At 39.5% G+C, this 144179-nt stretch overlaps 3 protein-coding genes and 2 long non-coding RNA genes across 9 annotated transcripts; 1 reads left to right on the forward strand and 4 right to left on the reverse strand.

Moving 5' to 3' along the window:
• Positions 1-402: 402 nt before the first annotated feature.
• Positions 403-29250, reverse strand: TNKS2 (tankyrase 2). Its single transcript, XM_063163522.1, has 27 exons — positions 29046-29250; positions 24653-24877; positions 23598-23693; positions 22907-22943; positions 22523-22598; positions 21121-21215; positions 20505-20571; positions 18648-18834; positions 17597-17718; positions 17017-17108; positions 16853-16931; positions 15753-15924; positions 15027-15106; positions 13915-14060; positions 13322-13487; positions 12818-13037; positions 12311-12420; positions 11434-11622; positions 10398-10650; positions 9695-9777; positions 9140-9260; positions 7107-7204; positions 6348-6422; positions 5260-5365; positions 4447-4633; positions 2924-3080; positions 403-2627 (listed from the first exon to the last, which is right to left on the reverse strand). Exons 1-27 carry the CDS (start codon positions 29248-29250, stop codon positions 2565-2567), a joined length of 3507 nt encoding a protein of 1168 aa, XP_063019592.1. The 3' UTR covers positions 403-2564.
• Positions 29251-32697: 3447 nt separating this feature from the next.
• Positions 32698-81956, reverse strand: LOC134421659 (uncharacterized). 4 transcript variants are annotated; one of them, XR_010028650.1, is made up of 10 exons: positions 81769-81956; positions 79209-79274; positions 70834-70924; positions 69861-69896; positions 67250-67298; positions 60107-60244; positions 58912-59271; positions 45173-45224; positions 35884-36083; positions 32698-34233 (listed from the first exon to the last, which is right to left on the reverse strand). It is a non-coding gene; the product is annotated as an uncharacterized LOC134421659 (long non-coding RNA). The 4 variants fall into 4 exon arrangements; XR_010028648.1 differs by lacking the exons at positions 32698-34233; positions 79209-79274; positions 81769-81956 and adding an exon at positions 71003-71089 and having other exon boundaries at positions 34237-36083; XR_010028647.1 differs by lacking the exons at positions 32698-34233; positions 79209-79274; positions 81769-81956 and adding an exon at positions 71027-71073 and having other exon boundaries at positions 34237-36083.
• Positions 50596-54666, forward strand: PPP1R3C (protein phosphatase 1 regulatory subunit 3C). The gene is made up of 2 exons (XM_063163523.1): positions 50596-50645; positions 52152-54666. The coding sequence occupies exon 2, from the start codon at positions 52153-52155 to the stop codon at positions 53095-53097; it is 945 nt and encodes a 314-aa protein (XP_063019593.1). The 5' UTR covers positions 50596-50645; position 52152; the 3' UTR covers positions 53098-54666.
• Positions 81957-93486: 11530 nt separating the features above from the next.
• On the reverse strand, positions 93487-125813 carry HECTD2 (HECT domain E3 ubiquitin protein ligase 2). Of its 2 annotated transcripts, XM_063163524.1 has the most exons (21): positions 125440-125810; positions 121223-121352; positions 117691-117829; positions 116141-116243; positions 115205-115294; positions 114596-114660; positions 113537-113582; positions 112358-112467; positions 110796-110944; positions 109285-109408; positions 108570-108666; positions 107593-107700; positions 105614-105746; positions 102696-102784; positions 101524-101682; positions 101159-101233; positions 100437-100524; positions 100079-100185; positions 98810-98925; positions 98050-98193; positions 93487-96019 (listed from the first exon to the last, which is right to left on the reverse strand). In XM_063163524.1, the coding sequence occupies exons 1-21, from the start codon at positions 125677-125679 to the stop codon at positions 95899-95901; spliced, it is 2433 nt and encodes an 810-aa protein (XP_063019594.1). In that variant the 5' UTR covers positions 125680-125810; the 3' UTR covers positions 93487-95898. The 2 variants fall into 2 exon arrangements, with proteins under 2 accessions (XP_063019594.1, XP_063019595.1); XM_063163525.1 differs by lacking the exon at positions 93487-96019 and having other exon boundaries at positions 98055-98193; positions 100079-100148; positions 125440-125813.
• Positions 125814-133007: 7194 nt separating this feature from the next.
• Positions 133008-135764, reverse strand: LOC134421660 (uncharacterized). Its single transcript, XR_010028651.1, has 3 exons — positions 135691-135764; positions 133505-133601; positions 133008-133244 (listed from the first exon to the last, which is right to left on the reverse strand). It is a non-coding gene; the product is annotated as an uncharacterized LOC134421660 (long non-coding RNA).
• Between the last annotated feature and the right edge of the window lie 8415 nt (positions 135765-144179).

Here is a 144179-nt window from a genome sequence, read left to right on the forward strand (position 1 = left end):
TACCAGTGATCTAAACAGTTCCTTCTGTTGTTTCTCAGGTATGTATAACACCCATGCAGTTATCTGAAAGGTAAGACTCTTCAGGTTACTTTTCATCTTACCAAACCAATGTAAGCAAGTTTTCTTTCTCAGTTCTGGACCATATAATGGAGTTTGAAGTGCACAAATTGTAGCTGACTTTTGGGTTTATTACTAAAACATTTTCACTACTAGCTAAAGCTGTTAGTTAGCCACATATAAAACTACAAGTTTTCACAGTATTTACAGGTTTTCATTCACATTAAATGCTCTTCTACTTAATGCAATTAATTTTGCCTCCAGTGATGCAGTTTGTTACAGCATTGTGCATGCTTACATTTAAAACAATGGGTTAACATACTACATCTGTAATTACTCCCAAGCTACCAGAAAACCAGTGAATTAAATTTATTTAGTGTTAAATGGATATGGAATGTCATACAGTACATGTAAAGACACTTCAAGATGAGTAAAGCAGAACTAATTGCACAAGGGATTAAAGGTTCACCTCAACAGTCAGTATTATCAAATCATTACAGCTTCCATCTTCAGAGTGCAAGGTATGTCATGCAAAAAAACAGCTCAAAAAATCCCCAAACAGACAAAACCAACATTGTGGTACCACTTAAAATGCTATCATACCACAATATTTTACAAGACATTAGGTGATCATTCATATAGAATGAAGCATTTTAGCAATAACAAAAAAGTTTTAAACATAATTAACAGATTTTGCATGAACACAAATTCCAGCATTACTATACCTAAGGAACAGGCAACATGCTGGGAGAAAGTACCTAAAAATCAAAACCTTTTTTATTCATAGCCAATATTACCTTCTGCAAGAATTCTGCAATCTTATTCAGTTTCCTTACATAACTGGGTAAGGTTCAATACATTTTTACATAGAGCATAATCACATAACCACCACATCAGCAAGAGGATTTCATTATCTTGATCAGTTACTACATTTAAAACCATGGTAAGATAACATGCCCTGCAAACAAATTGTCTTCTGGGACAGTGTTCTGTATGTAGAAATATTAAACAACTAAAATATACTCCTACCCACTTTAACCCCAAGTAACTTATAACTTGTATTTACATATTTTTGAAATATGTAGGTAAAAACTGCAGATGGCAGGAAAGCAGAACACACAGAGAGCTGTGACAGCGCTGACAGAGTGGGTGGTGCAGCCAGGAGCCCCCAGTGACACCTGGGCAGGGGCTGCACCTTCTGCACTCTTGCCCTGCCCAAGGGGCCTCAGCAGGGCTCCCAAAGGCAGCAGCTGCTGTGGCAGAGCTGCTCCTCCCCTCCCAGCTGGCTGAGCTGGGAGCAGAAGGTGCAGCCCCAGCAGTTCCACTCAGCTGAAAGCAGACAAACACACTCCTACACACCTGCTTCAACCACAGCTTCAATGTTAACATGGACAAGACACAAGCGATGAGAGGATGGCTTTTAACATTTCCACCTTGCAATGCTCATATTCTGAGGGCACCAACAGGTAGATTAATCTACCAAAAAAAGCATACAAAAAAGGCCAAGTTGTTTGCCCTCATATTAGGAATAAACTAACTTCCTGTCTTAAAAGTAAGCAAGAGAAACTCAAGAAAGAACTTCTTGAGGTCAATTTTCCATCTATATTCAAAGAAAATAATTTACTAAAACTGTAACTTGCAAGGTCTACTAGCCTTGAAGTGAGGATACGGTTAACTATACCTATAGTTAAATAAAAAACTTCAGAAGGCATTTTACGGAAATAAAATATGCAACTCTAGGAAGTAGGTGGAAAAACACTTTAGTATTTGTCTGAAACATTCTATTTTCATAGCCCATCATTCTCAGGAATGTATATTTCATAAATAAAAATACAGAACAAAAATTTGTGTATTCAATCTAAATAATGAATATTGGATATTTCTAAGCATCTTCAGATAAAATTTGCTTTCTCCCCCACAATTAAGTGATAAAACCTGAAAAAATTGACTTTTCAAATCTATCTTGCATGAGAAAACACAGATGAACAAACCAACAACTGAAAAGAACATTTTGTACAAGATTGCAGTTCTAAAACACTTATATTACAAAGCAATGTAAATAAATACCAGGCTAGTACAAAAGCTCTTATTTACAGTTTTACAAATGAAAACGTTTTCAGTGTAAATGCAGTGTTTTAAAGAACACAATATTAGTAAAATGAGTTCCTGTATAGACCATTACAATTTCTGCTAGGTTTGAATGCAGTATTGTATAAAATCATTGTTTAAAGTTAATTTTTGTTTATAATTTAGTACAGCCAAACCCCAGTTTATGCCTGGAATGGTATCTGTTAAAGTGCTGAAAAAGAGGACATTTCTGAAATTTTAGAAAAACATACTGTACATTATTAAAGCTTTATCAAGTCAAAACTGGTGTATTTTGTTCACATTTGCTACCACACCACCTGGGAATGGGAAGTTTTTCAACAAAAAGTTGTTATTTTTGGGATGGCAGCCATTGCTATCTTCGCATCTGAAGTTTGATGGTTTCCCACAAGTAACTCGTCTTAAGCTTCAGTGGTGGCTTCAGGTTTCATAATCTGGTAAGTAATCAAGTATTCTGGATAAGCCTGGAAAAGTGACAAACACATTGTTTATTACTATTTGATTCTCTGGATGAATTAATAATGTTTGTTAAGGAGGAGAAAAAATTAACACCAAAGGAAAAATCGGCAAAATGCCAAAGGTAAAAAACCCTGGATCATTCAGGAAACATGCATCCTCTCACCTGCAACCACAGCTGGAGTTTGTTTAAAAACAAAATCAAGCCCTAGCACCCACAAACCTAGGGAAAAAGCCCCCAGTGCATGACATGCCTTGGAAAAGACAAAAGAGAGTCTATAAAACCAACCCAAAAGCTCTTTACCTGCTCTCCTCTGTAAATGACGTATTCTGCCAACGCCAATCCGTTGACACTGGGCCGCCCGGTCACTGAGTGATGTCCTGGGGGAGAATGAGCCATTTTCATGGCACTGAACTGCAGGAAGGACTTGCCCAATGTTACACGACAGAACAGCAACTGCCTGTGTTGAAAGGGAAAAAGGACCATGAATGCACAATGCTTATGACTCTGAACCTTGAAGCCACTTCAGTTTTCATAGCTCATAAATTTCTAGATTCTGTTCTGCTGAACAAAAGTTGCACTCACTCTGGAAAGCTCTAGTCCAAGGAAAGGGTTGGTAGTAATATGGAAAAATGTTTATCTTAGTTACTGGAAACAGCATGTTTAACAATGTACTCAGAGACTGCCACCACCTTTTCTTTGTCTGTTACTTATTTTAAAATTTTGGGCTTTTTAGGAAAAAGTTTTTTATCCCCTCCCCCATTACTCATCCTGACAATATAATTCACAATGTTCTAATGTTAGATTTGTATCCAACAGCCAAGTCAACATCAAGGCCAAGGCAAACTCTAGGTCAATGCAAAACACCTCAGACTAGCATTTACCAGTTTGTAATGCTGTTTTCACTATTAAAAGACTCAACAAAGGCTCTTATTTCTGTACACATGTACCTACTGCAATGACAATGGAATCCTGGCATTTTTATAGACCAAGGTTATGTATCACCTCACTCTGCCAGAACTTTTGCTTTTCTCACTCTTTGCAGAAGACAAACTAAAAATCCCTTCTTATTCAAAACTTTAAAAAGCATGAAGAGACTCTGACATCCTCTGTAACTCTGGAAGAAGATCCTCATTATTTGAGAGTCCCAGAAAAGAGTAAGCAACATGAAAAGGGGGAGAGACTCAAAGGAGGATCCTGGAAGGAAGACTTTATCCTTGTATACCAATGTAAAAGAGGATGTACACAAACACTAAATATTCTTCTGGTTGAAATGACTGCCACCACCAAAACTCCATGACTCCATGACCTAAGAGTTTATTCTGAACTGATGGTGTTGCTAAGATGTTCTTGTTGAAAAGTGGATTCAAGAACTCAGTTGGTGGCAGCACCCACAAATCCACATCTCTATTTCAGAATGTGAAAAAGCAGTGATGTGAGGTGAGTGCTGACTGTTACAAAGTACATCCTCCTCAAAGAAATACTGCATCTGAATATCTCTGAATTTCTCCTTCCTCTGTAACAGACAAAGAACTAAACTGTCAAACTGCCTCTTTCACATAAGCATCTAGCAGATCCTCTTCATTCTCTGGCTTCCTAAGTCTGATTTTTACACTAAGTTAAGGGCAAAGATGTGGTTAAATGCACTTAAGATGGCTGAAAGTTCTTTAGGACTTTGAAGTTTCTATTAGGCCCAGCATCCAGCACACAGAGAGTACTGAGAAAGTCTGGTTAGCAAGCAAACCTCTCTTCAGAGAGAGACTGCTGCATTGATAATCTAGGACACAATATGCAAAAGAAAAATCAGATTCTTTCAAGGGACTTACCTGTGGCAAACATAGCAAGATCTATCTTTGTGGATTGGACATCCAGTGCCACCTCCAATTCCATACACATACTGATTGCTTTTGGAAGAATTTTCAGCAAAATAGATCCCAGCTCCAAACATGCCGCCTATATAGGCATGTCTCTCATCAAAGCCTTTGTGAATGATTGCATTCACAAATGGGGAGCCTAAGAGAAAGGACGTAAAACACTGAAAATACAGTACACATGCCTTTGTATGTGTCACAACTCAATCATCATTCCCAGTGTGTTGGGAACTATATAGCCCTCCTTGTGAACATGCACTGTGAACTTTGCTCACCAGGACAAACTCTGTATTTGTGTACAGGAAAGGCTTCAACTGGCTTTACCTTGCTAATGATAAGCTATCTTTGGAATGCTTAACAAAACTAACTTATCAACTTATAAAACCAAGAAAACAAACAAAAAAATCCCACCCCAAAACAATCCTTAACAGAATAAAGTTTGACCTTTAATCATTTTGGTCATACAGCTGACAAAACAGACTCAAGGAGGCACACAACTTAACCTTCATTCATAATTACTGAAATGTTTTCACTTAGATCTTTGAAGTCTCCTTTGGGGAGAGACAAGGAGGTGCAAATTTCAGAAGAACAGTACAGTACATTGTATCATCCCTTGTGAAATACACAAACACTTGTTCATAAAAAACTCATGTAAAACCTGGAACCCACTTCCACTGAGGAAATTTACTTTGTTTGAGACAGCAGAAACCCTCCAATAAAGAGTGGTGCTGATGAAATAAGTTCATAAAGTACATTTCAAATTCTCACCATGAAACAGCATCCTTTCATTGGCATGGTTATGGTTCTCTTCAGAGACCTCTTTCCTTCTGTGTGTGTATCTTTCCCATAGTTTTTTGTTGCACACTTTCTGAATCTGAAACAGTCAAAATGATACCAAAAATCTCAGTTCACTTCACTGGACACATAATCTATAGCCACTACAGTACAGTTACACTGTCACTGCAATGAGATTATTTTTCTTGGGACTCAATGAAACACAAATTGAGTTACCCTGCACAAACTGATTGTTGTTTTATGACAAGTAAGTACTAACTATATACTTAGGAATCAATCCATTTTACAGAGCTCCTTGTTAATAATCCTTAAATTAAACAGGCTCTAATTGAAATTTAACAGGTTCAGTCACAATTTTTCGTGATGCCGAATCAATAGGAAAAAGATCAATCAATAAATTAAGAAATGCCTTCTATGAAGATTTGTGAAGCACTTCTAAAAGAAAGTAAATGACATACTCCCCACAGAAGTATGCTGGGCATTGCAAAGCCTTGTGCATGCAAATATAGCATAGCAATTCCACTGTAATTCAGTTAAGAATTAAACTTAGTAGCACTTACTTGCAAATCAAAATATTTATGATATTAATGATAATTACCATAACTTCAGAGGGAAAGCCACATAAATACAAACCAAAATTCCATTAGATTATTTAAACTCATCTACTGCCTGTTTTTTTACACTTGTTTGATGTTAAATCAAGCCAAAATAAGAGTTCAAAAGTTTTGCTTTTTCTTCTTCTCTTTCTTTCCTGCCATTCTCCCTCAAAAGACACCCTCTTCTGTTTCTTATAAAACCTCCTGCCTTTTCCTTCAAACATTCTCCGGTTTTCAGTGACATTTTTCTATGTCAATTTCTTCCTGATCATTAACCCATAAATAGCTTTTCTGTATAAATTAAGTCTTTGAATTTCCCTGGAAAGTGATTTTTATCCTCTGCATATCTCAAAATGGCACATCTTGTCACTTTATGGAACTCAAGTGTAGAACATTTTACAGATATGTTACTTTAAGACAAAGCTCCCAACGTGTAAAACCACTGGCCACAAAAAACTCAGGCACCTTTAAGATGTTGTATCTATTGAAGACTCCACCAGCATGTCCTCCATCTCTGTGCTCTCGGACAGTACTCTGCATCTGAAAATGGAGAATTTAAAGAGGATGACATTCCTGCAGAAGATCTTCAACATGTTTCCTTTACACAAGTCAAGTAACGAAAATAATGAATTATGTATTAACACAATTAAAAATCACAAGAGAAAGTTTTAGGTGACTCGTTGTTAAGTAATGTCAGATTTTGTGAATGCACATGAATATGTTTAATGATTAAAAAAAAAAACAAAACAGCATTTTGACTGCTCCATGGTCTAGTCTTCAAACTGGAGAAGATTGTCACTTATCTCTTTAAAATTGTATTTGTTCAGAATTTTGCCTTGTGTGATTACGGCACGTTGAAAGGAAGTGATGTAAAACTGTCTATGACAAACAGGCAATCAATTGGTAGCACAGAATTTATGTTATATTGAAGATACTTGATATATAGTACAGGTTTAAAAAATACTACAAGCAATAATAATGTAAGAAAGAAGGTTTTAAAAATACTACAAGCAATAATAATGTAAGAAAGAAAAAAGTTACAGACATCATGACCACATATTATAAGTGGTGCAGTCAAAGTTGGGAGTCTGAAGTATCCTTATGCAGGTTTTACTTAAACTTAGTGATGTTTACTCACTGTTAAACTGTCTAGCAATGCTTCCTTAGCTGCTTCTCTAGCAGCAATAGCAAAAATACTGAGAGACTACAAAGAATGGCATTTACCTCTTCTTCTACAGACTGAAATTCCTTGTCTTCAGTGGAAAGGTCTATGAGAATAGTTCCGCTGGCAGAAGTATTTAGAGTCAGGTATGGGTTCAGTCCTGTGAATGCAATAAAACACAGCAAAATATATGTGAATGTAGTAAAACACAGTCTCAGAAACCACAACTGTTTTCTCTCATCTGTGGACACTGATCCTTCTCTCAGCAAGAATCATCATTTCAGATGCACTAACCCATTTATCCATGCTTAGCTCAGTATACTAGTACACACAACAGGGGAAATACTTGTAAACACTGCTTACTTCAGGTCATTTCAACTCTAGGCAGTGAGACAGTGAGCAACCAGTCCCTGTACAGAGTCCACAACTACTGGTGGCAGTGGCATCATGAATGGGAAGAGCAACCTGAAGCACTAATTTGGTAGGAGTATTTTTCCCATGGTCATGCACAGAGAACTGACAAAGAACTAAGTCTGTCAATCCAACATGCTTGAGCCTGGTATTGAAAGCCTAAAAGATACTGAATGTTTAAAAAAACTTCTCTATCTTTCCAAATATGAAAAAAAAATTGGAATTTTACACAGAATCCAATGTCAGTTTGCATTGGATAAACTGCAATCACAAGCGGCAAGTAATGGGAGCGTAATTACTGGATACAAGAATATGAAGACTGTGTGTATCAAGTGCCTTTCCTGGCCATGGCCTTTCCAGGCAACTAACAGGTGACCAGAATTAAACATTGGGTCTGCCATGAGCTCTTTAAAAGGAATAATCTGGGGAAAGTGGAAGTTACACATTCATGCACAGTCTGGAGCCTCATGTTAGCGGTGTGCAACTGGAATAGTGCTCAGGAGAAACAAAGTGGCAAGAACCAAAATAAAGCTCATCCACTACTAACCTCAAAACAATGGTTATACTTCAGGAAGAGATGCCATATGTACAAATACACACATGTTCAAAAACACATCAGGCCTACTTAAAAGGCAAAGTATACAGTTAGTGGCTGTGTAAACTTTGAACTCAAACAAGACACGAGGCCGAAATCACACCTTAAAACTAACTTTTATCCAAATTACTCATGAGTCTGCCCAGAAAGACCTGACAATTAAGAGAAAATTATGCAGATTCATTTAAATACTTCATTATCAGGAAAAGAATTATCTTAGGGCTGGTTCTTACTGTTTCAAGGAACAAAAAGTAATTTAGAGCTTGGGATAGTGACTCGTTACTATGGAGTGAAAATTTTAGAATGAGATTTCACAAATGGCGAATCAGGAAGGGAGAAAATCCTAGCAATTCTAATTTATTTCATTTCTGTGAAACATAGCAATACAACAGTAAGTGATATTTCAAGGAGTCAAAGAAGAAAAACAGATTTGGAGGGTTTTATTTGCCTTCTCTGCAGCCATAGTTAAATGAAGCATACTGAATGATGATGAATTCACAACTGCTGGGACTGTGCTGATATCAAGAGTCCTGCACAACTAAAGAGGCTTTAGCAGAATTTCAATGCAAACTAAAGATGTTGAAAAAAGTAATTAGGTTAATTTTGGTTCACTGAAAGCACACCAACTCTATTTTTAAAGAAAAGTGTAAGAATTTCATCTGCTCTCTGAGTGAGCAGGCAGCACTCTGTGGCAGGACCCAACAAACAGGACATAACAGGCCTGAACCTGTCAACAGAATGTGCTCTGCTCGTCAGAGTGCTCTGATGAAGATAAATATTCCCTATGTCAAGGAGCTTATGAGCATTTTGCACTAAGTCAACACTCTACTTATATAAACAAAAAAGAGTAACCACAGAGAAAAAAAATAAAGCAGAGAACTGAAAGGCAAGATTCACAGTAATTCACAGCATAAATAAAAGTACCCAAGTTTCCAGTCAGAAGGAAGTGCCATTTAAAGTGCCATTTTCTAGGTCAGGTTTTATTACCAACTCTTTTTTAATGAGATACAATTTGGAATAACATAAGTAATTAATAAAAATTGATTATGTAAAGGCAGTATTATGTGATAATTTAAAATAAGCATATACCTTGTTGTCCAGAAATAAGTCTTTCAACTCCTTTGATGATTTTATGCCTATGGCCATAAGCATTAATGCCAATTTCCTTCAATTCTTTGTGTCCCATTTCAACCAATACGTCCAATGTTATCTATAATGAAAGCAAGACCATGTTTTTTGTACCAGAACAAATGCCAGTGACAGTGAAAATGTACCTCACAATAGCTGTGAGGAAAAGCAAGTGTGAAAAGAACAGGAACATTAGAGGCTTCGGTGTATTATTTTTGTATTTCACTTTTACTCAACTGCTTTCTTCTAACTTTTTGTCTTAAGTAAACATGCTACAAACTACAAACTGTAACTTACATTGCTTGTGTTACGTATATGTTAATATATACACATCTATTTTAAGATACATTTTTTAATATAGCAATTAAAAATCCAGTTACAGTCCCTTCCTTCACCCCACTCATTCTGACTGTCACACATTGAAAATCTGTCTTATTACATTATACTAATATACAGTTACTATTTATTCCATTGCTTTCCAGCCCAGACTATCAGGAAATAAATATAACCACTTACCTGCTCTCTCTCAAATATGTCAATTAGATGTTCAAGGCCAAGGTTCCGCACAAACTGATTAATGCTAAAATCTACACCTGAAACTGGGCAAGAAGAAAAACACAATGTACATTCATATCTGTATTGTAAAATAAGGCATACACATCTGTCTGTGGCAACAATGAGAGAAGCAGAAATTCCTGGTCTTTTGCAGATGTAGGTTAAATATTAAATATCACTAATCAGTAGCAACTAATCTGCTCTTCTACCTCCCTAAGAGCAGTCTTTGCCACAGAACGAGGCAACCAGCTACCAGAAATGCACATTACTACAGAAAATGTACTGACAAGTAAAATGTCATAGAAGTAACCTTTTTAAGATACTTTGATCTAAGAACAGCCTCTTAAAAAACACATAAAGTTTGAAGTAAAATACTGCTTGGTATGCAGCCAAATTTCATTTGACTTCTCTTTTAAAACACAATTCACCATATTGGTTCTGCTCAGAAAAAAAAAAACAAAAAAAACTAACGGCTCTGTAAGGGGAAAACAGTAAAATCTTATACTGCAAGACCTTCAGACTTCTGTTCCTCATTAATGACATCATAAGGAATCTAACTATTGTGTATGCTATAATATCTCGATGAATGTATGGAAAACTTCACACCTTTGTGTTCTTTTCACCAGTTGTTAAGAAATGCTATTCCCTCCTGAGAAAGCCTCACCTTCTTTTTTCTCCAGAACAGTAGCTCCCTCTGCACAGTTTGTACCAACAACAGAGGGAAGTTCAGAAAAACTACCAGACAAGTTGTCAAGACTACTTGCAGCAGACAGACTGGATGGACTGGATGGAACAGAAGAGAGGGAATCAGCTGCAGAGCCTGTAGTCTGAGACACACTTATAACCTGAGGTTTGTAGCAAGTCGGTAAGGCAGAAGGAGGCATTGCTGCAGTCAGTAACGCACTGACATCGTCTGCCTAAAGAGCAGAAAACAACTCATTAAAACACAGAAACACTTCTGCACAATGTTTTTTCCTGGAATGCACTATCATTATATGAGATTTCTTAAGTACACTGCAAAATAATACTGGGAAAATATGCATTTTACAGTATACATTTACATTTTACAATATACATTTTGCAGCGTACAAATGGCCTTTTCTGCCCAAAGCATAAATAAAATTGCAAAATGTCTATATGTAAAAGCTGTAAAAAGGTAAAGACTTCAGTATTTCTAAAAAAAAAATCTAAGGGCAGTTAAACAGAATTAACTTGCTATGAAAGAAGCTTCTACTGGCAACCAGAATTTATGAAACAAAACAATTTCTTTAAGTGTAGTTTTGGATTACATTATAACACTTAGAAAGAACACCCCAAGAACTTAACAGACAGATAATTTCTTACATTTATGCTGCTACAAGGTTTACTTATATTTTATTGTCACAATTTTTGTATTAGTCAAACTGTAAGCCCTGAATTCAAAGCATCACATTACAACCATTAATCCATTTTGTTAGCATTCTGAGGTTTTTTCATCCCCAGTCCATACTGAAATAAGATGCCTAAAGCAAGAAATTATTTAAGGAGAGTTTATAAAGCTCTATTGACTTCTCTTGCCAGGCACATACAAACCCCACAGAAACCACAGTATTTTTGATTTTGCAGAAGTGGTTGCATTACTGTTTTTTTAAAGGATAGTTTTAAATGAGGTGTCACACATAGATAAGTATGGATTTCCCAAGAGGAGCCCCATCACTTACAGTGACCAGGTCCAATGGTGTTTGTCCTTCTTGGTTTTTCAGAGTAGGATCAGCCCCATGTGCCAGTAACAAGGCACAGAGCTGAGTCCTTCCTTTCTGGGCTGCTTCATGAAGTGGTGTGAAAGCCCATTTGTCTGTAGCATTCACACATGCATTATATTTTATAAGTAAAGCTGCTACATCAACATGCTGGAAAAGTGAAAAACACCTGTTAAATTCCAAGGTACCACAGTGTACTAAAATAATTCAGAACCATTACTGTTATTTCTCTGTAATCAGAATAATTCTGAATTTTCCTATATTGCATTTAATTATGATTTTAGAAAGTATTAAAGCAATGTGTTTTCTTCCTCACCTATGACATATCAGCAAAAAGATAAGTAAGATCTGTTCTTTTGTGAAAAAAGGATAGAGTAAAACAAAATTCCAAATCCAGAGGAATCTGAAGGAAAAAAAGCCTGATTCTGAACTTCCAGTTTGGAAAGTTCTCCAACTGTTTTGGTTAAAGAGTTGATTCAAGGACAAAGATTCAGGAAGTTCACAAAAAGAATTGCTGTCTCAACAGCATTCATATAAGTGAAAGCGAGATCTTCCTGACACAATTTCACTGGCACAGGTAAGGCAAGGCATTTTACAGTACACCTTTCAGCCTGCTGGCTTTTTAGGCATTCATGGTCAGAAAACTCCACTCGTGACTTTACAAATTTATGAGTCTTTACCTACAACATAAGCTGTGATCTAATTATTCATTCTGTGTCTTACAAATAAGATTACACTATAACTCAATAGCAAAAGCCTTCTACAGGGGCTCAAAATGCTGTCAATGAAATGTACCATTTTTAAAAAAATAAAGTCTCAGAAAGTTTGAGCTATTTACCCCATAAGATGCTGCATTATGCAGAGGAATCAAGCCTCCTTTATCCTGTGCATTCACATCTGCTCCATGCTGCAACAGGTATTCTGCAACCTCCAAATTATTGTAACCAGCTGGAATTGCAGAAGGACAGAATGAATAGAATTACAACACCACCCCCAACAGGCTGTGGAGAAGTTAATTATTAACTTAAATTACTTGAAAGTAAATTAAATTGTCAGTCCCAGTGAAGACAGTGCAATACCTATTATGAAGCACAGCATTACCTTAAGAATATTTGGTTTTAAAACCTGCCAATAAACAATAAAAGACCCTCTCTGGCTAGACAGAACAGGAAAATAATTAAACAGTTTGAAAAGCATCCCAAAATTAATATGCATAAGAATCTAATTTTTTTAAAGAAAAGGTACAGAATCCTCCAGCTTGAGGCTACGCTATAACTTGTGTAGACATAGAAAGTTCAGGCACAGTAATCAGTAACCAATCAAACTAGTTAATTAGAGCACTGACCTGCTAAATGTAGTGGTGTAGAATGCCGTCCTTGTGTGTCCCGACAGTTGACATTGTCAGGTGAACAGAGCTTTTTTACTCGGGCCAAACAACCTTTCTTGGCAGCATCTAGGAGAGCTGCATCTCCTCTAAGCAGGTCTTGAATATCAGTATCACCATCTTTAACAAGGTCTAGAGGAGTATTTCCGTCCCTGTTTTTCTTTGTAGGGTCAGCTCCATGCTGTGCACACCAAAAACAGGTGGTCAGGATGTCAGTAGAATAAACATGATGCATCTTAGGCATCTATAATGCCTTGTTGAGCAAGTATTCTGACACATATTGGAATTCTGAAGAGAGCCTTCCATTTACTGTGTGAAAAAGGCCAACACAGGTACTAACAGTATCACTTTTCCTAAAAACATTTAACTACAATAAATTAGGAACCACAAATCAATTTCTAAAACTTAAATGGACTTTGAAAGTGAACAAGAAAGAAATGTACCTCCCTCCAGCATATGTAATACCTGTAACAGGAGTTTGCAAATCTCGTATTTTCCTTTTGCTGCAGCTTCATGCAAGGGAGTGAATTTCCACAAGTCAGCTACGTTGACAACGGCACCATGTTTAACCAACAGCTCTGCAACTTCATAGTGACCGTATGAGCAGGCGTTATGTAAAGGGACAAGTCCTCTGGAAACAATCAGAAGAAGAGAAAAACTCTCTTTAAAAACAGGGTATTTTTTCAACAATATAAACTTAAAACACTTCAATATAAACTTAAAACACAATGCATCTTTGACCATATCAAACCATAACAAATTATTTCCCTACCCCCCCCAACAGTCTAATACAGTAGGAACACCTACTGCAGTAAAAACTTAATCAGCAGGGCACTAAAGAGAAGTAAAAGCACAAGGCCAGAGAAATTCTTGATACTCTAATATTGAGTACTGCAAAATGCTTTTGGATATTCTTAACATCTTCATTCTAACAGAAGTTTCCATGAAAATAAAAATACGTCTTAAGATAAATGGGATTCTTATCAGTTAGCAATATTCAAAAGCTGACAGATATGACCAATTACAATTGCCAAGAAAATATATATTCAAGCATTTACCCCTTATCTTTTGCATGTACATCAGCTCCATGCTGAAGAAGATACTCCACAACAGATACTCTGTTGTATCCAGCTGCAAAATGAAGTGGTGTAGACTGACGTCCTTCAATATCTCTGCAGTTCACACTCTGGACTGTACACAGCTTCTGTGAATTTCCCCAAACAAAACATGTCACTATATGCAGTGTTGACACTTCTAATTTAGTCACAGAATATTGTTATACACATCTAATTTTGCATAACTGTTTTCAATAAAGAAACAGTATTTTTACAGTCTTTACTTTTTACAGATTTCATCCTGAAGAAAAAATCCACCTGCCCCCATATCCACACTTCTGACTTTAATTAACGCTTTTTATATAAGGCATCTGGAGGTGATGAATATTGTACTCTGTAATCTGTAGTAATTGTGCAATACAAAGGATTTAGGATTGATCATAATTCTAAAGCAGTCCGTGAAGGATTGTGTGATTGCTTGCTTTGAGAAATTATACACTGGCATATAATTCTGTGCTACTTTGGCTGGGGTGCAGGTAATTTTCTTCACAGTGGCTGGTATGGGGCTGTGTTTTGGATTTGTGCTGCACACAGGGCTGATAACACAGACATGTTGTTGTGATTGCTGAGCAGGGCTCAGACAGAGCCAAGGCCTTTTTGTGCTGCCACACTGGCCAGGAGGCCGGGGGGAGACACAGCCAGGGCAGGTGACCCCAGCTGACCAAAGGGCTGCTCCAGAGCAGATGGCATCATGCTCAGTACATACAGTGGGGGAACAAGGAGGAAGGGAGGAGACATTTGTAGTGATGGAGTTTGTCTTCTGAAGTCACTGTTATCCAAGATGGGGCCCTGCTCTCCTGGGGATGGCTGAACACTGCTTGCCCATGGGAAGTAGTGAAATAACTCCTTGCTCTGCTTTGCTTGTGTGTGTGGCTTTTGTTTTCTCTATTAAGGTGCCTTAATCTCAGCCATGAGTTTTCCAGCTTTTACCCTTCTGATTCTCTTCTGATCCTGCTGGGGGGAAATTGACCAAGCATCTGTGTGGGGCTCGGTTGCTGGCTGAGGTTAAACCATGACAAATCCCCTCTTCTTTTTAAGGAGAGGTTTAAGCTTACTTTTACAGTATCCACATCACCAGCCTTTGCAGCCTCCAGCAATTGTCGATCTGCATCAGAATTACCTAATGGAATACCTTCTGCAAAATAAATGAGATTGCATGACAGGTAAGTGTAGGCAGTTGAAGAAATTTGTTAAGACAGGAAATAACTTGAGTTTTTTTAAAGGGAAATCCTTGAAATAAAGTTAACTAATTACCGACAAGTTTTGTCTCTGTTTACTATCTACAACTACAGCTGCTAGAGCTAATGGTGTTTAGCCATCAGCTAACGGGAAGTTAACTTCAGCAGCATGCTTCCTGTATGTCTTGGAATATTGTGGAACCAACAAAGCATTCTTATTTCTGTTTCAGAATTAGACCAGATCAAGTTTATGTATGTATTATAATGTCCAAACCTTACTCTTGAAAATCCACCTACACTGCTGCGTCCACTCACAAATACAAATCAAGCATTTTGTGTTTTAGAAACTAATTTTCTACTTTCAAGATTCCCCCCACCCTATGTCAGGATTTTAATAAAATTATTCCAGTGACTATACCCTAAATCTTCATATCTGATTATTCAGACAGTAAATGATACTGTTAAGTAGGAAGTAAAACATCACCTAGTAGTGTCTTTCATAGAACATTTTTTTTTGTTGACTAGTCTTCACTATTATTTGGCAGCACCTAGAACAGCAAGTAAAACAAAGCACCTCAGTGGATGCTGAATAACTCAGCATACCTTGTAGTAGCTGTTGCACACTTTCAGTCCCCATTTGTAAGGCTGTAAAGCCCTGCAGAGACACGATGGAAGGATCACATCCAGAACTCAGCAGCAACCTGCATGTCTGAAGATGACCACAATGTGCTGCTCTATGAAGAGAGGTCTGGCCAAGATTATCTAATGCATTAACCTAAAAAATAACACAGACAAGAAATACCACCATCAAGTTGGTATTAAGATGTTTTCATTGCTGACTGGGAACATTTCACAAGTAGCATCCTTACTATACTAAAAAGAACATATTTAGTGTGTTTCCAAAGGTGATGACATTTCAAACAAAAACAGTTCATAAAGTAGCCTCCTTTTAGAGGTATGGGAATAATCCACTGCATTTTTACCACAAACAGGAGTAATTCACTATTTTGCTCCTTGCAGTACTAACTTCAATGCTAACATGTAGAACAGCTTCTACCTTGCATTGGCTTACTGTGGTTTCTCAGACTGAGGGCTTCCTATCTGTTGGTTCAAAGTGTGTTCAACAATTTAAAACTCTGCACCTAAACCCTACTTTTATTCCCTACTCTTCCTCTGTTTTTGAAAAACTTCATACAGTCAGGCTACAATCAAATTTCTATGAGAGAGATTCAACTCAGTCTTGGAGGATTCAAGCACTAGAGTCTCTCCACATTTTCTTTCTGTGGAAGTTTGAACTAAATACTGTATTATGAATTAACATTTTGTTTTAATTTTACTTTTTACTGCATACAACATCATGTAAAGTCTGTCACACAGTTCAGTTTAGCTTCTTGCTGTTCATATACGCCCCCCCACTTTTTTTCCCCATGTATTCCATTATTCCTGCTGGACAATGAAACATTGAATAAGACACTTTGAAAGTTTTCCATTCCCAGAGAGAACTACATCCTCACTTCTTGAAAACAGGACCAAACCAAAGATGATTTTGTAACGTACAGGGCTGTACTGATGGATTGATGGCCTGTAGCTGAAGTCTCCAAATCTAGAACTTTCCAAAACAAATTATTTTACAAAAACTTCCACTCTCATGGTGTGAAAACCTGTATAGTACATGAATGTCAACAGAAGTATGATACTCATACCTTAGCTTCATGTTTCACAACTACTTCAACAACATCATTATGAGCTTTTTCTGATGCCACATGCAGAGGAGTCAAGAAGCTTAAAAAAAAAGAGAATAATTCAAAATGTATTTTGTAAAATCTTCTAAACAAACAGTTAAGAGCATTCATTTGTAACCACTCACTCTTTTGTTTTTTCATTGATATTGGCTCCTTTCCTCAGCAGCAATTCACATACTTGTTTCCTCTTAGGATACGGAGATGCAGCAGCACAGTGCTGTAAACATGAAAAAGTTTACAATTAACAACCAGCTAGCAATACCCAGGTTTTGCTGATCAGCAGGCAGTTAAGAGCTGGTGGCGTACAGATAACAGAAAAAATCCCCAAAACCTGCAGACACTTATTAATTTGGAAGATTCCATGTGGGCTTTCGGATTTACTCTGGTATTTTCAAGAACTCCCCTAATAACTGCCGGAAACCATCAAAACAAAGCTAGCACATATAGCTTGCTGTTGCTTAAGATAAGACTGTTCTACAAAACCCAGTCATTTAGACAATCTAAACAGGCCTAAATAATTTATGTCAGTCTTAACATAAAGAACAAAATATCAGTCAGTGTTATTTGCTTAGCTAGACACTGTGTATTCCAGCTTGGTCTGAATTACAGCACTTGACACTGCAGTATTTATTGCTAAACTATTACCTAGTGTGCTTAGGTTAGCCACAATATATACAAAGCCATTAATAAATCCTGAGTTATTACCAATGCTGTCTCATGTGTCTGAGGATGCTTGAAGTTCACTGTTTCCAAAGAAAGATGTTTCTTTATACGAGCTACATCTGATTCTCTTGCAGCCTGCAGCAGTGAGTGACCTTTGAATTCATCTTCAAAAACAAAGAAATACATAGCAGAGGGTTACACTCCTTGGCTCAAGAAGGATCAAGAGAATTGCTTCTTTCAGTTGAAAAAAGAAAATTAATTGTATTCAGCAGACCATGGAGCACACATTTCCAAGTCTGACTCAAGCTATTACATCAATTGACAGAACTTGTTAGTTAAGTCAAAACACTACACAGCTTTGGTTTTGTTTCTAAACCAAAGCCAGACAAATCCAAACTGGCTGCACAAGATCTATTTCACTCACCTCTCTATAGGTTCTACTGTTCACACAGGTACTAACTCAGGCACATAAAAATCTCTACTTCTGACCTATTTCTGGAAAATAATTTCTAGATGCTTTCATGAAGCCTAGTGTAGTATTTACTGACAATTTTTGTAAATACCCCAGAAAGTTATTGTTTCAACCACTCAAGGACAGAATCTGAGTTCGCTCTTTTCACTCTTCAAGTTTGTTGGACAAAAATCAATGCCCTTCATCAGGTTTTTTCAACTTTCAGTGATTGTGGCACACTCAAATGCATTCAGCATTCTAAACAGTTACTCTTTTCTTCAAAGAAAAAACTGTGGAATAAAATTTAATATTTCAACACTCTTGATGCAATGACAGGAACAAGTATGGGATATGAAAGTGTACTGGCAAGGTCATGAGGGAAAGCATTTAATAGGGGAAAAGCTGCAAAAACCCACCACAAGCACTTGACTATAAAGCTGACAGTAAAAATATTTTAAATGCTTTCATTCAGAAAATATAGCAGTTTCAAATTATAAACAGTGAAATATACTGTGTAACACTGCACAATTACTGTTAAAGCATAAGCATGTTCCAAATCTGGCTTCTGGCAGGTCACTGTCTAGGGAATCTAATGACACATTACAAGCTGTAACTGCAGAACTGATCCCACTTGATACTCACATGCTAATCGTTCTTTTAACTGGGGCGTTGGAGCCAAATCAATGGTGCTTTTGTTGTGACAGTTCAACAGTGTTGGGTCAGCACCATAACTTAACAAAAGAGAACATACTTCCACCCTGTTCTTAGAAGCTGCTTCATGCAGAGGGGTGAATTGCCACAGATCCATTGCATTCACACATGCTCCATGCTTGAAAGGGAAAGGGGTAAAAAAAGATGCAATCAAAACCAGGACGTTAGGAAAAGACTATGTTATTAGTTTTACTACAGTAGACTGTTAAAATAAAAATCAATGCTTATATGCAAACTGTTTCCAAGACACTAATTTTCAATCTAACACAACATTTCAGCACATTGTGGTTTTTAATCACCTGGTGTCCCACTGGTACAATCAAAGAATCCAAAGGCTAGCTAGTCTTTTCAGGCTTTTTTCAGAAAGGAAAGGAGCTCTGCTACAGGTCAAATCAGAGAAAGAGAAATATTCACATTCTCCAAATCACCTGTGAACAAGCTCTGGTTCTTTGCAGCTCTAGAAAATGTCCAGAGTGACTAGATGCACTAAGATAAATACATGTTCTGTGAATAACCCCCAAGATATGAATGCCACGGTATCTCAACTGAGATGGCACTCAATTTTAATTCAAAACATTTAAGTACAAGATTCTACAAGTAATACTCCTGGATGAGTAATGTATGTGTAATTCTTCTCCAATAACATTTGGATTGTGCTTCAAGTTCAGTCTATAAGCAAGTACATGCTCTTTGCCACTGCTTCTCTTAAAGATGTATAGCTTTGCAAAAAGTAATTCAGAATTTTCTAGAGCAGAAATCCAATACAGAACACAACTCCAGCTAAATCATTAAGACACACAGTAGTGTATAGCCAAAAGCTCATTTGTGGGGCTGTGTCTAGGACCACCACTGTAAGAATTCACTTTACAACTGGCCCCTGAAGTAAAAAAAATCATGACTATTTATATTTACTGCAATGTAAGTTTATTTCAATAGGTTCTTTTGCAAAATTTTTTGCTAAACAAGTAGAAAGATACACAGAATTAGTGGGGGACTGAAACACACATAGCAGAACAAGAGCTATTCTCTGAGCAGCCAAATGTCTGGAGTTAGACAACAGAATACACTCAGTTGTTATAACAATCTTGATTTGCTGTGGCAGCTGAGAATAGGCACAGCTCAAAACTCCTTTGGTGGAGTACACATATCATGCTGCAGCCCACATCTTCAAGCCACTAGTTTAATGTGTATCATACCTATCTTCAAGACTAACATAATCCAGATACACTGCTTCAGTTCCAAGAGTTCCCTTTTGTTAGGAAAACTGACAGGTTTCTCTTTCTTTGGAGTAAAGCCTACAATTCAGGGCCAGAACTGATGCTGTAAAGTTAATTTCCTGAGGACTGACTGCTCTTTAGTTTTAAAACATTTACTATCTTTACCAGTATTCTTTTAAAACATCTCTTATTGCTTTGTCTTCTAAAATATTATTCTACTGTCAAACTAAAAAAACTACTCAGCTTGTAGGAGGTTTTCTGGTGCTTCATTTTTTTTTTGTTGGTGAGTGTAGAAAGATTAAGATAAGCAGTACTTACTTGGTGGTATGAAAATATTCAACTTTGGAGCAGAGAGAGTTAAAAACAGAAAGCACATTTATAAAGAAAAAAGCTTCCTTGCAAGCAGATTCTGTAGCTCCAGCTTAATAATCACTATCATGTAGAGCAAAAGCAATTTATTATTAAGTTTTGTAAATCTACATACAAAATAAAAAAATATGCAACTTGTATTAGTCCAGTATAAACTGTTCTTATTTGATAATAACGCAATTTGATCTCTTCAAAGACCAACCTTGACTAGAAGCTCTGTTACTTCGTAATGACCGTAGGAACAGGCATTGTGAAGTGGTACCAGGTCTCTACAAAGAAGAAAAAGGAGAAGGATGATTAGTTTAGAATACACACATATATTAATTTCAAATGCATCTAACACATTGCAACTGGTACTATGCTTCATATTGAACATTTTACAAAAATAGTATGACAAATGTTCAAATGAAACTATGGGGAAATAAGAAGCTGAAGAAGAAACCAGAAAATCCCATCAGCATTTATCAGAACAGTAAGCATCTAAAAATAATCAGAAGATGAGAAGTGAATTGCATTGTCTCAGTGCAGATGAAATGGTTCCACTCAGACTTGGAACCCTAAGCAGGAACACCTATCTGCAGGGGATGTTCAGGAGTGACCCTAATTATATCCTTTTTCACAAGAACAATGCTGTAATATCTTCTCCTGTGAAAACTAATCAACTTGCATTTTGGTCACAACAGAAAGTTTAAAGGTTACAGAACAGTCTAAAGTTGGAAATTCTCTGTGGTTAAAACATTATTACTTCACTTCATCTTTACTTCACCTCCATTTTAAAGGATTCTGTTTATTCTGAAGAAAGGGAAAAAGGAACCTACCCTTTATCCTTAGCGTGCACATCAGCTCCATGCTGCAGTAAGAGCTGCACTATTTTCACACGGTTATACCCAGCTGCTAAATGCAATGGAGTAGACTGAAACAAGAGAATGCAGAATGAATCAGTAACACAAAATCAAGGTTCAGCTTCTATTGATTTTTTCACAACTTGTTAACAGTACTAAACAATGAAGTCCTTCAAGACTTACAAGCTTAAAAAAATCCCAGAGTGCTTGAATCAGACATTTGGTAAATATGTTCACTGTTCACTGACTGCTCTTGAAGTCAACATAAACACAAATCCCAAATTTACTCCATCACTAACACAAAGGCCACTTTTGGTTTTTTAGCCTACCATAGCTATAAATACTCTGCTGGCACAAACTATATCCTTGTGAAAGGGGAAGTAGGAAAACCATTAGCAACAATGACTGTTAAACTATGAAGAAGTCTCTCTGCCAAACAGTGAAGTAAGTTAGAAAATTATCAAGAGGGATTGTTATCCACGTTTGTGAATGCAGTGAGCGGGGTGTGGGGGAAATTTCATCTCTTCTAAACTCTCACCCTCAAGAGAGCAAACTGCTCTATGATCTTTTCTAGCAAATGCATTCAAGCATCAGCAGCACAAAAGACAGAGCTACAAATGAGTGAGTAGGAATCTTATCCTCTGCATTTACAAACCCATCCACTGAACCAGATTTCTACAGTTCCTAGAGGATGAGCCTCATAACCAGATGAGAAAACAGAGATGCATCAGTGTTTTGGAGATCCCAGTTATCTTACCACAAAGCTTCACAAAGGGGAAGTAACTAAATCAAAACTTGGGTGAATGAGTACAAATACTTCATGAGAATAATGATGCCAAAAAGTGATACTCAATAACCTGAACCTTCTGTAGGCCAGGGGCTGAAACCAGAAGACTCAGGATTTTTCAGAATGGAGATTCTGAACATTTTTATGTCCTTCTTTACTTAGAGCAATGAGCAGCTTGCTCCTGCATCAGGAGCAGCAACTTGCCTAAGGGTGCATGTCAAATAAAGCACCTGTGTATTTCTCCCTGACAGGGACAAAAATCTGTGCAAAGGCCTCGCTTCTTTATCACTGCAGATATGAAGGTCAAGCAGAAGCTTCAACTGAGGAGTTTGCTTATTGATCCTATATAGAATTACTTGCATAGTCCTTTTAAGATTAAAAAACAAAAAAACCCAAAAAACAACAACAAAAAAACCAAAAAAAAACCCCAAAAAAGCAACCCCTAAGCTGGCTGCTAGAGAGGTGGAATCTTATTTTCCTACATACAGTGAAGCAAGTAGATTTTATGTTTAACATTTTTAAAATCTGATCAAACAGTAACCAGATCATGTAAGAGATAACTACTTTTAAATCAGTTTTAAACAAAAATACCTTTCTGCCATCACTTGCATGACAGTTAACATTTAATGGTGTAAGAAGAGACATCATCTTTTCCTCATTTCCACTCCTGAAAAACAAGATGTGAAATGAGCAGAAATATTCTTATCCCATATTTTAGTAGCTTATTCTGGTTTTCTATTTTTCACTGTGGTAACATTCAACAGATCTGACGCAACACATCCCCCTCTGTATTGTCAGCATTAAAGAGAAAACAAAAATGCATTTATGGAACTACTTTTGTAGCTTCATTCACAGAAAACAGGCAAAACTTAGCATCTAGATGGAATGCAAGCTCCAAAGACTACATATCTATATATTAATGACACAAAATTCTGCAAATACAACTAATTCCAGTTATTTTCCAAACATACATACCTGGCACTTTCTAAGAGTTCATCTTTCTTGTATTCACCTAGAAGACAAAAGGGCTTTCTTTAGCTATCAAATAAATATCTGCATGTGAAGTTTACTATTTATCCTCCTCTTCAAAAATTTTAGAGAACGTAAGTGCTAGAATACTTACAAATACTCTTCTCAGTTGTTAAAGAGAGCTTTTAAAAAAGAGGAAGGGTGAGTTTTTACACATGTGGGTATTGATAGGACAAAGGGAAATGTGCTGAAACTGGAAGAGGAGAGATTTAAATTAAATGTTAGGAGGAAATTCTTTACCCAGAGAGTAGTGAGGCACTGGAACAGGATGTCCAGAGAAGTTGTAGATTCCCTGCCCCTGGATGTGTTTAAGGCCATGTTGGATGGGGTCTGAGCAGCCTGGTCTAGTCAACATTCCTGCCCATGACAGGGGGCTGGAATTATGTGATCTTTAGGGTCCCTTCCAACCTAAGCCATTCTATGACTCTAAAAATTTGACAGTTCATTATTGAACTAGCATGATAAACTATCCAGAACACATGCCATGACTGAGATGATGAAAGCCATATGTGAATTCTATTTAGAATTATAAACCAGAGACTAGTTAAAGTAGTATCAAAAAGACAAGCTCCAAACTACTGTGTTACATCAGTTCAACTGTTACTAGTCATAAAGGAATCTAAAGATTATCACTTACCAGTCAGCACTGCCTTTGCAGACGGGTCTGCTAGATCCAAAGCTGTTCTTCCATCTGTGTTCCGGATGGTTGGTTCAGCACCGTGCTGCAACAGTACTGCAAAAATGCCAAAGTTTTCCATGATAAAACAATTCTACAAGACAAGGTTTATGAGACATAACATTACTGTAATCTGCAAACAACAAAAGAAACATTCTAACTTCCTTTTTCAGATTTTTAATGTCAGCATTCTGCAATGTCATCTGTGACCAGTGTCTCTGATGAAATATGTCTAGACACATTTTAAGAGAAAAAAGCAGATCAGAAAGAGAACACAGACAGAACCACAGACTGACCAGAGACAATCTCTCTTGAAAGCTTGTGACTGACCCACCACAAAACTCAGCTATTTTCCATCAACTCCAGAGCATGCTGCCCCAAATCCTGTGATAACCTGCAGACAGCAGTGGCAGTCTGTGCATGCTGCAGTCAGGCCAAACAGGCAATGTTATCTGTACAGCTCTCTTAAAGTAAATGGCAGCAAACCACACAATCAAGAAATGTGTTTCGACTATGAGTCTAACTTTCTAACTCCTAGAAATGTGTTTCGACTATGAGTCTAACTCCTTAAAGAGTTCCTCTTAAGAACTGTGTAGGTAAAACAGGTAGTCAATATAATTGAAGTTTTCCCATCCTTAACTAATTTAACACAGCTGCTACACATAAGACAGAATGAATCCATTATTAAGATCACTTTTGTTCTTCCCACTGCACTGTGATCAGAAGCAGAAGGCAGCATAAGAGTCTAGGCTGAAATAGAAGAGAATTTAGCTCCATCATCATCACTTTAAAGCACTTTCCCCATGATGAACCTTAATAGGTAGACAATTATAAAAAAAGAACCAAAAACCTGTATCTTGTAACAGTGACATCTGAATTGAAGTTTATGAAAGATGTTTACTTTTAACCCTTGTATCAGCCATAGCTCCATAGAGTTAAAGTGGTCTTAAAAGGGTTCTAGATTGTTCACAGTGAAAACAAGTGAGTCAGTCACAGGAAGAGTGGGAGAAAATTACCAATGCAGACATCTGTCTTCCCCTTAATGGCAGCTTCATGAAGGGGAGTGTAATTCCAATTATCTCGAGCATTGGGATCTGCACCGTGCCGCAGGAGCAGATTGACAACCTCAGCGTGGCCGAAGGAGCAGGCGTTGTGCAGAGGAATAAGGCCGCCATCGTCCCGGGCGTGGACATTGGCACCACTCTGGAGTAAATACTCAACCACGTCCTTCCGACCAAAACCTGCAAGAGGAAAGGGGAGAAAAGGCTTCAGGGTGGGGGAAGAGAAATTCCTGCCCCAGATGTGCAGATTAAACCAACAAACTTCAGTAACCACTCCTAAAGACAATCACAACTGGCATGGTTTGCTAAAGAAGCATTTACATACTAAGGATGTTTCTGAAATTGTTAAAAATTAGACTGAATTCAGTAGAAAAGTAATATTAAAGATTACAGAAACAATTAATACCTTGATAGGGTTCCCTCACGTTTCAGCTGTATCTGGCATACTTATACAATGGCAAATGAACTAGGACATCAAACTGTATCTGTATTTGCTTAACTATCTCCATATGAGGCCAGAACCACAGACCCTACAGCAAATTCACTTTTGAATCTCACCATGGCACTTACCCACCCTGCCTGTCCTAACAGAGAACAGAAGCTCAGAATACTTGGGATGAGAACTGGATCAGACACATGGTCCATGCAAAACCAATTTACCTGCACAGGCACAGTAACTCATATTCACTGCACATGCAAGCATAGTTCTGCTGCCAAAAAAATTCTTAGTGGCTATATCCATGCAGTCTTATTGTCTATATTACATTATATGCATAATGTTTCTCATTTTTCAATATGTTCAGCTATTCTAAGTCTTATAAATACTGTTATTTTTCTTAAATGTGTCCGGACATTTTTCTTGTTTCCTCAAGCTTTCAAAAAATTCTGTTTATAGTTTGAATATATACTCAAAATGTACTAAATTATTCTGAGGAACTACTCAGAAGAGACCTTCACATGTGCAGAGTCCTGCAAACACATAATCAAAACTGTTATTTGAGTACAAAGTGCTCGGTATTTTCTTCGGAGTACCGAGAAATGTTCTCCAGGACTGCTGCAATTACGCTACAAAAGACTCTGATCAAATTCTTTACTAACTATCTGGCAGCTAAACCACTCATTCTTGTACAGAAGAATTCCCACCCCTCAAGGTGTAGATGTAAAGTCACATTTTTATAAGTAAAATTCCTCACCAGGAATCAACATCATAATTGAAAATCAGCTGTAGTAAACCTTATTATAGGCATAGAGAATTCCCTCAGATCCCTCCATTTAATACAGAGGTTCAATCAGATCCAATTCATGAGCAATCCACAGCTTCCCTCCCAGCAAAGGCAGCATCTATTCACAAAGTACCTTCAGTACAGCAACATCCCTGCAGCTAATTTAATGTCCATGAAATGAACTCATTTGTATCACACCAATTTTTGTAACTTCTGTCCAGCCCCCAGTGCACAGCAGGGATTCCTTACTTCCTTGGGGAAGCATCTGTACAACAGGGCACCATATATGGAAGGGGAATTATTTTCCCATTGCTTTCTAAAGGATGCATGAGTACAGAGGAAGTGGCCAAACTGCACAATGGTCTCTGCCTCTGCTCTTTCCTGAGCGTGGAAAGCAGGGGCAGCCTTTGCTATCAGGGAAGGCAGTCACTGCCTGCTCTTACAGCTCCTCTTCACCCTCAGCTGGCTGCAGGAAAAACTATTTCAACACTTTAAAAAACCCCAACACTGTAATTTTTAAGAGGTAGGTGTTTTCTTTAGCTCTTGAGCTTTTATCAAGAGACCACCTAGATGGGATCACACCTTTCAACTGTGCACGGTAATGGTCTTATCATATGAACTCTTTCTTTTAATTGTCAACAAGAAAGGCTGGCTACTCAGGACCCCGAGCTGACCATCTTCTATCACCTGTGACAGCTGAGCAGCTCACTGCACTTGTTCCCTGGAAAGGTACAAATTTTTAGCTGACAATTCACAATTATTAATCATAGACGAAATGTACAACGGTGCATAATTTAAAAAAGGTATTTATTTACAATCACAGTGGGTTATAATTGACATTCAGCTACTTCTGATGGGATAAAAAGCTAACAGAAAGAATTCAGCTCAAATTCTTCTCCCCTGCCTTGGGTGTTCATATATTTTATGAAATTTAGATTGCAGGAAGGGCATTTTAGTACCTGCCAAGTCCTTAAAACCCTGTGATACTTTGAACTTTGACACACACTGTGATGAAAAAGACTGACTTGAGGAAGTAGATGCAGTTTATGATGGGAAAGGATGGAGCCTCTTTTATTGTGAAGGATGGTGGGCTCTTGTCTAAACCTTCAGGATAACTTAACTATCACACACAGTTGTGTACTACAAAATCCAAAGAGCAACCTCCAGCAAAACTCCAATATGTATTACTTCTGATAATGACACATTTCTAGGGAGAGCCTGAAGCTTTTTTTCTTTTACATCTTTTACTTCAAAATCTGCCTTTACAAACTGACACATGAAAAAAAAGGAATTGGGTTTATTTTTTTTTTAAATTGTTAAGTAAGATCTGGGAAAAGATTTAAAAATTAGAACCCAAATTCAGACCCAGAATGCCACTAAAAAAGGAAAAAAGGGCAATACAAAACATGATGACATTATGTATTTCAGCTCAAACTCCTCCATAAAAGAAATCTTGAAACTGAATGAAACTAGTCAGAGAAGTTTTGTAATGTATTTTCTAAGAACACCCAGACAACCAGGATAAACAAAGCCAGAATGAAACAGATTTTTGCTTTTACTTCCTGGAATGTGACTCTTTCAGAGGCAAAGACAAAAGAAGTGAGTATTATTCCAACTGTGAATAACAGGGGAAAGGCAAAACCAAACAAAACCAGTCAGGCCCAAGTCCAAGAGCTACTTATGTCCACCTTTCACACAGAGCCTACTGCAGGTGGGCTGACAACAGCAGAGCTCGACCTGAGGGCTAAAGAGAGTTCCTCAGAGAAATCACACAAGTTTTCTGTCCCATTTAACCAGAAACTCTCAGCATCTCCTACAGGCCGCTGAGAGGAGCAGTACATTTCTCTGTAGCAAGTTGGAAGAAGATTCGGGATGACAACAGTGTCTCCCATTTACACACCAACCTGTTCAACCTTGGAAATCTAACAACTACACGAACCTATGGCTACACATTTTAAAAGAAAAATCTTTCTACAGATCAGGAGTTATTTAAAGTCAAGACAGATCACGCCTGTTCAGAGAGATAAATCAGATCATTATAGTGAATGAGAAACATTTAGGCAAAAAACCCCCAAACTAACCAAAAGCAAATAAATAAATAAAACCTACCCCTCACTTCTCTCAAATGCTCTAAAACATACACATCTGTTTAGAAGCTCAGAGTTTATAAGTGGACAGGAAGGATTGCTGCATATAAAAAATTAGCTACAAAAATTTATTTTCCTCTGACAGGATATTTTGTCTCCTGAGCTCTCTTGCCAATTAAGCTTCTTGAATTTATTACATACTGCTGTCCTGAGGAGACTTTCAAGAACCTAGACCTAAGTCTGAGTCAAGCTCTTTTAACATGAGGAAAGGACACCTGAAACCTTTACCAAAACAATCTAACAAAGAAACAAACATCTTTGTTACTATCCATATTGATTAGCTGAAAAGCAGCTGGTGTTTTCTGCAGCCTGTCAGCCCTGGAGTCCTACATCTAAGGCTGTAATTAAACCAAAACAACCAACATGAAAACAGCAGTCACAGTCAGGTCTTTGTCTGAAAAGGTGGGATACAATCTTCTGGCCAGCTGCCAGTAAAAGCAGTGACGCCAGGCGTTTGCTCACTTACGTCCTGAATTAACAAAGTCCATTTGTCAAAGATAAGAACGAAAAAAGCTTAGAAACGGTGGTGTCTGACAAACACCTTCACGAGTTCAATTCTAAAAACGCACAGGCACAGGCCCGCTGGAATCCATGAGAACTGTACGTGGGACGTGTCCCTGTCAGAGCTCACGTGTCACAACACGAACGCAGAAACCCCACTCCAGATGCGTCCTCAAAGCCAGATGAGGTTTGTTTTTTTTTTAAAAAAAGGGAAAAGAAGAAAAATGAAATAAACGAGCAGACACGGCCGTACCGCTCGCTGACCCCTCCGCGCGGGTGACACCGGTTCGGCCCCAGGGCCGGGCAGGGCCGCGGGGTGGGGGCGATGCTCGGGGCCAGCGGAGCGCTCGGACCCCAGCGCAGCGCCCGGCCCGAGCCGCGAGGCCCGAGCGGCCCGGTGCTCCCGGCGCTGCCCCGCGGCCCGGCCCGGCGCCCCGGGGAGGCGGCGCTGCCGCCCGGCTCCCCCTGCCCCGGTACCTGCGGCGAAGTGCAGCGGGCTGGACTTCCTGCCCGCCGTGTCGCGGCTGTTCACGTTCTCGGGCCGCACCAGCCGCTTGACCCGCTCCACGTCCCCGTTCCTGCAGGCCTCGAACAGCTCCCGGGCCGGCTCGGCCGCCGCCGCGCCGCAGCCCGGCGCCTCGGCCAGGGCGGCCGCGCCTCCCGCGCACCTTCGCCCCGCCATGGCCGGGCCGGGCCCCGCGCAGCCCCCGCCCGCCGCCCCTCACGGCCCGGGGGGCTCCGCACGCGCTCCCGGGCGGGCGCTGCGCCCGGCGGAGGGATCCGGGCACCGCCGGCCTCGTGCGCAGGCGCGCGCGGCGGGAGCCTCCCAGCGCCGGGCCGCGGTGCTGCGGCCGAGGCCGGGAGCGGAGCCCAGCGCGGCCCCTCACGGGCTGCCCTCAGTGCCCCCTGCTCCCCCGGGAGGGATGGTGAGGAGCAGAAAATAAATACAGCGCCAGCCATTCGTCCCAGATGTACAAATATGCCTTAGGTGCTCTCAGTAATTAAATGTAGGGATTTTCCCCCCTGCAAGTGTGTAAGACTGCATTTTGGTGCCAATGGCTTCATGATCCTTGCACAGTTGCTTATATAGGAAAATACCGTGACTCCGAGGAAGTTCAGAACTTGCATAATAACTATGAAATGGAAATTATACAACTTAAATGACACAGTTCTCTTTATTAATCTCGAAACACAGATATTAAAAAACCTGTTAGTTGACTTTGCCAATTCAAGGTTTTGGAAGAGAATAGGGAGTGTTCTGTCCCTCGCTGCCCCTGCAGTTAGCTCATCGGCTTGATGGGGAAGCCTGAGCTTCTGGGATTGACTGGAATAGAATTCAGTTGATCATTCTGAAACGTGGTTTTTTTTCATTCACATCATATTAAAACACTTTGGAAAAAAGTAGTTGAATAGGGTCAGTACCTTCCTGTTGCAAATGCAGAGATGAGTACCTCCAAAGTCAATTCACCTTGCAGACTTCTGTCACATCAGGAAATTAAATGACTTAAGTACAAGGAAAAAGATCTAGCACATTTTTACAGTCTAGTCACTTCCATTCTGTCAAACATCCCTGTCCCTGAAACAAGGCAGTTACATCCAAATTTTTTCTCCCTGGTCCATGCTAATTCCTAAATTGAACTCAGGAATTTTTTGGGGAAGACTACAAGCTGTACCAGGCTGTCACCATGCTAGTGACAGAGCAAGGTTGATGCTTGTGTCAGTGTGTGTTCAGTTTGGTAACTTACACACAGCCACAGCAGCAGTGACAGAAGAATGCAGCCAGCACAGGGCAGGAACCACATGCTTTGACAAACGTGATGCCTCAGTCATGTGTATTTCTGTAATCCCACTGGTTTATCTCTGTGTCTCCATTGAAATTTCAAGCTGTGCTCAGCAGGCAGGGAATAGCCAGAGTCCCACACGTACATAATCCATCCACTGCTTTGCATGGGGCCATGATGTTCCCAAATAAACTGTGGCTCATAGGCCCTCTCAGACCTTCCAACTTCTCCAAAGTGTGCATGATGAGAGCTTCCCTTCCTGCCTGCAGGCACCACAGACTGAAAACAAGACCTGCAACGCTGCCATTTGTATCTTTTATCATCACCATTAGCATAACTTGGAAAATGATACAAGCTTTTGAGTGCATAAACCCTTCTCTGCAGAAGCAGAAAAGCAGCAAATGCATTAACTTGACTGCTTTCATTTCAAAATTAAAGAAGGGACTTTGTATCTAGAAATCTGTGGAAGTGCAAATACCTGTGTAAACACAAACACACCCTGCTCCTCAGTCTTTTCAGTAATTTAAAATCCAGAACAATATTTTACTGTTCTGCTGGAGCATGATTATAAAGAGCATAGCCTGAAATAAATTCTACATTTTCTCCACATCACTGTACCCAAAAGGTACTTTATTCTAAATTATCTGCAGCCTGATTTCCTTTTCCAGCATATCTTTGTGATAGCTTGACTGTGAAACTACCGCAGGTCTTTATGAATGCAAACAATAAAAAAATTACTCTGTAAGAGCAGGATTCAAATAGCCTTGAATTCAGGAGGCAAAGACTCACGGCATATTTTGGTACTGGTGTGTTAATAGCCTTCTCAGTGACTTTTGAGATTCACCATACATACCGCCTCTTTTATGTTATTTATATGTTTATTTATTTTATGAGAAAATAATCTCATTAAAATTCAATATTTTGCTTCCTTCTTCTGTACAATAGCATGGTTAGGAAACCACAGCTGAAATATATGCCAAATCCCACTCAATACAGGTGGCAGGGACTTTTCTAGATGCAGCAGGGGGTTTGTAACTGACCTGTTACTAACCCAGCCTAAGAGGCTCAGCCATGAACAGCCTAGAAACATTTCACTGTTATTTCTTTTAGTGTAATTTGGGATATAACAATGGCCTCTGCCTTTGAAATATATTTATTCTGGTGGCATAACCTCACAAAACAGAAACATGAAGTATTTTGGAAGTGTGCTCAGTTTGTTTAGGAACATGCTTGGTTGGTCACTAGAGGGCAGGAAAGGAAAGGAGATAAAAAGGAAGGAAAAAATAGAAAAAATGACGGGGAAAAAAGAAAAAGAAAAATAAATACAGAAATATACAGAAAAAGAAAGGAAAAGAGGGATTGTTGGGCATGGAAAGACTAGAGCAGCTTTGCAGCCTTAAGAAGAAATTATTTTTCTTTCTGCTTAGGAGATTAAGGGTTACTTATGGGGAGAGACACTGTTCATACCAATCTACTAGGCATTTAGGATTTTCTCCTGTCAGCCCTTCATGTTATGAGGATTTTCCAGTTTTTTCTAATTGGTCCCCGCAGTTCTTTGCCTTGCTCTTGGAAGCAAAGTAAAATGCTGGAATAAATAGAACATTTCATGAGTTCAGAAATTTAGCTTATTCCAAAAGCAGAATGATTTAAAATTTATTCCATTTGAAGTATTTCCAGATGAGACTTGGGAAAAAAGCCCAAACCAGGGATAATTAATGTGTACATCAGGAAATAATAAAACATTCCTGTAAAGAAAAGAGTTTATTTTGGAGAGAAACAGAAGTGATCTGTTGTTTATTACTATATTCTTATAAGTATAAATAGAAACTTTCTCAGTGCAAGCTTCTTTTTCTAAATTAAAATATAGTTTATGAAATATAGGCTCACTGCAAAATCAAAGCAGTACAGGCTGTACATCAGTGAGTATGTGTAATACTGGATCTTTACAGAAACTTTCTCCCTTCCCCTTCTTATTTCATCCATCAAGTACTTTGGGTATGTCTCTTAAACAAGCAGGAACTGGTTCTTTTTTTCTGCCAGTTACCCATGTGTAGTTAGTGGTGTTTTATATGCAACACCTATATTTAACCAGTGGTTGGGGGTAAAGTGTAATAATCATAAAATGTTGTTCTGGAATAACAAAGGAATTAAAAAGAAAAAAAAAAAAAAAAAAAGAGGAGACACGGAGATGGTGAAATGTTGAGAGATTAAGCTTTTCAGAGAGGAGCAAGCACAAAGCCAAGGGGTCCCTCTAGGATATGGGGAGATACTGTCAGTTGCTAACAAGCTGTATTGGGAGGCCATTTAGTTATCAAAATACTCTATCTGTGTATGCAGCAACCCAGATAATTGTTCAGCAGCTGCATGACCAGCTGTGGGGACAGCAGTTAGAGAAGATCCTTTTTAGTGCTAGGGAGAAGCTTGTGTTCTATAAGAGTTCATGGAAACTAGATTGCACAGAAAAAAGAAACCTTTGGTCCAGGATGCCCGTGATTTGTTTAAAATTGTTCCAGTCAAAAACTGCTGGACAGAAACATGTCTAGAGGGCTTAAATGGAGCTCTTGTTTGTTTTTCTGTAGTGTCTGGAACATTCTGGGGTGACAGAGAGCTTTTTTAAAAGCGTAGGCTCCTTGCGTGCAAAGCAGAACTACACAGGGTGCCAGCATGAGAACATGGCAGAGGCCTGGGAAGTTGTGATTTTTTATTGGGAAGAAACCACAAGCAGCAGAGGAGCAGTAGGGCCAAAGATCAACATTGACTGGGGATGCCAGCAAAACAGATTCATCTGTACCTCAAATAGGGATAATAATATGAACATGCTGAAAGCAATTGAAGGCAAACCAGAATATCTGTCCAGCCATGAAATTCATTTTTTCTGGAGCCAGTCAAAAGAAAAAAAAAATAGTGGGCTAATTAGGTTAAAATCTGTGTAGAACTGACTGAGACAGTAATAGGGAAAGAGCAATTCTCTTGAAAAATCATCCGAAGGGAGAATGTTTAGAAGGAGCAACCAACAAGTAACAAGAGACTCTCCATGCATTTAAATGGCAATTCAAGTGACATTCTATTAACAAATTTTGGTACTTGTTTTCTGTCCCAATTAAAAGCAAAAAAAAAATATAAAAGGCTCTGTGGAGGTTCAGACATCTTAATAATCTGCCCCAGGCCTTTAACAGAAGTGCCCAGGTCCTCCAATAAATTAACAAAGCAGCAGATTTCTCAGTGTTTTACTCTTAATTGCCCTCTGAAGCACTGTTCCTCTTTCCACTGATGGCATAAGAAGCCTATACTTTTAATTTGGATACCTGAATTGGTTGCCTATAGTACGTAAATACCATCCAGAGCAGGCAGTGTGAAGGAAAGCAAAGAAGAAACTAAATGTAATGTTTTTTTAAGGAAGTAGTAGTTTACCACTCCAAATAGTTGCACATAGATTGTCAAGTTGTTATTTCAGGCCAGATCTTTGAGAGGCAATTTCTCAACAATTCAAATGATGGCTTCTTGGAACAGCTAGTTCCACAGTCCAGGGAAAAAATAGGAGAATGAACAAGATATTCTTGACTTCAGCCTAAGGAAAAGTTACTTAGTTTAAGAAGTTTTTACAGTTTCACCATGAAGTAATAATTGTCAAATCCAGTGAACTTCAGTATTTATAATGGAAGGCTCCTGCTGAAAAGTAGTCCATGGCAGTGATTCAGAAGAGGAATTTTGATGAAAAGAAAGAATGTCATTACAGTGATATTGAAATCAGACATTAAACCATTAAAATCCTAAGACTTACTGTGAACAATACACGCAGATTTTTAACTTAGTGACAGAAAGTAGGAAACGTTCAAATGGTTGTTGGTGTCACACTCTAATGGTCAGTAATCTTCAGTAAAAGCCTATAAAAATGAATACAATTTTTTTATTTTTAAAAGGATTTTGAGAAGTGAACACAGTTATGTATATGTCCTACTAAGCATAAATTATCACAGAGCTAAACCAGCAGTATAGCTAGAAACTTCTCCTTTGGGAAGATTTTTCCCACACCTTAAAATTCATCGTAACCAGTAATGTCTCAGAAAGGGTAGAGTATATTTTGTGAGGGATATTCTTTGAGGAAAAAAGTGCTCCATTAAGACAATTCTTATGTTCCTGCAAGCAAGGTTTAAAATCTTCATCCAAAGATATTTTTGTCTTTAACAGAAAAATGTCATAATACTCAGATATTTACCAGATAAAGATATTTGCCTTCCTACCTGAATGCAGACTAGACAGCCACTTTACAAATAAGGGGCTAATCCTCACTTAAGGAATGTATATTTAATTTATTTGTTCCCTGAGTCAGTTGAAGACAGAATCCCTTTATCAGATCTCTGAGATCAAAAAAAACCAGCAGAACTGCTGGTTACACTTTAAATTTATTGAAGGCTTGAGTCTAACAAAAGTTAGAAAAAATTGAATAATCAGAAAGTTCTAAAATAACTATATACTTGAACAGTATATATACTTGAAAGCAAATTAAATTGCAAAAATAAGTTAAAAGCCTTTAGCAAGAGAGAGAAAGTTTTAAGCACTTTATTTAGGCAGTTTATTCTAGGATTATTTCTGTAATCTACTTTTTAAAATCTCTAATTATTATAAGCAACTGAGATTTCTTCTATATAGTTCATATGAAGCCTTATAGCAGTAATTTATGTCTTTGTTTATCCATGGAAGATAATTTTTCCATTAAGTTTAGAAAATTACTAATTTTCTTCTTTTATCAAACATGCCTTGATTGTTGAAATGATGCCTTATAGTGACTCTCAGGATCATGGGTACACAGTGATGTAATCTGACTGCCTCAAAATAGTAAATGGTGCTAAATTTCACCCGGGAATGTGATTATTTAGCACAGCACTGTGTACTTGGCCAATACAGCCAATGCCTAATACCTGATAAATTCCTCTTTAAATGGCAATAATTTTAGTGTATAGGGTAATGCTATGTAATGAAGATTTTAGCTATCTGGGAAGTATATTTTAAAGTTTTCCTTTTTATATTTTAGAGTTACTGAATACATTTCTTTATAATTAAAAAGTAGGTGATTTTTACTTTGCATGATTACACAAATGCTAACTATTGCTGCTAAAAGGTGAAGTTACACAATATTTCATTTCAACAGCAAGGTTACTAAATATATCTTATGTTCTATCTCTCTGGAACGGTTCCAGGAACATGAATGGTCATCCTTCTCTCTTTCCTTTTCAATTCTTTGCCTCATCTGGTCAGGCCCTTTGGTCTTCAAGATGAGAAATACTTAACTGAGTCTCCTACCTCACTTCCCCAGAAAATACCCAATGGAAGCCTATTTTACTTCCAGATCTGTCTCACAACTTGAACAACTTCAAGACTGGAAACAGAACAGCTGAATGGAAAGTTAGACTGGTGTGGAGATCTTAAAACCTTAAAGACATTGGAAGTGTTATCTCTGCACACAATATGTGTGCACACAAATCAAGGTCCCACAGACATCTAACAGTGAAATAGCATTTTTCACATTGGGTTACCAACTGGTTTTCTTCAGAAAGAATTTTGCTGATGATCCTTTCTCTGCTGTCTGGACAGTTCATGGAGCAGAGCTGCTGCTATATTCCTCAATACTGTCCTTGCATGGAAACTATTCAGTGTGGGCCAGAATAGCTCTTGTAATCTAGATGACAGGACCCAGATGTTCTTGTGGCCTTCTTAGCTTGTAAACAGAAGTTCTCTGCAACAGATAAACATTGGATACAAGTTGGCCTAATTTGTATTTGATCTAAGATAAATGGTATTCCTGGAAAAAATATATGGAATGCATGCTAGTTACTGGGGATCCTAAATAGTAGGCAAACAAATTATCATTTGAGTCAGTTTGACACAACCAGCAAAGTCTGCTGTGCATTCAGAAGGGAGAAGAACACTGTAGAACTGATAAGAGCACATGCACAAATGGCTCAGGGGTTTTCTTCTCCATTCAGGACCTTACACTGTAACAGTATTTGATAATGCTATTAAGAATATCAGTTTCCCTTTTTATGGCTACATGGAGAGATCCAAAAGCAGTCTGTGCTGTAGCAAAAATCTGAGAAGCCACAGCGCAGATTTACCACAACTACTGATACACGCCTGTGTTAATTTTGTTCAAGACAGAAAAACCACAGTAAGGAAACATCAGGAGGTATTGGGAATCCTCCAATTTAGCGAAAAGAGCTTTTAGCAAAACAAACTTGGAATAAAATAAAATTGTACTTTTCTGAGCAGATCTCACTTGGCATCTACTCAGGTAACAGAGAGAGAGGGAAGTTCTGAGAAGTTGGATTTACCTTATAGGGAGTGTAAAGTAGAAACTGTTTTTTGCATCTAACAGCACAGTAACACCATATTCTGAGGGAGAACTGGTCTGTTTTTAGCAGAGGTTTCAGAGAGTCCTGTAGGTGTAGCCCACCTTGGCTAAGAGCTGAATTAGTTTTTTTTTTTTCCCCCACATGGCCTAGTTCTGTCTAGCAAAATATTGGAATATTTGGAGTAGTCATATTGACTTACATAGAGAGCTTTGATAATTAAGCTGGTCAACTGCCAGTCCCTTTGGGATAGGAAAAGAATCTGAAAGCTTTGCCTCTGCACTGGCAGAAGAGTGGGAGAGAAAGAAATAAATCTACCATAGATTCCCTTAGCTAACATTCCCCAGCACCGTGTTATTTATTTCTGGACAGATTTATAATGTACTTTGATGCTGAGCTCATAACATTCTTAAAAGGAATATTTAATAAATCCCTGAAGAGAAGAACCAGAAATCAGAACATTATGCTTCAGTATAATAAGAAATGAAACAAGTATTCATGCTACTTACATTGTTCAAAAAAGCTATGGGAAACCATAGTGGTTATATCTAAATTATGCATTAATGGCCACCCTGAGACCACTCTCTAAAGCAACATCCTTGTCCAGCAGCTGCTGACTTGGAAGCTTGGGTTAAGACATGCTGGCCCTTCCACTGCACAGGGCCACGAAGGCTGCAGGCTGCAAGGGGCTTGAGAGGCAGCAGGATGGATGGAGGATGGGCAGGAGTGCAACACTGCTGTGTGGAGTGTGCACCACTTTGCCCTTCTTGCAAAGCAGCATTTGTACAGCTACCTTGTCTTTTTTATTGAGGTAATTACCCAGTTGGGATGGTAGAAGAGTTCACTGTAGGTGTGATAAGAGTTAATTCAAAAATGAAAAAGGGGTGAAGTAAAAGCAGATGTTCTGCAAAGTGATACTAAACCACCTAAACAGTTCTGTTGGCAGAATGAAGTAGTCATAGCCTTGCTATTATTATTAGTCTGATCAGGAGGGATGAAATTCAAGCTATGTTCCCACACAGGCCAAGCTCACAGAGTTGCTCAAGATTGATATCTGTATGTATGGATAGAAGTCAGCTTGGCACAGCACTGAAGCTCCTCCTTTAGGAAAGCAGCCTAAGGAATCAGATTTAACCTTTAGTTACTGACTTACTTTGGAAATATACTTTTTCTTGACAAGGAAACAAGGAATCCAAGATTGCGTGTTTGTATTTTGAAATTGCCTGGTTACTGATTCTTTTTAATTTCTAGGTTACACTTTGTCCAAATACTTTGGACAGAAGATTTATTGGCATTTTGGTTTTTTTTTACAGGCACACTGCCAGTGTCCTAGTTTAAACCCCTGCTTCTGCTCTAGCTGTTCCCAGCACAAATGTGAAGGCTTAGGTGACATTATACTCTTTGGACAGGGGTTCCAAATTCAAACTGTGACAAGGCTTAATATAGCCCCTCTGTGGGGTTATAATTGGGAGGAATTGTATAAAGCAGCTGGGCAGGTGGTTACTGTGAGTAATGGCAAAGTCTGATGGTCTTTTTAATTCTGATGCCAAGTGCCCTGATAAATCTTAGAACATGGTGCCATTTGGAAACCCTGCCTTCTGTCCATTGTTTAAGGAAAAAGAAGTTAAATGAAGAGAAACCACCATAAACATAATGTGAATTACGTGTGAAAAAGTTTCAAACCAGAAATTTAAAATCAGTAAAAGACCTTGATTTTTTAGGCCTGGTACAAAAATACAAAATGGTATTTCTGTTATGCTAAAAACTGAATTAGAAACATGGCTAACAAATTAAATTGTAATTCTGCACACAGGATATTTTTACCCTGTTCTTTTGCAAAACACCACAGCACTTAAAATTACTAAATGGAACTATTTACATAAATGTTAACCAAGAACCCCAAACAATAAAAAAATTTCCATATTAAAAAGTCTAAGAATTTTTTGATTTTTGGGAGGTGAGAGGGAAACATTTTCACCAGTGACTGACAATTATCTGCTCTTTGTGGCTTCTTCATAGGAAAAATTTTATGCCTTCTCTTGTAGGAAAAAGTATGTTTACAAAACAAGCCCCAAACAGTAACAGCCTTTCCAGGGACAAGTCCCAGAGGAGATCTTCCATAGTTCCTTGGTACCTTGATTGGTGTTCACTTCACATTCTGTCTTTCAACTCAGGGATTTCTAAACAACTTCTTAACTAGCAAATTTTCTGTCAGCTATTGGAAGGTTTTAAGTTATCAAGTGTTTAAGAAGGAAAAATTTGAAAAAGATAGTGGAATTTGTTTTTCTGTTTGAAGCTCAGCTTGGACCAGTTTTGTTGTGCTGTGTACAAAAACAACTTCAAATGGGCATGGACCCTCCAGGCTAAATTTGGAAGGAACTCAAAGCAGGCCACAGTGACCTGCAGGGATTTATTTGAATGTTCTTTCCCTTTGCTGTGTACCTTTTATTATCTTATGTCAGTCCTCCAAGTTTATCTATGTGAAACTAACACTCTCCTATTTTTAAATTGCTTCTGCATAAGGTGCAGAGCCTTTCTTTTAAGATAAATGTGAATAGTTGTGCATTTGTGCTACCAAATTGGCACGTGTTGGCAGCAGACCCACTGACACACTAACCTTGTTTTTGCACCTGTTGTGTTAGCATATGGTTAGAGTAATTCACTGGTTCTGTGAGGGATCACTTGGAGCTCACAGGCTGTGCACCTTGGAAGCTGCCTCAGCTGCAACTGAGAACAAGACTGCTCTTAGCCATTTTTCAGGACAAAGGAGTTCATCTCAAGCCCTGCTCTGTCTTCAGCAAACACCTGACATGACCCTAAATTTCTTAGAAAGATTCACTGAATCAATTATTGACTGTCAATTGACTGACAATCAATTATTTTCTGTCAGCTACAAGTGGGAGGAGGCAAGGATGAATCTGATCTCTTCCCCTTGAGTCCTCTGGGCAAGAATGACACACTGAGTCCCTGTTACATTCCCTCCAGTAACTTGCTTTGCCCCAGTCCAGGGATGAATTTTCCACTGAGGAGAGTTTGTTGTGCAGATATGTGAGCCCAGCCCCAGGACTGGCACACAGAGCTGATAGACACTCGTGACTAGCACAGCTCCTCTAACTGCAGGGGTGAAAAAAAAGAGGTAGGAGGAGAAACTGGGTGTCAGGAAAACGTGCTTCTTAAAAGGTCACGTGTCATTTTATCTGTCACCTTTTCTTAATTTTGTACTGCATCAATTGAGGCACAAGGTGAAGGAAACAGAGCAAAGGGAGGGCGGGAGGGCAGTGGCCAGCATCTCCTCTGAATTGGAGACCTTGTGCTTAGCACTGCTGAAAGACACTAAAAGATTTTGGTTTTTTTTTTGGTTTTTTTTTTTTTTTTTTAAGTAACATGAAAGACTGAATTTCTGTCAGAGTAATGATGTTCAGATAAACTCAAATGTGCCTACAAAACACTTACCTGCAGTGAAAATACAGAATTTATGAAGGCTTAAAATTTCCCTTCATATTTAGACAATGTATCTAAATTATTTTTGCTTGGGTCTTTCTTAGCACATATTGCTTTTAAATGATGACATTTGTGATAGAAGAAAAGGACTGTCATGAACTGGCAGCACTCCCTTCTGGGTCCACTTTGAAGATAATGCATGACCCCATAAAAATAGGCCTCTGTCATAGCATCTACTTAGAGACACAAGAAAGCCTCTAGATACAGAGCCTCTAGGCCAATTTTTTTCCTGACACCCATTTTTTTTTCCATCATGACTTCCTGCTGCTCTCTGCCGCCTACTCCAAGTTAAACCAAATTTAGTAGGCAATTCCAGATATTCCTATTCAAAAGTGTCCCCTGGCAGGAAATCAGTGCCCTGTTTTTCAGATTAAAAAAGAGCAAGCAAGCTAAGCATTTTCTCAGGATGTATGCTTTTATCTCTCTCACCCACTCTAAATCCATGCACACGCTTTTTGCATCAGCCATCCTATCATCAGCCCTCTGAGTCTGGCTACCAACAGGAAATTTAAGGTGGTTGATTAGTCAATTATCTGCAGGAGTGAAGTCTCAGTGGGTAATTGAACTCATCTACTCAAAAGACTTAGAAAGGAAGAACAGTGGAATTAGATTTGGAAGGAATTAGATTTGATACTATATGTCAACAGCGGAGCCACAATACATGTTGGTAGTAGTTAAAATATCGTGTGACATAGCAGTACCTCAGAGTTCTATGCTACTTTGGCTACAGGTTGTTGGAGTGTCTGGTTTGTCTGTAAGTCATGTTTCCTTCCTGCTATAAATTCTTGCTCTAATTCAAATCTTTGACTATCTAACTCTTTTGATAAGGCATGGAAACATCATCGTTCCAGTGTTAAACTTACACCAGTATGAATCTGCAGGGAAAGAAGGTGTGTTCATCTGGTCTTCTGAACCACTCCTTCTCCCATAAACAGACAATATAGACAGATGAAATAAATGTTAGGCAACACTTCATAAAACTGTAAGCTTTTCATGGCATTTCTTTTCAGCATTGCAGCAGATTTGAGTTGGTTTTTGCCATTTGATCTGTTTATAGCATACTGAAGTACAGAAACCCACAGATTCAAAGGAACCCCATGCTCTGTTAAATTTCTGCAAACTACTGTGGCTGTGGGAATGATGCACAGTGAAAGTGTAATTGTCCCTGAGCTTGGAACACACCCCACTGAATGTGTTTCTAAGCACCATCTTGCCCCATCAAGAAAAGCCTGGCAGGAGTTTCAGGTGGGGGTTCCCACCCTTGTTATTAGCTGCATTGTAAGGGTTACACACTGTGTGTGGTAACATTGCTCAGGGAAAGATCTTCAGGAGTATAATTACTCTTTCAAATTCATATGGATAAAGAATAGAAATGATCCTGAGAACAGAGGACCTCAAAGACCCACGAAAGCAAGAGATTGTATCTCTATTGACTTTGCTGAGAAGGTATCATTAGCCAGAGAATCAGGGCAGGGACTTTTTATATTGACATGGTAGATGTTATTCATACTTCACACCTGTCTGATGTGCTTACACTGGAGTAGGTCTCATGCAGTTTCATTAGGAACAGCTGTTTTTTATCAACTTTGCATCCAACTTTCATAGTTTATACAGTTAAAATGAAATAGAGATGAATGTCTTCTTTTGATAAAAATGGTAGAAAGAACATTTTGCTAGCTTCAGCAAACTGATGTAAAAGTAAAAAGCATAAATGTCAGAGTCCAGGAAGCTCCCTGTCTTGAACAGAATTACTTTTTCCTGCAAGAAGGATTAATTTGCCTTTATTTTTGTATATGGTTATCATATAAAACAGAGCACAAACATAAGCCTGGAATAAAAAGCTGTAGTGTACTATCAACTATATTACATGTTTTTAAAGTTCCATATGCTGTTTGAAAACATAGAGGACAAAACAAGTACTATATCACTTGCAAAACTTATAACAAGGGATGGTAGAAGTAGGATATACCAAAAGAGACATTAAATGTGACTGACTCTAAGGCTGATCTAAACCTTTTGATTTAGAACAAGATCAGTGGCAGAAAGCATAGCCCATCTCCTTTGCACAGTATCTAGAAAGGTGATTTGACAATAGTCAAGAATACGTTTAGACTTGTGGAGCTTTATGATGTAGTATGTGAATCAGCATTCTTGGTTTTTGGATGAACAGATAATGAATCATCACTTCTCTTCCTCTATCTGTACTTACACTGTGTTACATAAAAGGGCCGGGTATCCTGTTTTATTTTCTGGTATTATACCTGCAGGGCATGCCTAACCTGATTTTGAAACTAGCAGCCCTGATAATAGGGTGTAATTTCTAAAACAGAGACATTCCAATGACCAACACCCCATCCTGCTTTCAACATTGTTGTGCTATGACTAGCAGAGAAGTTTCTCCTTAATTGTGGGATATTCAAACACAGACTGTATAAATTATGAATATGGTTATTTTCTTGAGAAGCCAAATGTGTAATATATGACAGCAGTAATAAAATCAATGCATAATTTCTGTGCTACCTCTTTATACAGAACTACAGTTTATTTTCTTTCATGCTCACTGTCTTTATTACTGCCCTGAGAAAAAAAGGTACCAAGGGAGCAACTTCTTTTTCTTTTGGGGTAGAGAGAAATGAAAAAAGTTAGTAATTTAAATGGGATGGAAAAAGAGTTATTGTGTAAATATTTTACTTCCCTGCATTCCCCCACTTGCTCCCAAAGGACAGAACCACAACTTCCTCTCCCATAATAGCCAGTTGATATGGCCAGGCCCTGGCTTGGTGACAGCCAGCTCCTGTCCTATGAATAGGATGAAAACTGCTTTGGCTGGACTCCATCTCTCTGAGCTTCTCCTGTTAGAGCTTTGCATCTTTGCATGCATAAATATACTGCAGAGAAATATATGGGTGTATAAAAAAGGATCAAGTACTTCAGGATAGGTTGTCCTAACCTAGGAAAAGGACATGAATGCCATGCCACCAATGCCATGTGTTATTTTGTGTCCCATCTCCTTCTCTACGGAGGGATCCTTGATAGAAATATTTGCAAAAGGCAAAGAGAAAGGTTGTCTTTGTTGAGCTTTGTTTTTTAAATGTTATGTTTCCAAGAAGCACTCTGGATATTTATTTGGATATTTATTTCTTTAAACATCAGAACTTCATTAAAAAGAAAAATTTCTAACTACCTCTGGGTTAAGACAAGCTTTTTGTTTTCACCTAGTCTGGGAATAAAACCAGAATTCCTTTTCCCCCAAGACACTCAGTGATTTCTCTTCAGATGGAAGCCCTCAATCCTCATACCCTTAAAGGGTACATTATGGCTAGGAAGTGCATGTCAGTGCCACCAAGGGGAGATCCATGCCTTTGCAGCAGAGTGAAGGGTAGATGAACTTAGGGCATGAGCTGTGTTTTGCTCAATGAACTAAGTCCATCCCAGTGCCAACGTGGATAAAAGAGCTAGCCAGGAAGGATGTAGGGGGGGTAAGTTTGTATTTGAGCATGAGGCTTGCACTAAGAGCAGTGGAAGGTCACCAGCATGGTTAGTGGCCTGGAATGTGCAGCAGAGGGTGAGACTGAGGGAGCTGACTTTGCTTAGCTTGCAAAAGAAGAGCTAAGTTAGAGTGGGTCAGACTGCAGCCTCCCAGTACTGAGAGGAAATCAAGAGAAGATGGAGCCAGACTTTCCCTTGAGAAGCACAGCAAAAGGAAAAGAGGGAGCAGTCACATGTTGCAGAAAAGGAATTCCAGACAGATAAACAGAAAAAAATAATTGAGTTGTTAGCACTGGCACAGGTTGTCTAGAGAGGCTGCATCCTTGAAGTCATTAAAAGCTCAGCTGGAGGAGCAATCTGAGCAGCCAGATCTAACTTTGAAGCTATTCCTGCTTTGAGGAGGAGACTGGATTATGTGACCTCAAAAGGCCTCTTGCAACCTCCACTATTCTTGTGATTGGAATTCTCCAGAGAAGCATGCAAGATTATTCTCACTGATTAAAGCCATTTTAAATCTTGCAAAATTTACTGTAAGCATTATTGCATATATGGAGCAGCACATTTTGACAGTAAATCATCTGTGTTCTGGGAAGCAGCATCTAAGAATAACCCAAAGAAACCAATTTATTGCAAATATGTTATTTAGGCCACAATCTTTCTACGCTCAGGACCATAACTAGTTCCCCCTCCACTGCAGGATGAAAGAGGACTGATGATGTTACAGCACTTGGATTGAAGAGCTTCATTCTTTCCAGCAAATCTAAAAATGAAGTGAATGTCTGCATGAAATTTGACCCCCATGAAACTGGGGAAATATACATTCATATACATATGTATGCTGCGCCCTAAGAGGTCTAACTAGGTCAGATCCTGGGAAACTCAAATTTTTAGTCTGAAGTGGTTAGAAATTAAACTAAATATAGAAGAGAAAAGATTCATTCATTCATCTCTTAGTATGCCATAGGGGAGTTTTTTCCCCGTGCAGAAAATCCAAGAAAAACTTGGCATAGAATTTCACTGTACTGATTTCCAAGCCCCATTCTTCCCTTTTGACACACAAGACAAGAAGGACCTTGTAAGAAAACTGTAAGAAAACCTAAAATAGAGAAATGGATCATGTCTCTTGGGTGGCAGAATGAGAGAAGGAGTGTTACTCAGACCCTTCAAGGGCTTCTAAACACTCTGTGTGAACATCTTGCAGCTCTCAGTTGGGCTGCTGTCAGATATAGCAATGCTTATTCAGGATGAAGGTTTTAGTCAACATAAATTTTATGGGAATGGTAATCATCTCGAATAATGACATGGCTCCTGCAAGTCTGCAGGGAATTGTACACATGTGCATAAAAAAATCACATTTTTCCTTGAGAGATTGCAAAGAACAAGAACACTGCCCACATAGCTGATGGAAGCGTCTGCTGAACCAACATTTGCTTCTTCACACAACATTAAGCATAAACCAAATTGCACAAAGCAGCATTTCACTTACTGTTTTTTTTGGAAAAGACTATTCATCAGCAGAGGTAATTCTTTATTTGGGCCTAGGAGAAAAAAAGAGAGAATAGATACTGATTATCTATACACAGCAACATGATTTATATTTATAAAATGTTTGGCCACAGCTTATCAAGGTTCACCATCTTAGGTGTGTGGTTAAAAAAAACATAAAAAATGGAGAAAAAGAATGTTGTGGTATTGAAATCCTGCATTTATTTTAGACATCTAGGACAGCTTGTGCATTCTCAAAAGTGAATCTGGTCTGCACTTATAAGCCAGATTTATACTCATGTATAAAATATACGTACATGTTTTGTTTTCTGCACTCTTGTAAGACGGACGCTTCATGGAAAGTTCAGGTTATTCCACGAATGAATACCTACATTTATGCTCTTCCTTCTTTTGGTTTTGTTTCCTTTTTCACTCTACATCACAGCAATTAATAAATAATGTGGCATTGGCTTTATTTCATCTTATGACATACTAGCAAAGACTTCTAAAAGACTGCATTTTGCATAAAATCAGTTTAAGGAATTTTGCTGAAAATATCCTGAATTTGATGTAATCACATGACATTAAACATTTGAACAGCCTGAGACATGTTTCCTTGTTTTCATATGTCACTTTTTTTTCAGAAAGCAATGCACTTCTCTGCCACTATACATTTTCAAAGTGATGACTCATCTACAATTGATTAATTTATCATTAATCAGCTTTAACAAGATTAGACATTTAAAATCAATTTCTAGTTTTTAATTCAGTCCAAAGTTTTCAGTTACAAGGAATTTAAATGTCTTTGAATTTAACCTTAGAGATTTCCAGGAGTGGCAAGAACTTGCACTATTGACTGAAATAGAATGAGACCTAGAACCCCTGTGAATGCCCAAAGAATTAGACCCATGTCCTGTTGCTGTAAGAAAACAAAAACCCCATCCATTTTTACAGGAGGATTTGCCTGCACGTTGCTTACCCTGCTCTCTAGGGGATGTAGCAGTATTGCAGTGAGGCAGTGCAATATTTTTCCCAGACTTTCTCTGATTTGCCTATTAGGAAGTGATTACAAGGTAATTACTTACACTTTCTTACTTAAATTACAATTTACAGGTATTTCAGTGAGTGCTTCCCAACAGCTGTAGCATGTTGGATCTGGTTGACACCATGCCCTCCCACCAATCATGAGAAATGGGCTAATAAAAATTCTAAAAATATCAAAAATTTGTTTCTTCCTTGTGTGGACTGTACCAGTGCTGAAGAAATTCCTACAACAATAACAGAGTTTCCCAGGACTAGTTTCCTTGGTATATATTTGCAACCATTAGTAATTTTCAAAGTTCACCAAAGGATTCTGAGAAGCAAGTAAAGAATATAGCCTTCTATTAAGATTTAATAAAACTTCTGCCTACTGTATTTCATCAGATAAACCATTAAAAGTAATTTTAAATTTTCAAAATCTTACAGGCTCAAGTAACTTGCTATGTATCTGAAAAATCACTATTTGCCTCATAGTCATATTCACAGAAAACTGAAACCCAACTTCATAGATAATACACTTTACAAAGATTGGTCTTAGTAGCAGAGAACAAATATTGAACAGAAGAGCTCAAAACAAGGGGAAAAAAATTCCACTGTTAACCTTGTCCCTATTACCACAGGTGTTCTTTAAAGTCATTAAAGCTCTGTCTCTTTCACAGGTGTTGTGTGATGCTGCAGGAACGTGCCAGCCAATAAGGTGGACATACTCTGTTTTCTAATGACAGCAGTGTAGTGCCACTGGCCTAGCAATTTGTTTTAGCTTCAAGCCCAAAACCAAATCAAAACCTCCCCTGCTCAATTGCATACTGTAACTGCATTAAGCTAGCATTGCTCTCCCTTGCAAACAGCAGGGATTTCTCAAGAGATACTATGCAAGTGAAATGGACATATGTTTTTCTCTCTGGACTTTTTTACCTATAAACGCCGTCATGACTTTACTTTGCTCTGAGGAAATATTTGCCTATCTTTGCTTCAAAAGGCTTTAATTAAATGCTAATAGCTCTTCTACTCTTTCTATATCCTCCACTGCAATGTATTTCCTTTCTTCCCTCCCGAAGCTGTGGGGGAGGATAGCAAAGAAGCAGAGCGACCTGAAAGTAATAAAATCAGAGTAAACACAAAATCCTTGCTTAATTACTCAGTCTCAGAACAGAGGCTGAAAAAAAGCAATTCTTTCATTCTCATAAAATGACAAGAGCCAGCAAAGAGATTACCAGAGCAGCCCATTGCGGTGTGATAGCTGACAGGAAGGCACAATCACTCATTATCTGTTCCTAGAACTGCTGATTGAAAGGTCGTGGGTAGTTCAGGTGAGTTGAAGAATGGCAAGACCCGGAGGACCATCTGCATATAAAAGCATTCACTGTGGAGCTAATACCATATATTTGTCTTTGAACAGAACAGTGTGAACCCAATTGCCAGTTTGTCACTGAGCAACCTCAATGAACTCCTTGAAAGCGAGCCTGTTCCTTCCATTGCATCTGGACTATCTAGGCTGCAAAGTGTTTTTAAAAACATACATTTAATGTTTAGTGAAACTGTGGTAGCTATGATAAAATTGTGTTTTCGATAGCTAATATGTTGCAATTAACTTTTTAGATCTGATGTGCCACTTTTTCAGGAAAAGACAGAGAACTAATCTGGGTGATCGATTTGGGTTTCCTTCTTACAGAAGTGGTTGAAGGTACAGCCCCCTGTGATGGGGCTTGATTTTATAATCAGCTGTGCTTTTTCCAGTTACATATTTCTGCCATTGTGCTCCTACAAATGTCAGAAAAGCTGATATGCCACAGAGTGCTGTCAAATGCACAGTAAGACAGTAGGTTTTTTTCCTCCGGTGCTCCCATTTTAGCAGCACTATTTGAAAGGTAAGACAGACAGACAGATCTACATTTTAAAATGCCAAACCAAAGTATCTGGAAACCTGAGTCCTCTATAAAAAGCACAGCTAGGGAACCATCACTGACAGGACAAACTGGTGTGCTAACTCAGATAACCCTGTCAGTTTGCCTCAATGCAGGGACGCCTCCCTGGGTGAGGAAAGAGTTGCCCTGGCTCTGCACAATGCTCTCTGCTTGTATTGGCAACCAGGAACTGGGACACAAGTCCACGGCCATGAATGTGCTCCAGATTACCAATTAGGCACAAAGTTACCGTATCCAGTCTGTATTTACTGACTTGGGCAATGATCTGCCTGTGAAAGGCTCTGGATCTCACTACTGGCTTTTTGCTAAACATTATCACTTTAAACAATCTTTCAAGATGTTTTCCAAGTTGGGTAAAACAGGTATTTTACACAGCAAGAGCAAAATATTTTATAGCACCAACAGGGCAATGAGCTATTACATAGCAACAGAAATATGGGTGGGAAAGCCTTGAGGCAACTCCTTTTTTACAGGAATCAAGCAGCTCTTATTTAGTGTCTGCAGATAGTGGGACAGAGCAGCCCCAGCTGCTGCACGTGATGCCTGATAACACAGCAGCCCAGCTAAGCTGTGTGTGGGGGAAGATCCATGGACAAAGATTCAAGTAGCACAGGCAAACAAACTCCAGGGTTATTTACTCATTTTTTATAATGGTAAATAGAAGAGATTTGGTAAGTGCCAGCCATGTGTCCAGTCCTCCCTTATACCCTTATGGGTATGTTTGGCCTGGCTTACTGCAGGTGGGGGGCTGGGGCTGAAAGTCTTTGTAGTTCCTCCAAAAGAAAAATACATTTGCTACTAGTAAGGCTACTAGCAAGGCTTCCAAAACACAGATGCTGTTTTCTATCACTTTCTGTAGACAAACAACGAGAAAATATCATCTGCCTTTGATAGGGAGCCAGTAGTCACCAAAAGATAAGAGAAGGGAAAGGAGAGGAAGAGCAATGTGAGCAGCAGAGATGCAAGTTGAGAAGTGGAGGACCAGGGAAGGTTGTCCTGAGTAAGTGGCTCCAGGGAACGGAGCAGGACCTTCCAGAGCCTTGTCTGCATTGCCAGTTACTGCTTCAGGCTTCGTCTGGGCAACGCTCAATGTCATGTACTGTCACGAAAGGCAGGAACTTCAGTCACCAAGGGGCAAAACTAAGAAACTGAAGTGTTACTGTCTTATGAATACTCTCATTATTTGTGCAGAGGCAGATACTGATCCATGTGCTATGCATCTGTCAGCAGAAGCCTCCAGCCTTTCCTGTTTGCTCCCTCTGCTTATATGTAGCTTGAATCCAAGGTGAAAGTGTCCTTGTCATCATCTGGTATGCTCACACCCTATCTTCTAATAACTCCTCACACATATGCAGTAGAGCTTTTAATTTCTTTTGCTCACAAATCAAGAACAGAAAAATCCTTTACTGTTTGTTCATCACTGTAAGCCCCCTTTGCTTCACATAGAACATAGGACTTCCTGCTGCTCATACAGATGTATGTGGTCTCATCTGCTGGTAAAAGCTGTGAACTCAGAAAAATCTCAGTTCACAGACTCCCTATCACATCTTGCAGGTTGACTGCAAGTCATCTACCACCCTTGGGAAAGAGCAGCTGGGCAGCAAAAAGGTGGCAGTGGAACTGTGGATCCACAGAACACTCAGGGAGAAAGCAACCAGGACATGGTCTTTGAAGAGTAGTAACTCAGTGATGAACCTTCTTTAGTAGGATTACTCAGCCTGCAGAAGGTTGGCTGTCTACAGCCTCTGCATGGGCTTGTTTGCCACGGAGCCTCTGGGAGGCAGGACACCAGCAGTGCCACAGTATTGCTATGGCTAATGCTGCAGGGGCTGCCTTCCAGCGGCTTTTGTCCCTTTCCTCTGGAAAAAGGCAGTAGATAAAATGTGGGACATGTCGCAAGGCCTGTCATCCTCAGATAGCACACAGATCACCAGGTGTGGGTGGTGAAAAGCTATCGGTGCCATTCACACTAAAAGTTCAAAAGTGCTTTTTCACTGACGACAAAGGCAGTTAAGATTCCAGGATGATGGATTTCTGGCCCTGGGAACATTACCTTACACCTCAGAGTCTCAGTTCCTTTCCAACGGAGCAGAGAAGTCTATAACTTAACTAAACACGGGTTTGGTTCCACGGGGCAAGGTCCTTGAGCAGCGCCCCGAGCAGCCCCGCCGGGCACGTGTTCGCGCCGCCGCAGGGTACAGAGGGTCCCGTCCGCTCCCCGTGCCCTGCACAGCCGCGTGCTGCACCAGCCCTGCCCGCAGCTGCTGCCGCCCTTCCCGGAGCACGAGGGAGCGGGGGCGGCTGCGGGCACGGGCGGGGCACCGGGGGCGCGTCCGGCCGGGAGCCCCCGGGCACGCGGCAGCCCCGGCCGGCAGCGGCGGCCGCGCCCCCCTCACGGCCCGGCCGGGGCCGCCCCTTGGCCGCGGGCCGCGCCCGGCCCCATAAAGGCGGCGGAGCGGCGGGCGCGGCCCCGAGCGGCGGTGGCGGCCCCAGCACTCAGCGCACCAGGTAAGCGCCGCCCGGCCCCGCTGCCCGCCCGGCTGTGCCGGCGGTGCCCGGGCCCCGCTGCGCTCCGCGGCTCCCGCCGGGCGCTGCCCCCGCTGCTGCCCGAGCGCCCGGCAGCGCCCGCTGCCCCTCCAGCACCCGGCAGCTGCTCCGGCGGTGCGTGGGGTTTGCATGCTTGGCGCTTGTTTGCTATTTCCGTGTTGCGTGGGCTTTTTTCCTTTTCTGTTCCCCCCCCCCCCCCCTTTTTTTTTCTTTTTTTTTTCTTTTCCCTGACGCTGCAAAAGCTCGGGTCACGAAAGTTGCAGAGAGAGTATTTCTGAAGCCTTAGTTCTATTCCTAATAAAGCAAAGCAAAAGTTGATTAATTTGATTCGAGTACTTTCCTCCTACTGCTTATTATGGTAAATACTCCACAATTAAAAAAAGCAAGAAGAGACCAGTGCAGCTTCTGCTTTAGTTTTGGCAGGGCTCTGAAATACCAGTGAGAACCCTGGGAAGCAGAAAGCCATTTATTTAAGTGACAAAGCAAATGCCTTTCTGTGACTCAACAAAACTCTGCATTTCCTGCAAGGACTGCATCCATCTCAGCAGGGATGTTCTATGGTTGAAGCCCCTTTTTAGAAATATTCAAGCTATCTGGCATTGTATGGGCCATGGCCTTGCACAGTAATTTTGCTATCCATCATCTGTAACTCTTTACAAAAAAACCTGTAGTATTCTTATTGAATCCTTGCAGTAGACTTTCAGCATAGTCTTTAGGGATTATCAAAAGTTGTTTTAAAGTCAATTCTTGAAGCCTAATGAGGTGAAAAAATAGTATGTCCTTCTCTTCTCCCACTTTTTCACCCTGCTTCACTCAGCAGTTGACATTAACAGTGCAAAGAGCTCTATTACTTAGACCTGGGTTCACAGCTCAAAAATATTTCTAAAGGTGCTTTAGTATTTTTAACAAGTTCCTAAAAAGATCAACTGACAGTTGTTCAGAGCCACAGAATGATGGTTCTGCATAAAGATATATAGAATCCCATCTGATGCTCTGATGGGATAGGCAACTTGCTTAATATAGTGCTGTCTGTGCTCAGAGATGAAGCAGCTGATCCGGCTTGTTGGAATTTTAAGACCTCACTCGGGGCCTCTAAGAGGGAAGTTCAAGTGGATGAGCACTTCTACTCTAACTGGATCTGTTTTACTCGCTACTAGAAGGCTCTTTTCTCTATTTTCAAGAAAATATGTTCAATTAGCTTTCACTAAAATCTGTTTTTTCAGAGGTTTGGATAAAGAAAGGACAGTAGATTTGAATTGAAGAAGTTTAGAATGGCAAGAAATGACTGACTAGTTTCACCCTGGTTCTGTAGGTCGGACTGTCAATTTTGATTTAGGCTGCATTGTTTAAAACTGTGCAGAGATGAGGCCATGAATAATTAAGAGAATGATGAAGTAAACACCATTCTTGAGAAGCTTCTTATCTGATGTAATAAATGATGACATCCTGTGTTTCTTCTCCATTCAGAATGATACAGATCTTGGACCCGAGACCCTTGCCCAGCTCCAGCATGCCTGTGGATATGGCCGTGCGAATTTGCATAGCCCATTCTCCACCACTGAAGAGCTTTCTCAGCCCCCTTGAGGACTGCCAAAGAAACAGCTTTGTGAACAGAATCAAACCTCTCAGGCCGTGCCTTCATGTGAAGTGTGACTCAGAAGCTCAGAAGAGCGACTGGAGCCCCTCGGCAGCCCGAGCCAAGAAGCGCGTTGTGTTTGCTGACTCCAAGGGGCTGTCCCTGACAGTGATCCACACCTTCTCCGAGTTCCAGGAGCCCCCCATGTGGGATCTGCCATTTGACCTCTTAGGCATTGAGGACATAACATCTGACCTAAAACTCCACGAGGAGAAAAACTTGATTCTGGGTTTCCCTCAGCCCTCAGCTGACTACCTGGACTTCAGGAACCGTCTGCAGACGAACCTGGTCTGCCTGGAGACCTGCACCCTGCAAGAGAAGGTCCTGTCAGGCACTGTGAAAGTAAAAAATGTCAGCTTTGAAAAAAAGGTTCAGGTTCGTATTACTTTCGACACGTGGAAGACCTACAAAGATGTTGAGTGTGTGTACATGAACAATGTTTACAGTGATTCTGAAAACGATACCTTCTCATTTGCCATTGATTTTCCTCCTGCCCTTTCCCCTGAAGAGAAGATAGAGTTTTGCATTTCTTACCAAAGTGGAGAACATACCTTCTGGGACAATAACGAGGGGCAGAATTACAAAATTGTACACGCAGAGTGGAAGCCTAATGGTGTTCAGATACCATCTGCCAAAGAAGGCTATGTAGATCTTCAGACTTCAAGGAGAGGACAAGAGAGAGAAGCTGATCAGCTGGGCAGTCCAAGGTTGTCCAGTGGCCTGTTTCCCCAGTGGCAGAGCTCGGGTCAGATTGAAAATTCATCACCATATTGGTGATCCAGACTGCTGGGGAAGAATCCTTCCATTTGGCAACAGAACAGTGCTAGATTTCTGGTTCACATGCTGCATGGTGAAGCCACCTGGCAGGTTTTGTTTGCTGTCTGAAAAAATCCAAGTTCATTAGACTGTGGGACTTGTTAAACCATATTATGCTCCTGAAGTTCTTAGTCAAACTTTATCCTTGGAGGAAAAGAAAGCCAAGGTGCAACTCATGTGTATGTTGCATACCATAGGAGTAGCTTGCCTGTATCTCAAGTATATGCTGCTTTCTTCCTGCTGTCAGCTCTCCTGGGTCACTAGGGGAGAGACTTGCAAAGTGTATGGAAGGCAAGGGTGTCTCAGCAAGCTGTGGTAACTGTGTGAGTGTATGTGTGTGCACAGGGGTGGAAACAGAATGTCACAACTCCTTCTGCACCTATCAGGAGTGCAGTAGCTGCTGCCAGGAGGCTTGCTGTGACCCTCTATGTGCTTGCAGCAAAGGCAGGTAGGGGTGCATGGCAAAGATTTGTGGCTTCAATACATGTGAAGAAACTTGGAGAGGATAATGGACAAGTGGGAAAAGGGGAAGAGGTAGTATGTGCTACATAACTTGGAGATGTGCAATGTTCTGATTACTTCTTTCCAAAGCTGTTTTTCTAAATCTCAGAGAAAGATCTATGGGATAGAAAGAAGACTAAAGAAAATGATGCAAAGTGAATAGTAGAAGTGACCACTGCTTTAAGAAGTCTTCTCTGTCCTTACTGTCTTTGTGAAGCCTTGCATTTGATAACAAATGTAACCTTGACTTCACCATCTTACTTATTTAGCAGGCAAATGGTTGCCTTTCAATGTTAAAAGAAAAATGTGCCTTTGAAAAAATTTTAAACCCACCCTAATATGATAAAAATAGGGTTAAGCAACAAAAGAAAGTGATTCTGAATTTCCTACTCTGTAGTATCATTAGGTGATTCCACTCATCACCAGATCTAATCTTACAGCATCTGATGGAGTATCTTGCTCCTAATTGCAACGTTAGCCATGACTTTTCACAAGTAACATAGGCAAGGTCCTTCATATTGAAGACAGTCAATTAGCTGCACTTTATGAGAGCTAATGTCTTTAAAAGAGCAGGGTTGTTACTAGTTTTTTCTAGACTGAATATAGGCTTGCACATAGAAAACTGTTCTGGTTTACCTCATTTTTATAAGCTTGTTTTTAGAGTTTAGTAAACTAATATATATTTTGTATCTGTATGCTTATAATTTAACTTTCTGAGCTGTCAGACTTTAAATGTTATCTGGGTTTCATGCAAGACTTGTGTGAGAAATTGTCCAGTACATGCTCAGCAGGTGTGAATGCTGGCACACTTTTTAGCTATACTGAAATGGTGTTAACATCAAAAAATAAATCACATTTTTGTCCACGGCTAAGAAATATAATAGCCTGAGTGTGAAGCTACTTGCAGTGCAGCGAGATGTTAAGTACTAAGGTGAAATAAGCCTCCTCCACTAATTGCACTTTTCCTTATGTAACCTTTGCTGTTATGTGTAAACTAGCTATTTTAAGAATAAATTTTATTTTGATACATCTGGTTCTCACTGTGTCAGCTCAATCTGTCTATTTTCTCAGTTTCTGTAAAACAAACTTAGCTGTGATACAAAGTACAACCAGTTTGTTCTGTGCCATGTCTGCTAAAGCTGGCTGTGGTATGGCATCTCAGATCAGAAACTGGCACTACCCTGAAAATGAAATCCAACCCCTTCACTACATGAGAGTATTCACCTTGCAAGTTGTATCATTTTAAGAAACACTGTATCTCACTAAATTTGCCTGGAATATTTTGGTTTGACAGATTTAGTCAAGGATCTTGCTGTGCTGTGGGCAAGTCTGGCAGGAGCATGTCTTAATCTGAGGGCCAGACTTACCTGCTGAGCTAGACCATATGTGATGTGTGGATGGGTGAATCTACACAGCAGCACTTAATGTTTTCTGGCTTGGTTTCACCTGAACTTGGCTGGTTGTGCTGCCTCCAGCAGCTGTGCTGCTGTCTGGGGCAGTGGGGGTTATACCCAGGAATCCAGGGAGCTGCCATCAGTCCCAAAGGACTTGCTGTGAAATAAAGGGTCTGCTGTGGGCCAGCCATGCACTGCTGAGGCTGCAGCCTGGCCTCATGGGCACTGAGAATGCAGAAAAGGGTGGGGGAGGTTTCCAAGGCTCCTCATCCTCTGGGGTGTGGGCAGAGGGCACCCCTACTCCCCTCCATGGCCAGCTGCACAGAGGATTTCTTAGTACATGAGCTCACTGACAAGATGCAGTTTAGTTCTGTCTGCTGCACACAGTGTCAAGGGTTTCCAGCAGGAAATCTAGCTTTAATTGTGAAAAAGCAATTCCCAAAAGGCAGAAGACATGAAGCTAACAGCAAGTTGCTGAGGAATTGATTTAGTGCTTCCCCATGGCTGGACACAGAGCCCACCTACCAATCCCAAACTCAATTACTAAGTACACTGGGTCTTAGTGGGCAGGAGCTCTTACATACTGGACCACCAGGTCCCTGCTCTAGAAAAAAAAAGTGAAGTAAAGAAATTAGTGGCTTGAAGGCTGCTCTGCCTCAATATGAAATTTGGCTTCAACTACCACAAAGCTACTGGGTAAAGGAGAAGCCCTCTAGCATGAGGAAAAGAAGCATTTCTTACCCTCCAGCCAGACTTTGAGATCAGCCAGCCCAACTGCCCTGCTCCTGACTGAGACATAAATCACTTAAGAATACCAGAAGACAGATTCCTTTGACCAAGCCTTGGCTTTAAGCCAGCTGCTTTGCAAAGATGCCTTGCAAGGCCCTAAGTGCCCAGCAGAGAGTCAATGTGGTGCTGCAGTGTTGCTCAGCAGCTTCAAAGCCCTCCCTCAGCTGAAAGGGCAAACGATTTCTCCTTTCTCCACTCCCTACCAAAGCAACACAGTTTCACTCTTTCCTCTTTTAAAACAGCTCATGTTCAACACTAAAGCTCACATCCATCAGAAAGGTAACAGGCTCCTGGAGAAAAGTGTTAGCAACACTCAGGTATATTAACTGAGAAAAATACTAGTCTACAAATCTTTTTATCAAACACTCAAAAAAACATCACCATTGGAAAATTGTCTTAGCATCTTAGATGCTGCCCTTCCAGACATATCTGTTCCAAAACCTGAAGGTATAAAGCAGATGTTGTCCTTGGAAAAAAAAGCTTGTAACCTGTGGCATTGTCTCATTCTCTTAGGAAGTCACTTTTTCAGCTGCACTGTAGGTCTGTATTTCCACCACTAATGTGACAGTAGTGAGTAACTGGATTCACTCCTATACCTTTGCAGTGTCTGGCTTTCAGTTATAGTCTATGGATGGCACAGTGCTTACAGACTTTATTCTTCAAACATGACTGTTTTAAGTTGGGTTCCTAATAGCTGTGCTCACTTTTGAGAAGCTAGATCTAATTTTGCCATGCAAAATTAAATTAAAATTTGCTGGTGTTTTATATTAACAAAGATCTATCACCCTGGAAGATCAGTGTCTGAACATTTCCTGAGAACATAATTAGAATTTTCATGGGCAATTAGTGAATGTCTTTTTCTGTAGTTAAATATAGCTAAGCAAATCACCACAATTTATATGGTAAATCTGGTATATTAATGGTAATGTGGTAGATTTTACAGTGTTAAATATGCATAAAGCAACAACTCCCATCTCTCTCAGACACTTCTGAGATTTAAAATGAAATGTAATTAAGAATAAAATATTTCCATGAGGCTAAAATAAAGGAAAGCAAGAATGTGCTAAATCCTCTTGAGAGGTCTCTGCTCCTGTTTCAAGAACCAGCTGTACTTCAGCCTGTTTTGGCTGGCATTCCCTTCACCTATTCTTACAGTCCTTCAGTGGTTGTGGCTTCCAATTATTCTTCCCTCATTTTAAGAGTCTCTTCAGGTCCCAGCCTGATTAAAATGAAGCTCTTAGCTTCTTGTTTCATTCTGCCTAGGCAAGAAGAAACATCTACAATAGCCTGTAATGGCTTGAGAGCAAAGAACAGCTCTCTCCCCTCTCACCACATCTCTAGGCTATGTAAAACTTCATTTCATTAAAATCAACATATAGACTTCCTATCCTTGTTTGGGAAGAACCTCTTACAGCTCTGAATTTTCCTTAAAGCAGAAATATCACTCTTGACCAGTCTGGCAAAAGCCTCATGGTGTGGTCCTCAACATCACCAGTACAAACTTAGCACAGCTCAGCTCAGCACCCATTTTTCATTGCTCAACTGGCTTCATGCATCTCATTCAGAAAGGCCTGGGGAATGCACAGCACATTTCAGTGCTCCAGAGCTGTCTGTGAAGATCATGACAGCTGGGCAGATTGAGTCACTGATGCACCTCACTGACCATTCATCCTAACAATGGCATTTCCTCCATTAAAACCATTAGTGTTTTTCCTGGTCCTCCTTCCTATATGGCAAGGGTCCCAGACAAAGAAATTGGTCTAGAATTTACTATACTATAAAAAGAAATAAATGGGGAAAAATCAAATAAAATTATTTGCCTCAAATATGTTATTGGGTAAAAACATCTGCTATCTCTTCATATTTCAGGTCATTATGATATTTTATATGCTTCAATCCTTACTTTCAGGAACAACATTAAAGTGGCCATTGCTACAGACTTGGTGGCAATTAGAGTGTAAGGGCAATTCCCCTTGCTTGCAAAAATGGGAAAACAAAACAAAAAACCTTCACACAGCAAAACTCCTGCCCTAAGCAGTCCCCTCATCCCTGAATCACACACAACAGTAGTTAACCATGAAGTCAAATCTGTGAAATTGTTATACCAAAAGCAACCATCTCAATATTTTTTTTCAAAAATGTTTCTTACTGATAGCCCTTTGAGACAACAACATTTTAACAGATGAATTCAGAATATGCAGCAAGCATCATTACCTGAAATCAGCAGAAGGTCAGGGTGAGGGGTTTTTTTGTTTGTGTTCTTTTGGTTTTGTTTGTTTGTATTTTTAAGTGCTTTTCTTCACAAAGCTTTGTGGTTTTCTCCTGCCTTCCCACTCACAATTCCCCTCCCCTTTTCCTTGCCTGGAGCTAAATCAATATTGAACCAGGAGACACATGAATTCTCAAAACATCCAGCCTTACTCTGGCCTAAAAGTGAATGGAATTTATAGAGATATACAACAGAATTTCACATACAACAGAATTTCACGAGATATAAGAACCCTCAAATACAAACCCATACCAACAAAGCAAAACCCCAAATCCCCAGTTCTTGTTCTTAGTTTAAAGCTAATTACACACTACAGGTCTATCAGCTGAGGCACCAAGAATGTTATGGTACAGCACAGACATCTTTGACTTGGCTCAAAGCACCACAGCAAATTTACTGACCCCAGGAAAACAGACCTGTCCATAAACTCAGAGCTCAGCCACAACCATTAGCAGCCACCTCTCTTCTACCCATCAGAAACTCAGGTCACACACTGATACAGCACAGAAACCCTCAAGGCCTGCAGACTTAAAGGTGATTTTTGTGTTCAGGTGACACAGTCATACGTCAAATATTGATATTCTTCCAACTCTTCACCTAACAAAGGCAAGTAATGGAAGACCTCCTAATATTTTCTGCTCCACTTTTTTGTTTTCTTGGAACAGTCACATTCTTCCACAGCCCAAACCAGCCCATGGTCTCTGTGTCTGTAACTATCACCTCAGCAACTGCACCACCAGAAGCATTTCCCCTTGCTCTGCATTGGGAAATCAGGAAAAGTTAACTTCAAAACCACACTCCCCAGCCCTCGAGTTTCTTTACCTTGTTATCAGGCTGTAAAATCCTCGTTTTTCTTACTGCTGTAATCTTCTGAAAGACCATGGTTGTCTGAATTTCTGGAAAATACCACTTTCAGAGGTCTGTCATCATCTTTGTTCAAGAGGGCCACCAGGCAGGATTTAATCCCAGTGCAAAGGAACTGTCTGCTGGTGCAAAGGCAACCCCAGCAACTGAGATAGGTTGAGTTAGAATCAGTCATAGCTCCAAAGGACAGGAACTGAACCACTTCCAGCGGCAGGAGCTGGAAATGATGCTTTAGGGATAGCTGCTATTGCTGAAGCCAATTTCCTGCAAGCTTGATGTCATCCTGGGGGTGGTGGGTGAGTGATGCATTGGCAGCACCTGGGGAAATGGGCATAACAGGTGCTGCTTGTATGGCACACATGGTGGCTAATTTTCTAAATAACAGAATTACATTCCTCCTCCTCCAAATCAAACCTTTCTAATGCTCGAGAAAACAAAAAAGGGTGTTTCCCAGGCCCCAGTCTCTGTCTCTCTCCTAAGTGTACTGGGACCAGCTGCCCAACTTTGTGCATTGAATCACGGTGAAGTCAAGTCACCAACAGAGAAGCAGCTGGGGCTGTGCTGAATGCAGTGCAGACCCTGCTGCAGTAACAGCTGTGGTACAGAGCATCTCTACTCAGCTGCAAGAGAACAACCAGGCACTACATTACATGATAAGACTCTGCTTCTCTATGGCAAAATCCATGAGCAGCTGAATACTGAAGAACTCAACTCTGATATTTATTTTAGCTAGTAATTAGAAAAAAATAGTATTTTTTATTTTGGTGAACGGCAAATGTCAATTATTGTATTATTATTCTCAAGATCAGTTATATAAATAACATTGCATTTTATTCTATACAGTGAAAAATATACTACATCAAATATAAAATGTTATACAAATGCTACAGGTGTACATCCTGGGCATGTGCAAGTTAAGGTGCCATGTAGCTCCTCATGCATTGTACTATGTACTCTTTATTTTGTTTTCACCCAGGAAAAGCAAATGCTACAGCCTCAAGCAGCTGACTGACATGGCAGAGAAGGTTGTGCTGGATTTCTCCCATCACGCTTCAGTCATTATTCAGAAAAAGGGAAAAAATAGAGGGATGAAAAGTGTTTCTGAGATCACATCCTGTTAGCTGTTTATTAGAACTCCCATCTTTACTCCTACCTACATCCAGGAGAATGCCCAGGTGGCTGTGAAGTCATTCACCCTGCAGTCTTTCTTCTCTCTTGTGGTAGTGTGGGAAGAGTTACTTTCTGTCCGCATGGCAGTGAGGAAGGATCACAGAATCAAAGAGAGGTGGTTCTGTCACAGAATCAAAAAGAGAAGTCTGTGAAGTCATTTTATATAGTCAGTCACCTTTCCTGGACTAAAAGCTCCTTAGAGAAAGAAAATTTTACCCCTTAGGACCTACGGTTCAGGGGTGTGTACTAACGCCTTCTTCAGCCACTGGTGCACATATTGCTATGCCTTTACAAGGAATAATTAGGCAGAGACATATATTTAGAGTTAATTATCTTGTTAGGGCAGCAAGAGCAGAGTGAATTCCAAATGCAAAATAAATGGCCCTCCTTCCTTTCCATATGGATTATATTAGCCCCTCTGGTGTTTGCTTATTCCTCTTGGGAGCCTTTTCAAAGTCTTCTCAGCTCTGAGATTTAATGCCTGGCATTGCTGACGTGCAGAATTAAAAATGTAAAGTGCATTTGCTGCCTTCTGTTTTTAGATTAGCAATAGAGAAAATGGAACCTGACCTGCACATAAAGCCAGAAGGGCCCAAGGGACACAGCTGCAGTGTGAGCAGAGTAGGAGAACAAAACCCATTGCAGGCAGCCTGGAGGGGCAGAAGTCCCTCTGGAGCTACAGGAGCAACTGGAGGAGAGGGAAGTTGTGGAGAAAAGCCCTATCAAATGTTCACTGCTGACATGGAGATCTGTTGAAGTGTTATTTCAGGAGACAAGAGAAGAGTGGTTTTGGCCAGGGAAAGGACTGCATCGCAACTTTACTCATATCTGCAGTTAGTGATCAAGTGGTTTGAGGAAAGAGTAAAACCCCATGATTTTCACTGGATGTACAAAACTGAAAATCTTTAATTAAAAAAATAAAGAGAATAATAAAAGTGTTTTTTCCATTTTCAGTGGAACATTATTAACAGCTCTAGTGTTTGCTTTTTGAAGTGGCCTACAGATAGTTTCCAGACATCATTCTACCTATTTTCCAATTTGTCTTGTTTACGGAATATTTTTTAAACCCTGAAGGCATAACTATTAAATCAGTACTTACAAAATGTTTCTCATGACAGTTTTGAAGGATTTTCTCAGAAAACAGGGTTACCACACCACCCTTGCATGACTAGAAACTAGAATAAATTCCTAGTATTTTAACTCTATTTTTATACTGTACTTTTGGTAAATAGAGCAGTGTCATTCACAGGTACATAACCTGAGACTTAGGTGCCACAGGCTTATTTGCCACAGGTTTAAACTAATCTTGGGACAGTGGTGGGTTTTCTTCATCTATGGTTTCAATTTTTGTCAGAGCAATTTTCTGCCTTTCCTGGTCTGAGTCACAAGTTTGTGAGAACAGAAAGCAGCTCCTGAGGTAAATTTACATAAGGGTTTATTTGTGCGCCTTTCTAGAGACAAATCTGCACAGTGCTTTGGGATGTATTCTTTCTCAGCTGAAGTTCTGGCCTCCTGCAAATAACCTTTCACGTTACTATGAATTTGCTGGGTTTGTGACTACCCTGGTGAGGGAGAAGTGTCAGTAGGGCAGTTCCTCTGAAACTCATGCCAGTCCTGCTGGAACTGACTTTGGCTCCTTATGTTCAAGCACCTTTTGTTCTCCAAAGGGCATTCCTTTTCAACACCATGAGCCCACATGATTTCTTGGACAGTTTGGATTTTCCTTCACATAATGGTGCAAATTAAGTGCCTCTGGCCTTCAGTAGAATTGGGATATGTGTGACTGCCTCTCAAAGAGGCAAAAAGCACAAAAGTGAAGAAGGACAGATCGAGGACTGAAGTCCCTGGATGTTTTCCACCATCCGGCCGTAGCTCCTCACTTCCCACGCCGGCTGCCAAGCTGAGCCCAGGCAGCTCCAGACACAGGGGGAAGGGGAAGGCTCAGCAGCTGAGGGCTGGGTTGCAGCTCAGTGCTTCTAGAGGAAATATTCCTCTGCTCTAAGAAGATGCTGAAATAGTTGTACTGCCAGCATCTGCTTCCTCTTAGACACCTATTCTACTCCTACATTTGACAGATGGACCAGTGAAGGGGAGATGAGTGCTGAGAGCCTCCTGTTAATTTCACTGATTTGGAAACAAAACTGAGAAATACATGTATTTTTATCTCTCACTTCTTTCAAAGGCCTTCTACTCCTTCATTCAGCAAGGCTAGAGCTACAAATCAAACATGGATTTTGTTTAACAAGAAGTGGAGTAGAAGATGGAGGCGTGGCTGATCTAAACCATTTCACCTGTTTTCGTGTTTCTGAAGGCCTGAATATTTAAAATGCAATTAAAAAATATATTCTTGGTGCAAAGACTCCTTCTGAAGTAGAAGGAGCTATTTTTCAATATCCAGCTGAATTTCCAACTCTATTCTGAACATGCAGTAAACAGTTAAGATTTTTCTTGGATAGCTCTCAGTTCTGTAGGTCAGGTGACACAATAATTCTATTGTGCTTGCCCCTGTTCTTGGGCTTCCTGCAGTTTTTCCTGTCATACACCCTCTATTCCCAAACTTGCTGTGGATCTATTCTCACCTCCTGCCCTGCCTGAAATTCACTGTATGTGCTAGAGTGAGTCAGCAGTAATTACACTTCATCTGTAGGAAAGACAGTGGAAAAGGAATTGGAGGTGATTCAGCAGAACACTTTATTGGCAATATCACTCTGGAAATCACCACACCTGAGTCCTCAGGTTGAGGGCTTCACAGTCATAGATCATTGTGTAACAGACAGCCATCCTAAAGGCTTTCTGCAGCAGTCTGAAATTTGCTATCCCATTATACTTAGGCTGCCAATCGAAGCACCATGGTAGGGCAGGGACAGTGCCTAAGTGCTGTGAGCAATTTCCCATTTGTTCTCTGTGTCAAACATTCTCTCAAGTCTCACAAAACACAGCCCTGGAGCTGGAAGTCATTTGAGTCTGATGAGTCAGAGCTCACAGTATTATTCTGGCACAATGGAGGCACTAGCAATTAAACCTTATTCTCCAGTTGTTCTGCCCTTTTAATCACTGCCAGTTTCTGGCTTATTGGTTGCTTTGAAGGAGATGGAGGCAGACAGCTGATCAGGTATCACAGAGATGTGCCATACTGATGTCAGTCTAACTGCAGAGTTAAAATCTACTGTCTGATCAAAAATGATTGGATTTATATAATGAACCCACCATGGGATTATGTTACCACATTCATTAAAACAAGAGCAAAACAGCACTGCATACCAATATTATAAAGGGAACCAGCAGTTAATTGTGTGATTGGCTTAGTTAATTTTTATTATAAATACAGTAATTAGCTGTGTAAACCAAAGTAATTTCTTCCAAAATGTAACTATTTCTATTTTTTTCTAACATTTTATGGCTGGGAATAGCTCGTTATGAGGCTGAGGGTGAACCCTCACTGGACTGGGCTGCACAGAGCAGGCTGTTCTGTGGGACGTGTAAGTTTGCATGTTCCTCTCCAGCCCTGCCAGCACTCTAACCCTGGGTGTGGTTCTTCCTTTCTGGTCTCCCCTTCCAACCAGAGCCTAGGAATTACATGATAATTTGTACAAGACAAATCAATAAAGAGTCAACACAAGAACAAGAAACTCCTAGTTTGTGGCTTAAGAAATGCAGTGCTTAGCATATTTTTCTTATAAGTATTTTGCAGCAATGACATGCTGCCCTTGCAGTGCTTTATAAGGCCAAGGCAAGATTATCTTTCCTTATCTCCTGAATATGTGTAATACCCTGAGCAGCATTTGCAGATGCTAATAAAGACAGTGTATTTTATGGATGTTCTAATTTTACAAAACCATGTTTCATTATTTGTTTATTTAATATATTCTCCAAATATTCTCCTTAAGACTGGCAGTATTTTGAACACACATCAGAAGTGAAGCACTGGGTGTTTAATGTCAACAAAAGAGACTGTGTGAAGGCCAAGTAGGGAAAGATGTGAGTGGAATGAGAGTGCTGTGGCCATGCAGGGGGGGTCACATTCAAGAGCAGATGTGAAAGCTGCTAAGCCTATTACTGAATCTTAAACGTGCAACAATTTTTCCTTAAATTCAGAACTGAGACTTCTCTTCCTAAGGGGAATAAAGGCATTTCAGGAATAATTCTGTAAAAGCCACAAGGTTATGGAAACTATTGAAGTTAGCCAATATGAAAGTCTCGCTCTTCTCAATAACTTTCTTCACATTTTACTAAACTGTACTTCAAATATTTTCTCAATTCACTGCTGCCAAATGCTTTGATGCTTTTGGTTTTCCTCGTTTTCCTAAAAGCCTGAATTAAAACCTACCCATCTCCTTTCAAGATTCCCATTTCTGTCAAATAAAAGAAACAGAAAGATAGCAGAGAGAGACTAAGTTTAATAAATAATCTTAGGGATGGGATAGCTCCATCATGAAAGCTCCATCATTTCCTCCCTCTTTACAGGCACTGAACCACAAACGAGTCCTTCTGCAAGCACAGGGCTACTGAGTTTCTGCTCAGCACTTTTCCTTCCTGCAGGACTCTGACAGCTCTGCAGGCACCCAGTGCTGTAAGGAGCATCCACAGGCAGAGAGCCATTCAATGCCCTCATCCCAGCTCAGTGCTGGCCCTTCACGGAGATCACACGGAATTCAGATGGCAATAATAATTCAGATGGCAAACCTGCCTTGTGGAGCACAGGCTCAGGGAGCTCCTGCATCCACTGGTGTCTAACACCCTCATTTTTAGACTGTCATCAGCTACCTCAACACCAGCACAGGACATCCAGTTTGATTCCATTTCAAATCTGAGAAAACTAATAAATATTTTCTAGAAGCATCTCCTGCTCACAAGTTAATGTTCCCTTTGGATCTAAGTGAAAATACTTGCAAACAGCATTTTCAGGGTATTGCAATATGTGTTACAGTAAAAAAAACCTTTCTTGCATGCAATAAAAAAAAGAATATATCTTAACTAACTTATTTTAGTCTACTGTTTAAAGTATTAGCCTGGCTTGCCCTGCCCTGTGAATACTTAAGTATTTTTAAATTGCCATTGGATAAAATGCACAAGCAATTCCTGAAGCTGTCCAGGGGAAATGTATTCCTTCCCTTATCCACAACAGGAGAAAAATGGTAGAATTCCTTTCTCAAATTCATACAGTATTTGCCTTTTCCAGAAAAAAAACAGGCCAAATTTCTTTACATGGTTTTGCAGAGTTCCTATACTGTTCTTAGCTGTGAAAAGTTACATTTTTTCCAAGTATATATAGATTGAGCATTTAACAATGGCTAGAAACAGTCAACACTGAAGAATGCATCTGAACTCTTGATAAATACCTTGTTTAAATGTAGTCAAGATACAAAATATTTTCCCTAATAGGAAATAAAACATAGCCATCAGTTCTAATTTCAGTGATGCTGATGTAGCAAAACACGTATTCATCAATTCACTTTATCAGAGTACCATAAGGACATAACTACCACATTTCCAAAGAGATCCCACAACAGATCACATTTAAACAATGTTTCAGTTTCATTTTCAATGAACAGGATTTTCTTTTTAACTTAAAAATGAGACATGATCTGAAACATACATACCCTTACTCAAAGCTGTGGATTATTGAGGCCCTGTCTCCAGCTGATGCCTGTTATGGACCTCATATGAGAAAGTGTTTTATGCTCACCTCAAGCACAGCTTTGCCTACTTGTGGTTAAAGCTCTTCTTTTTAGAGAGCTGATGGCAAAGGTGAGCACACTCAGTATGTTCTTATAGCTTAATTTACATATTTTTTATATCACGATTCTCTATCTAGGTTATCCCACCTCATCCTTTTTCTGAATAATTGAGCAGTGAGTACACAGCAGAATTGGGTAATGAAGAAGAAATATCTCAGGAAGAGACTGTACCCCCAGCAGCTTCCCCGGGACTTCCAGGGAGGCTGCAGGGAGCTCCAAGCGCACTAAGGCAGCTTTGCACCTTCTGCTTCTGGCCACAGGGTAAGAAGAGCTCAGCTCAGTGAGGAGCTGCTCTCACTCATCCTGGCTTTGAGCAGCAGGGTGGAATGCCCTAAGTTACAAGCTCTTGGTCCACAGAGCACTTTGGCCTGGTTACATTCCTGACTCTCCATCTTGTCCTCCAGACCTTTCCTGAGGTCAGTCTGACTCAGGGACTTACATGTGGCACTACAGGGGCGACGCAGACCGGCAGGCTCTTGGGCACCACAGCCACATAAGTCTTCACAAACAGAGGAGGAAAAGGAGGTGTGCATCTTCTGCCAGGCCATTTTATTGCACAAAGACTACTAAATCCCAAAAATATGCAGGGTCAGGTTGTGGGTTTAAAAGCATAGATATGAAAAGTATGAGAAGGAGCCACAATTTTAACTTACTGCAGAGTCAGAAGACAGATGTATTTATAGCCTTAAATCTCTGAAAAATGAAGAGTATGAGGCCTCTTGTCTGCTCTCTGGACTCACTGTGCTTTTGGGATCTAGCAGTCATATAATACCTCTCAGAACCTGGAACTAAGTGAACTTTAAAAAAAATACAAGAGCAATTTAAGAGGTGAGGAGAAATGCCACAAGTGTCAGTGGAAGGCATCCTATCCTACCCCCAGCCCACCAGCCATGCTCCGTGGGAGGTTTTCCTTGCTGGAGCTGCCTTAAAAAGACTTTGTCCTGGATGTGATTTCTGTGAGAAGTATTCCACATGTCCATGCCAGAGCTTGGCCCCAAGCTGACATTCCTACTGTCAGAAGTACTCTTATGCTCAACACAATTTGATTTCAACCTGCAAACCACAGACAGTTTTAAACTAAAACAGGGTAGATTTCGACTAAATATCAGGAAGAAGTTTTTATGATGAGAGGGGTGAAACACTGGATCAGGTTCCATAGAGGGGGTGGTTGTCACTGTCCCCAGAGGTATTAAAGTGTAGACATGTTGTTAAAGGACATGGTTTAGTGGATGACTACACAGTGTCATGGTTATGGTTGGACTCAATGACCTTAATGGCAATTTCCAACCTAAATTATTCTATGATTACTCCTGAAATCCATTGTGGAGAGTGAGTCCTGATTGCTCCTTATGCTTCCCTCTCCTTCTAAAAAATTCCCTTGCATATACCTCAGCTCAGTGCACACAAGTCCAAACTCTTCCTCCACTCCTCTGGATGCTACAAAACAAACAAACAGAAAAAGAATTTCCAAAACAGTGTTTCTTTTAATAAGGGAGAGAGTTCATACAAAGGCAATATGCTATGCTGCAATAAACTGATTCTCTCTACAGAAAATGAAGAAAGGACCAGTGAGACAGCAACATTCAATAAGTGCTTTTTTACAACCCTCTGCTAGCCTCATTGCTTCCTGAGAAACATCTTTCTGGGTAGTTCTCTGAAGAATTCATTATTCCACCCAGTGACTTCAATTTATTCCATATAAAGCAGTTATATTTGGAAAAGTTGCAGTCAAAACCATATGATGCCATCACTGATTTATGTGCACAGCAGCAACAATGAGTAATAAAGTTAAAAAGCAATAAGAGAGGTCTAGCACATGGGCAAAACATAAAAATAAATGTTCTGCTAAAAATGCAGATTCAGCAAACCACCAAACCCAGCAGATTCTTGGGAGTTTGGTTATATTTGGGTTAACTAAGTAAATTTTCTCAGAATGCTGTTACATTATCATAATATTAAGGCACAGAGCATAGCCAAGGACAATGGAACATAATCTGGATATCAGAGGATGAGGATATCAGAGAGAAAAGGCAGAACATACTGTAGCTCAGTTGCACTTTGCCCCCATCACATAAACCTATAAATCCTTCTAGAAGAGCTGCCCTTTCCCACAATCCATGCTACTAAAACTAGATGGAGCAGTGGTATTTGTGTACACAAAGCCCTCAGCCACTGTTCCCCACATCAAGCCTTCCCATTTTGTATGAAATTGCTTTTATTTCAGGAAACTAGGCTCAAACTCAGGGAAAAATGTACAATAATGCAAGTGTATAAAATACTGAACCATCTTAATGGGACAGGTACATTTGGCAAATAAATTCTCATTAACAAGATTTTGGATCAACTGGGTCCTGTTTCCTGCACCAGGATAGGAAATATTAGTTTAATAATATTTTTGTATTGGGGAATGTGGCTTCATTATCACTGGGGAATCCAGTGCCATTGCCAATAGTGGCTTGGGAGAAGATTCTGAAACTCAGCAACTCCCTTATTTCCCATATCCAAGAGCTTTGAACCTGCTCACAGATGGGTGACCCCTCCTTTTGATCAGAAAATGACAGTCACGGGCTTTACTCTGTGACAATGAAAGATGATTTTTAAGTGGTCAGCCCTGCTGCACAATCCATTGCAATCGGGAAATGAAATGGAAAGATTATGAGCAGCATGGTTTTCTTGTATACACAGCTTCTGTACAGAACTAACATTTAATTATAACCTTTTATGCTAAAAAGATCTGAAAGTAGCTTCCAACTGCAATTATAACCTGTGGATGGCAGAACATATTTCCAGAGATTATCATATGTTCTGGGCAGATAATGAGATTTACATGGCCTGAGACCAAGATAGAAGTTTAGAAACACTTAGGAGAAATAATTTCTAGCATGATGATTTCTCAACAACTCTAACTCAATCCAGCTGTAAGGCACATTTGCCCTGCCATCCTCCACTGCCTTTATGTTTCCTGCCTTCTGCGGGGCCTGTGGAATCAGACAGTGACAGGAGCAGGACACTGTGAAACACAGCTGCAAACCAGGCTCTTTCTCAGCTGCATTCAGCAGCCCAACAGTTCTGGTTACAGCAGTGCTTTTGAGCCATGTACAATCCCAGCAGTTCTTTGCATGTTGTAAATGAATAACCTGGTTTGTGCGGCAGCAGCAGCAGCTCAGGAGGGTGGGAGCTGCAGTGTTCTCACCCCAGCCTTGAGTGGTCCCTGGTGCCCAGAGCTTGCAGCCTGGAGCCCTGCACCCACCAAGGGACCCCCAGCCTCAGGCAGAAACCCTCTGCAGGACTGGGAGCAGGGCTGGAGGACCTGCCTGCTTACTGCCAGCTATAAGCTCTGGGCCTGAGCAAACCTTCTAACGTGAAAACTCACAATGAATAGAGCGTCATAGAAAATATAGCATGAAACTCATGTAAGTAGGTTTAACCAGAAACAAAGGCTGAATACTGTATGAGGAAATTTTGGTCACAGGAGACTGTAGAGCACTTTTCTCAAATATGCATTTGTTGGCTATGGCTGTCTCAGTCTATCAGTTCAACATTTTCTAAATTAGGAGGGATTTATATAAACAGAGCATGGTCTCTAAGGTGCTGTTTATGGTCTGTCTGGTATAAATATTTATGATCATTCTAAAATTAGTGATTTTTCTAAAGTGTGCTTTTGTTTAATACAGCTCCTGACAGTCCCTCTGGTAATTATGCAGTTTCTTTTTAATAAGAAAAACAGAGGCAACAGAGAAACCCACTGAAAATATTGCTGCAAAGATACCTGATCAACGGGGGGTCGTTCTCAGCTGTGAACTGCAGACTCTCTGCTGTCTGAGAAGAATTCCCTCCTACACACTTTTCCCCAGGGCATGCAATCCTTTTCCCACGTGCCATGCAAACCTACCCATGCCCCGCAGGAATATATATAGGAACAGGGGGCTGGGAGGAAGTGCTGGAGCTGCTGCCTCCTGCAATAGAACACGTGTGATCACACGGAGTGCATCTGCTTACTCAGATCTGGTGTCAGAATGATAATTCATGTCCTCTCTGCAGAAATAAAAATAAACTGGGTTCAGGCTGAGTTCAACAATCTAAGGTTGCATATTAGCAGTTACCAATCTTCCTGGGAGGTGAGGCATTTTTCAAGTTCCCACTAAGAGGAAAGAAACCAGATAAAAGCCTGGTGCATGATGAGAGGCATGGTGCTCACAGTGACGTGACTCATACTCATTGGTCGTGACTTCAGTGGGCTTTTGTGAGCCATGACTACAGCATCTTTTAGCAGGATTTCCTTGAGTCACTGGCCTGTCTATTACAGATCTATAGATCTGTGGAACCTGAGCAAGCTTATAGAATAGACTGTTCCTGTTCGTGTACTGCATTATGAATTGTAAAGTGCAACTGTGGGTAGGCTGTCAATTAATTTCTATCTTAATCTCTCTTTTGAATAACAAAGCTGTATTAAAAAATTGTAACTATCTCATTGCCAGATCTTGCAAGTCTGCTCTTAGTATAGAATCACCAGATAAGAATAATAAATGACCGAAAATGATTGTGAACTTCCAAGCCCCTCACCAAATTCAGTCATCCAAACTTCTTTTTCTGCCTCTTTCCATTCTCACTATTCTCCCTTGTTACACAGCTAGGAACATGGATTTCAGAACAAGAGTTCAGCAAGTTTGCTATGGTCCTCCACTTGAGCCACTTCAGCAAATCTCAAATACAGAAAAAAAAATGAATTAATTTATGACAATTTACCAGGAAGACAGAAAACTGGCAAACTGTAAAGAGGACAATCCACTGCTTTAATTCAATCTGCACAAGCTGACAAGATTTAATTGATGTACTTTTGCAAGGGCAATGAATTTGTCCAAACTCTGAGAAGCCAGGCAGTAGTCATTGAAAGGGAAAGAAATGGGTTTATAAAAGAATTTGAGGTCACAGGGAATAATTAACTGAACAGTGTATTATTGTTGATAAATACCTGATAGCTGTGGTGAGAAGGAAAGAAGAATGAGTCAGACTCTTCTCTGCAGCAACAGGACTGTGACAGGACCAGAGGCAATGAACAAAACCTGAAACATAGAAGAGAACACTTAAACATAAGAGAACACTTTTTCTCTGGGGTTTAGTGAAACACTGAAACAGGTTACCCAGAGAGATTATGGAGTATTCACCCTGGAAGATATTCAAAGCTGGCAGAGCCCTGAGCACCAGCCCTGGCTGGAGCTGCTCTGAGCAGAGGACTTGGACTTGACAGCTTCCAGAGGTCCCTGCCAACATCCACCTCTTGTGATTCCTCAGTACTTACACAGAGATCAGAAATATCAGAATAGAAAGACCAGAAACTTATCCATGGGACAAGATTCAAGAAATAGAAGCTGATATAAATGCCTGAAGTTAATTGCATAGCTTTGACCATTTGACTTGCTGGAGCAATTTGCTAAGGACTGTTGTGGACATTCCAACAATTCCAACTTTAAAATCAAATTAGATTTTATTCTAAATATAGTGATGGGACAAGGGGGAATGGCTTTAAACAGGAAGAGGGTCTTTTAGTTAATGATTTATTCTATATAAAGTATATTCTTATACTTCATAAAACACATTCCTTAATGGGACCTATGTTCTAGTGAAATTAATTATCTTGGTGCATCTTTCAGGTCATGATTTTCATTACATTCTTTTGGCCTCAGAAAATGGAAAAAATGCAGAATATATTCTTTTGCATAGCATTGTAACCAGGTAGAAAAAACCTCCAGTGAGAAGACCAGTGGATATGCTTTTTGAACACGATAAATATACTTTTCAGGAAATAAAAACATACTTGAAAAAGAAAATATAGCAAAAGAAAGACCTATACAAGCAGTATTTCTTCCTGGGTTGCCCTGCAGGATTGGTCTTTGCAAGGAGAAAGTATCGGTGTATCTCTTAGGCTGAGGTTTTAAAAAGTTTTTAAGAAAAAATCTCCCAAAGTACAGCTGTAACCGTGATGCCCAACTTTGGTAATACTTGTAAATTTGTGGAAGATATGCCTACTTCCTTCTGACTCCAGAGGATGGTCGGGATGATGGGCACAGAACTGGAGCTCTTTGTATTCCAAGCTAGCTCAGAACATGGGAGCACGTGCACATGAGCAGCACAATTCCTAGCTCACTGTGTCACTGGGACAGCTGCCAGTGCATGCAGTGTGTGGCACATGAACAGAGTGCCTGAAGAGCCTGCCTCAGTTCATTTATCTTTAGATAGCTCCCTGACTGGGTCTGTGCAGCCTCTTTGTCCAGGCATAGTGTGCTGCAAATGTTCAGGTTACAGCACCCATTTTGCTGCATGTTCAGCTTCTGTGAAAAGCAGAGAATCCTTCCCACCCTTCCCTTTGACTGTGGCAATTTTCAGAAGTGAAGGTGGTGCAGCTTGGCAGCATCTTCTGTGGGATGGCTGGGTAGTGACAGCCTGGGCTCCACACTGGCATGAGGCAGACCAAGAGAGAGCTGGGGGCTGTTTTTCACAGCCTTCTGTCAGGCAGCCAGACCAAATTCCTTCCGACACAAAGAGGGCATTTTTAAAATAACTAATGTTCAGACAGTGACAAGCTAGACAAAGTGAAGTGTTTCAGAAAATTGATGTTCAGGAAGGAAGATTGGATATATCAGCGAAGGAGGATTCTCAGCTTTACATAGCCATATTAAATATGTGCTAAATCTTTTCAAAACAAAAAGAAGTAAAAGTAAGTTGGCTAAAACCACCGAGTATGTTTGACCTTTCTTTCCTATAAGCAAAATCTTAAGAGTTGAGCTGAGGCCTCCCTCATATAAAAAGAAGAGATTTTGCTCCCTCTAGTATGTTACTCCTTTCTAGATATGGGGAAGATGCCATTTGTAATCTATGTGATTCCAGCCTTTCACCCTAATCATGAGACCTGCCTGTTGTATTCACATTGCTGTACAATTATATTTCCTGAGCCTCGTACCTTCTCTCGATGGTTTTCCCATGGCAGATCTTCCCAGCAGTGGTGTTGCTGCTTCTCGGTCAGGGCTCCTCTCCCAGGCTCTTCTTTCCTCCGGGCTCTCCCTGACCACCCCGCCCCCTTTTATCTCAGCTCTTTCCATGGGCTACAGCTGCTGCCCAATCAAGGACATCACAGCTGCAGCCCATTTACAATAACCAGAATCAGGGCGGGGTCACTAATACAATAGAGAGATCTTCAACTGCCATACATACAATACATAAGTTAACTCAGGCCCCCAGATACACATTTACTCAGCCCCCTACATTTCCCCCTTTACTTTTACTTACTTTACAATTACAATAGGTATATCTGTCCCAGCTCCCAGGCTGCCACAGCTCGCAGCTGTCTTTTCTTCTGTTCCAGCTCTCAGGCTGCCAGCTCTCAGCTGTCCTATCTTCTGTTCCAGCTCTCAGGCTGCCACAGCTCGCAGCTGTCTAGTCCCAGCTCTCTGCTGTCCTTTCTTCTGTCCCAGCTCTCTGGCTGCCACAGCTCGCAGCTGTCCTATCTTCTGTCCCAGCTCTCTGCTGCCCTATCTTCTGTTCCAGCTCTCCGGCCGCCACAGCTCGCAGCTGTCCGGGGGATTCCATACCTTCTTTAGATGTTCGTTGTGGCTCCAGCTCTCAGCTGTCCTTTCTTCTGGAGTCCCAGCTCTCTGCTGTCCTATCTTCTGTCCCAGCTCTCTGGCTGCCACAGCTCGCAGCTGTCCTATCTTCTGTCCCAGCTCTCTGGCTGCCACAGCTTGCAGCTGTCCGGGGGATTCCATACCTTCTTTCCTTGGCTGCATGTTCGAATCACGTCGGGGTCACCAGAATGTTGCATTTACATTGCTGTACAATTATATTTCCTGAGCCTCGTACCTTCTCTCGATGGTTTTCCCATGGCAGATCTTCACAGCAGTGGTGTTGCTGCTTCTCGGTCAGGGCTCCTCTCCCGGGCTCTCCCTGACCACCCCGCCCCCTTTTATCTCGGTTACCTGCATGGGCTACAGCTGCTGCCCAATCAAGGACATCACAGCTGCAGCCCATTTACAATGACTAGAACCAGGGCGGGGTCACTAATACAATAGAGAGATCTTTAACTGCCATACATACAATACATAAGTTAACTCAGGCCCCCAGATACACATTTACTCAGCCCCCTACACCTGCCCATGCTATGGGACTGCATGGCAGATCCACCTCCCCACAGAAAGCAAAGCTGTGCATTGCCAATGCCTTGGAGCACTGTGGGACAGACCTTTGAATCTGCAATAACCAGGGCTCAGAAATGCCCAAGGCATCTCACCAGCCTTCCCCTCTACCCTTCAAATCAATTTTGTTTAAAAGAAAACCCAAGATATCACAGCCACACAAAGACAAGTCCAAAGAATGTTTCTCACAGTTAAATTGCAGGGAGTCCCAGATCCCTCCCTCCCCAGCCCCCAAGCAGAAGTCCTTGGAGAGGCTGCAGCAGCCCTGGCGCAAGAGCACAGAAAGGGCACAGCTCGTTCTCTCACGTGAGCAAACTTCTAAATACCCACTGTGAGTAAATTAAATACCAACATTATTTGCTGGGACTGGTGCTTTGTTTAAGTGATTCATCCACAGAGTTCATTTTGTAAAAGAAGTGCAGATAAGCACTGCCATTTCTTTTTTAATCTGAATCTGATGACGGGCAGAGTCTGTACCAGTTTCCTGGGCTGCTGAACAGTGGGTCACCTGCCCAGCTGAGAGTTAAAAAGTACCTCGCAACTTGTACAAAATGATTTTTGTTGGTTTTTGTTTTTAAGATTTTTCATTCCTTCAAGCAGAGGAGAGAAGTGGAGATGAAAAATAATTGCTAACTTATAAGATTTACTGCTATTTTTCAAAATGCACCAGCATCTTACAATCCAGTAAAGATGAAACCATTCAAATTTTGTACTAAAAAAGTTGCATTTCAGTCCTAGGGGAGATGAAATTTTTTGATCAGTCTTCATGTGTTTACTAATGTGCAGATGTCTAAAAATTTGTATTTACCAATCATAGGTTACCCAAGTTTAACAGATCAGACAGAAACTGTAATGTCTGTTAAAATTTAACAGTCTTCTTCTAGCTTGTGTGTGGCTGCAGACTGAAGCCATGGCCAGAATCAAGTAGGAGTTCTCTGGGACTCACCTGATTTGAGCACAGTTAGAGAGTAACCTTTGAAGGACTGCCAATACAAATGATCCTTCCTGATAACATCTGCCTTGAGCATGATGAAATGGCTCTTGGATCCAATTTGCTAAAAAATTCTGTCCTCTGAGCACATTTCAAGTTAAAAAAACTCCACAAAAATGATCAACAAAAATCCCATGGAATTTCAATGAAAAGTTTACTCTAATGATAGGTCTAGATTAGACCTAAAATGGGATTGCCAAAGCACTTTTCATGCTTTACTAAATAAAGATATTTACAATGATTCTAATAAATAAATGTCTGATGGGCTGATTTGGAGACTTCATGATGGGACAGAACAATCAACAGCAGAGTCTCTTCTCATTTAGTTTGCAGGTGCTGCTGAAATCAGACCTCTGCCTCAGCTCTCCTAGGATGAATTTAGAGCAAAGAAGGTTGTTTGCAAAAACAGTTAGTTTTGCGTGCTGGAGCTTGGATGTAAAGGCACTGGTATTCTCATTCTCTTTTCTCCCTCCTTTCCCCAATACAGTAGTACCATTTCTTAGAATGCAGCTTATGCTCAAAGTGCCACAGAGCCCAGATCTGGACAACCACAGCTATGCAATAGAGAATTTTAGTCCACACAGCTTCCAAAGTCTCTTTTAGGTAGTACTTTGACAAATGAGAACTTGAATGTGCCCTGTACATACCTTGCTTTGCATCTGGGAAGGTGAAGGGAAACATTAGGTACACTTTTTGGTCAGTTATTCTTTCTTCCAATATGCAGATTTAAGAAGCTTTGACTGAGCTTCTAGCTTTTGTCTGGAAGCTCAGTAAAACCATTTATGTTCAATTGTGGCAGGATTCCCTAGACTTCTGAAGGCTGATCCTCCTGCTTCAGAAAAAGGAGCAAGGTCAGGCACTTGGCAGTTCTCCTGTGTGCCCTGCGTGCTTCCTCCCCATCCCCATCCTGACCTACTTTGGATAACCCTGAGGCACGTCACCATTGCCTTGGCCTTGTTTTTTCAAAACCACCACCTCAGACTGTCCTTCAAAAAATGACCCCCCCTCTCAGTTTCTCTTTAATGCCAGTATTTTAAGAGGTTACTTTTTGCCACTGTGAAAGTCAGTATTCACCCCATCTATACTTTGACACAGATCTATCCTGCTATCCTATTAGAAAAGTATTATCACATTTAAATCCAATTATCATTAACTCAAAAGACAGTCAGCAGTGAAAGCTCTTCTATGGTTTTAGAGGCTGGAAATAAGTGTCACTGGTTCAACTTTATGTTTATTTTTTTTTATAATTAGGTGCTGACTCAATTCCCAGGACTGAGAGCATGAACTCCTCTAGCTCAGACACAGGGTCCCTAGGCATCACCAAAATGTTACAGGTGAAGCCTGTAACATTTGCTTCAGCATTTGCTGAAGCCCTGCAGCAAATTTCAGACTCTGGTAGAGATGCCATGGAGCAAACTTCCAGCAAAATGAAGAACCTCTGCATCCAGTAAAATTAACAGCTACCACCAAATTGTGTTAACACATACATAGTGCTTCAATTCCCCCTGCCTGGTTCAAAAGCACTTGTAAACTTGGATTTTAGGATATGACACTCAAAAAGCTGATGTAGGCATGTAAGTAGGTGGTTATAAAGCTATAAGCCTTTGTTGTGACCTCTGCAACAGAAAGCAGAGATGACTTGTCAGGTTATGAGAGAAATAAAACTCCTGACAAAATCCTGTGCCATGTATGAACTGCATTAAATAGTTCTGAAATGTGAAAACCTTCTTTTTCTTAATGCATTTTAGAACACATTCTCCCACTAATATCTTCCATAAACACACAGGACAACTCTGCTGCAGCACAATAAACCATTTCTTGGCTCTGTGCTTTTTGTATTTCAACGTCCTTTCCTGGATTCTGCTCTCAGCTAAAAGAGATGGGTTTTTTTCTGCATTTAGCAAACAAAAATGCAAGTACTCTGAAGTTTAATAAACTAAATTCATGCCATGAACTAGAGATCTTCTCTTCCTCTCCTGCCTCCCCAAGCAAGCTTTTCAACTGGCCTCTAAGCAAGTGTTTAAACTTCTTTAAAAGCAATACAGTAAAAAATTTAAATCAAAGTGGCTTTCACCCTCTCTTCATCCCTACTAGCTATTACATATGGAAATACCCTGGGACTAATTTTCTGACAGGCAGTCCTATTGTCATTTCAGTCCCTTAAGAAAATTTTAAGGTTTTTTCAGTCTAAGAACAGTAAAGAAAACCCCAGAAACAGATTTTGTTTAGGAAAAATATTTGTATGTTGCTTAAAACATTCATAGCAAGTGTAGGAAAATATACAATCCTCCCAGCTGATATATTGAAATTATTTTGCTATGAGCCAGGAGGTAAGGTGCTAGAGTTTTCCAGAGACCTGATATGTGGAGCAGTAGATTCACTTTCTGGATAGAGAAAACACAAACTGCCCTGCAAACAGCTGGAGGGCTGCCTGGTGCTGCAAACAACCTCGCTCACGTGATGCAGCCCCACAGCTCTCCTCCACTGACACTGGAACCAAAACCAACACTGGGTAGTTACACTAAATAAAACCACACTAAATAAAACTTTTCCATTATGTTTAAGCAATGACCATTTATATCCCAGAGCCACACAGCTGTGATATGAACTCAGACACAGAGAGGATCCACACCCCCACAAACACACACTTAGAGTGATACTGCTCTAGTTCTGGCACTACTAAACCCTCCTGGGAATTCTGTGACTACAAAGAGGGAATTTCATGGTGTCAGTGTTCCTAGGAGCTGTGCTGGGGTCACAGAAAGTGGTGTGCCAAAAAGTGCAGACCTGACCACACCTCACCAGGTGAAGGGCTGCTGTGGTAAGGAAGTGGTGGCAGGCAAAAGGCAACTTGGTAAAAAGGAACAAGAACAGCACTCTATCACCCTGGCACTTTGCTTGCAACAGAAGTTGAGGCTGGCTGCATGTTTGTGGCATTATTATGCTGTCTCTCACAGACTCAGGACCCTATTTGCCCTCTGCATGAAGAAACAAAACAGTCCTGAGATTATGTTGGTTGTAGCAAAAACAACTATCATATATAGAGACATGAGCTGCAGTTTCTTACTCTGCCAATGCAATGCTAATAGTCCTGGAGACTATTGTCCTGGGGAAAACTTTCTTTGGAGATATGAACACCCTTCTGCTTAAATATGGTGAAGATTTTGGTAAATAATGATTCCATGCATAAATGGAGTCTGATGTTTTAAAAATACTTTTAAAGAAGATGAATATGGATCAGTCTTGGGGGAAGATGATCAAGAACATATTTCTTGTGAGGGAAAGTGGGCTGCTCTAATACTTATCAGCATAATTCTTAATTGATGCTATCAGCCTTCAACAACTGACTAGAAGTCGTGGGTTTAGCACCCCTCAATCATAAAAGCATCAGTGCCACACTCTTTCAAGAAATTGCAAAGGATGCCCAGAAACACAAAGTTTGTTTCTTAGGTTGTGATGACGTTATTGGGAGTAGACTGAACTAGATGCAGAGAAACATGAAACAACCATATAAAGGCAAGGAAAGTCTGTTGTAATCACTGGCTGAGTTAAATCTGTATTTGTAAGAAGCATGTCAACTCAGCCAACAGAAGCTGGCAGCTACGTGTGTGCAGCTAGTTTTTCCAAAGGAAGGCCAAAGCAAAACTAGAGTGTTTGTTCTGGCACCAAGACAGTCTCACCCCAGCTGAAATCTCAGCTATGTTTGTTCTAAGTTAAGCATTATCTTAATTCTACTCTATTCCTTTCAGATACACAGACATTCTTGAAAAAAATAATAATCTCCATCCAGAAGTAACATTTTTGGGGAAGGTAAGTTCTGGTGAGGTCACCTGACCAGTCAGCATGCAAAAAGGCAGCCACAGTCTGCTGTCCTTCAGTATCAGGAGCTTTTATAAGACACTGCACTGCTCTAACTTTTTTTTATGGAAAAACTGAAGCATAGGGAGATCATCTGGTGTACTCTAGGGTAAATAACTACCAATATTGTTGCACCCTTATTTGAGAAAACGGACAACATACCATAATTCCCAGGTAAAGGCTATTGGTTTTCAAACCAGAGCAGTAACAAAGCATGCCAATGTTTGCAAATAATCATGTCACACACAAACTATGCAGCTCAGGGAATGAGTTGGCTGTACTAAATCCAAAAAGCAAAATAATCACACTCACCTTATCAGAGAGAGGTCTTGGCTTCCTCCAGTTACGCAGGCATTGTCTGGAGGAGTTGTCTGGGACCTGCAATGAGAAGGGAAGAGCATCACTGGAGCCTTGGAAAGAGCTGTGGAGAGTGAGTGGAACATTGCTGTGGTTGGGCTGAGCTCCTGGGAAAGGGACAGAGCTAAAGGGACCCCCGAGCTCCACTGAAGCTGGGTGGGTGCTGCTGTGTGCAGGCTGCAGGCAGTGGTGGAGGTGACACCTGTGACACCTGTGGCCCCAGGAGCTGTGGCTGTGCTCACCAGGCAAACAGGGGCTGGGCAGGCCTGTGGGACGCTGGTGACTCTGCCTAAACCCGGGTGAGCATCAGCTGGGGTCACACCAGGAACAGCCCCAGGCCTGACCAGGACTGCTCCTGCAGAGATAGTGTGGAGCCAGCAAGCTCTGCCCAGAGCCAGGCTCCATGGCCAATGTGCCTTGTCTTCTCCCCATGCCCAGCTGCACTGGGTGCCAGCTTCTGCCTGCCCTGGATCACACAAAAGCTCTGATACAGAGCCAGGTGCCCGGCACAGAAGCCCTTTCTAGATCTCTGGAGCTTCAGGCCAGTTCCTTCATCACAAAACCCCCTTCATTTTCCATCAAATCACTTGCACTTACTCTCCAAGGTGTATGACTGTCTGTAAAAAGAAAAAAAAATAGCAAAAATATCAAAAGAAACCTAAAAATTGTAATTACATCATGGAAAAATCTCACAGAATATAAAAATGAAGTCTGAATTTTATAGAAAGAGTCCCACAGAAATTATAATGGGAAGTCTAAAGAATTTTATCAAAAATTATTACTTGTTCTTTTCATCTAAACCTGTATTCAGACTAGAGATTTCTGCAGCAAGCCTCAAAAGTCCACTTATAAAGCAATACATTATAATTTGGACCTTACATAATGATTTCCAGAGGAATCATTCCTTCTGCAAATCAGCAATTTCATACTTGAATGAGAGCTCACCTTGAACATTGATTATTGTTGCTCTAACTGAACAGTTTTACAAAACCTTCTTTTGGTACCTTGCAAATGCACTTCAGTGAAGTGCAAGATAGGAAAGATAATTAACTTTGGATCTTTATATGGCTGCCCATTAAAGACACCTGCAATGGGAATGAACGTTGTCATCTAAGTTCCCACAAACATATTTATGCCTCATAGCAGGAAATGAGTTACATTCAGAGCTAGATTTGTATCTTTATTCATGAAATGCCAGCTGTGATGAAAGTATTAGGGACATTAGTAACCAACTGCCAGTCCCAATATACCAGTGGATGTAACAGCCTACTATTCCTGGGTGGGAATTTAATGGCCTGCTAGGATGACATAACCATGTAGAGTGTCTAGCTGCTGGAAAGAAGGACTTTGGTACCTCAGTGGTTCACAAGAGACTCATCTCCCAGAGAAGGCAGACACCCAAAATGTATCAGAGCCTGAATTTAAAATATGATATAATTTTGTAAATTGTATTATCCTGTTTTATCATGCATGTATCAGCTTTGAATTTAATCTCGGCATTAGCTGACTATTCCCCAAAGATACACCTTGCCAAGAAGATGTACTTTCATTACCTTCCTATTTGATTTTTATAATACTAATCCTGAGGCAAGCTTGAAAAAGCAGAACAGTGATTAAATCCCCATCTGGTTTTGCAGAAAATTTGTGGAGGTTGGAAAAGGGCTTAGGAAAGGATAATTTACAACAGATACATAGCTTTCAGATCAGATTTAGCAACATGACCAGCCTTAGGGAAACGGGACAGGCCTTGCTACTGAAATCCTTGCAGATTTATTGCTGTATTCATGACCTTACAACTGGCATGAGATACTGCCTCTTGCCATCAGCTGCTCAAGATGCTGATGCTCTGCCTCAGCAGCAAACTGGCACCAGAGGGGTGAGCAGGCTCCTATGACACGCTGTGGCTCATGTGGCAGATGAACCATTCCCACCTGGTAGTTTTGGTGGGGCTTTTTGTTTGTTTGTTTTTTGTTTTCTTTTTTTTTGTTTGTTTGTTTGGCTTTGTTTTGTTTCCTGGCACCAGATAGATGAGTTGGCTTTTGAAATCTGCATCCTGTGATCACTCGCTGTCTTACTGATCTGGTAACAACACAGGGCTAGGGAATGCATGGGGGTAGAAAGGGGTATTTTACCTTGCCTGCCATTTCCCTTTTCATCTGCCTGCTCATGTTCAGAAGTCTGACTAGAGCAGAAGGAAGTGTGTGAGGAGTGGGCTCAGCCAAATACACTTTGCTCATGGAGGCTCAGAGGCAGCTGCTGTCACAGACAAGGCCTAGTGCAAACCTAAATTCACAAAATCAGGAATTTTAGGTAAAAAGAACATAAACTCTAGTTTCTTTTGCTTCATTCCCCATCTCTTTGCAAGCTGCTTGCGCTCACCTTCAAGAGAAGTGTCTGCAATGAGACATGACAGTGAGAGTATTGGACAGATGCTCAAGAATAGTTTGAAATAGTGTTTTTGCTTGCCTGAAGCATGCCTGTGATTGCCAAGTCATGCTAACACACTACTACTAACAAGAGCCTTGTTACTGAGAGGACAGGTTGATAGCCTTGGCACAAGAAGCTGCTCCCTCAGCTGCAAATCCAGTCCAGCTCACAAACAGGCTTTGGCTTCATCCGGGAGAAGCAATGTTGGGTTCCTCCCCTGTGGACTGTTACCAGAAGACTTGAAAGAGCATAAACAAGGGAAATTATCGCCTCAAAATCAGCAATTTCACCCTTGAAGAAGAGAGAGCTCACCTTTAACAAAGCTAAATTAAATACAGGTAAATTAAACTATAGTTCCATTTGAACAGTTTTGTGACACTGTAGGACTGGGACTGAAGGCAGAGCCCTTTGCCAGGAGAAAGCTCCTGCTGATGAACCAGACCACTGGTGGGGCCAGAGCCCACAAACTCAGCTTTAGAGAGCAAATGCCAGACACCAGGTTACTCTGAGTAGTCTGATGTCCACAATGCACAAATCCCATGCACAAATCTCAGCATTAAGTGAAAGCTTTACTGTGCTTCAAGAATGCATTATTATATTTAAAAGGTGTGTAATTAGGTGGTGAATTGGAATTAGATAAAGAAAACATTTAACAACGGTTAAAAAATTTATAACACAAGACTGTGTATGTCCCTGCAGAGCAAATACTTTCAGGGTTTTTAAGAACAGATTTTTTAATTTTTTTTTTTTTAATTTTTTTTACATTCTAAAGTCTAAAGTGTCAGCACTCTTTTGGGCAAACACTCCATCACACCGAAGTGAGGATTTATGTGGAGATAAAGCCTTAGGGGCAGATTCCTGCCTAGTGTGAACTCGAACCTTTAGGATGGAGGATGGCTCTGCTTGTTTGAATAGATGTCTTTCTGCAAATACTGAGTCACAGCTCTTGGTGCTGACAATATACATGACTCCAGCAAGCTCTCCACATGAACTCTGTGCCAACTTATCAACAGCATTTCTTGCCTCAGACTGACTCAAAGTTCTTTAACAACTTTAGAGGACAACTGGCTAACACCTCATCTCCTATTGAAACAGAGGGAAAAACAGCAACAGATCAAATGAGTAGGGGACAAACACCCAACTATTTCAGAATAAATTATAAAAAACAGTTAGACAGTTAGACTGGAAGAGTAGTCTTTTTTTGTTGTTGTCTTAGAAGTATTTCCAAAATGTGACTGCGATGAAGTTAAAGGTGATGAGTTATACAAACCCATGTTGAGACACAAACACCTACCTGCAGAAACTGCAAAGGTTAAACATTCTGGACAATGATTTACTTTATTCATTCACCCTCACCATTCCAAACTAAACATTCAAAAATGGTCAACAGTTTTGCAAGAGAGTGTAAGGAAGGCACTGCCTGCAGATCAGTGCCAGGTCTGTACCCCCTGCAGCAGCCACATCCTCAGGGCAACTGCACCCAGTGATGCAGAGTCCTGGAAGGGAATGGATGGTCAAATTCATCTCAGGCACAATTTCATCTAGACCAGGGGAGCTATACTGGAATGTGAGTAGGCACAGTTAAGCCCAAACACAGAATCTGAGCAGCTAATTTATGGTACTATTAATTCTCAAATGAACAGGATGCATGTAAAAATGTTTAAATGTATGCTGCATAAATACTCATGGGAAACAGACACAAAAGTGCTCCTGCTGTTTTTCTTTTTTCTTCATAGTCTATTCAGAACCACAGTGTTCCTGCAGCTGATTATGGTCACTCCCACAGATTGGAGAATTATAAGCCCATTTCAATCTACTTTCCTCGTCTTGACAAAAATCAGTTCACTAAAGAATGAGAGGTTCCTTGAGAAATAGGCATAATATTCGGTGCAACAGTACTTCAAGGCAGAGGGGAAAACCTACAGGAATGCTATTTACCTGAAAACAAACACCACCTCCTCAATTAAATTGTGTTTCAAGGATTTATAAGAGGTAACTTAATAATAAGGCAATTCAGGAATATACACAGGGGATAACAGCTTTCTGTGGTTTTGGTGTGCTCTGTGCTTTATATAAACATTTGCAAAATATCCAAGTTTGATAAAGGGGAGAAGTATTAGAAAATAAAGATTGAAATATGCCTTTTCATTGTGCAGATTGCAATTCTATGCACAAAGTTATGGTTTCCATAAATAAGGAAAGAATCATGAAGTTGTTAAGTTTGGGGAACATATTTTGTAAACCACTGAGTATATAAATAGTTGTATTAAAGTCTTTGCCAATCAAGTTGTCAAACTGAAATTCCTACAGTCAAAACTTGAGTTCTGTAATGACAGCATTTTTACAAGTTGGCAAGTATGGGATTCATCCAAAGCTTTCTGAAATCAGTGAACATTTTCATGGGTTTGAATAAGTACTTTAACAGGATATGCTCCATAATGCAAATGGCACAGCATTCTCAACACCTATCTCTGCAGAACTGCTCAAAGCTTTATAATAAAAATAGATTATTTTCAGCTTAAAATGTTTCAACATATTAAAAATTCAAAGTCTTATTGAGGCTCCAAATGCATATTTTTCAAGACAGTATTTTTCAAAGCTTTCTGTATTTCAATTTACCCAGATGAAAAAGGCCCCAGTTAATGAGTGGAACAGAGAACCAAAAGTCATTAAATCCAGGTTGGGTTCAAATCTGAACATGATTTTGTGCAAAACAGTCAAAACAGCTCAGTGATGGAGTTACAAAGTGCCATAGGCGTGCTCTCCTCCAGAACGTGAAATTCAAAGATTTTCCTACTAACAAAATCTGCAAAAAACAATTAAACTTGTTTTTTCAATTATCTGCAACTCAATGGAGAGTTTTGCAGAAGAAATGGCCTAGAAAGCAGTATTACATTTTCACTGACTGGTATGGCTCTTGCAAATACCCACTAAAAAATCATACATAAAAATCCCCCCCATATGTTATAGAAGTGGAAATTTTAGGATGCCTTAAATCTTGCTTGTTCACACAGAATTACTATGCAGTGTGGGATGTGGACTTGCATATTAAAAAGTAACAGTAAGAACTGGTGATAAGGCCTCTTCCTCTCACACAAGAAAGCAAATTGGCATGAGGAAATAAATCCCACAGCTGATGTGAAGGGCGAATGAGTGTGGGATGCAGAGGTTCCCTGCCTGCTCCACTTAGTGGCTATTGAGCTCCCAGCCTGACCCAACACCAGAGCTCCCCAGAGAGAAGGCAGCTACTCCAGAGAAAAGAATCCTTTCAGTGCTTCAGAATGCAGCTTGGTCAGAGGTTTATGAAGGCTTGAAGGCTAAATGCAGCCCAGAGACTGTAGTGCTGATACAAGGATAAAAACCCGCAATTTTCAGAGCTTGATAATAAAAAAAGAAGTTAGTTCTATGTAATAACTGGATAATTTTCCAGCATGGCTTTCACAGTATTCTCTGTATTTTCAGCCAATAAAGTATTCCTAGCTTGTTATTTTTGCACATTGCTCAGGAAAATTGCACACTGAGATACAAAGAAGAATGGTAATTTAGTTTTTAGACTTACCAGACTTCCTAGAATACTTGCCCATTCTCAGCCCCTTTTGTCCATGGGTCACATCTGGCTTTTGAGTAGGAGGGAGGGTTTCAGGCATGACTGCTGAGCATGATAATATTTGGTTCAGCTAACAAATAATAAGATTTACAGGAAACAAAGATTATTATCAAATCATGCAATCATAGAATGGCTTTGGTTGAAAAGGACCTTAAAAATCATCTTGTTCCAAACTCCTTGACATGGGCAGGGACACCTTCCACTAGACCAGGTTACTCATAGCCCCATTTAGCCCAGTCTTGGACACTTCCAGGGATGATGAGCCCACAACTTCTCTGGGCATCATATTCCAGTGTCTCACCACCTTCACAGTGAAGAATTTCTCCCCAATATATAATCTAACCTTCCCTCCCACAGCTTAAGGCCAATTCCTCTTGTCCTACCACCTCAAACCTTTGTCAAAGGTGCCTCTCCAGCTGTCCTGTAGGCCCTCAGCCTGTCTTCATAGGAAAGGTGCTCCAGACTTGAGATCAACTTAGTGGCCCTTCTCTGGACTCGCTCCAACAAGTCAAAGTCCTTCTTGTGTTGGAACCCTCACACCTGGACAAAGTACAGGTGGGGTCCCAAGATAAATCAAAACAAAAATGAAGTGGGGGCTATTTTATTTTTCTGAAGCGAGGAAGTAGAAGGCCACGATTCCCACTGAAGTAGAAATGAAGCTTTTATTCCACTTGGAGATGTTTAACAAGAGCAACTGCAGAAGTTAAAAGCTCATGCAGCACTCATGATGGTGGGAGAGCCCTGTTCTCTCTGTGAGTGACTCAGTATGCTCACCTGGAGGAGGAGAGGACCAGCCTCCTTCTGCTGATTCAAACCACAGATTTAGGAACTCAAGGGTTACCAACAACAAAAATTCAACTTCTGCCTTCAGAATGCCAATTCCTCCACTCACTGGTAAATGCTCTGACCACCTGAGTGTTGAATGAGACAAATGGAAAAGTATGACACTTTCCTCACTTTGTAAATCAAATATTTCTCCCCACAAAGCTCATCAATTGAAATTAGCCATTAAATTTTATCAGCAATCGTGGATCAAATGAAAACCTCCAGTAGGGTCTGAATGCACAAGAGATAATTACAACAGGTTTGAATAGCTGCAAATATGCCTGTAGCTGTACTTTATGGATGCTCTATTTATAAAATGTAATTTCTGATGTACACTGTGTATATATCTGTATTTATCTTACTGCAAAAATCAGACATCTTTGCTAGAAAACTAAGTCATTGCTGAAAAAAGCACTTACACTACTGGCTAGATGTAATTGGGAAGGCAGGAGCCGTTAGAAAGTAGAACATTGCCCTAGAGTTACCTCGGTGTTTTATTACCTTCAGCCAAAGCCAGCCTGTGCCCTGCTTATGGGCAGTCTGGGAACCTGGAATAAATCCACTGAAACAAAATCCAAAAAGCTCCCCTTACATACCTAAAAATGACAAATCTATTTCGTTATATCTAAGTTGCCAACATGTGGTTTGATATTGTCTGTGATTCTGCCTAGGCTTAAATAATGAGGGAGATGGGAAAGGCTGTTACCCAGTTTTACAAGTTTTAATGGACATATAATACCCACCATGTTAAGGTAATATGAGGGTACTTTATTTAACTGCTTTGGACTGGTAATATTCAATAATTGTGACAAAACTCTGATCTTAACAATAAATTTCTCCAATCTTTTTATATCACTGCTTTTAGGTTTGATAAGCTATCTGAAAATTTCTTTGCTATTACCACTAAAAAGCTCTAAGATGGTGATTGGTGCAGATTTTTTGCCTTTTAATCTGCAATAACTGAGACAAATGAAGCAATGATATCAATGTTGCACATTTTCAAAATTGTGCTTGATTTAAAAAAGTGAAGAAAAGTCACCAACCAATTGGTTGATAACTTGATAGTAGTACCTGATCCATCCAAAACACAAGCATCTCCTGCTTCCTGGTTTTCTCTGACCCTCGACTTGAAAAGAAACTGGGGTTCAAATTGAGTGAAGTAATAACAGTGATACCTGTATGCACCTAATTAGGGAAGAATGCCAATGGCAGAAATTTAGCACTCCAGGGTTTTGCATTTAGGGTATTTTACAGGACAGCTCTGTGGTCACATACTGCAAAGCACGAGCAAATGAAACCTAAAAAGGGCAGATAGATGGTGGGATTTTTTTAATAATTATTTTCTTCAAAATAAATGGCTAGTATTTGATCTACTAATCCTATCAATTTAGTAACAAGCATACATTTCAAATTTATTTGCTCACCTCCACTTATCAATTTCTAGCAAAACCTGTTTGAAAAAGATTGAGAAATCATCAATGGAATACAGAGCCAAGATATCCAGTGAGCTTCAGCTGTGATCTAGCCTTTCTCGACTGAGTGACACAAACAAGTGGCAATGATTTCAAAGTGAAAAACTGGGAAGCATTCAGAGCTGAAGGGAAGGGCTGAAGCTGGCTTGCTGCACTGCCAAACCCTGCTGCAGCCTCTCTGCTGGCTCAGCAAACAAGGTCTCCCACCAGCATTGATCAGGCTGGCTTAAAAATGGGTCCCTCTAGACAGACTTGAGGCAGATACTGATAAACTCTTCAGCTTTCTACATATTGTTGAAAAGGCTGGGATGTCATATGGTCCAAGACAAGCCTTGGCTTCTTTCTGACCTCCTAAGTGGGGCTCATTTGCTCAATTCTGACATCCAAAGCAGGAGAAACCCACTACTAATAGAAATTAGGTAAGCATGGGCTATGACATGGTCAGTAGAGAAAAGAGCAAACATGCCCACGGTAATTCAAATAATAAGCTAGTGGCAATAAAAATGAAGAGCAGATTGAGTTATAATGACCGATCTGAAGCTTGTAGAATTATCCCTCAGGGATTTTTGTTCCAGGATATCTTCACTATGTAGTGTCTGTCTAGCTCCTCAAAAATGAGAGAACAGCACAGCAATTCTCTCCATTTCCCTCTGCCACCACCTTGAACCCACTATTTTCAATCTGCCTTTCTTTTTGTTTTTAAGAGACAGAGACACATTTACAAGTTGCACCCTAGAGACACAAGTCATTATCCTTTTGCAGCAGCTTTATCTATGTGTTCTTCCTCAATATTAGAATCACTTTGATTTATGAAGATGTTCTGCAAAGAGAGGATTGACATCACATTTAGCTAGGATAAGGACAGACAAGCTGAATAACTCATAAGTTCAAGTGACAATTCTGTTCTAAAATGCCTGTTAAATTCCCCTAAGTTACCCAGTGTTTTGAGAAAATACAAAATAAAATCCAATACCTAGTGAAGAAAAAAACAAAACCCTAGAAAAAATGTTCACAAATAGCCAGTGGGATGATTTTCTAATCTAGGAAAATTCAAAGTGAAAGCCTCTATTTCTTTATCATTCTACAATTACATATCTACTGTATTATGAATGACAGCAGATCTTGAACATGGTGAAAGGCAGCAGAACTATACAAAGAATGCAGATTGTTGCTATAAGCAATGACAGGAGAAATTAATCAAGGATTGGTTGTGCTGCATGAAAGTAGCAATTTCATCTTCCCAATACACCTACAAGTATGAAAATTCTAACTGAATGTATGATTAAGCATAGCAGCTGTGCTTATGTCACATAGAATTAATAAGCCCTACTAATAAAGCCAGCAACAAAAAAATTGAGAAGAAATTCAAGGGGAAAAGATGAAGTGAGACTACCTTTGCATCATAAAATAGAAAAGCCTTGATGTGTCAAGGTGCCCTGAAGAGGGAAGAGAAACACAGAAAGGTCAATTTTTCTTTTGAACAATGATGTGAAAAATTATGCAAGCAATTACACTTTCAGATCCCAGCTGCAGTGTACCCATTGCCAACAGTTACAGGTGAAAGCCACCTGTAACAACTACCACATGAGGATGTAAGCAAAGAGATAAAAAAATTCCAGTTCTATCACTTTCATGTAAAAACTTGAATTCACCAGAAGACAACCAAAACCAAGATCCACATCTCCTATGTTTTTGTTACATGCCTACAGCAATTGACACAAAAACAACCAGGGAATGAGGAACAGAAGACACACCTGTTGATGTTGCCTCAACACCTTTGATTATAAGATGATGTTTGATGTTTAAAATCTGGTATAGGAAAATAAAACAGTTTCTAAACTAATTTCGTTGAGATTTTAGTTCTGAACCTGAGAGTTTTTGGCCAACATTATAGACTGCTGAAGAAATTGACTTCCCTTTTTGAAATGAAGAATGAACGGGTATTTAATTGTCAGTATAAGAAATAAATTAAAGCACCCATTCAAACACCCTGGTTTGAAACCCATCACCAGTAGAAACTGGGCCAGCATGCTCTGGGAGACGATCAATAGAAGAAAGCAAACATCCCCGTGGTAATTCAAACACAGCTTGGCTGTAACACCTCAGGAGATTTCAGCCCCTATCTGGCAAATAACAAAGCAATTAACTTTTAACAAAAACCAATTATTAACTTGGAATCCTTTTCACATATTTGCCGTACTTTCCAGTAGCATGAGCTACTGGAAAGAGAGTTTTCACCTTCCAGAATGTGCCATTTGATGTAACAGCTTAATGCATTTCAACCAATGTGCAGAAATATGATATTGAATAGATTCTGGATCCTAAAGCAAAACCACCCAAACCAAAATGCAGTGAGCTTGTTGATATGCAACAGGAACAAATGTCTGTTATCACTTCAAAATTTTCAGTTTGAATGAATACTGACTGCCTTCAATGTTTGGGAAAGCTTTTCTTTCACGACAAAAATTGCCAGATATGTTGGAATTTCAAAAGAAAAATGATGAACACTTCATTAATATCAGTACAATCAGACAATGCAATAAGCAATACAGAGAGGCACATGTAGGAAAATGCGTACTTTATTCAAATTTTAGCTTTATCTAACACAGTTATTGAATTAAAGAAAATATTTTCAGCTCTTAAGAGCTCTAAGATATTCTACCCTAGAAAAATTTAGCCTCATCAGCTAAGGAAATAAAATTAGATTTCTCCAACTAAAAAGCAATTCCATCAAAATGCTAAGGAAGTAAATTTCTTCTATTCTGCTACTGTGCTCATCTCTATTTTACATGGGCCACATTTATCTGCTATGGTTAAATACATTTTTCTATTAATAAAGGAAAAAGAATTAATATGCATTTAATATACAAAAAAATGTCTTGTCATAGTGTTCAAGTATCTGAGCAAGATACTTTCCATCTTGGAATCCAGAAAGAGCTGGGAAAAGATCCCTCTTTAGAGCAGTTGAGCAAGATGACAAAATCAAGTGCCTTCTCTGCTCAGTCTGGCACATTACCACTAATCGAGGACACCTATTAAAAGCCCCAGGCAGTATAAAGTCTTTGGAAACCAAGATTGTGAGGTTCATAAATTCACCAGAAGACAACCAGAACCAAGATCCACATGTTTGAGCTTAAACCCCATGGCTTTCAAAAGTGACTGTGCTCTACCTACTTTATATCCAGCTGGATTGATTTTTCCAGAGGACAAAACACAGTTCTTGACTTTCACAGTACTGCTACTGACACAAAACAAATAGCAAAAGAAATTAATGTTCTAGCTCTCTGCTAGAGCAGAGATTGAATGTACACTGAGTAAACTCAGCCCTTGACAAGATGTTTGAATTACATAATGTAGCTACAAATAGTTCCGTTCTGGTAATGCCAGTGGAGGCTGGATTGTTATTATCCATAGTATGGCAACAGCCAGAGATCCTGGTGAGAAGATAACTAACAACTCTCTGCGAACAGATTCATCTCTCCTGGTTAATAGAAATCATGCTATAGAGTTAAAGCAGCAAATAAACAAGAAGCTCTTAAATTAAACCTGAACATCATGTATCTTCAGAATCGAGAATGACTATCATGGGAAGAAAGTACTGCATCAAAAAGTAAAAGTCTCACTCACTACAAGTACCAAATCATTAAATTGATGCCAAAAAGAAAAATAGTAAATGAAGCCTTGCTGTAGTAGAACACAAAACACACAAGACATTCATTGGTATATCCTTTCATTATGCATATAGGTATTACTTAACTCTATTAACTCTAGTACTGCAGAAGAGTCCAGAACTGAACTTACTTTGCCCAACTTATCTGAACCTCTCCCACCTTTCCAGAGTTTAATGAGCAACTGCTTCACCAGATCATCAGAAAAAAAATCTCTCCATCTTCCTTGATCTGTTGTGTTTTACATAAAGGCATTGGGGTTCAAAGAATTCAGTAAAAATTTAATTAACAATTTGAAAGGTGCAGATCACTGGGGGCCATTTTTGCTCATTAATTTAACAACAAAACCTATTTCACTATTAATTAGAACATTTCTAACACAAGAGAAACAGCTGTGGCAGTCCAGGCCACCTCATTATTTTCTTATACACATGAATTTTTAAAAGTACAAGGAACTCCAACAACACATTGCCCAGTACAGACCCTTAAAAAACCCAACCAATCGACCAAAAAAACCCCAAAAAAACCCAAAAAACCAAACCAACCAAACAACAACAACAAAACCAACAACCTCCCCCCCCAAAAAAACGACAAAAAGCAAACCAAAAATCCCCAAAAAACCCCAAAACCAAACCAAAACTCCAAAAACATTCTCCCAAAAAAGACTCAAAAATTACTTGACCCAAACAAATTCATTGGAAGAAAACCAGGGGCTCCAGAAGAAAAAAAAAAAAAATTATTATCTCACGGTCAGGACATGAAACCAGAGGCTTTGAGGGACCTTTCAGATATTTTCGTTTTTTCAAGAAGGAGCTCTGAAGCTATGAAGATTAACAATGGGTAGGACATTTGCTTCTGGAGCAAGTCAACCAGTACCAACACCAACTGCTACTAGAGAGAAGGAATCTCACCACTTTGGCCAAAAAATTGAAAGGAAATACAGCATTTCAATTTTAAGTCGCAGTGCCAGCCTTCTGATCCCTAGCTGAAACAAGATAAGGCAAGCCAGGTGTTCTAAGCTCTTTCCAAATATCAGTCTTGAGGCTATTGGCTGGTCAGAGAGCAGGTATAACCAATCTCCTGTCTGAGGTTTTGGCAGAGTCTTTTATTGGTCCCAAACCACATTAGGAACTCCTAATGAAAAGAGAGGACACTTTGAAAACCCAGCACTAGACACAAGAAGCTGCTTCTCCTTTCTCCATATTTGTTTGCTATAAGTCAATTTATATTTGTTGACTTTGCAAATTTGCTATTAATTGTGACATAAATTTTTAAGACACTATTTTTTTCTCCATTATGTGCATTTATAATATCTATTGTTAGCTAAGAGGAAAGTCTGACCTCTAATTAAATTGTTTCAATCTTCATCTTTGCTGCCATCTGTAGGTAACTTGAGTGGTACAAAGGTAACAGTTCTGTGACCAGGACCTGTGTCCGTGAGAAAGCACCATGTTCTTGTTACCTGTCCATCCTGACTTGTGTTCATATTAGGCAGAAAAACATACAACAGCTTGTGGCTTTGCACCTCCAAGTCATCTTGCAACTGAGGTAGTTAAAAAAAAAAGGAAAATTAAGTTAGAATCACAGAATTATATAATGCTTTGGGTAGGAAGGGGCCTTAGAGATGACATAGTTCCAACCCTCCCAGCCATTCACCAGATCAGGTTCCTCAGGGCTCCATTCAGCCTGGCCTTGAATACTTCCAGAGATGGGGCATCTACAGCTTCTCTGGACAACCTGTTCCGGTGCCTCACCATCCTCTGAATAAAGAACTTCTTTCTAACATCTCATCTAAACCTGCCCTCTTTCAGTTTAAAACCATTTCTCCTTGTCCTGCTGCTATCTCCCCATATAAAAAGTCCCTCTCCCTCCTTTTTGTGAGCCCCCTTCAGGTACTGGAAGGCTGCAACTGCATGTCCCCAAAGCCTTCTCTTCTCCACTTGGAACAACCCCAGCTGGATCCACGCTGAAGATCCATCCTATTTTACAGCATTATTACACCATGGGATGCACCAGAACACCTGTAATTTTGACGGTAAATACGAAATTTAAGTCTTGATGTATGTCTGGTTGTTGGAACTTAGTTTCTTCTCAGTGAGCTATGCAATGTTTTAGCAGAACTGTTATGGTAAAAAAGACTTCTCAAGAGAAAAATAAACCAAAACCAGAGAGGTTGATCATAATTTTACACCCATTATGACCAATTTTGGAAATCTGAAATTATACAAGTGAGGTCAGCATTTGAAATACTTGATTTAATGACTGGACAATTTTGATACATAAAAATAGATACTTAGTAGTGAACAAGTTTATACAAACAAGATTTCTTTTGTACAGTACAAAACAATGACGGAGATAAAAAAGATTTGCTGGGCTACAGGGCAAGACACAAGAACAACAAAACAACATTGAATAAATTTTTTAAAATTATCAGAGGCTTCTTTCATAAATACAGTGTAATGCTTTCCTTTAACAAATACAAAATTTACTATTTAATTTATCAACATCAGGAAATATATAAAATGTCTTTGAATGACAATCTGATTTAAAAACTGATGCAAATACAATAGCATTTTTAGAATTCTGAGGTAATATTACACATTATCTCAAAAAAAGCTTCAATAAATAAAACTGAACAGAAGGCAAAGTGCAATTCAGTGAAAAGGAGAAAAGATAAAGCTCTTATTTTAACAATAGTAGATAAATAGTTATTAAAAGCAGGTTTAAGCCTTAAAAAAATATTTTGGCTAATTTGCCATGTTTTCAGATAAACTGTATAGCTATTTATTCATAAGCCAACCTTTGATGAATCCAATTCTCCAAAGAGAGGAAAGGCTGTAGGTCCTTGTTTCCAGGTTTCCTACTTACATCCACATTCAGGTGTTAGAAATTTAACATTGCTTGCAGCTATCTAGTTCATTCAGTGCAACAGTGGAAGTTTAATTTATTTCTCAACATCTGAAATCCTTCAAGTTAAAATTAATTTTAAATTCTCCATTTGGGAGATACAATGAAAAAATGCAGAATTTTTCAGCGCTGCTATTAGCACGCTTCATGCTAACCTAGCACAGTTCCAGGCTAAAGCCAATGGAAATTTTATTACTGGTTTCAATGACAGCACTATGAATACAGTGTCAAATATTCTAAAATATCCTAATATTTATCTCTGCCTTAATAAAACAGTAACATCACCAGTAACTTTTTTAGGAGAAATAAAAAAATAAAATTTACACTTAGCTATTGAAGAATATCCAGAACAGCTTTGAAAGCATGAATTAGACAGATTAATTTGTTAATCCTTCATAAATCTGTTGATTGTATGTAAATAATACAGAGCAGGAAAGAAGACTAATATAGTATTTGAATACAGACACTACAAGATAGATATGCATCCATGCCCCTGCAGAAGTCAATGGGGAAAGCTGACAAATTAGATGCCAAAGTGTCTCAAATGATCTGGGCCTTATTCAGTTGAAAGAAAAATCTACAGAACACACAGTAGCTGTTCAAATTTAAAACTATACTGCATGCTGACAAAGTCTTTCCATTTAATGAATAAAACCCAGACTTACAATTATTTCAGTATTTTAGAACCATTTCTTCCCTAGCTGCTAATTTACTAATTCAGAGCAGACATACCAATAATTCTTTTCACAAAGTTTGTGCAGTGAAAACACAAAACATTTTTAAATGCTGGTCTCAAAGTTAATGAAAATTGCGACATTCTTCAGAAATGTTATTGTGTTCACTTTTGTCACAGCTTATTTAAGACTTTCAGCAAAGTTGCTGCAAAAAATTGATACCATAATACACTATATCAGTTTTCCACCAGTTGTGGATATAACTGTTTTCCTAAAGCATTTCACCAGATGTGGAATTTATTTTAAATATTTAGTTTTGTTTACTATAATGCTACAGTAGATCTGGCTAGTTTGCTGTTAAGAATGGACATACAAATTCCTTAATACTTGTAGCTTGAACTTGAATCCCCTCAAGCTGAAAAAATACCTTTTAACACTCCTGTACAGTCAAGTGTAAAAGCTGAATATACAACATCTAAAACCTCTTATTCATAAAAATAATTTTTTAGCAGTAAATGGCACTATCAAAACCCTATTTCTTCACAGACCGTTATTTACATACTTCTTAGACAGCTGGTTTCACAAAGCAGGAAAACCAGAATAATAAAACTACATACATTTTATAAAGACTAAAATTCCTATCTGCCTTTGTGAAAAAGAAAAAAAAAAGCTACATGCTGATGTTTTGTTTTTTCTGCCACTGGGATTAACCAATAGAGAAATATTCTGTATATTTTCTCCCAGTGGGATACCGTGATGTAAAGGAATTATGATTAATAATAAAGTGCTATTAAGAAAAACCTAATACTTGGGAATTGTCTTAGTTGGGTTTTGTTTATCAAACAGATGAGCTTTTTGTACAAAGAAAGCTACTTCTGTGACAAAGCAAGCAGCAAATGTATTGCCATTCAGGGAAAAAACATACACTTCATATTTAATTAAAAAAAATTATCTAAATGCAATAAAACAGGCACAGTATCAAGAGACATAACAATGAAAAGCTTAAAGGCACAATCAGAAGAGAGTGAATGCTACATAAAAATGCTGTTCTTGGAGTATTTTATCTTATTCCAGACCAAACCCCTCGGCATTTGAAATTCCAATTATTAACTTTTGCCTCAGTTCCTTCTTGTTCTTGTAAGGAGGGAGACAAAGCTGGTTGAAGCAGGTATGTGCCACAGGTAACCTAAAATAATTTTAAAAACACCCAGCAAAACACATTTAAGAATAATGCCATAGAACCAGAACACTGCCAATTGCCTATACATTTTCAGTTAAACATTTCTTAAATAAGAAATCCTATAAAAGGAACATTTATCCCAATGTTAGTTCAAGTTCTGTTGAATACAAGTAACACCACTGCTGGTCAAAAGTACTTTGGATGAGTTTGTTCGCCTGCAACTCCCTCCTCCCTCTATTTTTTTTTTTTTTTTTCAAGTTGGAAACATCTCCTTCCAAATTTTGGAAACTCCAGGTACCACACAACTTCTCTAAACAGAGAATTTGGGTATAGTAAGACTCCACAGCATGAAAAAGGAAGGTGGGTCCTGCAGTAGGTACAGTAGCACAGTTCTGTGTTTGTAAGGATACAGAACTTGGGGTTCAGCCTGGTACAACAGGTCCTTACAGACCTCAGTGGGGAGCTCTGAGGAACTGAAATGCTGGAAAAACAACAGTTCACAGATTCTGGTCTCAGCTATACCAACACTTCCAAGTTTCTTCTGAGAGAGAGCTTGAATATATGTACTGGAGATATGGCTAAGGAATGCCTGACTGAAACACTGGAAACTTTGTTTCTCACTAGAATGGATTAACTTGATGAGCCACAGGTAATAAAAAGCTACAGGAACTTCCTTGCCATTTAAATTGTCAAGTGACATGAAGGACACCTGAGGATATATACTTGTCCTACAGCTGATAACTGTAGGGGAGACAGGAGAGAAAGGCAATGAGCTGCAGCTCAACTCACCATTTGGAAAACACACTAAAAAATGTATTACAGTTGGACACACATATTTTGTGACTCAAAAGCCCTCTAGGTCTCTCTTAATTTCATCCCTCAGTCTTTTGAATGGCACCAACTTGGCCTTTGATCATTGGCAATCATGCTCAAAAAGGGACGGAACTCCCAGATCTGGAAATCCAAGTTACTTTTCCTCTCCCTGCCCTTTAAATGATCAGTGAAGATCTGTTAATTGGACTGGAGTTATGGCTTCAGAATTTGGAAAGTTGAGAAGCTTTTATTAAAATTGCCAATTTTTATTACTATTACATTCTTTGATCCTATTGTGTGAGCAATGTGATGATGGTGTCTACATTTATCCCTGTGCAGGCAGTCTGCCAGTAACAATTATCTTGCGAAACACGGACCTACAGCAGTTTAAATTCCACACTTATTTGAAACTCATTTTCTCATTTTTAAGAAAGAGAAAAATTAAAAGAAGGTACATAAAGAGTGATTCAATGTTGACTGATTTATCTTCATTTCTCATCTGATCTTCATGTTCCTTTAAATGTTACTGGAACCAGTTATTACTTCATTGAGAAAAGCATTAGAAATTATCACAGTAATGAGGTAAATTAAATTTAAAACAACCTCAACATTTATTATGTTTATGCCTTTAGATCAGCTCCTCACAGAAAACCCAGCAAAATTCAGACTTTGAGAAATATAGTTCCATTTAAATATTTTGATTACTCTAAGTGTTTGACAAATCTAGGTAAAGCCAGTAATTATTGCTTCACAGAGAGCTTCAGAGCAGCAAGTTTTTCTATTAGGCTTTCAAATTATGTAAACTGACTTTCCCCAGTCTTAAAAATTAAAAAAATACTAACTGGCTTGCTATAAATAATGCCATCTAACTCAAAAAAAATCAGAAAAATTCGTGGTAGTTCAAGGTGTATTTTCATTAGATCAGCTGTCATGTTAGGAATGATAAAAATAAATAATTTATTTGAATTGAAAACATGTAAATAATCCCTATAAATAATTACCAGTCTTAAATGTAAACACTGACTGGAAAAACAATTTCCTTCTTTTTAAAATTCATGCAATCAATTAATGGGTATAACATTCTGAAGGCAAATTAAAGGAGTTCATGCAGTTTCTTCCTGGCACAATCATTTGCTCTTCTGTAAAAAGACATTCAAGAGCAATAAGGGCTCTTGGGAAAAAAAATAATGAAAAAAGTTTTAAAAATCCAAAACATTACTTACCAATTAGTGGATGTTTCACTCCTTGAAATCTTGAAATTTAGATCAGCCATTCCTCCCACAGGTACTCTATCACTTCCTGTAGCGAAATGTAGCAGCTTCTTTTGAAGATCCAGAGAAAATCCAAGTACTACATCCCAGAAGTACCTATGCTCAGGGCAGAGGGAGAAAAAAAAGTTGCAAGATGCAATATCATAAAAAAGTAGTATGAAGACGATAATAAAACTACAAGTACTACATGGTGAATATCACTTACTGAGAGTTTAATTAATATAATCTATAGGGCATCAGCAGTACTCCAATATACAAGGGTAAATTCGCAAGGAATTGACAAGTCCAATATTCTATTAATTTTTGAATGATCTCTTGCCAAATGATGCCCCAACCCACTTATCTATAGAAATAAAAATGCCTTCTACTCACTAATATAAATGTCCTTAGTATCAAAGAGAATTGAGTAAAAGTATTTTTGGAAGACTGGATAATGAAAATACTGACATTTCACATGCAGGATTTGGGGCATTTCTTTTCCAACTATTCCACTTCAATGTTGTCATAATATTTTAAGGACATTCAGTAAACACATACTATTAAGGTTCTAACTCTTCCTACTTATGACAATTTTGTAGTGTCTTTGTCTTATTCAGAAATAGGTTTCTAAAACTTCAGTCATTCTCAGGTTATCCTTGAAGACATTACTGCTGGAAGACTAACATTCCATGACATTTTAAACTCAGTAATTAGAATAAAACCCCAGGCCTACCGTATAGTCAGATCAGTTTTTTGGTAGCCCTCATATTGGGTACTCCTCTGTAAAGCAGACATGTCCAGTTCAGGACTGCCACAGACGAGAATTTCAACCTCCTCTGGACGAAGTAGCTGCCAAAAATCAAGGACAAAATACTTAATTTTTTTTAAGAAGATGAGAAATTATGCTACTAGATTAATTTTTTATTTTGTCATTACAGAAAAATTAACAGAATATCATTCAACATAAGTCTCTAACTTTGATACATACTGATTATAGAAAAATTAATTGCTCAGCACTTTGAAGAATCTTTTACTGCCATACATAGTAGAAAGGTAATTACAGGATAACACAATATTTCAGCATATTATTTCTTCATCATTCTTACATTTATTACACTGACTTGCCTATGATGTGATCAGACTACAAATGAGTCAGGAAGTTTGTACATATGGAAATCTGAAAGAGGGTATTGATGTCAATTCTGATTTCAACTTTCATTTCATTTGCACTGCCAGTCCCCAGCATGGGTAGCTGAGCAGCAGAGGCTGACAGAACTGCAAAGCAAATACTTTTAACAATAAGCCATGTTTAATATCCACTAAACTTATAACTGCAGAGCCCACTTATTATTTAACTACAGCACCATCAAGTTGCATGTAAGTATGCCATGGCATTTCAATGGATTCTCATTGTCCTTCCAGAACCTTCCCTGTGGTTGGGCACGCCTCACTTTGCTGCAAGGTGTCACAGCTCACCAATTTCACTGGAATTTAGAAAATCCCTGACAAATTGAAACTTTCTCTTCTTTCTCAGTGCAGAAGGGATACTGTAAATTTAAAAAAGCCATTCCAACAGCCAAACAGGACCGAAAATAGAAGAATGTTTAATCTCAACCTCACTGAGTGCTCTTCCTGCAAAAAGCAATATATGTTTTCAGAGGAGTCCATCAGGAGCACTCAGACACAGTTGTTCTGCAGTTCCTAAATGTGGGAAATACATAGAAACCTTGTAAACGTTCACTGGAGAGCCTGTGATGTGTCTGTGAATACATAGTGATAAACCTGTCTTCTGGAGCTTTATTTATGGCTTTTCAATGAAACACTACAGAGAATAGTTTATTAATTTCTGATTAATTTCTTCTACTTATGTTGGATTAATAAAGACTATAGATCAGTCAAGATTCTTTCCAAATCTTAAAATCATCCACTGCAATTTAATTTAGATAACTCACTGTCAAATACTTTAAATAGAAGTGAAGAGTTATCTTTCACTTAATCTTACCAGTAATGCATATGAAGCACAGACACTATGAAATCCATAATAGAAAGCTGCAAATTGTTTGTAGATCGATCTATTGAGAAGAAAATCAACATAGAGCTGCACATATTCTAAAAAAAAAAAATTATTTCGTTACATTATAATAATTTTAATCAGTAACTTGTTCTGACCTCTAAAATTGTAGTGAATATGAAAAACAAAAGCATTTAGTTTTAGATACCATTAAATTGGTAGGCATACCAGAAAGAACTACAGCCATTTCATTTTCACACTCTGTTTATGAAAGCATAGGTTTATAGAAAGGAGAAAAAGGACAAACTTAAATCTGCAAAGTATGTGTGGCTAATACATGTCAAATTACCTTTCCTATTCCTATTTGTGACTGGAATTTTATCTCCATTTGGCTTTAAGTTGTAAGATTTTATGACACCAAATTCTTCCTGAAAAACCTACAGAGAAAGAGAAGTCAAGGTGAGCACTGGAAAATAAATCAATATACTTACAAATGCAAAGATTATGTCATGTATTCCCTTCCTTTCTTCGGCACATGCTGTAATTCTGAGGGTTGTGAGGTTTTTACAAGTTAAATATTACAGTTTTCAACAAATTGCTCAGAAAATTAGTATTCCAAGAACAAAAATTGACCCTGTTACATAGTGGCATGTCAACCTGACCTGCAGGCTCTGAAGCCATAGAGCTTTTCATACAAAAGAATAGCACAGGAGCAGCAAATGCAATTAAGAAGGTATTTGCTCTGCTGTAGCTCAGCTAGGAACTAAGTACCACCAATATGAAATTTCATTAACTCGTATGTGTGTTCTGAAACAATGAGTAACTGAAAAAGACTTTCCTGACTGAAACAGCAGTTACAACACACAGGTCAGGCAAAACTGTAAAAACCTGAACAGGCTATTGCTAAAGTGAGATTTCTTGGACAAAGTGAATACAAAACCCAAGTAAACCTTGACTATCTTCTGGGTTAGACAGAAAAGCAAAGAGCTGGAAATGCACCAGCAGCTGGCCAAGCGACCGTGGTGGTGAGCACTGGGATCACCTGACACTTAGAATTGTGCATTTAATGACCTGAAAGGTTGAGTAGAAATCCTCTTCAACATTGCCTTCATAGGACAGAAGTTCACTTAGTCCATGTGCCAATTCCTACAATATGAGTAAAAAACTATTTAGTAAATCTACAAAATTAAGTGATGCACTTTGCCAGGATATGCCAGCGGCATTGTTTTACATAGAAAGCATCTTGGAAAAAGCTGTATTTTTAAAATGCATGCTATGCTAGAAAACACAGAGATTTTATGTTTCCATCAGAAGACAACGTTATCAGCCTGTACTGAAAAAAAGCTGTTTTCAAACAGTTCATAACTCTAGCATTAAATATTAATAAATCAGGTTTTATATCAGTAATTTTGCCTCTTAGAAAATGTAATACTTACAGGCATAATCTGAAACAGGTCATCTAACGTGACACCACAGATGCCTACAAGTGCATTATGATCACAGGGAACAATGGGAGGACTCAATAATTTCTTGTAACAGCAAGGTGGGAAACGAATATCCAAGGTGATACTGTTATATACAGCAAGTCCCATAAGCTAGATATGTCAAAAGTTAAGGACAAATCTGACACATCCACATTACAGTATTTTTGTAGCTTGGAAAAAATATTTTAAGATTCATGCTCAACAAACAGAAGGAATGTGAATTATTTCATTGTTTCTGGGCTGACAATTTTAAATACAGTTTTTCATTACAATTAAGCAGTGGTTAGCATGGTCAAATGATGCACATTGACAGAATGCTTGAGAATCTTCTCTATAATATTCTATACAAGCATTTCTACAATAAATTTTCCAAAGCATTGTTATGAAAAATAGAAAGATAAATATGTATTTTCTAGTGAGAGATCAATAAAGCAACGTTTCTTTTAAATAAATCTAAAAGCATTAAGACATACCTGCACTGGTACTACAGCTCATCCATTAGCATATTTTAGTCCCATGAAACCAATTTGAAATGATCCCAATTCAGTTTCTCACAAGAATAGAATAGATCTGTTAGAAAAGACCTACAACCACCATCTGATCCAACTGCAATCAGTTAATGGACACTATTAGACAATTTCAGTGGAGTTATGAGCATATACTATCATAAATTGTTTGACTGAGGTCTTAATTTATAAGCACAACAGAAAACCTAGAAAATAAACTAGTGCTCAAAATAGCATGTGGCTTCCATTTTGTAATAAAAAAGGCAAAAAGCCACATACTGCTCAATGGGGACTTGAATGAACTATTAATGGACACAGACACATTGATGTTTACTGAAAGAAACTCCAAGGCTTAAAATTACAACTTATAAACAAAAAAGTTGCATGTTTATTATTGAATTAGCATTTTCTAACTGTAAAATGTACCACGTACCCACACATCACCATTTTCTTCCTATTTTTAGTTCACTTGCTTGAACAATATTGAAAAAAATACATTTAAAATGGAACATAGATGTATACACAACCTTCGAAAGAGCTTGATCCAGTGCCTTATTTCAGCCCCACACCATTCCCAGAATGTCGTTCGGAACATTCTAGCAGACACAAAAAGGATACAGCTCCAACCAGCCGGAATTCTGAGTAGTTGTCACACTTAAAGCTGCTGAACCAATGGCACTGCGAGTCCTTGTGGTAGGTGAACATGCCTGCAGAATGGCAACATGACCCTTAAAAAGGCACTGAGCTTTGTGAGAACTCGTACAAAGCCTCCTCTTTCTTACCCAGGCCCCCCTGGAATGCTCCTGGGGTGCCCACGTGCCATGCTTGCTCTCAGGACCCTGTTCCCACCCACGGCAGGAGCCTGCAGGCTGGTGCTTGGGAAGGAGCACCAAGGGCAGTGCCAAGCCTCAAGCAGGCTCAAGCCCACCAGCCCTGCTTGGTGCTGGTGCAACAGGTCCTCCAGCTGTGGATATTTTACATTTTCCCTATGCAATCTGTTTCTTCATTGCACTCCAGCATCGGTACTGCCACAAATATCAACTGTCTAACTAAAAATTTTCTTACTGCAATGTAAACTCACTTCCTCCTCTCTTTCTAGGTCAATAGCAGATGACAATCCCAAAAAATGCTGGCATGAATCCCATGAGACAAATATCATAAGTTTACCTTCTTAGAATAGAAAACTGTAAATGGCTTATGTTATACACACACTACCAGCAAAGGGATATGTTTCATATTTTCTGTCAAAAAAATTATACCAGAAAAGTTAAAAAAGCCCCAAACCACACGTACCCTAAAAAAGCCACTCATGGGTCTAAATGACAAGCTAGATCCTGCTGAAATCATGAGTATAGATGAGTTTGACTGCTATTTGCATCAGATACAGAACATTCTGTTTTAAAGAGTGACAGAAAGTAAAAACCTACATAATGAAAGCAGATTGTTATCTGTTAGCTCTAAAATGCCTAGGAAGTATTGCTCAGAGAAGTAAGACATACTCCACATAAGGGTGCTCTAATGCAGAAGTAAACTGGATAAAATGTGATGGTCTTTTTGAATTTGTTGGAATTGAATGGGCCAAGCTTATTATTGTTGCCAAGGTCTGTACAAACCAAAGCAATGACTAGTTCTAAGCACATCTTGTATGCAATAGCTCACTGTATCTCTGTCTGAAAACAAATTTGGTGAAAAATAATACTTAATTAAAAAAAACCAAACCAAACCAAAGTCCTTTTCATTTAAAAAAAAATGGAATGAAAATCCAACTTTTCTCAGGGACATCTAGTTCTTATGATAAATTACAGGCAAAAAGCTGCCTTCACATTTTTCCCCCCACTCTCCTGAACAATTTATCTTTTGAAGTCCTTTTTGAACTTATCACAAAATGTGACAGACCCTGCCATTAGACATTGCCAGAAGCAACAGAACGGCTGCATGTAAGGCAGAGCAAAGCTCACATGCTAAAAGATGATAAGGATGTTGGAACAAAATAGGTTTCGAATCCCATTTGTTAATTCTTCACACCAAGATAAAGAAAGCATTGCAAAACACACAGCTGACTTATAAATTCCGGAGTTAAACCTGAAGAATCAGTTAACCCTGGAAAGGGTAATAACAGTGATATTTTCCCTTCCAAGCTTCTGACATGTTATTTGCATCTTAAACATTACAGACAGTAGAGGATACAGTCCCCTTCCAAGGGACAAGAATATTTCTGAACTCCTCCCACACTTGGTTGATAGTCGTAACAATGAAAGAATTTGCACTTTAAAGTAAGGAAGTCTGCCAGAAAGAGTGAAAAAATAAATTACTCTGACTGTTTCCAAACTCATCAGTTACCAAGCTCTGCTGACAGCTTTTTTACTAACGAAACTGTCAAACTTACAGAATGCTTTCTGCAGGATAAATTGTTTCCTATTAAGGCTATCACCAATGTCATCTCTTCACACAGACCCCGTTTTAGTGGAAAAAGGGCTACAGGCAAATTATCTCAGCAGATATGATGACATATTTATGACTTAAAATTCTGTACCTTTAGAAGTAGTCCTAATAACAATAATGGACTATGATTTTAAGGGACATGAACACTTCCAGGCAAAGACAGGCAAGCTCAATGACAATCAGGTGCTATGCTCAAGTCCATGGAAATCAATTTAAAAGCCATCCTGGCAACACTTTGCACATGCACAGGGGAAAGTTCATTAGAGTGGTGAAAAAAAAACACACCCAGATTGATCTACATCACTATAAAATAAGAGGATAGAACTGCTTGCTTATGACTGCTCACTCACATCTTAAAATCTCCTGTTTAATCAAAAAGCCTTACTTTTTTTTCCCCTTGGGCATGAAATGCCCTTACAGGCTCACAAGTCCTGGTAACAGCAGAACCAGGCTTTTTCATTCAGGCTCACACCTGCTATACTGTCTCTGCTCCTGACTGAAGGACCTTTCTTTCCTGAGATTACACCAGACCCCTTTAAGAATACTGACTACACAGATATCACAAACAGAATGTATGACAACAAAGATTCAAGTAAAAACTAACCTCTACCTATCCTAGTCACAGAAACAGTACTACAATGTGCAAGCACTCTCAGTGCAACTACTAGCACCATAAAAATCTCCATTGATACATGGGAGACCAAGGCCGGCAGTTTGCCAGAACTGAGCATAGTAACAGCACCCAACTATAGTTGCTGACAAAACCCAGAAAAGCTCCCTCCCTAAACTAGCAATATGAAGACAACTGAGGGCAGAAAGAGAAAATGTAGCATGTGAATAAACAGGGAAGGATGGTAAATGATAAACCAATGCATTTGGCCTTATCTCCACTTGAGTATTTGCTAAACCACTGAGATGTTTTAGGCTGAGATAATTTCCTTCATAACTAATAGCTAAGCTATTAGAAAGTTTATGCTTTGGATATGTGCTAAAAAAGTGTTTATAATACAAAGACCTTTCCATTATTGCTGAGTAGTGCTTACACAGAATCTGAACAAATTCTCACAATCTACTTAAAAATTATGAGGACTCACCATAATCTGGGTGAAAAATCTGCCGAATCAAAAGCAGAAACCATTCCTTTGTCAGGCCACCCATATCGAGACCAGCTTCTCCTACAAATGTGACTTTCAACTTCTTTTTCAGATCTGCCTTCTTCCTTGCTAGCTATTGTGAAATAGGTAAAGCAGAAAAAAAGGACATTTAACATATTATTACTACCACTAGCCATAGAGAACACATCTCAGCCTCTGCTCTACTGCTCTCGCTTCAATGAAACCACTAATTTGCATAATTTTCTACTAATAGGTCAAAACTATATTTAAACAATGACTGAATTGCAGAAGCAAGACAATTACGACTACTTGACATCATCAACTACTTTGCACATGGTGTCACTCTCTGGGCTTGAAAAGAAGTTAGATGGTGTACAAAAAGGCTTAAAAGGCAATTAGATATAATGAATTGAGTTTGTCTGGAATATTTCAGACCTACATAATTTTTTACCTTTTACTGTGCTACCAGAAGGAAATGGCAAATTATAAAAGTACTTAGACATAATTTGGAAATATTTAGAAACAGGGAAGTAAGCTAACACTTTCAATATTTGGACACCATTTGGTTCTGTGTAAGATGCCTGCCAGCAAGTATCAGCTGCTTTTTAGAACTGTTTTTTTAGACAATGGTAACAAGCATTTTTCATTGCTTTGCTCTAAGAGATAGCATTTCATGCAGGTACAAAAAAATCTGCAAAGAATTAGATGACAGCCTTTTACAATTAACAGTGATCTTTCAGACCGAGTCTCTATACAAGCTTCCTTTAAACCATTAATTACTGTCCAGCTCCAGAGAAAGCGTTTAAACCAGCCAAGAATATGCATGCGCTAAAATAATCTCCATGTTGTTAGTTGCTCAAGTAAATTCATATTACATAGATTTTATAACTATAAGTATTTGTGTTATTTGAAACAAGTTATTTATTAGCTGAAGTGATTTTCCTTTGCAAATTTTTTAAACTTGAAATACAAGTAAGACATCTTCACTCTCCACCTGCCGTTCCCCATAAATTTGAAAATATGAATATAATACATTTATACTCATCTCTGAGATGGGTAGAAGAAAACACTGGAAACAAACAGGAGAGTATTTCAACTTTACAAACTTTTGAATTTGCTCTTGGTTATTTTAGTGTGGTTAATAAAATGACAGTACCTGAGAGAAAGCAATATTACCAATTATATTTCTTTTGTCTTAGGAGAAAAGGCCAAAAATAGACAAGTTTTAAGATAGAAAAATAAAGTTTAAACTTACATTTTATGACATGAGTAATCAGAATTTGTTTGATGCTGTTTTCACTACCTGGACTTATTTTTCAGTATCATCAGGCTCAATGTTGAGAAATCTCAATGTTGAGAAAGAGAGGGAACTAAATTTCACTAAATAATGTTAATTAGCAAGGTTCAGTGGATACTGAAGAATGGTCTACTTTAATGGACACATCTGTTTCATTTCTAAAAAAGGAAAACTTACATTGAAGAATGTGAGGAATTAGTTAAAAGAATTTAAAACTAGAAAGCCCAAAATTATTCTTATAGGATAGAGAAGGAAAATAATAAAAATATTCAAAGAATTAGAACAGAACAACCTCATTAGTGATTAGTCAGATACTATTCATGCTGCTATCATGGAATCAAGTCCTACAGAAATTGATAATTCTGCACTCTATTTTTAACAGAAAAATTACAAATACAAATACAGACCATGTGCAAGCATGTATGTTTGTTATGGGTTTAGCTACAGAGCACTATGAGCACAGGAAATGAATTTCAAAATGTCTCACCCAATCTGTTCTGCAGCACTATAATTTTGACAGTAATTAAATTATCTTTATTTAGTATTATGTAGTTATATTCCCAATCTCTTAGTGCAAAAGATTTAAATATGACTTATCAAATTGAAATCTAACAATAGCTACTCTACAGCAACACACAATTTAATTTTATGTTTTTGTTACCTCATCAAGTGAATCACTAACAAGGTGTGTCCTCCTCACTTTGACATTTAGGAATAACATATTCATGTCAGGCTTCTGTCTGCGAGAGACTTTATCCACAAGGCTTTGCTATTTGAATGGAAAAGAAACATCACACATGCAGTATCTTCATTTGAAAAAAAGGTGTCACACTTGTTAACTGTAAAAAGGTCTCAGTATGGTGTATTGAAGACATTGCCCTGACACGGTAACTGCTTCAGTCTCTTCCAGGAGATGAAGAGAAATTTCTTTGCTACTGCAGATACCTTCTACACTACATTTGAATTAATGTCTTGAGAGGTTTAACAAGAAGGTGGCACTTCCCAAATTGTTAGAAATAAACCCATAAAATTCTGGAAACTGGCTTATGCTTTAATTAGTTATTCACAAGGTATATCCTGCAAGACAGGAGTGGATAGGTGGTGGTGCTGCCACACAGGACACTGAGGAGAAGAGTAGCACTTATCATCTGCAGAAAACTACTATTGAGGGAGGCAGACAATGCCTCTTTCCACCCAGAAGAGGCTGCTCAGAAGCTGCACCTCTTCCACAACCTAAGTTGAATCTTGGTCTTCCATGACAACACACCTCCATAGAATAAAATACAAAGCAGTTCAAGATTCTCATAGATTTTTTCTTCCTTAATCATCGTGTTAATTTAACATGCTAGCATGTTACGTTGGTTTCTCAAAAGAGGAAGTAAAGTAAGTCAATACTAGAAGCTATTCTCTAAAACACCGCCCTCTATAAGGATCCTGACACTAAATCCACAAAAAGAAAAAAATACTCAGAGAACCCAGCATGGATATCTGTAGACTATTCACAGTAAAATGATTTAAGTTCTTTTTTAGGGTAGTCAGAAATACTAGAAGTTGTAACAACAGGTGTAATATCAATCTAACAATTACTCATAAAGTACCAATGGATGAGACATAAACATTTATCATTGAGGGACTTACCCGTGCAATACTTATCATTTGTTGTTCTGAGTCCCTTTGAATAATAACTTTTTTTGCTGCTATAGAAATAATAAATGGGTATTGACAGAAAGAAAACCTAACAAGAGAAAAGAAGATTAAATATTTTACTTCTAGAATACCATTTTCATTTTAAGAATATAGGAGTGAATTATCATTCAGTAAGTAATTCCTCCACAATAATTTGCAAATAGCTGCTGTTTTTTTCACTTTGTATATAGTGATACTTGACTCACTAGAACAAATTGTTATTTGAAAATACTGCTAGAAACTGAAATTAGTAATACTTATCTTTTCTCATTTGGGTTTTTTTTGTGGTTTGTTTTGTTTAGTTGTTTTTTTCCCTTCTCCAGTAGAATATCAGGTATCAGACAGAAGAGCAGCCTGAAATACCTGATTCAGTGGAGCAAATTATGGTCTCCAAGTTTTCCCCAACTACTGCTGAAGGCAAGGAAAATGCCTATGAATGTACTGGAGGCTAAAATATGTCTGTAGTAAGACACAGTCAGAAGTCTATGCCAATAATTATTAAAATTACTTTATTATCATCCATATTTTACACATTTTTTCTAGTTTGCAAAGGCAGAATGAGATTTATTTCAGACAATCTCACAACCTCACTACATTTAATATACATAGCATAGACACAATGCTTTGAAGTACTACTCCACAAGACACAACCAGTAACTGCACTTACCTGTGCGAATTCCCATAGCATTGCCAGTTATGATATTCTTCCATAAGATCAATATGATCAAGTGTAGAATTATAGAAATCCGTATATGAAATAATGGGAGGACTAATCAGACTATTTGCAGCATCTGCAAAGAAAACATAAAAGCATTTTAATATAATGCCTAGGTTCAGCACATCTCATTTCTTGGCATCATGAGCACCAGTGATCTCCAAAACTTTAAGCCAAGTCTAAAATAATACAAAAAATTTATAACTTTGTTAGAGAACTTAGCTCAGTCTTAGCTACAGAACTATAACATAACACTATACAACATCACATTAATTGCTGTAGAAAGCAGTAAATCCCTAGTCCAGCCCATTTATGATAAGGGAACCTCAGTTTGACTCTGGTTTCCTTACTGACACACACTAAATTAAGGTTTTATGGATGAACAGTACTATGTTCTGCTGAAATTGATGAAAAAGCAGTTTGATAAATGAAAGTGTTTAAGAAATCCATATAATTTCAAGCAGCTATGGCTAGAAAATTACTTTTTTTTTCCAGTATACCATCTAGACCTGCACAAAAATTAAGTTCTTGACAAAAGGAAGAAAGCTTAAATGTGAATTCTAACTCATTATATAATGGCATTCATAAAGTGTCAAACAGTTAATAAGTTTTCTCTTATTTGCCGAATTTGCTGAATTTACAATTCAGCATAATATAATTTTGGACAGTCAGACACAACGTACTGTCTTTTGATTGACTAAATAGCTCTTTTCCCAGAATTAAAGAACAATCAACTCTTTCATAGATGATTATAAACACATCTTGGGTTTAGATACAGGTGTACTAACGTGCCTAACTCTGGACAGGCAGGACTGTGCATAAGACTTTTAAGTAGAAGTTCTAGGTTGACAGTGAAAACATCTTAATTCCAATTTTAATTTTTGTTTGGTGGTTTAGTCTTCTCCTAAAAGAGAGAAAGTAAATACTCTAATCACCACTTGGCAGCAGTTAAGAAGGTTTACATTTGCAGTAGTCAAATTTGCTGTGCTCTGTGTTGAACTGAGCGGGAATTCATTTTTTAAGCTGTAATTTTGGATGTAAGAGGCACATGCATTGCCTAACTTCCTTTAGATGCTAAATATTCTGTGGGGGTAGGTGAGTTACAGAAGAAATTCTGGCAGCTACAAGTTTAAGACAGTTTATTTTATAAATCTAAGGGAAACCTTAACCACTGGTTACTTCTGTGGATTTCTGTTTGAACAATCTTCAGTTGCTGTCACGGGAAAACTCTGCATAACAATTATCCTCTACTGGAAAGCAAGTAGGATGACTTACCAACAGAGGACTCTTGCTTACTACATTTTAGCATTTTATTGTAGTTTGCACTGTGTCTTCCCCAGAAGACTGATAAACTATCCTCACCCAATATGTGTGTGCATGTGTATAAAACAAATCCTATATACACACACAAATATACATATAAAAACATATACATGCCCACACAGTTCAAGAAAAATACCTACTAAATAAAGACAGGACTTTTGTTGCTGATGGAATCCACCAGGTACATTTCACCATAGGTGGAAACTCTTCAGGTTTTGCAGGAAACAGCCGTAAAGAAATAAATTGCAGTAATCTGTCCACCACCTGCTTGAACCTCTTCTGTGAAATCCTAAAACAAACATGCTGCACTTACTCTCATGTGATCACTGTCTACACTAGAGTTTGTTATCAAATTTCAATGCTTTTAAAGAAACTCCCTCATTAAAATTTTTAAATTCAACTTGAATTGTTGAAATTATTTTTTAAAATACTTTTGTCCTGTACATGTAAAGTTCTACATGTAAAGTTTGAAAAAGAATGCTTTTAAATATTGACACATGGTAATTCTCTTCAGTGCATCCCTAACTATGCTCTTTAAGTCTATGGAAAAACAAAAACAAGAGTAATAGAATAATTATCTGTTCTTGACTTTTAGTGAACAAAACAAAAATTCTTCTCAATTTCACTCCACACTCTGAATTCTGAGGAATTCTGAATAATTTTAAGATACACGGTCCTTTCAAATAAAAAGTGGTATATGCTTCATATGCTAGTGCCATGTGCATATTTTAAATTATGCACTGCACCACTTGAATAATAGCACAACAATACACATACATGTGTAGACAAGTTAAAATAACCTTTTCTAAACAAGAGCTCTCCTATTTTAATGGTTTCCATTTCTAACACATGCTTTAAGACCAAAAACATTGATATGTCTATTGCACCCTTAACTAAAAGTGGAAATCTCATTTGTAAATGGAGTTCCAATGAAGTAATATTTTACCACAATTTTAAGCAAATCTGGACATAAGGAGGGGAGGGAAAGTGAATTACCATCCTTGCAGAGAAGAAAATCCTTAATTAAGATTTCCTAGGAGAATTGGAAATTGCAAATGTGGCCAAACTTTGTTTTTACCTCAAACAGAATTTTTGCTCAGTCAGTACATGGAAGGCAATCTGCACACAAACTTAGGAGCTGCTCTTTGGGCCGTTACCCCCATACGAATTTTTTTGTGAGGTGCTCTTAGAGTTCTTTCAATTAATTACAAATCTAACGCCCTAACCACACTCTCTCACCACCTCTATTGCACCAGGAAGCCAGGCCACTAGTTTGGTTGTGGTTTCTCTATATTACAGCAACATTACAGTATCTTTTGCAATTTACATGAGATTAAACTTTATTTAAAGAAAGATCATAAAGATGGTTGTTTTAATAGTACCATGTAAATATATAAATAAAATTTACACACAAGTTATTTTGCATATGTTATCAAAAATAACTCTGATAAGTAATTTTGCGATTAAGGCTCTTCTGCAGAAGTATAATAATTTTTATACATCATGTACATTTTGCATCTATAAAACAGTATCACTTCGTGGACTATGTCCACACGTATTTGAAAGTAACAAAACCAATCTCTTTAGTCAATTAAATTAATTTTCATATAATTTATAACACAGTCAACATCAATGGAAAGACAGAACAATTGTAATCCTAGAAATGGAATTTGTAATGTCGGGTTTTGGTTTTTTGTTTTACTTTTTAGACCAGTGCACTAGGAAATGATGGTCAGCTTCTGTTAAGGCTGCTATCTGTCTTAGCAAGTGAGCATAGATGACATAAGTAGAAGTGTTACTAAATTGAGGATTCTGAAAAAGATTAAAAAAAGTGTTAGGTTAATAAACTGCATAAAGGGAAAAAAGTCATTAGGATTTTTTTCTTATGTTTGTTGTTGCCAGTACAATTACACAAGAAAGTAGCTCACCAAACAGCTGTGACAGAGGTAAAACTATGGGAAAAAACAACTCACAACTTCTGTATTGTAAAAATATGATTTTTTCCCCCAAAAGAAAGCCCACAGGTAGCCCAAAAGCAGTACTCAAAATTCTGGATCATTCTTGACATTGTAACACAAACTACACTCCTCTAAGTGATGTGGGTTTTGTATCAGTAATACAAATTCTTATAGCTCCTGTCTATACCATATCAATTCAAACTAATTTCCCCTCTATTCCATTTGTTCACACATTCCCTTATTTTAGCAGGACACATTATTTTTAATACACAGCTTGCATATACCACCCCAGAGAAGAAAACAATCGTCTCAATAAATTAAATTGCCATTTGATATTCTCAAATAGCAGCAGAAACTGCTCTTTGTGTGCAGAGGTGTTAGGTACACTAGCAATATATAAAGGGGAAATCTGCTACAAATGCAAGCCAACTATAGCAGCAAAGGCAAGAGGTGACCACAGACAGAAATCAGACACTATAACAAGTCAGATAGACTGGAAAAAGTCAGCCAGACAGAATGGATAAAATGCAACACTGGAAAAAGTCACAGCGATATCAGAAAGTGCATATACTGAAACTTTCAGAGTTACAGCATCCTAATACAGCAAATCTGGGAATAAGGACAACATAAGAACAAATAACTAGGTAAAATATTTATTCTTCCAACCCAGAAAATAAAAGCAAACAATTACTTGTCTATCAGTGCATTGTTTTAGTCTATGCAACCTTTCCCTATCAACTGTCTTCCATTAAGCTCCCATTCCCATCATGCATTACACTTTTTTACATACTTTAACACATTCTTACAACAGGTAATTGGATGTGAACTATCTCAGCTATATAAACTATCTTGTTTGCACAGTATACTGGTTTATAGATCGTAAGTTGACACATACTTACATAAAAATACTGTATTTTCCTTACCTGTAAAAGTATACAATATGCTCTAAGATCATCCTTTGTTCGTGGCCTATGAAGGAATGAAATTACAAACAGAACCATATGGATCCATAATTTACAGACATTAAGAGTCATGAAATCATGAATGATTTTATTTTGCTTTGCTAGTATGTATAAATTACCATATCAAAGAATCTTCACTGCTCTCAAAAACTGAAAAGGTCATTTACAGATTCTGACAATTCTCTGAAAGTAGCAGGCCATTTATCATCCGTCTTTTTAAAACATGACAGAAGGCAAAAAGGGTCAGAATTGAAGAGTCAGAGGCGTTCTAAAGAGGGAATTCAGCGTTATTGTCTATCTCAAGTGACACCATAAAGGAGTTTATTTGCTCCTCTTTGATATTTCCTGCAAGAATTCTCCATACACTTCTACCACTGCAGCCTCTGTACTCCTTCATGTTTATCAAAGCTTTTACATAACCACAAATACATGCAGCACCAGCACAAAAAGCAGTGTAAGTTGGAGAAAGGGGTTGCCAAGACCTGGGTCACACCGTCTCTTGCTATACCTCTTTATAAATTACACTATACATTCTCACTTCTATTACTTCATGCTAAGATGCTGTCATCTCCAAAAACCCTTCTGCTTTTTGGCCATCCCCTTCTGCATCCTGTACTGCTCTTTCTGTGGTGCTGTCTCACACAAACAGTATTGTGAAGCAAACTGTGGATCAGGGAATTGTCCTGGTTGCTGTTGGGGGATAGACAATGAGAATAAGTTTTAACCTAGTTGAATTCTTAAATTCATCTCACAATTAAGAAGTCCAAAGAAATGCCCTGGCAGCAAGCAGCTGAGATTTGGTGACGGGATGCACGGCTGCGTATGGATCTGTCTCTCAGAAGTTCAAGGCCAGCTTACAGAGCTCAAGATGTATTTCAGCAGATTTGCAAAAAGAATTAAGTTCTTATGTATCAAATAAGTTGCATCACATTTTCTTTTTTTGCCTAAAACAATAAATATAAAACATATAGCAGATTTAAGTGCTGGTGCAGCACTGATGCAAACATTTATTATAATTACCCTGTCCATTCTTGCAGTAGACCATTAATTATTCCTTTTAGGACTGACTTCTGAACATCTTGAGGCTATGTAGAAAGGAGAGGAAAAATAATATCTGAATTACACATATTGAATACAAGGCATTGTACAAACAAGCAACTTTGCTATGCTTGTATTTCAAGACAGCTAAGAAATCTTTTGTGTTATGATGCTGATCTCCTAAATATCCTCTTCACAGATGTACTGAGCAAGTGTGGGGTTGTGCCAATGGTGCCTTTCAACACTTATATCCTATAAATATAATTTCTAAACTACTCCTTTTCTTTTGTATACTAGGCCTATATTTTACTATTCACATCCTTACATTTTTTAATTTCTCACCATGCAGTCCCATGACAGCCATGTAATCTTTCTAAGATATGCAGTCTTTAAGAACTACCACAATATAAACTATGCTTTACTAGAAGGAAAATGTTCCTGCTCTTTTACTAGAGCAGCTGTGAGGATTCTATGACAATTCTCATGGGATCATCTGAAGTATGTTTTGAGAGATTCTTCAGAAATCATGCCTATCTGGGAAAAACTTTGGTATAAAATGGTATAAAGCATGAATTCTTTTTCTCTACTTACAGTATTTAATAAGGCATCATAGACAACATTCACAAAGTTTGCATCGATTCCAGAGTCCTCAATGGTATTAAATGGAGAATTGGTATCTTTCTGTAAGTTAGATAATACATGAACCATTTTGAATATTTTATAGCTATCTTTAATATGTAAGTTTAACAGCAAGCTTAGGAAAACATTTTCATATATATTTCCTTAATCAAGACATAAGAGTATAAGTTTCCTTAATTAGTACGCTAAAGACAGAGCAAAACAATAGTAATCCTACACATATTCATGTTGGCATTCTATTTTCAAAATGTAAAAGGGTTTCAAATAATGAATTACATTGAACTTTCATCTTTGTGGTTGATCCATTATCAGACAAAGGCAAGAAAATTTTAAGCATTCAATATTTATTAAATAACTAAAGGTCACAGGTTATTTCATCCAGACTCAGATACATTTTAAATATCATAAGCACATTTTGCTTTATAATAGGGAGGAAATAATAATTTAGCATGAATTCAGAAAGATAAATATAACAGCTCCCAGGAAAACCAAGAATGCCATCATAACACATGAACAGCTACAAGAGAGCTGATATCACATCTTTTTTTTAGGGGTAGGGAATTTCTGTTTCCAGATTTGCCTGGGCCTCTGCATTAGCATGATGTTTTAAAACTCTAATTTGTGTAGAAAGTACCTACACAGTCACACTGTCACAAACAAATGACATACTGGAATTTTAAAGGTCCACAAACTTGAAATAAAATTGCTTAACTGGAATCAATAAATCAATGCAGTAACAGATTGTCTACAAAAAGCAGGTGAGATCATGACAAAATTATCTGAGTGGCCTTGAATACCTGGCTGAAAGCCTTTAACAGATATTTTTGGAAACATTTTGAAGATACAAAGCACTGTAATTACTAAATAGTATTAGGAATTATCTTCTACCTTAAATGCAGCATTTATCTCCAAGAAAGAATCAAAAGTTGTAGAATAAAAATTATGTACAGCTTTCCAATCTCCCGATGCCTTCGACTTTTCCATATCATCCCTAGAGAAAATACATTCAAATACTGGTAATGGTTTGATCTTGCCAGCCACTTAGACCTTAAAATGCACTGTAACTTTAAGCTTTTCTCACTAAGCACACTTACAAGACAGACGAGTATAATATCTGTATCTTTCTAACCTCTTTCTTGTCATTTAAAGATCATGGTATTATAAGAGAACAAAAGCATAGTTTGTGTTTGATACACCTGAGCAATGTCTTTTATTCAAAATGTTAATTCACAATGTCACAGTTCAGCATGTTAGGACAAATAATTAACAGAACAGAATTAAGCTGCAGCTAGACTGACATGATAAAGTTTCTCAGAGTAAGTATGATGGCTCTTAAACTACTCAAATTCACTAGAATTTCTCAAAGTTTTCTTTCTTCTAAATTTTTTCAAATAGAACTTAATCTTAGGCATCGGTGGACAATCTAAGGTGGTTAATCTTAGACAAGGTGGTCAATGGTGACAGTCAACGTGGTTTCACTAAGGACAACTTGTGCCTGACAAATCTGGTGGCCTTCTAGGCCTTCTAGTAGGGTTACAGTGCTGGTGGATGACGGAAAAATGATGCCATCTACCTGGACCTGTGCAAGGCCTTCCTCTGGAAGCTGCTTCCTCTGACTGTGCTGCAGGCTGTGCAAGAAATCCTCAGCATAAAGAAATCCACACCCAGCCCAGTGCTGGGAGCAGCTGCCAGATCCAACTGAGAAGGACCTAGGCCTGCCTGGAGGATGGCAACCATAGGAGAAGGGAAATGGAGAGGTGGTGGGGGCCGACAGCTGGGAATTCAAATGGACAGGAAAAGGGCTAATGGCTTTAACCTGCAGGAGGGCTGATTTAGATCAGATGTAAGGAAGAAGTTTTTTACAAACACTGCCACAGGTTGTCTAGAGGCAATAGTCAATAGATACAAAAATCTGAATGTGGAAAAAAATTCAGCTCTTTGGATCACCTGAATACCAGGAAAGGACCACCTCTTTGCAAATTTTCCTTTATAGCTCTTTTTTTTCCCAACCAAATACACACTGAATAATCAAAAAGGGTCACTTTTTCTCCCTGGAAGCACAAAATTTCAAACATGGAAGAGAGAAATAATTGCCAGTATAACCAAAACACCTAAGACTGCACAGGCTTTGCCAGCCTACAATAAACCATATATATTCTTTTCTAAACTAAATGCTCCCTGCATTTCTAATTCTGAAGTGTATGTTTTGCCATTTTCTGTGTGGTACAACACTTCAACCTGGAAAAAATATTTTGATGGTTTTCACAGCAACACAGTTATCAATCCCACCACCACAACCAGACTAATTCCTTGCCAGTCTTACTGAACCCGTTTTCTCATCTGAGATTAAAAAAATCAAATGTTTGAATTAGGTCAAAATGAAAAGAATTCCAAAGAAAGGAAGAAAGCACATTTCTAGGAACACCAGTATAACTTACTGAAAATCTTTCACAGTTTTGGTTCGAATTGGAAGGGAAGGTTCAGGAGGAATTGGTGCTTTCAGTTCCTGGGGTAACGTATCCATCGACATGCGCTTCTTTTGCCGTACATCCAGGCAAAGAGCTGGTAGGTCCCTCCCTTAAAAGAAAGGTAAAGAAGAGCAAATACAATGCATCTAACACAAATAAACTGGTACTAGGAAAAAAAAAAAAAAAACTTCAAGTGTGTGATTCTAATTCTTTTAAAAAGTATTTTTCTTCCCATGTGCACATGCAGATACGATGGAAAATTTGGCTAACAAAAACAGCAGTGATGCCAATTATTGTATTTCCAATATAGATTGTAAATTTTCAATAAACAAACTGCAACACTGGTGCTCCTTACAGCTAAGAAAAATCTCATGCATGACCACACCAAAGTCCAACCATCATATAAGGACAAGACTTCAGTCCCTTTTTCTACACTGTGATTTAGAATTTTAGCTACAGATGACGGTGAAACATCTACAGTTTCCATAGAGAATCTCTCCAGAAAACTAAATGGAAAAGGCAAATTTTTTTGTCTTACACAGAATTAGCGGTGAAAGAGAAGCATCTTTGAACGCTTCTTTTTAATACATTTGGCTACCTATTCTAGTACAATTGGCAGTGCTTTGCCAAGGCCTTTCCAGTCTACTCCTTCCTATTTGATCTGAGAATAGTTGATCAGATTAGCATGGCAAGACTTGGCAACAGCTACAGTGAGAGGAGAGACAAGGCTGCCTCTGTGTCCAACACAGCTCCAAAACACACCCACACAGGCCAAAGCTGAGCCCAGCAGTGACAATGGCATAGGACCCCTGTGACAATATATTTAGGAAAGGGTAAAAAAAAAACTGCACAGCAGCTGACAGAGAGGAAGGATTAAAAACAAAAGGAAGAAAAAAAAGAAAGAAACTACCCTACAGACACCCACATGAGTGGAAAAGAAGGAGAAGGAGGAGGTGAGTCAGGTCTAGAGCAGAGGATCCTCTGCAGCCAGTGGAGAGCCAATGCCTGATCAGGCTGCTGGCAGAATTGGAGAGAACTTGAGAACAAGGGAAGGTGTGGTAAGCAGGGAAGGGGAAGGTGTTTTGAGTTTTGTTTCTGTTTAGTTTAACTGGCAATAAATTAATACCCTAAAGTCTGCTCCGCCTATGATGAAAATGGGAAAGTGTACCCCCAGCCTTTATCTCAATCCATGAGTTTTTCATCTTATTTTCTCCCCATGTCCTGTTGAGGAGGGGAAGCCACAGAGCAGCTTGGTGGGTGTCTGGCAGTCAGCCAAGGTAAGCCCACCCAAAACATGAAAAAATATTTCCACTGCATTTCCAACACTCATTTTGACAGTGTCTTCACAAACATCCTCAAACTCTCTTACAGTCTGATTTATGCTGCTCATTTTTAAAAGCATTTACATGAATTGTGACATATGTTTGGGATAAAAGACACTATGTAAAATAAAAGTGTCCTCAAAAGTCATACATATTTAATGAGAATCCTCTATGAATTGTATAAGACCCCTCTAAGCCTTTTTAAAGATTTGGTTTTTATTAATTAACTAAACATCAAAGTAGTATCACTACACTGCTGCCTACTCCATTTATCACAGCAGGGAAACAGATGCTACAAAAGTCCCATGAATCCAAAAGCAGATTTTTTTCTCTCATGCTCATGACAGAGTCATTGTCCGCGTGACTTAGCCACCATTCATGAGATAACAGACAGAGGTGCCCTCAATCACCTGAGGATGCATCAGTTACTGATATGCAACCTTGTCCATTCTCACAGATGGAATTTTAACCATTTTAAGAAAAAAGCAGTAATTGAAAAAACAGAGCAGACATATAGATAATAAATTAATCCAAGCCAAGGTGCCAAACCATTCCAACCATGCGTATGTTCTGCTATTTAACACCATTCTCTGAAAGCAGGATGGACTGATTTTAAAGAATATAAGAATTTGTCTTATTTTTATACTCTGAGAAAAACAAGTTTTTGATTTAACTTTCATTCTGTCTTCTCAATTTTAAATGGATTAAACATTGAGTTATAACCAGCTGAACACACTGAATGAGGAAAACATTCCTTCTACATCTGTAGAAGAGACATCTGCTGGCAGACACTGCTTCTCAATTCAGTAAATTGAAGCTGCAGGTGCTAAGCTGGTAATTTGCACCCTGTCAGCAATGTCATCTTCTTTGAAATACATGCAGTTTAATTTACATATACTAAAATTGATTTTTAATAGTATCTTTAACACATATGGTCAACTTCAGTATGTTTTGTCATCATTCAAGTTTATTTGTACATAGATTTATTTGCTCTTCTGCCCGTAAAGAATACTAATTAAGATCCATCACTGGAGTTTCATTGAGCAGAAATGGGAAATTTTATGTATTGAGTTGATAAACAGCTATAACACAATATTACAAGACAAGAAAAAACAGTAATTTCTGGCTTCTTGCCCAGTTACATCAAGTAAAGATTCAGCTGTGCATGACTGCTTAAGAAATGATTAAAAACTTCGGTGAAGAAAATCTCCTTGATACAAAGCAGAAAGTTTTGCAGTACAGCTAATAAAATATTATTTTAGTAAGAATCTAGTGCTGCAAGTTATAAACCACCTTTTTCGGTACAACTTTGAAACTGACAATACTTGTCAACAGTTTTGTTTCAAAGTTGCACTACTGAGATCTCTCAGCACAGTCTCTTTCTTGCCTCAATTTCACTGAGTGCTATAAAGACTTAGTGAACCACAGCACAATAAGCCTGAAGGGGACTTGCTCAGAGACAAGATCAATACAAACCTGACAAATGCTTGTACAGTCTTTTATGAAAAATCCCAAATTACTGAATTCCTAGCCCAAAAGTCAAATAAAAATTCCAGGTCTAACCACAATATCATCCCATCTAGGCTTCATTATTCTAGCCAACCATGCTTAATACAGAGCTACACCTTCTATCTTTTCATCAAGTATTGTTACCTCATCACAGCACAACACTCCTTCTCACTTATAAAGCTATTCAGAACTCACTGTTTCCTGTGCATTTTACCTTTTGCCATCACTGGCCTTCATCTTCACTGAAAAACAGCATCTCCCAGCAACTACCTCCCTTGTAAAAGTCTTATGCTTGCCTCATTTCCACCATCCTTCAGATGGCAATAAAATAAATATGTCCAAAGTTCTGAAAATTTCTAGAGATACTGCCTGATTGCAGCTAGACAAATATCTGCAGATAAACTGCTGAATCAGTACCTTTCTTTAAAATTTCAGATAGTTATTCCATCCTCCAGATCTATTTGTTTTTTCTTATCCAACTTGTCTCTATGGCACAACCTCCACTGAGGATGGGCTATCATATATCTCACTGCCTCTACAATGTAGAACACAGCATAATTTAATGAAATCAAGATTTCCAGATTTTCTGGCACTACCAAAATACAAATACTGGCAGAAAACTGAGCACCTTCTAAACTTGGTAACTAAGTAACAGGTCTTTTTTCTCTTACCGTTTTTGATGTTGGGTATAACAAGTTGCGTAGGTGAATTTCTGTTTCCGATGCCTTCTTTCTTTTGGTTGATAGTTGTGATGAAATTGCTGAAAGTGGAAAACTGATTTTTGGCTCCTTCCTCCAATCCCTGTAATTAAGATGACAGTATGCTCTAAAGGGCTAATACATTACTGCTGTAGTAATCTTCCTAGTGAGGTTTTTACACAGAATTCTTTTAAATCAGGTAACAACTGAATAAAACATAAATAATGATTCTGCAAGTTTGTTTCAAATTGATTCAGGAGAGGTACCATAAAATTCCTTTCAATTACATTAAAAAACTCAAGTATTAGGTTGCAGGATATGAAGATATCCTTGGATTTCTGTGAGGAACCTACTTTTATACTTCTCACTACATGCAGCTCAGTTTAAACAGAAGAAAGTGTCACATATTCCTTCTTCCAAATAGCCCTAATATATTCAAGTAGTTTAGACAAATTTCCCTAGACTTAAAATGTGAGGCCAAAAATTCTAACCTCTAAAATACTTCAATACTGACTACCTGGCTAAAACTCCCTAATGATTCAAAATGATCACCATCTGCTGCCACTGAAGAAAGGCTTACCAACAAAACTTGGTTAACAAAGTGCTAAAAGACTCCCTGCTTGAGCACCTGTACATACTGTCACCAAGGAGCCCGCGCCAGTCTCTGCTGGGAAGCGTTGAGCACTGATGTGTTTTAACAGCAAACAGAAGCAAAATCACACATCAGACTTCCAAAGGATTGTGCCAATTAGTCTGTTGGCTAATCAGAACGGGGTGCTATTAGATATAGTTATTCACTACAGAATTTGCAGAGCATAGGTGGGGTTAAGAGGCTTGCCCAAGATGACAGAAATCTCATGATGAATATTTAAATTTTCTTCTCAATTCCAAGTCATCAATTGATATCAGGAGAGGGTAGATCAACTCAAAAAAAAATATACATACCCTTCCTGCACATCATGATTTTCAACCTCACAGAAACCTAAAGACTCATTTTCCTGATATCTGGCATCTGTGGTCTCAGTTAGAAAAATGTTTCCACACAAACCAAAACTTTAATTCTGCAAATGAGAATATACGTTCTCATATAATATCCTATGAAAATTTTTGAACCAGTACATTTCCCTTTTCTCCTAACAGAAATACATTTAGACTAAGACATGCAGTCAGAGTTCTAAGAAAAGCATTTCACTTCCACCACAACATCCTGAAAAAACACCAAGGGTAATAATACAGCCCATAAACCTACCACACCACAGTGTACGCAAGCTGGTACACTGCCAGAAATTTTAAATAACTGTGCCACATACAGCTATTTTTCCATGGCTCATAACTCACTAAATTGTAAATCTGAGCAATCATCAGGACTTCTGGCTTTAAAAATATCAAATTTCAATTTATAAAACTTCTATTTTTACCAACTTTCAGTTTCTAGTTTTAAATTCATTATATGCAACAAACATTGCAAAATAAAATGTAATTACCAGTGTAATTTTCAGATTAACATTTCTTTTTAGTCTATAACTTTTGAAATATCATTAAGATGATTCTTAAAAATCATCTGGCACATGACTGGAGTAAAACAGACCCTGGACAAACATTAGTGACTGAAAAAGAACTTTTAAACAACTCCAGATCTGAGGTTAATCTTCACAAAATGTGTGCTCCAGACAAAAAAGCTCTGAAGCACAGACTAGTCTAATTATGATTAATAAGGAATAGATAGCAGAGATAATGGAAAAAAGGAATTTTTGTTAAATAAATTATTGTGACAGCCTTTTTGACTGACTTAGCTTTCTAGGTTTTACTCCAGACACATCACTGAAATACTACAGGTGAACAGTTTCTTTAAAAACCTTCTCCTTACTGCCACCTCCTTCAGCAGTGATCATAAAGAACAAAATCTGCATCCTCTGTTTAACTCCATCATCCTGTTTCAAGTACAGTTCCAACAATATTAGACAAACATATGGACTAAGGCTTTATTGGGAGGCCCTGGAAGGAAACCTCACACTCACTAATGAGAAACTCTGACAACCCCTGAGGGAGTAATCTAGGGCAAGTGCACAGCGCCATGTCATACTTAAAAATTTTGTAGGGGGTCACCGAGCTTTTAGAGCCTAACACTCTACAAGGACACTGCCAGCAGAAAACTGAACACCCACCATTCCCCTCCCACCCACCAAAAGGAATGAATAGGCTAGGAGGGAGTAAGAGGACCAAAGTAATCTTCAGTCCTGTTTTAAGACCATCTGCTGGCTTCTTAGTGGAAGTTTTCCAAGCACTAAGCCCTCCATAAGACTGGAGAGTTACTAACATCATACTTTATAAAACTGTATTTTTCATTATTGAAGTTAAATGAAATGTTGAAAACAAGTCAAAATGTTTCAAAGAGCACATACAGACTGATTTCTCTCAGAAGAGACAAAAGATCATCTAGAGGAGCTTCTGGAAAATCCTGTGTTAGCCCTAACATTCCTTACTCAAGACCCTTATGTATATGGCAAGCAAAGACTAGTGAGGACAAAAAGATTTTCTTCCCTGTGCAAGAAGATATGGAGGACACTCAGATTTCCCAAAGGCATCTGAGAGTGCAACAGGCTGCACTAGAAGCAGGATTGTTCCTTCCATTCACAGCTTGAAAGGTGCAACTTCAGACTGTTTTTCCTTTACAGAAGTCTCTAACTGTTTCTTTTATTAGGGAGCAAATTACTTAGCTTTCCACAAGTTTCTTTCTAGAATGTGAATGCTGACACCCAAACCATCTTTGGTGACAGTCTATGACATCTCTCCACAAAACTCTCTCTCTGTCCCCTCTGTAACACGCTACTGAGCCCCAAGTAAGGCTCTTGGTAAATTCAAACCCTGCCCTGCCCCTGACACACAACCACACCTGGCCAGGTCAGAGCTCCTCTGCAGGTCCCACTCAGACAGCTTCTGCCTGCGGCCAATACTCCAGAGGTACCTGACGGATGTCCAGCTACAAAGTTCTCCTGGTTCTTTAAAGCAGCTGGAATTCTACATGGCCACCCAGGGGCACATATTTTTCATTAGCTGAGCTAAGCCTGACACATTTTAGGCCAGCACTTTTATCTTTATTCTAACCAACTGGCTTTTACCATTCAAAGTCTAAGGTTGAGATACTGAAAGGTAAGAAAAACTCCCGGGCACTCGTCCATCAGAGACTTCTCCCACCAAATTGGTATTTGAATCACAAGAATAAACATATTCTTGCACATCCTGACAGATTTACAAAGCTGAAAGTCTTTCAGAAGATTGGAACATTTAGGCAAAACACAAAATTGGCAGAATTGCTCCAAGGAGTTTGCAGTTTGCATACAATTACTCAGTTTAACATCACAATTATTTCCTGACAGTCATAAATATTATATGTGCAATCTTTAAATTCAAATTATGAATTTAAATAAATTATAATTTAAATGATAATAAGTCCAATGCCAACCAGAACTGCTGAACTAAAATCTCCTAAGTGTATTACTACAGGATTAGTAACATTTTTGTTCTGTTGTTGGACTGAAGTAACTTACCACAAGTTCCAGCTCATGTTGGGAATGGGAATTTTTGCGAAAAATTTATGTTCTGTAATATTGTATAGACAGCAGAAAGAAAAGCCCAACTCTGGTATAATTAAAAACCTGAAAAAAGGTTTCTGAAAGGAAGTTATTCTGGCAAATATCCTTCCTCCATTTTTTTCTCTGCATTAATTCATTCATCATTTCATCAAAATGTTCTGTGATCTTTGCTTCAACGCAAAAAAATTTGAAAGATTTTTAAAGAAAAAGTTAAAAATACAGAAGTATTCCCCAGCTACCTCTTTCTCCATCAAGTGTATTAGAGCTGAAACCCTCCACCCCCGAGAACTCTTAATGAACATTCACAATGCTGCAAACCCTCAGTCATGACTAACCCGACAGAGCAGACCGTTGTAAAATGTTAACTATAAGTGGATGGAGAATTTATAGCTTCATTATGTCATTGCTTACAGATGCACTTGTTATTTTTAAAAAACTTGAATGAAAGCCTCTCAACGGAAAGGAACATGAAAGAACACGAAGACGACGATTCCCCCCTTCCCTTTCTCCTCCCAAATGAAGCGGCAAACACAGCAAGCGAACGCGAGTGGCACAGGCGGGCCCGCGGGCGGCTGCCCGGGCGCCGACGGGACTTACCCCGGCAGCCGCGGTTGACGCCGACGGGATGGGCGGCAATTTCTCTCCCTCCTTTTCCTTTTCTTTTTCCTTTTCTTTTTCCTTTTCCTTCTCCCCTTCTCCCTCTTCTTCCTCCTCCTCGCCACTCTCCTCGGCTGACGGGGCCGCGGCGCTGCCCTGGCTCAGCTCCGCTCCCGGCGGATGCCCCTCGCCGGGGCCGGGGGGCAGCTCGGCGGCAGCCGGCGGGCTCTGCAGCGACATGGTCCCGGTCCCGCTCCCGGTAGCCTCTCGGTGCCGTTGGCACCCGCGACCCCGCGCCCTCCTCTTCTCCTCCCTCCGAGGAGCCCCCGCGGGCACCCTCAGCTCCGCCGCTCCGCTCGGCCGCCGCGGCACTGCAGCAGCCGTGCTGCTCCCGGGCGCCCAGACACCCCCGCACGGCGGGGCGGAGCGCAGCGCAGCGCAGCCCGGCCGCCCCCGCCGCGGCCCCGGCGAGCAGGGGGAGCGCGGGACGCGGCGCAGCGGAGGCGCCGCCGGAGCCGCTGCCCGGGAGCGCCCTCGGCCGCCGCGCCACCTACAGACCGCGGGCAGCAGGAGGGGCCGCCGCCGCCATGCTGCTCATGGGCGGCTCGTGGAAACGCGCCTGGCGGCCGGGGCGCGGCGCGGGGGGAGCGGAGGACACGGCGGCGGAAACTCCGCGGCGCAGGAACCGGCGCGGGGCTGCGGCTGGCCCCGGCGCAGCCGCTCTGGCAAGGGGTGCCGGGCTGGGTGTGGGGAACTGACGGGACCCGGGAGTGGCGACGAGGAAATAGACGAGTAATAAATATAAACACAAATATAAAAATATATAAATATACAGCTGGGTGAAGGGCCTTCGGGGCGGATACCGCTAGGCACGGCCGCGAGTCCGTCACGCCGGGTGATGCCCGGTGCTGCTCTGCCGGCACAGGCCGTGCTGGCAGTGGCACCTCTCACACCCCCCTGAGGCCGTGCCAGTCGTGCCACCTCTCACAACCCCCCATGGGCCGTACTGGCAGTGCCACCTCTCACACCGCGCTGGGGCCGTGCTGCAGTGGCAGCTCTCGCACTGTCCTGGGGCCGTGCTGGCAGTGCCACCTCTCACACTGTCCTGAAGCCGTGCTGGCACTGCCCCCTCTCACACGGCGCTGGGGCCGTGCTGGCAGTGGCACCTCTCACACCCCCCTGGGGCCGTGCTGGCAGTGGCACCTCTCACAGGGCGCTCTCACCCTACGGCACGTTCCTCGCCGCTGTGGGTCACGCTCCAGCGAGAAAACATACAAATCGTCCAATCATTAAAGTTGAAAAAGCCCTTCGAGATGATCAAGTCCAGCCTTCGACCAAATAACACCGTGCCCACCATGCCGTATCGTGGAGTCGAAGCCTTATTGCGAAGGACTGCACCGCATCATGGGGAATGAAAGTGTAAGCGATCCTATCCCTGCTGGCAAAGCCAGAGCGGCGCCAGGGCTGTGCAGTGCTGGGTCCTGGGCAGGACCCGGGCAGCTGGAGGCGGTACGGCTGTCAGAGCCCCAGGGCAGCTCCCTGGCTGTGCTAGAGCCTTGCTGTAAGTGTGTGAAGAAATAGCATCTTCAGAAGAGGTGCTGGGTTGAACTGGTTGCAAGACAACATCTAGACCAGATGTCACACGCACTGGCTTGGTACTGACCTGCCACTTGGCTTGGTATGTGAAGCTGCAGGAGCCCTGCTGCATGAGAGGGGGACAATGTTTTGTACACCAACCTACATCCAGTTTAAGCTCTTCAAACCACTAGCTGCCAGACGAAACAAGTTTCCTTCAGACCACTCTAATTTTGTGTCTGAAGAAGAATTTTTCTTCCAGCTTCAGGAACAGTGTGAATAGCATTACAGACCACGTGAGACAAATCTTCAAAATTGTTTTTCAGGTGGAGGAAAACCATGTGATGGTTTTTCTGAGCATTGGCACTACATAAGTAGCTCCTGCAGGAGCTGTGGGAAATATTTCTGTAAGACTCATAAAAGCAATGGCACAATAGGTACTGCAGTGTTAATTTAACACATTGAAAAAGGCTTTTCCTTTCTGAAGGAACTGACAGACCTGGAGTTTTTTTTAGGTTTCATTAAGAAATGGCTTTGTCTCCTTACCAAGTTAAATATGAGATCTAGTTTTCCAAGAAGTTTGGTCTCCTCACTGTGTTACTTCCCAGTGGCTTTCAGCAGTTTGCATGAATAAGTGGCCTCTTGCACTTAAAACAAAGCCCCCCAAACACTCACTCATCTTTTTCCTTTCCATGCCAAGAAACAACATAATGATAGTAATTTCAACAGCTTCAGTACAAGCAGCTTTGCACCCAGTGGCAGTCCCCAGCTAGAAATAAATGGCACAACTGTTTTGTGGAGCTATGCCAGCTCGAAACATGGAAGGATTTGCTCCATTGAGCCTACAAAGAGAGTGAAATAAAGAAAAAAATATGTAGAAAGGCAAGTATAGAAACAAATTAATATTTCTTTAAGTTCCATTGAGCTATAAAAGCCTGATTTTTGTCAGTATCAAAACCACTGAAATAGTTTTCTACCAAGATTATCTCACAAAAAAGCTAATGCAACATCAGACATCAACTTCTGTTGTCCATGCTCTCCTGTGCTATTTGAAGCTCAAGTGCTCTATTGCACTAAACTAATTCAGATGAATATTTTGACTCATGACAATTATGAAAATTGGCATAAAAATTTTTCCTATTTTTGTAAAGAGCGAAATCACCATATACTGAACTAGCAAACACATTTTCTTACTTTTAACTAATGTAGCATACATCTGGTGCCCAGAGTTTGAAACTAAAAGTATTTCAATATCATTCATAGATCTACAAGGGAGTCAAAGATACAACCACAGCTGGGAAAGACATATCTAAGTAGGCTTTCAGTTTTCTAGCTTGGATGGATGCTAGCTGGGAGCAGCAGTGCTGCCTGTAATGAGGTGATGCATGTAGACCCTGCAGTAATTTGTTGGCAAAGTGATGAACTGGGGTAGTGGGCAATAGATCAGTAAGAAAACATGATAAAGACATTCTAGCAGTAAGATTTGTGGGATATACCACATACACAATTTTCAAAACTAAACAGAAGTATGCAACTGCCATTCTACAGACTCCATGAATTTGTTGGCCAGGTGGCCTGGGAGCCTTGACAAAGGGCCAAACACACTCAATGCCTATATTTCAAAGGACACTTTCCTTGATTTTTTACATCTCTTGTAAGCTGCTTAAAAATCTTAAATCACATGGTGCCGGCTACTTCCCTGGATTTTTGGTGAAAGGGGCCAAGGTAAAGTTCAACTGAAAACTATTGCTCATGCCCAAGTACACGTTGGCTGTGTCTACAGTTCTTTCTGTTCCCAGAGGAGTTTGCAGCCTCACTCGACCCCATGCTGGCACAGCACGCTGCTGGCTCAGATAAACATATGCACACTGCAGTATCACCCTGTGGGGGGACACAGGCAGCATGTGACCCTGAACAGATTTTCTTGTACTTAGGGAAGAACAGTCCTGCCTTAGCAGGATGTTGACCTTTTAAACTGGGATAAGACCTTCTTGACAACTTACTTTAAAATACTTCACAAATATATCTCTTCTATCCAATGAGTTTGAGTTGTCAGGAGGGGGGAAAAGCCACTGGCACGTCTCTGTGCAATGACGTGGCCAGGCAGACCACCACTAGGAATGACAGATGGAACCAGACCAAATGCTAACATTTGTTCACAAATGATTACTAAATGCTTACAAGTAATAGATACACTCACAGAGACTGGCATTTGGGAGTGAGACACAAATATAAAAAATAAAAAGGGCTAAATTCCCTAAATTGCCTAGTATTGTAATGACAAATACTGATGGGATCTCACATTTTTCTCTGCAGTCAGAAGTCAAATTCACCTATAGCCAAAATAGCCCCTGGGTTAATTCAGGAACACTAGGGGATAGGTTTGGGCTGTTACAGGATTTTCCCTGTTTCTCAAATGGTTTACAAGTGTTTGCCATCAAATGGTGTCAAACATCTCTGTGCAAACTGGTATTTCAGGAATTGAAATGACACGTGTCCTTCAGAAAAGGCTGGATTTTCCTATTCAGTTGCTGATGTACTCCCATCACACATCTGTACTGTGTCTCTCTTCTGGAGTAGTAATGTTTCCTTCTCTTTATACCTTTTGAAGATCTCGTGCACTTCCCAGTACAAAATATTTGGGCTAATTAAGAGATGTGCCCTTTGTGAGATGGACCCTGAGTGGGCACAAGGGGAAGCACAGGGTGGCTGAAACATCAAAAGAGGAAGCAAAGGCTGGAGACAGCGCATTTCCTCTCCATGGGAGTAGGAGAGAAGGACATGGCTGGGAGTTTTCCAACACAACAGGTTTTCAGCAAAACATTCTGTTTCAACAGAAAGATCTGATTCATTGAAATGGAAATGTTTTACACAGAAGCATCTTTCTCAGTGACCTGTTGGTGGAACTCAGGCAAGATGCCACTGAAATCCACCTGTTACTCTGCCAACTACAGTTAGAGAGCTCACCACACTTGCCATGTGAATCACAAAAATTAGAGACACTGTAGCTTCTGGACTCCCTGGCCTGCTAACTCCCAGGCTGTGGTACCCTCCTGTGCCACATGTCCACATCATCCTTTAGGGGAGGTGGAAGCGCACGTCTCCTCACAAGTCATGACTGTTCTGAGACTGCACAATCTCAGAGCTTGTAAGGGATGACCCCAGTCTTGTCCAGCCTCCCCTTTTTGCAGCCACCTGTTTCTCTTGAAGTTGGACTTCTAGAGAAATTTGAAGAATTTGAAGAGATTTAAAGAATTTTGCCCAAATGAGTCCAAATGATTGTGAATCCACCTGCCATTGCTAACAAGCTAGTCCATTTATATTTGTTATTCTTGCTGCAAATTTGAAAATATGTCAACCTTGGCTTACTGTTTTAGTCCCTGTATCACATGTCTTCATTTGCAAGAGAGAAAAGCTCCTTTTATTCCAGAAGCACACATGCAAGGTTCACTCAAACCCTCCTAAGCTAAGCCCATGTTATTTTCCTTATGACTAACATTAGATGAATCTATTACTCTCACTTACCCTTTGGCTATCCCCAGGTACTTGAAAAGTCTCATTTAAAAAAATAAAATTATAAATGTTTATTTAAAAAATTGTGCAAAGAACTTGGATAATCATCTGAAGCACTTACATGCAAGTTGGGTTGTCTTGGCAGACAATTATATTTCTTTGGCAAATGGTAAACGTTTGATTGCAGGGACATCACCAGCTGGGATGCATCCAGCTTGGACATTCCTAGTACAGAGAAGGAAGAGGTAATCAGAAATTCCGTCTCATTACATTTTCACTTTGAGTTCCTTGTCATCACTGACTGGTGGAGTATAACAGCTGTTCCAGCCAGATGAAAAAGGCTTATGGACTCTGGTGCCTAAGCTATATATTCTAGGTAAGTGATTAACTCACTTTTGTCTGCCTGAATAAGGTGAATATTATATTACCTCTTGCCATAGGACAGGGCCTTTGGGTTGAAAGAAATCATTAGCCTCTCTTTTAGAAATGCAGTGGCTTTTTCAGAGGGAGCTTATCTGTGATAATGCAGTTTATGCAAACATTGGAAGAAAGATATGGCAAGAGAAAAGCTCACCAAGTGAAGAGCATTCACTTAGCGACCTCTCAGCTTTACTAAGGTTTCCATTTCTTCTCTCCAGAAAGCTGGTGTTGGTTATTCAATCTAAATTTCAGTTAATTTCAATTGTACAGAATGTAGTGGTAGCATGGTCCTCCCCAAGGTATAGCAAGGGACAGCTGTTAAGGCTGAGAGGTAGCCCACTACTTTTGTCACATCTGATCTAGAATTTATTTCTAAATGAGATAGAGGCAGATGCTAGGCACAGAATTTTATCCAATTTCTATTCAAACTGGAAATAAGAAACAAATATGCCATACTAAAGAACGTTCAAATTAGGTGGCAGTAATAATGTTTAATTGAGAAAGTAGCTTCTGTACTTTTGTCATGTGACCTATAAAATTGTAAACCGCTGTTTGAATTAACGTTTGTTTAGCATGGCTTTGTAAATCTCCTCTTACTTAGCGGTTAACAAACGAGTCTGATTTCTTTAAAAAGACAGCGTTCTTGAACTGAAGTGACAGCGAGAGATACAATTTAAATAATTCCAATTGCTCATCCTCTTAGCCGGGGAGGAGCCGGAGGAGCGGAGGGCGCTGGGGAGCGAGCGGAGCTGCGGCAGAGGCGGCGGTAGCCGGGGCTGCAGCTCCCTCCAGCGCCCGCTCGGCGGCTTCTCCGGGCCAGGGACCTCGCTGAGAGAGCATGGAAATCACTTATTCGCTCGCAGACATGGCTGACAGGGTGGAGTTACCTAGATTTCGAGCTTTAAAGGTAATAAATATGGGATAAGATCATGCATGCAGTGATTTGCGTAAGTGTCCTTGAAACTGTTAGGGCAAATGGCATAGACAGTATTAACCCCATATGTTGGTTTGGGCAGGATTGAGAGCTGCATGCTTGCAGACTGTCAAGACTTTCACATTTTTAATGCAACCTGTGGTATTTCCTTTGCAACGTCTGAATGGGATGGGTATAGTGCCTGCTTCTTGTGTCTTGGTTAGCTAACTAATTGCCTTTCCTATTAATGGCTAACTTCTACAAATAGGAGGGATGTCTGAATTTGTGGAGGTCTTGAGTCTTCCCAGGAAGAAAGGCCTCTGGCACACATATGATGATGGTAGCTGGAATCAGAGGGCTGGGGAAGATGCTGCCCTGCCACTGAATGGTGCAGTCCTTGGTGATGAATCTGCAACCTTCCTGCCACACTTCTCAGGCTGGTCTGTAAGAGAAATCACCTCTGCTTCTCATCTGTGGCTACAACCCCATGGAAATCCAAAGCAGGGGGTGAGCCTCTACAAGTGTTAGTGGTGCTGTTCCTGCAGCAGAGCAAGCCCTGAGGACAGCTGTCCCAAAATCTGGTTCCTCATGTACAGCAGGAGCCTGGTTTGGATCCAGCTGCAGAATTGTAGCACAGGCACTGATGTGCCCCAGTCAGGACCTGGCCAAGCAGAGCCTGTTGGGTGCTGTGCCAGCCTGGCTTTCCTAGGCTCAGCCTTCCCTCTTTCAGGACTGCTTCACTTTTCCATCTTCCCTGCTCAGGGCAAGTTGCTTGAGAAAGCCAGGTTTTTTCTAAGTGTAAGAGGGCTTTCTCCCCTGTCTCCTGTAAACACCATCAGTTTCAAACCCAACTCCTTCACCTTCCCAAGATTTTCTTAACTTTCCCCCACTGCCATTAGTTGCAAATTTCCCATTAGGCGCTGCCATAGACCCAGTGGCTGCTTTCCAGCAATTTTCCTGGAGTAGAGAGTAGAGACAAGGAACACCCTGCAGTGCTTTGCCATAGCCACAGACCAAAATCACAGAAGGGAGAGAAAAACCCCCAACAAGACCCCTCACTGTTCTGTGGTGTCACTACAGGCCCATCACACACACAGACTGAAATGTTCATACCTCTGACGAGCACACCTGAGCTTTCACAGCAGGTTTGGGCAGAAGCTGCAGCTTCAGGACATTTCTTCAGGCAGTGTGGGTTCAGACACCAGAAGCTCCCTGTGTGCCAGCAAGAGGCAGCAAGTGACACAACTCATGATTTTCCAGAAGGACCAGAAGTGCTCACAGGTGGGTGCTGTGCGATGTGGATGCCACTCAAACACCCTGCACCACTGGCACATGGCTACAGGCAGTGCTCAGTGCGTGTTGCATGAGTGCATTCACCAAGGGCCTTAAAAAAAAAGCACAAACGTAAGTAAATAAGATCAAGATGTGTTTTATGGCTTATTTTACATAAACACTTGTACTCACTCAAAACCTGTTCCTTCTTAAACAGCATCTATTCTAGCAAAACCTCCTTGGTTTGCCAAAAAGCACAAAAAATTCTCCATGGTTTGTGTGGGATAAAAGGAGCAATGTAAACACTACTAATGTAATGGTGACTAAATTTACCTAATGAACGAACAAATAACATTGTTTTGCTTCTCTCACCTTTAGAGGAAATGTGCACCAAGTGGTTCATAATCCATCCTCGGTCCTTGCCCCACAAAGTATTCCTGTATTAAGAAAACTCCACCACAGTTCTTGACTGTAGGGGCAGAAACATAAAAGCAAAGAATTGGTCTAGATAATGGGGTTAATATAGCTGACTTTCTCTTTGAATCTTTCAAGAAATCTTTTCCCTTAAAAATTTCCCTGCACTTATTCTCCTTAAAACATAAATATTTTGATATTTCTTGCAAAACCTTCACCTTCAGTGGAGTTCCTGAGCACACACAGTAGGGCAGTAGAGAATCCTGGAGTTACAAAATAATATATATAAACAAGAGATAATAAACAGCTGTACCAGTTCTCTGTATAAATTATAATACTTGTTGAAAATACACTGGAGCAGAAGGACTCCTCTCTCTGAGAAGCAGCAAAAACAATGTGTGATGAACTGACCATAACTCCCATACCCTGACTCACCTGCTTCACTGCTGGGGAGGGGGTGGAGCTGGGATGGATGGCAGGGTGGGGGAGGGTGTTTGGAAGGTCTTATTTTATTTCTCATTATCCTGATTCTGTTAGTAATAAATTCAATTAATATCTCTAATTTGCATCTGTTTTGCCCATGATGGCATTTGATGAGTGATCTCTCTCTGTCCTTATCCTCAACCCATGACCCCTTTCTTATATTTTCTCTCCCCTGTCCAGCCTTGGAGGGGAGTGATGGAGAGGCTTTGGTGGGTGTCTGGCATCCAGCCAGGTTCAATTCAATGCACACAGTCTCCCACATTTTCAGCTGATATTGCAGGATTTACTGTTACTGGGTATAAAGGTGCCTGATTTGCTGGAGAGCATTGCAGGAGTACAGGCTCCTTCCCAAGACAGTGATACCAAATTACAACGTCATTTGTATTTATCCAAATAGTTCTATTTATAATAACCTTTCAGGTGACCCAATTGTACACTTGGTAAAGCATGTCTAAAGAAGATTAGTTTCTATCTTTCAGAGTATGAAGTAGTGTACTATATAAATTCTGCAGCTTAGCTACTGTCTGTTTTGAATGTCAGTTAGGATCAGGTAGTGTTTATGTGCTCTTGAGATTTAGCAGTTTTTATTCAGGATTTCTCAAATTTGCATCAAGCTGAAACTTGGCATGTAAGCTGTCAGCACAGATGCTGGTTTTATTCCAAAAATAGAGTAAGTTGAAGCTTTTAAAGGTGTCAAGTGGCTTATTTATGCAGTGGTTGCAGATCCTTTAGTTTTCTGTCTCTTTCAACTATACAGAAGCTTACTCTGTAACCTTCTTCCAGCATTACTGTGTTCTCCAGCATTACAATCCTGAGCAGTGAGGAATAAGAAGATAAATGATCACACTAGAGTGATAATCCAAGGATGGTGTGCCCTGGAAACAGGTGTAAATAATGGTAATTTTTGGTGAAACAGAACTACCTTCACAGAGTCACCATAAACAAAAGTAACTGAGAAAACATCTGAAATGCTGCCCAAAATGCTGACATACTGCTTGATAGCACAGTGAAAGGACAGGCAAAATCCCCAGCACTGGGAAGGTTTCCTAACACTCCCATTTAGACAAGGAAGGACCTTCTTTCAGTGGTCACTGAAACCTCCTCGTCCAGGAATCATTGCTGGGTACAGCAGCTCTACCTCCACCATGGTATTTATTGAGTATGTGTATTGAGGTCCAAGGCATAATGACTCAGAAAATTTGTCGTAGTGTGGATCACTTATGTTCATTGATCTACAGCACAGTTTGAGGGTAACAAACTGCCCCTCATAGAATAAATAAACCTAAATATATATAACCACAAGTGTGTTCCTTTGCTCTATTTTGTGCAGCCAAAGAAATGCCCTAAGCTCTGGTAGATTAGAAAACAAAACTAGGAGATTGTAAAAGACATGAGCTTCCTTGCAGAGTGTCCTGCCAACAGCTGCAGGAGAGGGCAGGTCAATGTAAACATGACATACACCCTGTCCTCTTTCCTTTCTAAGAACCCTGAAAGACAGGAGGAGGAAGGTAAAGCCAGGGAGGGCCTGCCTAGTCAGAGATCTGTCTGCAGCTTGAGTTTCCGTCTGTAACAAGTGGAGGCACTATCAAATTTGCAATAATGTTGATATATAAATAAATATGTAGGTTTTTGTTAATTTTGTCAGTTTTAAGAATACTTACAGGTTGCAAGGACTGTAATCATGTTTCAACTGAACTTAGTCATTTAACACAACCTTCCAATTCATAGCTGTAATTTTTTCCAGTGAGAAATTGACTCTTCATAAAAGCACTTGTGTCAGTACAAGTCAGCGTGCATGACTTCTTTACTGTACTCTTCTTGGGGAGGCATCCCCCATCTGTTTAAGAAACAAAGAGAAGTTGTCACAATGGTAGCAGAAAAATATTTTTAAGTTAAGATCCTGTCATTCTACTGAACCAAACTAGATCCAAATACAAATAAAGACAAATAACAAGATTATAAGCTTGAAGCATTGCTCACATATAATACATGTTCAATGCTCAATAATTTTATATTCTCTGAGGAATGGTAGAATTTCAACACTTACTGGCTATACCTCTTTTTGGGGTCTTCAGCAGTAATTTCTCTCCTATAATCTACTCCATAAAATGTTCAGCTCTATCAAAACAATAGACGAGACCACATCAAGCTCTATTTAGTGGCCAAGATTTACACATCTACGATGCTCATGGCATGCAAACATTTTAGTCTTTCCTATCAGAATGAAGCAATGTGAAACACCTGAGCTAATTTATTTGGGCTTTGGACAGCTGTGGATAAGAACTAATTTCTGGCCAGGATTTGAAATCGTGCCAGCAGGAGCTTACTCTTAAACAGATGCCCCAGAATTTATAAGGAGGGTCACATATCTCATGTCATCATTTGATGGGTACCTGGTCAGAAGTCTCTTCCCTTCCTGCTACAGCTGTCCCTGTGAAATAGCAAACATGTTTTCTGCTCATTGTGTGCTCTGTGAATCATTTCTCTGAAAGGTTATTTACAGAAAAGTCAGAGTTCATTTTCTTAACTCTAAAAACATGGAGGTTGAACCAAATCTTGTTTGTTAAAAATCCTATAACTCTCAGTGTAGTACAAATTCTGAATTTGTACAAATTCTCAGCATTTTACAAATTCTGAATTTGTAAAATAATTTCAAGATGTTAAAATAATTTTACAGATGAAAAAATAAAAATTCCCCAAACCCACAAGGGATTCTTCTTTCTCAATCCTTTGGTTTTGAAAAAATATATACAAAAATTTAGAGATTGTATTTTTCCCTAGTGAGAATAAAAATGAGACAGCCCAGAAATAAACATGGAATACACCTTGTCTAGATGCTTTTTGTGTCTCTTAAGCCTCCATGAACACCAGGTCTCATTGCAACGTTTCCCCATAGGAAACATCATGGTTTATGCCAGAGATTTCTATTTCCCAAGAGTTTCATCTGTACCTGTCTTCATGCAAGACAAGTACAAGGTGGGTAGTTTTGGTAGGTTGCTCATGCTGTTGATAGTCAGCAGTGCCTGTAGTTTTATGAATGCTTTCCGTTCTGGTGTGTTCACTTCTCTTTTTGTAAGAAAGAATCTGTCTACCCTCTCCCACCCTACAGCTATGTGCTGTCATCCTCCCTTCTGCTGTGTTTGCAGGAACATTTTGTGTGGTCATGTGGAGCTCTGGTTGTGCCTAAGCCAGAGAAAAACCCAGAAAGGTTGGTACACCATTCTTGAAAGGACGGCGAGGGCCAGGAACAGGGGCTGGGCTCAGCAGTGGCTCAGTGCAGTGCCTGAAGGTCAGGCACCAGCCCCAAGGCTGGAACTCACCACACTGATGTAAGTGCTGTGCACGAAAGGGTGACTCAATCAACCCCTGGGAAAGACTCAAACAGGGCACCCCTGGGATTCAGAGCCCAAGTTCACTTCTGGTGCCTGTCTGCCTACACATGCACAGAAGGGGAATGTGTACGTAGGTTATATTTTGCAAGAACTGCCCAAAAAAGGTACAGTGAATATTTTTTGCTTGTGGTGTGATTTGACACATGACATGCCACAGCAACCTTCCAGGGCACAGAATGTGATCCCACTCTGTATCTGATATAATTAAGGATGTATGACTTAAGTACCAGCTGTAGCCTGAAGTGATACCATTGGACTGAGATACAACATTGTGGTTTTGCTTTCCATCTAGGGAATTGCAATATGTGCTAAAAATACTGTTTGGCACAAGGAAATGCAGACTGTTATCTCGTGCGGAGTGGGACATGGAATGTCAATCCCAGTAGAAGTCACCATAGAAGAGGGAAAGTGGACATTTTAAGGAAGCCTTCTTGTGTTGCCAGCAAGATAAGCTGGGACTGGGTTGATATTCTTTATCCCTCTCTCCACTCTGTCCCTTGCAGGATGAGGAATGATCTGTTTAGAAGTGAGTCATAGCTAAATAAAACCAGCATAGGTAATCATTTGCACCATATTAGGCATCAATTTTCCATCACACATTGTATCTGTGTAGCTACTGGAGACGTTGTTTTCTTCCCTGTGTTTGTTCATGGGAAGATGCATTTATTTTTAAGCTGTATTTAAAGTCACTCATCTCTACAGAAACATGGAGGGGATACTTCACAGGAAAGGACCTCATTCTCTCTCCAAAGCCACTTTGTGCCCAGGCTCTACTATCCCAACTCTGGGTGGCACACCATGACTGTGGTTTAAGAGAGCATCCAGGAAAGAAGGCTTGTTCTGACAATCTTTTCAGAAAAAGTATCCAAGATCCTGTCTGAAATTATGGTTACAGACAAGCAGCATCTGCTGAATTATTTTAATTGATACCTTCAGGTTCTAGAACAATACAATCAGAAAGGTGGGGAGCAGAGAAATTGATACACTAATTTACTTGTGAAGGACAATAAGATAATAAACAAAACATTCTGAATAAATAACAAATTAACCAAAGTGATTGAATTTCAGCCTTAGAGAGCTGTAGAGACAAATCCTGCCCATTATACCCATATGAGTAGTTTCATTAACAACAATCTGCTTCTTAGTAAATTGCCAGTTATAATAAAAACAAATAACTTGTTCTTTTGTTTCTCCGCTGCTATGCATTTTAATAATTCCAGAAGTACTCATTAAAACTGGTGCTTTTATACTCAAATGTTGTAAAACACTCTTGCATTACTGTTAAACCACTCCACCTCCCTTTTCTGTCTGAGCATCCATATAGCTACAGAAGAGGCAGAGTAAAATAAAAACCTCCAGAACAGGTGCAAGGGCAGGATGATGCAACTGTCTGCTCACTCTGCCCACAGGAGCAAAGTGGCACCTCAGGGCCATGAGCATGGAGCCAGAAAGTGGCACTAAGTGAATTCCATGCCAAAATGTTGACAACATCTGATATGTGCAAGAGGGCCACTGAGTGCACAGAACTGCCTGTCCAGCAGAACATAACACCATGCAAACACCACTGGGGTTAGATTTGCACACAGTAATCATTTATTCTCTATAAAAACAGATGTGCCTTGTAATTGCATCTAAAAAGTGCACTACCAAAATTAACAATCCAAAACCTGTATGAAGGCAAAGGTTTCATCGCCTTTATAATTTATTTGAAAAAGTTGTTCTCCATTTTCTTATGCTATAAGTACCTATTTTGATAACGTACCGAGTGACATCTAGGTTACGGGTTTTAAAATATTTTTTACTTTGTCACATTTTAATGTTTATAATGACTGTATACTATGAGGAAAAAGGGGAGATAGAGCACCAAGATTGCTTTAAAAGCATTGTTTGTTCTTTGATATTATTCAGGAAGTACTTAAGGCTATTCAGGAGAATCATGATGTTTAATATGCACGTGAACAATACTTAGTCTGCAAAAACAAGTTGGCAGCCTTTTGCATGGAGCTGTTGCTAACATCTCTTTCCTGAGCAATGGTACATTTGTTGGCAGTTTTTTATTCTGCCCATGAGAAGTGATACTGCAAGAGGCTCCCTGTGCCCATTCTTCTCAGGAGCATTAGTGAGAGGGCAACTGGCTCAGCACTGCCACAGCTCTGGAGGGAGAGATCTCACTCCACTGCCCCTGTGAATGGGGAAAACGGAGGTAAAATATTATGAATTTGGATTTTTGTCCACACTTCCAAGAAGCTAGTGGAGTTCTGTACAGGCATTATTCATCCTTGTTTCTGAAGCCCCTGAATCTGTCATGCTCAGTGTTGTTCAGAACTGGAATAGAAGGACAGGCCCAAAGACATCTGGCAATCTGTGTGTGATACAGCAGATCAATAAGAGCTAATAGATGGAAATCGGGAAATAAGTCTGTTATGGGTTGCTCAGCCTTTTGAAGAATTGGTATATAGGGAAGGTGAGAGAGGGTAAAAATTCACTGTTTTCTAGAAAAAGATATTGTTTCCAAATAGAAGGACTGCTCAGTGTCTTTTTCCATTCTATTTGAAGATTCATCTTAACATTGATGGGTATCTAGTGAGTTTAAAGTATTTCCTCTTAAACTTTTAGTGTTTTTGATGAATGGTTGTGGAACCCTGTTGAATGACTACAAAATTGTGATCTCTGGGTTAAGGAGTGTCCCCTTAACCTTAGGCAATCTGTCCTATGGTCGAAAGTGGTCCCACCAGAGTTCAGCATTTCAGTGATGCTCTGCAGACAGAAATCCAGCACCTCTGGCTCTTGTGTAGATTTATCAAGAGAATATAATGGAGACCAGGATGCTGTCAGTGTCCACAGGTCATGGCAAACACATTTCAAGTGGAAAAAAAAATCACTGAACTCTTTGTACTGCACCAAGGATAACACAGTCCCAACCCAAACAAGAATTATTTATGGTAACAGACAGCTGGAAACACAGGTCAAGGACAGAAGATGTCCCTGCCTCAGTAGTTTTCCATTTGCTCATGATGCAAAGTGGCCACCTGACTGCTCTCCTGGCTAGTTGTAGTCTCGCGGGCAAAGCACTAACTGCGATGCACTCAGGTTCATGTGAGCTCAGCTCACATGGTCAGTCAGACTCCAGACTCCCCGACGGTGGGTGGAACTCCTCTGATGGCATTTTCTTTAAAGCTGTAGCACTGTGCCCTTTATTCTCTGCTGCATAAGCTTGGGCCCATTTAATCAAAGGCGTCATGCTTAAAACTGGTTGGCAGTGGAGTTTCTGCCTAAAGATGATTGAAAAAACAGAGAACTGAGTGATAGGAAGTGAAGCCGAACTGTAAGTGGTGTGAACCTTGTTTTCCTTTTCAAAGTAGAACTAAATGTATGTGATTTAATTTAAAATGAAACATATATATAATGTTTCATTTTAGTAAGAAGAAATGCTGAAAATCTTTTTGCTACAAAGCAAATATGGATGCCATTGGCTGGCAACAGAGTAGTACAATGGGAATTTTTTCAAACATTGCCTCAGTATATGCTTTCTTTTCTATTGAGATCTCCTTGCTATAATGCCAGCCAACTGAGAACAATTTTTAATGTTTTGGATGGTAATAAATCTTCAACAAAGTGTTAACCAGCACCTTGGGCAGGTTTTCTGGTTGATACTACTCTAGATCCTGCATTACAAATTGCTGAAACAGGAGAAGGGCCTTAGGTACACATTTCAAACATTTCCTTCCTAGTTTTGGTCAGCATCATGTGACTACATGAGTGAAATAGCAAGGGATTCATCAATAATAGTGGTAAACTACAGCTCAGGCTTTGAGTTAAAGAAAACAAAACCACTTTTCCTTCCCCACTCCCACTCCTTATTCCCATCTAACAGTTCAACAGACTGTGAGAAGTCTCGGAATGATTTCTCTCTTCAATGCTTCTAATTTAAATGGCTTACTAGAAATGAATATTTCATGACATTACAGGACTCTCCAAAGCTTCATCTCTTTAGCACTAATTATTTCAACAGGACCTATATGAAAGGCAAAGGCTGCTTCTCTGTATTGTCTGCATTAACACCATAAAACTATCAAAACTATCTTGATTTGACAGTTAAAGTTCTCATTGCTGTATATCCTCATTTTTACTTTTTAGTGTCTCCCACAGAAAGTGACACAGTTTGAAGTGTCATGGGGTTAACCCTGCAGTCAACCAATTATGTCCTCATTAGTAAAAAAGCTGCAAGACTGCAGCACTTAATCTGTAGTTTTTCTTTCTCTTCAAGCCAAAGCCACCTTTGATTTCCATAAGGAAATTCTCATAGCAGTACCCCTAAACAAAGTACTGTTTGATCCTCCAGGCCAGTTTGATATAGTATCCATTGCCTAAACAAGGAAGCAAGGTCTACTTAGGCACCTGCATGTTTGGAGCTAAGGAAGTTTCCACTTTGGAGTAAATAGTTTCCACTAGATCTCACTCCTCTTGTGGTAAAAAAAACGCAAAACCAAAACCCAAAATAAATCAACCTTCCATCTGCATTCCTTTCACATTCTGATGGGCACAAATGAAACAAAATAACCTCCAAAACCACAAACTTATGTCATTTGACAAATGGGAGGACATGCAGTACAAAACTGGAAATCTTTTCCATGTACCTTAGCCAAGGTCAGGACACCTCTGTGTACAACCTGTTGCCTGGGGTGTCAGCATTTCAGATGTGCTTTCAGAGGCTCTTGCCACAGTTCTTTCATGCAACATCCACACTGAGAAAAACAACCTGCCAGTCCAGGCTCTTCACCCTTTGAAGTTCCCTCCCGTTCCTTAACTCATACCCCACCTTCAGCAGCCCATCTCTCATAAGGTGCAATTTGCAATGATGGTTTCTCTGTTCTGGTTTCTGCCTGACTCTTGAAGTCTGGCTGAGCATCCAGGTGGACCCTCACACTGGAGCTGAAATAACAAAAGCCATGGGAATGGACTACAAGAGATGAGCACGGGGGCTCATGGCTGGCTTCTGCCTGTCCCTTGCTGGTGAAATCTCCCAGGTGAGGGCACTGAGATGCTCTGTGATGCCAGAGCAACAGAAAGCAACACCAGTGCAGCCAAAGAGAGTGAATGCTTTTGAGCATGTGGCAATAATTTCTCCAGCCTACTCTGTGTCTTTGAGCAGCCCAAAGGAGTACAGAACCAAAGTCTCAGACTTCCACTTCTCATCCTCCAACTTCTGAACTGAATGACCTAGAAAATTTGACTTTCTAAAATTGGCATTCACAAGTGTGGCACTTCACTGCTCTAAATACTCTGGGCAGCTTTTTCCTCAACACCTCCATATGGCCTTTTGTCAGCCACACTACGCTTTCTGAGGAGGGCTGGGTGGCTTTGCATGCCCTTACCCATTCCCACAGCCAGTCTCCTGAGTACCCAGCATCCTCATTCACAGTAATCAGATGCATGAATCTAACAAAGCAATTCCAGTTTTATGAAGTGCAGATTTCTGTAAAGGAGTTATTAGCATAAAAGAACCTGATGTTTATTGTCAGACCCTATGGGTTTTGACAAGTTCATTCGTTTTGGATGTGGATCTCAACTAACTTCCATTCTTTGGGTATTACAAGACTTTGGCCTCTTAAACATTTAATAAACGTCATGAAACAATAAACTAGATTAAATTAAATGTTGTGGAATTAGCTCTGCATTTGAATTGCACTTTTATGGTATAATTTAGCAACCAAAAGGATAAATTTGTAAGGTGGTTCTTTTGAAACAGCCAAACAAGTAAGATGATTTGGGGACACATGGTGTAAGTAGGATGAAGTCTTATAAAGAAAAATCCTTCATAACATTGGAGCTGAATTAAGCCAAGGCATAATAATTTCCATTTGTCCAGACAAGCTCCTGGCACAATTTCTGCAACAGAGCTAAATGGTATCTGCAGATGGTGATTGGGGTGCAAAGTTAATGTTTTTATGCATGAAGCATCCTGGCATGTGCAGGTGATCTTCAAATGCCAAGGATTTCCTCTCTCTTCTGCATCACAAAACATCTGCAACAGTCCTACAGCATTCAACAACACTGTTTATGATCAAGAGCCAGATTGTGATATTTGTGTTCACAGCTATTTAGCTTTTAACCTAGATTCCCTTCCCAAATTTTCCTTCATTTTATCCTGCTGCTGTTTGGCTTGTAACCATATAAATTAAAGGAACAATTGTATTTCTGTCAGGCTAGTCGCCGTGTTGGAACTGCCAGAATCTCACTGGGCTGGTAAATCACAGTTTGGTAGCTGCTGCCAGACATAACAAGGACATCCACTGATGTCCAGGAAGCTATCTGGGAAGCAAGACTGCTCAGAGGGAATATGGGTATCTCACAGTTGATCTGCTTGCTAGCAATATGAAAGTAAGGGGAGCAAAACCAGGCAGAAATATTAAAAAAGCCCTTTTGTATGGTTTAATACTTGTTTTGGGATTGCAAAATACAGGAAAATAGGGAACATAAATATTTTAATCCAACAAAAACTAGAGCAATGAGAAAATTTCTGCACATAAAAGCTGAAGCACAATGATGGAAAAGTATACATTCCAGTAAAAACTCCATCACTATTTACTTCTCTCTATTAATATAATCATAGCTTAGTCAAAATCTGACATAAAACTGAACTGGGAATGTTATTAGTCTGTTCTGCAACTATTAAAAACAATTGAATGTGATGTTAAGTTCACCACAGGTTTTTTCAGGAAGTCCTTGCTCCTTTAAACTCCTATGTACAGGCTTTC

Source organism: Melospiza melodia, chromosome 9 (genome assembly GCF_035770615.1).
Source record: "Melospiza melodia melodia isolate bMelMel2 chromosome 9, bMelMel2.pri, whole genome shotgun sequence".
Classification (NCBI taxonomy): Eukaryota; Metazoa; Chordata; class Aves; order Passeriformes; family Passerellidae; genus Melospiza; species Melospiza melodia.

Excerpts from the sequence above, each read along its gene's own strand:
- TNKS2 (XM_063163522.1), bottom strand. The coding sequence starts at position 29,250 with ATGGCGGGGCGAAGGTGCGCGGGAGGCGCGGCCGCCCTGGCCGAGGCG. Across the intron at positions 24,878-29,045 it reads CCCGCTGCACTTCGCCGCAG|GTTTTGGTCGGAAGGACGTG; the intron begins GTACCGGGGCAG and ends TTCCTCTTGCAG. Across the intron at positions 5,366-6,347 it reads ATAGATACAACATCTTAAAG|ATTCAGAAAGTGTGCAACAA; the intron begins GTGCCTGAGTTT and ends TGACTGTTTCAG.
- PPP1R3C (XM_063163523.1), top strand. The coding sequence starts at position 52,153 with ATGATACAGATCTTGGACCCGAGACCCTTGCCCAGCTCCAGCATGCCT.
- HECTD2 (XM_063163524.1), bottom strand. The coding sequence starts at position 125,679 with ATGTCGCTGCAGAGCCCGCCGGCTGCCGCCGAGCTGCCCCCCGGCCCC. Across the intron at positions 108,667-109,284 it reads TGCTATGGGAATTCGCACAG|GTTTTCTTTCTGTCAATACC; the intron begins GTAAGTGCAGTT and ends TTCTCTTGTTAG. Across the intron at positions 96,020-98,049 it reads AGTGAAACATCCACTAATTG|GTTACCTGTGGCACATACCT; the intron begins GTAAGTAATGTT and ends AAATTATTTTAG.